Here is a 144,179-nt window from a genome sequence, read left to right as displayed (position 1 = left end):
ATACAGCCTGTGTCAGCTAATCTAGTTTCTTGTACAGCGGCAATGTCGATACCAAGCTTGTGCAGCTCATGGTCAATCAGGGCTGTCTTGCGTACACTACCTGTGGAGTTTGGGTCATTGTTCATTCCAGGACATATAGTCCTCACATTCTAGTTTCCAAGCCAAAAAAGTTACCTTTCTTTGTTTGCTGTGTAGCCTAGGCATGGTTTTAGGAGGTCCAGTCTTGCTTAGCATCTGCACCCCCTTTTCGACCTCATAGGCTGGTGTCCAGAGGAAAGACAAAAGCCTATACATCAAGGGCCTATTTGGTTGCAGGAGTTGCTAACTTGAGGGAGGCACCAATCGCCTAATGGGACTGCACTCCAGATTATGTTAGGTTTACTCCCTTAGCCATTAGCTTGATGTTCTTTTTAATGTTGAAGGCACCAACCGGCAGGGCCCAAGATCGGCACAAGAATAAGTGTGATCTTGACCTCCAGGTGTACGAAAGGAGCAGCTACAGGTTGCCACCTCCATCCTCTGAGTCCTCCAGCTACTATGCCCTCAGGTGGTCAGTCTGAGATGACTGTAGGTCACTTAGTTTAGTTTAGAGATACAGCACTGAAACAGGCCCTTCGGCCCACCGAGTCTGTGCCGACCATCAACCACCCATCCATACTAATCCTACACCAATCCCATATTCCTACCAAACATCCCCACCTGTCCCTATATTTCCCTACCACCTACCTATACTAGTGGCAATTTATAATGGCCAATTTACCTACCAACCTGCAAGTCTTTTGGCTTGTGGGAGGAAACCGGAGCACCCGGAGAAAACCCACGCAGACACAGGGAGAACTTGCAAACTCCACACAGGCAGTACCCGGAATTGAACCCGGGTCGCTGGAGCTGTGAGGCTGCAGTGCTAACCACTGTGCCACTGTGCCGCCTTAGCAGTGAACTCCGCGCAGGTGAGTGATTCTTTTGGCCAGGAACCGGCTGAAGCTGAAAATCTAGTATAACCAGTGGCCAGTCATAGGCTCAGCAGGAGACTGAAGTCTCAATCACAGAAGTGATGGGGGAAGAGCAGTAAATTGATCAAAGTTACTTTAAAAGTCATAACAGAACAGCAATTCAGAGACAAAGTTGGGTCTTATAACCAGTATAGTCCAGAGCGAAAGCATCTTTTTGATGTTGAGATAAGTTCAGAAATTTGAAGCCAAGTTTCAAAGAAGATCTAGATTTTTCCAGATCTTTTGCACAGCTCACAGATCAGAAAAACAAAAAAAAAGGAAGCAGATTTTAGACGGAAGCAGAATCTTGCATTTTTCCAATGTAGTCCAGCACAGAAACATGGTCTTGATGTCCAGTGAAGCCAGGAATTTGAAGCCAGATTTAAGAGAAATACCACATCCAGGTCTTATCCAGATCTTTACCACAGCACACAAGGTAATTTCGGGAGATGGGGTTGGTACTATCAGACAGAGGCCACTTAAACTAACAGTTAATTTGAAGTTTGGGCTAAAATATTCACCCACTGTTAGAATCAGGGGAACTTAAACATCAGAAGGGAGGATTTAGTCGGGAGAAAGAGCAATGGATGGCAGCAGATGGCCAGGGATAGACATGAACAGTGAGGAGCTCCCGAGGGAGCTGACTGCCCAGGAGCCATCTTTTTTCTTTAGTAATTGCTATGAACTCACAAAATACCACTATGATTAAAGCAGCGATCTTCAACACTATGAATAAGAGTTGAGGTTGACTACAAAACAAAGCACAGCTGAAAGGTACCAAGATCCAAGCAGCAGCAACAAGACCACCAGAACTGCAACAACTTCAGGTCTCAGGTTCAAACAGCTTCAGACTCCATACACCAGATTTTCAAAGTGCTTTGAGATGAGCACGGGTGCGGGCGCGGATTGAAGATCACATCCCCAGAAAGCGCCTCTGGGACGTGCTCCAATTTTCAAAGTGAGGGCAGCGGGGGAGGAAGTCGGGAACCTGCTCACCTCCAATGAATGTCCCGTTAAGCTCCTTGAGCATCTTATTAACGGGCCAGAGAGGGCAAGACTGCAACTTTCAATTGGGGGGGGGGGGTGGGGGTGGAAATCGGTGAATCTGAACAGTCTGGTGCATGTTAGTGAACAGCTGTTGGGTTCAATGCAGGGAGAAGTTAAAGTCATTTTTTTTTTAAAAAGGTTAAAAATCGCAGGACCTGTGGGATCTTGCGTCGGCTCATGCGTATTGTCTCTCATTTGGCAATAGGTTCACTTTCCTGCACAGTAAGGCTGCTGGCCCTCCGAGGCACTGCCTGCTCTTTCTGCAAGGCAGCGGCAGGCCTCATTATGGCTGCCGTCTGACTTTGCCACTCAGGGTCTGTGGGCAGCTCCCGCCTCCTGGTAACCCTCAGTGCAACTAATTGGGCCCCGAGCTTGCCTCTGAAGAGTTCTGAAGAAGGGTCACTGACCTGAAACATTGGCTCTGCTTCTCGCTCCACAGATGCTGCCAGACCTGCTGAGTATTTCCAGCATTTCTTGATTTTATTTCAGATTTCTAGCATCTGCAGTATTTTGCTTTTATTTCAGGTTCCTTAGATAGTCTTCAGACTTTCCCATACACAAACACAGAAGGACTGAAATGCCTTGCGAGTAATCACTGTGATCCCACACACCCGCATCCCACACTCATGCGCCCGCACCCATTAGTTTATTGACTGCCAAGTCCTAACTAGCTTCCTGCTACACCAGCACCACTGAGATTCAGAGGGCATTGAGTATTTGCATTTCTTATTTCTTCTTCTTTGGCCTCCTTATCTTGAGAGACAGTGGGTAAGCGCCTGGAGGTGGTCAGTGGTGTGTGGAGCAGCGCCTGGAGTGGCTATAAAGGCCAATTCTAGAGTGACAGACTCTTCCACAGGTGCTGCAGAAAAATTTGTTTGTCGGGGCTGTTACACAGTTGGCTCTCCCCTTGCACTTTTGTCTTTTTTCCTGCCAACTGCTAAGTCTCTTCGACTCGCCACACTTTAGCCCCGCCTTTATGGCTGCCCACCAGCTCTGGTGAACGCTGGCAACTGACTCCCACAACTTGTGATCAATGTCACAGGACTTCATGTCGCGTTTTCAGACGTCTTTAAAGGGGAGACATGGATGGCCGGTGGGTCTGATACCAGTGGCGAGCTCGCTGTACAATGTGTCTTTGGGGATCCTGCCATCTTCCATGCAGCTCACATGGCCAAGCCATCTCAAGCGCCGTTGAATCAGTAGCGTGTGTAAGCTGGGGATGTTGGCCGCCTCGAGGACTTCTGTGTTGGAGATACGGTCCTGCCACCTGATACCAAGTATTCTCCGGAGGCAGCGAAGATGGAATGAATTGAGACGTCGCTCTTGGCTGACATACGTTGTCCAGGCCTCGCTGCCATAGAGCAAGGTACTGAGGACACAGGCTTGATACACTCGGACTTTTGTGTTCCGTGTCAGTGCGCCATTTTCTCACACTCTCTTGGCCAGTCTGGACATAGCAGTGGAAGCCTTTCCCATGCGCTTGTTGATTTCTGCATCGAGAGACAGGTTACTAGTGATAGTTGAGCCTAGGTAGGTGAACTCTTGAACCACTTCCAGAGCGTGGTCGCCAATATTGATGGATGGAGCATTTCTGATGTCCTGCCCCATGATGTTCGTTTTCTTGAGGCTGATGGTTAGGCCAAATTCATTGCAGGCAGTCGCAAACCTGTCGATGAGACTCTGCAGGCACTCTTCAGTGTGAGATATTAAAGCAGTATCGTCAGCAAAGAGGAGTTCCCTGATGAGGACTTTCCGTACTTTGGACTTCGCTCTTAGACGGGCAAGGTTGAACAACCTGCCCCCTGATCTTGTGTGGAGGAAAATTCCTTCTTCAGAGGACTTGAACGCATGTGAAAGCAGCAGGGAGAAGAAAATCCCAAAAAGTGTGGGTGCGAAAACACAGCCCTGTGTCACGCCACTCAGGATAGGAAAGAGGTCTGATGAGGAGCCACCATGTTGAATTGTGCCATTCATATTGTCATGGAATGAGGTGATGATACTTAGTAGCTTTGGTGGACATCCGATCTTTTCTAGTAGTCTGAAGAGACCACGTCTGCTGACGAGGTCAAAGGCTTTGGTGAGATCGATGAAAGCAATGTAGAGGGGCATCTGTTGTTCGCGGCATTTCTCCTGTATCTGACGAAGGGAGAACAGCATGTCAATGGTCAACCTCTCTGCACGGAAGTCACACTGTGCCTCAGGGTAGACGCACTCGGCCAGCTTCTGGAGCCTGTTTAGAGCTACTCAAGAAAAGACTTTCCCCACTATGCTGAGCAGGGAGATTCCACGGTAGTTGTTGCAGTCACCGCGGTCACCTTTGTTTTTATAGAGGGTGATGATATTGGCATCGCGCCTGTCCTGAGGTACAGCTCCCTCGTCCCAGCACAGGCATAGCAGTTCATGTAGTGCTGAGAGTATAGCAGGCTTGGCACTCTTGATTATTTCAGGGATAATGCTGTCCTTCCCAGGGGCTTTTCCGCTGGCTAGAGAATCAATGGCATCACTGAGTTCCGATTTTGTTGGCTGTACGTCCAGCTCATCCATGACTGGTAGAGGCTGGGCTGCATTGAGGGCAGTCTCAGTGACAGCATTCTCCCTGGAGTACAGTTATGGGTAGTGCTCAACCCAGCGGTCCATTTGTTTGCGTTGGTCAGTGATTATGTCCCCTGATTTAGATTTGAGGGGGGCGATCTTCTTGATGGTTGGCCCAAGAGCTCTCTTAATGCCATCATATTTACTGTTACCTATTTTCATCAACTTTTCTGCCTTCAAAGCTGTTGGTCCCTTCATCCTGAATTAAATAATTTTTCATCACTTCCAGAAGGAAAAATAGACGTAAAACTCCAAAGAAGTAACTAATCCACTAATTAGAGCGCAAAGGCCCCGAATTTGCAGGTTTTTGTCAGTGAATTGTCAGCATTCACAGTATTGCCCCTTTGAATCGGACCGCAAATTCAGGATTTAGTGCAACTGCCGATTAAAGAGGAAATCCTGAAGTTGCGCTTTATAATTCACTACTCTGTGGAACGCCTCCCACAGAGCTAGCAATCAGCAAAAATCAATTGATCTGGTGACAACCTCTCCTTTTCCACTCTCATATTACTGTTAGAAACCACATAAAAAGTTAATCCATGTTCCCAGAGATGCAACTAAGTTTTTAACAACAATCTGAGTAATAACTACAGCTAACAATTGATCTAACCCTGAAAAAAGTCATTTTATATTTGTAAAATTGTGTTAACTGTCTCCATTATGTTAATTACTGGATTTTTAAAACCAGATTTTAATAATTTTTATCATTTTCAGCTTCTGTCTTTACCCCACGGATATCCCAATCTTTGTTTCGCTCTCTGTAAAAATATTTTTTAAAAGTGCTTTGATTTCCTGGTTGCCTGTCTGTGAGAATTCTTTTAATGTGATTGCCCGCATGGACAGCTTGATGGCGTCATTACAGCACGATGTTAGGAGTCTGCATTAAACTACACTACAATCAATTGTACAGAGGGAGTTAAAGTTCTTGCCACTGAGATCACTAGTTCACTCAGTGCACTCTTTTTAAGGTCAGCAGTGAGTCCACTGGCTTGGCTGCTGACTGCTAAATCCAGGCCATTGTCTTTTATTTTACCAGCCAAGGGCAACTATAATTACAATTACAGAAAACTAGGTAATTACAGGATCTGCACAAAGCTAACTACAGCTCCACTTTGAGCATTCTACCATATCACTGTTCACATACGATTTGCACCTTCCTCAGCCATCCTGTACAATTACAGCAGCACCCTGAACTTAGGAACCTCCCCAACAATGATTGGATCAAATTAAATATTGCAGAGATCTTAAATCACTTTACTATCATTAAAAACAGCAGGTCTGGCAGCAACTGTGGGGAGAGAGAAGCAGAGTTAACATTTCAGGTCAGTGACCTTTCATCAGAACTGGCAAAGGAGAGGTCACTGACCTGAAACGTTAACTCTGCTTCTCTCTCCACAGATGCTGCCAGACCTGCTGAGCATTTCCAGCATTTCTTGTTTTTATTTCAGATTTCCAGCATCTGCAGCATTTGGCTTTTATTTAATTAAATCACTTTACAGCAGACAGGATCAAATTACACATTCCAGACAAACTGTTTAGTCCGCTTAGAGAACAAGGCCCACCCATCAGAAGTCTCTGCCCTGCCTCAGCTCAGCTCGTCTGCTGGAACCCTCATCTATACCATTGATATTCAACATTCCAATGCTTCCCTCCCACCTTGCACACTCCAAAAACTTGAGCTCATTTAAATTATTTTTAAAAATTCATTTCATGGAAGATGTGGATGTCACTGGCAAGGCTGCCATTGTTGCCCTTGAGAAGGTGGTGGTGAGCTGCCTTCTTGAACTGCTGCAGCCCATCTGGTGTGGGTACACCCACAATGTTGTTAGGAAGGGAGTTCCAGGACTTTGACCCAACGATGTGAAGTAACGGCGATATAGTTTCAAGTCAGGATGGTATGTGACTTAGAGGGGAATTTGCAGATGGTGGCGTTCCCATGCATCTGCTGCCCTTGTCCTTCTCGGTGGTAGAGGTTGCGGGGTTGGAATGAGGCGTGGTGTGTTGCTGCAGTGCATCTTAGTGGCTTATGAATGGGAACTCTGGACAATTTTCTGCTGTTTAACCCAAGGGCAGTGGTTCTCAGCTGTGTTCAGCTACCTCAGTTGAGATTAAAAGTTGAATCTTTCAACTCTATGACTCAGGTATTCAGTGGACTATAGAGATAAGTTTGTAATTTATTTTTTTTATTCAATTCGTTTTTTAAAAAGTTTTGTAATCAAAACAATATATTAAAAGGATATTTTAAGCAAAGTGTTGCATACTTCACTCACTGTAACTTTTTCAATAATGTAAACACTGGAACATGTAAAGCATTAGTTCATAGCCGTCTTGTGTGCCGCAGGATGGAAGATATAAACCAATTAGATCGTACAGGATTCTCTTTTCCATACTGTCTAAAAGCTCTCTTCTATGCTACGTTGGATGTTGCAGTTAGCAGCAGTTATATGCTAAAACTTACTGCCAAAAATTTGTTTGCATTCCCATTTACTTACAAGAATATATCAGCTTTACTTAAAAGAATATATTGGGCAGAATTTTATAAGACCGCCGACGACAAAAAAAATGGCGGGCACACGCCAAAGAGCTACCGCAATTCCAAGCGCAGCGGCTCATTTTAATAGCCGGGGCGGGCCACCCACACAATCACATGAAAAGGGCAGGCTGCCCATCCCCAGCAATGCAGCTGACACCGTTTTTAAAGGGCTGTCGGCCCTACAGGGAAATTTAAACATTTAAAGTTAAATGGAATTGAAAAAAATAAATACATCTCTTTTGCCCTTCTCCTACCCCCACCAATAACAATTAAATTAATTATTTTCCCTTCTCCATCCCCCCCCCACAACACTTACCTTTATCATCTGATCTTCCCCCCCCCCCAAACTGCACAAACCTTCACCTACAACTCTTCCCACCATCCCCTATACTCATGAAGCTAATTTGACTCTGTTTTCCACCCCCACACTTATAAACGTACCTTCCCCTAACCCCCACCCACCCGCCCCCCCCAACAAGTGTTCCTCTTCGCTACCCCGGACAGGGATCCAAAGGCACGGCAGGGCTGGCCGCCGGGATGAAGATCAAAGTGGGACATCAGAAGGCGACATGAAATTAATTAATTCAGGAATTTTAATGTATTGAAATATTTAAATTGCAGTCCTGTTGCCAAGCAGCTGGGGGGCCGCCACGAAGCCTCGCCGCCACCGGTAATATGGGGCCGGACCCTGCTGGCGTTGAGGTCCGTGTCGTGCCTCATCTGGGGCCATCTTCAGGCCCACCCCCCGCCATGGATCCAGATGTCGAGGGCTCCTTAAAATTGAGCCTATTATCTTAATTGAACCTGGCGTAGTACATAAAGGATGCAGATAGAATTTATAAATAACATTCAGCAATGAATCGCCCATGGTATTACTTACGAATTGGAAATTGCACTTTTGGCAAGAAGTTGATGAACGATGTACTCAGAGAAAGTGAAATAATTTTTTAAAGGTTTTTCTTAACCACTGCAGGTAGACAGATAAATAAATTTCCTTCTTTGTATACAACAATTGCATAAACACATTCCTACATGTGTCAGGGGTGGGGGGAGTGTGGGGAGAAAGAAATTTTACTTTGCACTATTGGATATTTGGCTCTCCTCATGGATAGTCCTCCTTATTTCTGTAACCCTTTTTGTAAAATTCCCATGAACATCTTTCTCTTCCTTCCGCAAGAATCAAGCCAGGTGTAAATTTCAATTTGCCCGAATCTTTCATCATTGTGGTTACGAAAGTGCCTCTGTGTTTTGTTAAATATATTCTTTGAGGATTCATTTCTGAAAGATTGATGAGATGTTAAACTTTAGGGTTTTCAAAAAGGGGTTATGTAAAGGCCACTTGACTTGGAAAAACAATCCCTGGAAATGTTTTTTTTTAAAAGGGGCACTGCGAGGTTTTGTGAGGAAAACAAGCCTTTCTGGGAAACCATCTGACTTCCAGCAACAACAACAAGCCTTTTCGGGAAACCACCCGACTTCCAGCTCAATAAACAACAGAAAACTTTGGACAGCTGGAGAAGTTGTTTACAAAGAAGTGACAGGTCAAGATTGATGAATGTCAAAATGTTGACCTCCTGTTGTTGGCTTCACTTTTGAGTTGTTTTGTGTTGGAGTTGAACTGTAGAAAAAGGGAGCGAACCTCCAAGGAGAGACGAGAATTCCCAAGGAGAGAAGAGAATTCCTAAGGAAGGAGAGAAGACCACAAACCAGCTCAGCTTTCCAGCATCTCTCTAAAAGACCCTGAGAAGTCCATTGTGTCAACTCATCTCGTCTCCTGTCTTTGAAGAAGAAAAGCCTGCTAAATTAATTCTCAACGCCACCTGAAAAGAACTGTTCTAAAAGATCCCAGTGACCTGTCTACAAGTACTCGGAGGCCGGACTGTATGCCAGTTTTGGAAGACAACATATCTCATCTTCTATTACTTCAAGAATGAGCACATATTCAGCCCAAATTTTTTTTTGTCTGTTATAGAGTTATAAAACCAAAAATCCCCTTATTTTTCCAGTTAACCGGTGTATGTGTGTGTGTGAGTGTGAGGGGCTAAGGTAAAAAGGGAACTTTAATATTTGGGGCGGCACAGTGGCGCAGTGGTTAGCACCGCAGCCTCACAGCTCCAGTGACCCGGGTTCAATTCTAGGTACTGCCTGTGTGGAGTGTGCAAGTTCTCCCTGTGTCTGCGTGGGTTTCCTCTGGGTGCTCCGGTTTCCTCCCATATGCCAAAGACTTGCAGGTTGATAGGTTAATTGGCCATTATAAATTGCCCCTAGTGTAGGTAGGTGGTAGGGAAATATAGGGACAGGTGAGGATGTGGTAGGAATATGGAATTAGTGTAGGATTAGTATAAATGGGTGGTTGATGGTTGGCACAGACTCGGTGGGCCGAAGGGCCTGTTTCAGTGCTGTATCTCTAAACTAAAAACTAAACTAAAAATTTCAATCTGTGTGTTTATGCTTTACTTCATTACTGTTTAAGACTCGTTTTATAATAAATTGATATTTTTGTTGTTTATTAAAGAAACCTGGTTGGTGCATTTTATTCTGGGATAAAAATGTAGGGCTGAATTTTACCAGCCCCCCGATGCCACGGGTTGCAGCACTGGGGCTGGTAAAGTTCCGCGGGGAGAGGCTCGCCTTGACCCACAACATTGAGAAGGGCCCGCCGCATATTACCGGTGGCAGGGGGACCTCGGTGCGGTCTCCCTGCTGCCTGGCGGCAGGTCCTTCATCTCCATATGCGGATTGCCATTAAATATATTCAAATTAACTTACCTGCCGTCCCACGTCGCTTTTACGGCGTCCGTTTGGCTTGCGCGCGCCTTCGGAACTCTGCATGGAGCTCTGAGGCGAGAACCTGGTGGGGAGAGTGGTATAATAAAAATTTCAGGGCTGGGAGGGGTGGAGGAGTGGGGAAATCAATTTTTATTGGATGTGGGGATGGTGGGAAGGGGTTGAAGGTCAAAAGATTGAAGGATGCGCGGCTAGGTTCAGGTATTTGAAAAATCAATTGATGGTCATTTTGGGCAATGAATGACCTTGGAGGGGTTGGGGAAGGGCCTCCATCACTTAATTTTATATTTAATAAAAATCAATAATGTTTTCCCTTTAAAAATTAAAATTAATTCTAAAGGCTTAAAGCCCTTTAAAAATGGCACCAGCGCCTGCACAGGGATGCCCCCTTTACGTCATCGGGCACCACCTGCTCTATTTAAATGAGCACCCCCGCATAATATCACGGGGTCTCGGCGGCGGCTGCTGAATGCGGGCACGCTGTTGTGTTTAAAGGGCGCCACCGCTGAACGCGGTGCCCAAATAAAATTCAGCCCATAGAGTCTATGATTGACCGTATCAGTGAGCAGGAAAAAATTAAAAATATATGTTGTGACCCGTGGAGAAGTGGAACTCGAAAAAACAGTGCACTCCTCCCATTCGGTTATAACATTGTAAACACTTCTATTATATCCCCTCTCAGTCTTCTCTCTTCAAGAAAGAAAAGATTCGGAGTAAGTCATCTTATTAATATGTTCTGGGATCAACGATGTAATCCTTTGTTATATATTGTTATACTGTAAAGTATTAGGAAATAATTAGCTAGGAACTAATTGTTGTTGTGTGTAAATGTTCCAGGGGGGCCAAATTCACAGCTGCACTGGAGAGTCATGTGACATGTAACAGGACACCAGTCTGGGCAGTCCTATACCAGAGAGCATGGAAGCTGAATGGGATAAACAAAGCCTCTAGTCTTTCCAAGTCTCAAGTGTGATTATTTCTAACATATGGGAACCAAAAAACAACCAGGGGACATAATACCCTTCAAAACTTCCAAGTGTAACATCACACATAAACCATGCGGTATTTGTTAAAGAAACACCATCTTGAATATTGCATTCAGCTCCCATGCTATTGTAAACTATTGACTTGATTTCTTGTGGAACTTACATGAAACTTACTTGTGAAACTCTCATGGTTTACATTGTTTTCATTATTCATCTCAAACAAATTCCAATTATCTCCAATTTAATATTCCTCAGTTCTCAGCAACTTTTCCACCAAGGGAGAAGGAAGGGTGCTTATAAACGGCAAGCCCTGGCATGCTATGTGAATAGCAGTCTTGCTGTCAATCATAATGAGGTGACGCTCCAACAACAATCAAGAAGCTCAACTCTATCCAGGTCAAAGCAGCCCGCTTGATTGGCAGCCCATCTACAAACATTCACTCCCTCCACCACCGAAGAACAGTGGCAGCAGTGTGTACCATCTACAAGATGCACTGCAGCAATGCACCAAGGTTCCTTAGACAGCACCTTCCAAACCCGCGACCTCCACCAGCTAGAAGGACAAGGGCAGCAAGTGATGGGAACACCACCCTTGCAAGTTTCCCTCCAAGTCACACACCATTCCTTCACTGCCACTAGGTCAAAATCCTGGAACTCCCTTCCTAACGGCACTGTGGGTGTACCTACACACCAACATGGACTGCAGCAGTCCAAGAAGGCAGCTCACCACCACCTTCTCAAGGGCAATTAGGGATGGGCAATAAATGCTGGCCTGGCCAGAGATGCCCACATCCCATGAATGAATAAAAAAAAATAAAAGGTTCTGGGAGTTATAGCTTACTTTTTTTTTGTACCTTCAGGTGGGGTGATATCCCTGGGATGTTCCCCACAAACCCGAGCCTCACATATTCCATAGATAGTTCGCCTTCTCGCATTCTAAATACACAAAGTGCAGCTGTATAATTACATTTAATTGTATTCTTGTGGGGAAAAAAATGTCTATATTACATAACAAATATTATTTTCAGAACTATATTTTTCAGCAGATTCTAAGATTATGAAATGCCAATTGATCAGGTACAAATGTGACAATGAAATTTGCAATTGTGATCCTGAAATGTGACGGACAATACACTCACTATAATGAAGGGAAGGGCAAACAAAGCAAGGGAATACACAATAAATAGAAGGATATTGAGAGGGGTAGAAGAAGTGAGACACCTTGGAGTGCATGTCCACATGTCCCTGAAGGTGGCAGAAAGTGGTGAAGTGGTGAAGAAGGCATATGGAATGCTTTCCTTTATTGGCTGAGGTATAGAATTCAAAAGCAGGGATGTAATGCTGGAACTGGATAAAATGCTGGTTAGGCCACAGCTGGAGTATTGCGTCCAGTTCTGGTCACCACATTACAGGATGGACATAATTGCTCTGGTAAGAGTACAGAGGAGATTTACAAGAATGTTTCCAGGGCTTGAAAGTTGCAGCTATGAGGAAAGATTGGATCGGCTAGGGATGTTTTCCTTACAACGGAGGAGGCTGAGGGGTGACTTAATTGAGGTGTAGAAAATTATGAGGGACCTAGAAATAGTAGACAGGAAGGACTTGTTTCCCCGAGCTGGGAGGTCAATTACCAGGGGGCACAGATTTAAGGTAGAAGGATTAGAGGGGCATGAGGAAAAACTTTTTCACCTAGAGGGTGTTGGTTGCCTGGAGTTCACTGCACGGAATGGTGGTGGAGGCAGAAACCCTCAACTCTTTTAAAAGGTACCTGGACCTGCACCTGAAGTACTTTAACCTGCAAGGCTATGGACCAGGTGCTGGAAGGTGGGATTAGATTGAGCGGCTAGTTTTTTCAGCCGGCGCAGTCACGATGGGCTGAACGGCCTCTTTCTGTGCCGTAACTTTTCTATGGTTCTACGGTTCTATGGAAGGACTTTTTGCCGTAAATCTCCCAAACCATGGCACAAGGTAAGCCAGAAGCGCTCTTGGTTTTAAGAACAGAATAATACTATATAAAACTTAACTGTGCCAATTTTAACATAATCCACGCAACAGGAAACTGACGGGCATAGATCAGCCGTCCACTTTACACCCTGCATGAATTCAAAATTACTCCTCGTGTATTTTTTGGGGAACAGACAGATGGGTAGCCCTTCAAAGCTAAATGTCTAAATGATCTGATGTAAACAATAGGTGAGTTCATATAAAGATTAATTGCTATTGAAGCTGGATATTCAAACCCAATTTTGTTTGTGGACAGATCATCTAAGAGCCTGAAAATATGATGGTATCAGTACATTGTGTTGAGTTTTCTTGTGCATTGCAAATTACTATCTTGATTTCTTAATACTTTTTTTTAAGCATGGCATAGAGATTTGTGCTTGGCAGTTTCTAATAGCGCAAGTACAATATGTATGAAAGCAGATGTGCAATGCGAAGTTCTATTACTACTAGCAAATCTCCTGTGCTCCTGCTGATAGCAAACAGTCAGAAATATTACATCATGTAGAATGAATTGCTTGCAGGCTGCAGAGTATAAATACTTTAAGTAAACAGTGGGTTTCATACAAATTTGAACAAAAGAGGCTGGTGAATTTACATGCCAGTTCAGACATGTTGCTCTGTAATTTGCATCTATGAAGAGTTCCTTTGAGGGGGGAACTTTATTGAGGCAATGGTGGGGGGGGGGGGGAGGGTTCTTGGCTGTCGGCTGGAGCGCCGGCAAGAGAGACCCACGTTGCCTCCTTTGGGGAAGGCCTGTCAAATAACTTACCAATCAGGCACTTGAGAGGCCACTGACGGGCCTTTCCTGGGCTCAGGAACCTGGGGGCTGGAAGTCCCACCCGCCAAGAACTGCCAGCCAATCAGAGGCCAGCAGCTCTTCTGCTCAACAACACCACCAGGGGAGGTGGTGGCTGATGCTGGAAGGATACCCAATGGAGGTCCAGGATCGCAGAGTGACCCAGGCCAGAGGTAAGTGATGGCGGGAGGGATTTCACGGGGTGGGGGTCACGGGGGAGAGGGTTGTAGTGGGGAGTCAGCAGCAAGGGCGGGGGGTGGTTGGGGTTCTCAGCAGGATCCCCCCCTTCCCGATGCTGGGTCCTTCAATCAATCAGGCACTGAGTGCCTTTGAACAAGGGTCCACCTCGGGGAGACAAAAAAATAACCCCGCATGGGGTTGCATGTCATGCTACTCATGTGGCGACAGGCCCGCCCACTGTTGGGCTAATACCAGTGGGAAGAGGCCCTTAATTGGGCATTAATTGCCTCTTAAGGGCCTCAATTGGCGGCAAAGTGGGAAGGCCATCCACGGGACTTAAATCTAGCCGGAGGCAGGAAGGTGGCGGGGTCCCCATCCACCACCATCCTGCCCAATTAAATGCCCTCACCACCTCCAAACTCACCACAGGGGAGAGCATAAAATACCAACCTTGTCATATTACAAAGAATAGTCTAAAGAAACAAAGAAGATTGAATGTGACGCTTTAAGTTTGACAGACGGGAAATCTATGCTAGATGGACCATTTTTATAATAAATATACCATTTGCTACCAGAACAAGAAAAACTATTATAAATAGTACTATTTATATTTATGTTGTTTGTTTTCAGCTCGAGGTGATTACAAAATATATAGTTAAACATGCTGGCACAGTGCCTTGGAACTCCAACATACTGTACAGTGGTGTGGTATCGTATGTGGCCATGCCTGCAGTTTTTCACATAGGTAGTTACCAATCTCAGTTGTCCTGTCATAGGAAGAGCCAACTGAAGTCGAGATGCTTTTCCAAATGCAGAAAGGGAAAACCAATGTGAGAGTTAGCCAAAGCAACATTTCCATATCTTCTACTGGCCCGTTATAGCTGTAGCACAAGGAGAAACCAGATGGAGAAGAGAAAAATAAATAATTACTGAATGCCTTAAAAGATAGGATGAATGACCAATTTAGATTTTATTTATTTATTTACTTAGAGATACAGCACTGAAACAGGCCCTTCGGCCCACCGAGTCTGTGCCGACCAACAACCACCCATTTATACTAACCCTACATTAATCCCATATTCCCTACCACCTACCTACACTAGGGGCAATTTACAACGGTCAATTTATCTATCACCTGCAAGTCTTTTACTTTTGCTGATGTTTGTAAACTATAAACAAGATGGTAGCTACGGCACTCCCACCTAGAATTATTGAAAGACACTATCTAATCAAGATCAAAATTCAAGAGAATTCAACTTTTGTGGTTTATGCTGACATAAGTATAGCTGCTTTGAAATACTAGCTTTTAAATGCTTCCAGTCATCTCTTATCTTTAATGATATAGTTGATTTTTTAATCGTAAGCAGTACAAAGACTGGATGGTGCAATTATTTTGCATGCTGCCTTTTCATTTCCGAGATTAAGTTGGTGGATGAAAGTTTCCTCTATGTTAGCTGTAAGGGTTATATATGTCATTAATTTGAATAGTATCGACTTAATTCCAAGCAGAAATGGTTCAATAACATACTACTCTTCAAAATTGGCAATTTTATGCAAATATGAATATGATAGCTAATGAGGCGATATGGAGAGTAGAGAATTTTATTCTGAAGTCAGGCTTTTCCATGTCTGACCCAGCTTTGCTTGCTACTGAGAACAAAGGCAGGATTTTCGCTGCGGGGACAGGAAGCGGATGTCGAGACCATTTCCAGGAGAGGCAGTCGTCCCCAAGTTTTATGGGGTCACCACCTTAATGCGTATGGAGGTGGGTTTGGCAGCCAATTAGCTGCCGCAAGGTGGGAACAGAGGCAGGCCTACTCAAGTGCAGGCCAGATTTAAAGAGACCACGGCATCCGTTACTGGGGCTGCTGTTTCACTGCTGTAACTTCAGATTGGAAGAGCATAGAAGCTTTGAATTCAAGAATGTCTCAGGAAAGCCAGAGGCCTGGCAGCTGGGATGTGGCAGCTCCTCAATTCTGTGGTGCAGACCTGGAGGCTGTAAGGGAGAGGAGGGATGTCCTCTTGCTAGAGGGTGGCAGGAGGAGGTCACCCACCCAGACTTAGCAGGCCTAGATGGAGATAATTGACACACAGTCAAAAGGAGCATGATCCGAAGAAGTTGGATCCAGTGTTGGAAGAGGTTCAAATGACCGGATACACTCTGGCAAGGTGAGTGCAACTCCTACCCTCAGGACAGGACAGATATTCACTCTCCAGCAGACAACAGCTAAGGAGCCTCAGGGCACATGCTGCTTCTGAACATGGGAGGAGGGTGTGCTCAGGGCATTTACTGACCCTCATAATGGCTCAGAGCCACAGTGCTGCTGAGGACCTGCCAGCACTGAAACATACAGGTTCTAATGAATAGGAGCTGTTGACATTGGCCATAGAGGACAGCAGTTCTGTATCTTAGTCTCTTTTGTCCTAGCAGGACAAACTGGCCCATCATATCCAGGAGAGGGCTAGACCGGTGGAGGGGGCCCTACCTTCACATGATCATAGCCATGGAGGCGGGAGCCATGGAAATAGCCAGGATCGCAGACTTTGAGGAAGTCAGCCATGTCAAGATGGGCACTCCTGGTGGAGATGATGATTAGAGAGAACAATGCACTCATTAAAAGGGAGCTTTGCACTCTACCACATCTGACAGCATACCCAACACTGAGTTGCATTGGGAAGCCTGAGTACTGCAGTGGCTTGTGCTCTCCAAGTCTAACTCTCATGATCTCTCATGTCTCCCACAGGTGCAGACATTAAACCAAGGAGACAAACTCCTTCACCATTTCCAGGCAAAGAGCAGCAGCAGAAAAGCTCTGAAGATCATCACACCTTACAAGCACATTGTATCTGTGTTGCTGGTCAGTAACCTCTGTGGGTCCTCACGGATGGTTAGACAGGACAGCACTGGGTGAAAAACACAGCACTAGTCTGCAGAAAGAGGTGCCTAAGGCAGAGGCAGCTGTGAGCAGTCTCCCCTCAGAGGAGGGAGGACAGACACAGCCCCACTCAGCTGGACACAGATGCATGACCTCAGGAGTCGCTGAAGAGGAGGCGCTACCTAGACTGGCAACAGCAGGTGTGCTCCCAGCTGTTGAAGTTCCTGAGGCAGTGCAGGGTCTTGAGCAGAGAATGAAGGAGTCCATCCAGCTCATGTGCTCAAACCCCTTAGCCAACGTGGTGCACATGAGCTCCTCCACTGAGAGAGTGGCCAACCTCATGAAGAGCCATATGCAGCAGTACTTGGAGTATATGCAGAATCTTTGCTCCAATGTTCACAAGATGCTTGCCACACTATCTAGCATGGACGTCAGTGGAGCTGATGGCACAGGGATATCTGGAGGGGATGTCAGTTGCTCAGTGCCAACCAAGGACTGAGGATGTCACCAAGGAGGATGAGGGTGCCGCCTCTCATGAGGCGCCACCATCTTTGGCCTCCTTGGCTCTCTAACAGAGGGAAGATTCTGTGCAGCAGGGCCCAATGACGGAGACTGCCCCCCAATGATTCAGGTGCACCAGCCTCTGGACATGCTCTCGTGCGCACCTCCACAACAAGGACGACTGCCACATGCATCTCAGCCACAGGCAGAGATAAATATGCAGGCTGCCTCCACCAAGACCACAAGGGAAGCACTGCATAGAAGTGGCCGTGAGTGAAAACCACCATGCCGCACAGAGCACTGAGTGGATCACTGGGGTGTCTTCTTCCTGTAACTGTGCACAGTTTTCCTCTGTGAGCACAATGTAAAAACTGACACTTGAAGCCAGATGTGTGAGCCATCTTATATTAATGGCGGGACAAAAAGAAAAACAAAATAGTTGTGAAGTGGTGAAGGAGAGCAATGGTGAGTCAACAGTGATGGTGAAATCTCTGGGCAGATGTGCATCATTCATTGGCGGTAAGAGTTTACATGGCCCAGGCTGCATCTTCAATGGGAGTATTAGTACAGCCAGCTCAGAGTGAGTTCCACACCATTCCATTCTTCTTGGGTCAGAGGGGCTCACTCAAAACATGCCTGTTTCAGATGATCCCTGACATTAATGGCATCCAGCCAAGACCCTTGAGCCCCACACAGGGCCCGACACCTCCATGTGCAGCCGGGGTACCCCTGTTCTGCATCTTTCCCCTCTGCCTCCTCTTCCACGTCCTGCTCCTCCTCTTCCTCTGATGAGCTGTCTCCTTCCAGGGTCACTGGCCAAAGTCCATACCTATCTGGAGGGCCATGTTATGGAGTGCGCAGACCACGAGAAATGAGTGAAACTCTTGCAGGTGTATATTGCACGTACTGGGACCGCAGCTTCAGAAGGCTAATGGACTGTTCAATGGTGTTCCTAGTGAGCAGATGGCTCCATTTGTATCAACTCTGTGCCTCTGTCTAGGGCTCTTGTAGAGATGACTACTCACTGCTCTACAAGGAATCTCCCCTGTCCACTAGAATCCATCCATAGACTTTGGGGTTTGGAGAAAAGAGCTGCAGCAGCTTGGACTGATGGAGGATGAAGGAGTCATGGCAGCTGCCAGGAAAGTGAGTGCACACATGGAGGAACTCTTGTTATAGTTACAGACTAGTTGAATGTTGAGGGAGCAGAAACCTTTCCTGTTTGTGAATCTCACTGGCCGGTCAGTCGATACCTTGATGGTCACATGGGAGCAATCAATGATGCCCTGCAGCTGGGGGAAATCCAGCAATGATGGCGAAACTCATTGTTCTCTGTGCCTGCGAGGCCACATCTATCTGGAATTGAATGTGCTGTCCAGCTCAGGCAAAGAGGGCATCAGTGACCTATGAGATGCAGAGATATGTAGTTGTTTGAGAGATGCCACCAAGGTTTGCAGCTGATCCTTGGAATGAGTCAGAACCAAAGTTCAAAGCCACAGTGACTTTGGTGACTACAGGCAGGGCATGGCGACTAAATCTGCGAGGTATGAGGTCTTCTGCGACATACAGATGTCTGTGACCATCTGCTTGGACAATTGCAGTCTTCTGCAACACTGGTTCTTGATCATCTTCAAGTAGCTTCACCTTTGGAGGCTATGTTGAGGGTATAGCCTCAGTGTCCTTTCTGCCCCTCTCCCCCCTCCTCTGACCTCCTAACGCTCAGAGCTCTGCCCTTCCTGCAGAAGGTGTTGCTCCTCATTGCCACTGGGCTTAAAATTGAAGAGTTGTGCCCCTATTGCCAGTTGTTGCCTTTCTTGCGCTCAGGTGGATTCCCCAATTGTGTTTGGCAACCTTGCCCCCTCTTATGTCCCAATGATGCTGGGGGGGTGGGGGTGGGGGGGGGGCGAGGACACCCTGCAAGGCCTGAGCTCTTACTGCCCACACTCCCCACTACATACAATGATACAATGGCACCTGTTAACAATGACGAAGTCCCGCTCTGTGCCATCCACCCTTTCATAGGGCTCAGCTAATTCCATGGGGCAGCCGTGGCTGGCTCCCAACTGTGTGTCTGCTTCTATTCAGCTGGTCTACTGCAGACAACACACGTAGCCCGTGTGCCCCATGAAAATCACAACATGCCCCTTATGAGCTGTTCAATAATCTTAATGTAATGGATTGGATGGGATCACGTGGCTGGCCTCCTGCCACCCTGGTGAAAATGTCCAGTGCCAGAAATGGCATAGGGAAATCAGCACACTGGCTAGTGCCAGTATTTTCAAACACTGCCTGCCTCCGTTTCCCAAAAATTCAGCCCCAGGTGTCAAAAGTAGAAAAATGTCCCCCCCTTGCCCACCCGCACCCCACCCACCACCACCCCCCCACCCACCCACCACAATATCATTCAATTTTAACACAGAAAAAAAATCAAAAATGTTTCAATACTTACTCTGGATGTGTTCTCGCACCCACAGTTTTTGGGATTTTCTTCTCCCTGCTGCTTTCACATGCGTTCAAGTCCTCTGAAGAAGGAAATTTCCTCCACACGAGATCAGGGGGCAGGTTGTTCAACCTTGCCCGTCTAAGAGCAAAGTCCAAAGTACGGAAAGTCCTCATCAGGGAACTCCTCTTTGCTGACGATACTGCTTTAACATCTCACACTGAAGAGTGCCTGCAGAGTCTCATCGACAGGTTTGCGGCTGCCTGCAATGAATTTGGCCTAACCATCAGCCTCAAGAAAATGAACATCATGGGGCAGGACGTCAGAAATGCTCCATCCATCATTATTGGCGACCACGCTCTGGAAGTGGTTCAAGGGTTCACCTACCTAGGCTCAACTATCACCAGTAACCTGTCTCTAGATGCAGAAATCAACAAGCGCATGGGAAAGGCTTCCACTGCTATGTCCAGACTGGCCAAGAGAGTGTGGGAAAATGGCGCACTGACACGGAACACAAAAGTCTGAGTGTATCAAGCCTGTGTCCTCAGTACCTTGCTCTGTGGCAGCGAGGCCTGGACAACGTATGTCAGCCAAGAGCGACGTCTCAATTCATTCCATCTTCGCTGCCTCCGGAGAATACTTGGCATCAGGTGGCAGGACCGTATCTCCAACACAGAAGTCCTCGAGGCGGCCAACATCCCCAGCTTATACACACTACTGATTCATCGGCGCTTGAGATGGCTTGGCCATGTGAGCCGCATGGAAGATGGCAGGATCCCCAAAGACACATTGTACAGCGAGCTCGCCACTGGTATCAGACCCACCGGCTGTCCATGTCTGCGCTTTAAAGACGTCTGCAAACGCGACATGAAGTCCTGTGACATTGATCACAAGTTGTGGGAGTCAGTTGCCAGCATTCACCAGAGCTGGCGGGCAGCCATAAAGGCGGGGCTAAAGTGTGGCGAGTCGAAGAAACTTAGCAGTTGGCAGGAAAAAAGACAAAAGCGCAAGGGGAGAGCCAACTGTGTAACAGCCCCGACAAACAAATTTTTCTGCAGCACCTGTGGAAGAGTCTGTCACTCTAGTATTGGCCTTTATAGCCACTCCAGGCGCTGCTCCTCACACCACTGACCACCTCCAGGCGCTTACCCATTGTCTCTCGAGACAAGGAGGCGAAAGAAGAAGATATGTACATTGCAGTCAGCACTCGTTTATGGGACACACCTGTGAATATTTTATTTAAAAACCCATTGCCACTGAAAGTTACAGAACCAGGCAGTTTAGTGCTGATTTTCTGATGATTAAAAAAGAAAAATACTGCAGGTGTTATGTCAAGGCCAGTAGCTGTCATCACTTGTGGTGTAGAGAGAAAGACTTAAAATTGTGAAAAGCATACAGAAGTGAGGAAACTGTGACATGGAGAAAATTGTAACAAAAGAGTGTCAGTTCCAGTTTGATTCACCAGGTTCCTGAGCTCAGCTCATATTTCTGCAAGAAGTCTCTGGTTAGTGGTTGGGAAGGAAAAAACAATGGAAGGAGTGTTCTCCTGGTATGCCTCATGTCTGTTCAGAAGCCAATTCGGAATGATCTTACGCACAGTGGGCGTGTTATTTGATGATATCAGAGAGAAGGAAAATAGGGGAAAGGATTAAAGGGCAAAAAGGAATAGCAGAATTTGAGATACTAGGTTTAATTTGTTACTAAGAAATTTATTTATCAGTAACTATGGATCATAATTTGTTTGTTTTTAGTATTCTTTGTTTTTTGGACTTATTGATAAGAATGACACCATTCCATAATAACGTGCATGTACTGTTAATTATTACCATGACTTTTCACACATAAGCCATTTTCAATGTCTTTCTAATAAGGGAGGAGTGCGAAAGTTCAAATTTTAACATTCCTAATCCAGCAACATAATCTGTATGCGATAAATACTGCATGGCTCCTTTATGAAGAATTTACCAGGTAAATTGAGACACAGCAACCACTTCCTGGATTTCATAAACAATGTTGTCAAACTGGTATAAATAGTTTTATCAGCAATCTCAGACTCCAGTTACTACATAGAGAAGGTCAGATAAGAAGATATATGTTTATGATTAATAAAACCAAAAAGTGCTGGAAATACTCAGCCGATCTGGCAGCATCTGTGGAGAGAGAAGCAAAGTTAATGTTTCAGGTCAATGACCTTTCATCAGAACTGGCAAAGGTTAGAAATCTAATAGGTTTTAAGCAAATAAAGTGAGGGGTGGGGGGAAAGAGAACAAAAAGGAAGGTGTTGATAGAACTGAGGGCCACAGAGAATAACTGACAAGGAAGTCATGGGGCAAAGGCAAAGAGTGTGTTAATGGTGTGGTGAAAGACAAAGCATGATGTTGTGGCCGTTTCGGAGACATGGGTAGAGCAGGGACAGGAATGGATGTTGCAGGTTCCGGGATTTAGATGTTTCAGTAAGAACAGAGAAGATGGTAAAAGAGGGGGGGGGTGTGGCATTGTTAATCAAGGAGAGTATTACGGCGGCAGAAAGGACGTCTGAGGACTCGTCTACTGAGGTAGTATGGGCCGAGGTTAGAAACAGGAGAGGAGAGGTCACCCTGTTGGGAGTTTTCTATAGACCTCCGAATAGTGCCAGAGATGTAGAGGAAAGGATAGCGAAGATGATTCTCGACAGGAGCGAGAGTAACAGGGTAGTTGTTATGGGGGACTTTAACTTTCCAAATATTGACTGGAAATACTATAGTTCGAGTACTTTAGATGGGTCAGTTTTTGTCCAGTGTGTGCAGGAGGGTTTTCTGACACAGTATGTAGACAGGCCAACCAGGGGCGATGCCACATTGGATTTGGTACTGGGTAATGAACCCGGCCAGGTGTTAGATTTAGATGTAGGTGAGCACTTTGGTGATAGTGATCACAATTCGGTTAGGTTTACCTTAGCGATGGGCAGGGACAGGTATATACCGCAGGGCAAGAATTATAGCTGGGGGAAAGGAAATTATGATGTGATTAGGCAAGATTTAGGATGCGTAGGATGGGGAAGGAAACTGCAGGGGATGGGCACAATCGAAATGTGGAGCTTATTCAAGGAGCAGCTACTGCGTGTCCTTGATAAGTATGTACCTGTCAGGCAGGGAGGAAGTTGTCGAGCGAGGGAGCCGTGGTTTACTAAAGAAGTTGAAGCACTTGTCAAGAGGAAGAAGAAGGCTTATGTTAGGATGAGACGTGAAGGCTCAGTTAGGGCGCTTGAGAGTTACAAGCTAGCCAGGAAGGATCTAAAGGGAGAGCTTAGAAGAGCGAGGAGAGGACACGGGAAGTCATTGGCGGATAGGATCAAGGAAAACCCTAAGGCTTTCTATAGGTATATCAGGAATAAAAGAATGACTAGAGTTAGATTAGGGCCAATCAAGGATAGTAGTGGAAAGTTGTGTGGAATCAGAGGAGATAGGGGAAGCGTTAAATGAATATTTTTCGTCAGTATTTACAGTAGAGAAAGAAAATGTTGTCGAGCAGAATACTGAGATTCAGACTACTAGGCTAGATGGGATTGAGGTTCACAAGGAGGAGGTGTTAGCAATTTTGGAAAGTGTGAAAATAGATAAGTCCCCTGGGCCAGATGGGATTTATCCTAGGATTCTCTGGGAAGCCAGGGAGGAGATTGCAGAGCCTTTGTCGTTGATCTTTATGTCATCATTGTCGACAGGAATAGTGCCGGAAGACTGGAGGATAGCAAATGTTGTCCCCTTGTTCAAGAAGGGGAGTAGAGACAGCCCTGGTAATTATAGACCTGTGAGCCTTACTTCGGTTGTGGGTAAAATGTTGGAAAAGGTTATAAGAGATAGGATTTATAATCATCTTGAAAAGAATAAGTTCATTAGCGATAGTCAGCACGGTTTTGTGAAGGGAAGGTTGTGCCTCACAAACCTTATTGAGTTTTTTGAGAAGGTGACCAAACAGGTGGATGAGGGTAAAGCCGTGGATGTGGTGTATATGGATTTCAGTAAGGCGTTTGATAAGGTTCCCCACGGTAGGCTATTGCAGAAAATACGGAAGTATGGGATTGAAGGTGATTTAGTGCTTTGGATCAGAAATTGGCTAGCTGAAAGAAGACAGAGGGTGGTGGTTGATGACAAATGTTCATCCTGGAGTTTAGTTACTAGTGGTGTACCGCAAGGATCTGTTTTGGGGCCACTGCTGTTTGTCATTTTTATAAATGACCTGGAAGAGGGTGTAGAAGGGTGGGTTAGTAAATTTGCGGATGACACGAAGGTCGGTGGAGTTGTGGATAGTGCCGAAGGATGTTGTAGGTTACAGAGGGACATAGATAAGCTGCAGAGCTGGGCTGAGAGATGGCAAATGGAGTTTAATGTGGAAAAGTGTGAGGTGATTCACTTTGGAAGGAGTAACAGGAATGCAGAGTACTGGGCTAATGGGAAGATTCTTGGTAGTGTAGATGAGCAGAGAGATCTTGGTGTCCAGGTACATAAATCCCTGAAAGTTGCCACCCAGGTTAATAGGGCTGTTAAGAAGGCATATGGTGTGTTAGCTTTTATTAGTAGGGGGATCGAGTTTCGGAGCCACGAGGTCATGCTGCAGCTGTACAAAACTCTGGTGCGGCCGCACCTGGAGTATTGCGTGCAGTTCTGGTCACCGCATTATAGGAAGGATGTGGAAGCTTTGGAAAGGGTGTAGAGGAGATTTACTAGGATGTTGCCTGGTATGGAGGGAAGGTCTTACGAGGAAAGGCTGAGGGACTTGAGGTTGTTTTCGTTAGAGAGAAGGAGGAGGAGAGGTGACTTAATAGAGACATATAAGATAATCAGAGGGTTAGATAGGGTGGATAGTGAGAGTCTTTTTCCTCGGATGGTGATGGCAAACACGAGGGGACATAGCTTTAAGTTGAGGGGTGATAGATATAGGACAGATGTCAGAGGTAGTTTCTTTACTCAGAGAGTAGTAGGGGGGTGGAACGCCCTGCCTGCAACAGTAGTAGACTCGCCAACTTTAAGTGGTCATTGGATAGACATATGGATGAAAATGGAATAGTTTAGGTCAGATGGTTTCACAGGTCGGCGCAACATCGAGGGCCGAAGGGCCTGTACTGCGCTGTAATGTTCTATGTTCTATTAGTGCAGAGAGGGTGTTAAATGACAGAATAATGAACAGTCCTAGCCAAAAGCACAAACATGGAAAAAACAGTGGGCAGGTACATGGTAAAAAAAAATTAAATGATGAAACAAGCTAAAATAAAATAACATTAAAAATTAAATTAAAAATGAAAAAGGGGGCGCCGGTCATGCTCTGAAATTATGGAACTCAATGTTCAGCAGGCTGTAGTGTGCCTAATCGGTAAATGAGATGCTGTTCCTTGAGCTTGTGTTGATGTTCACTGGAACACTGCAGCAAGCGCAGGACAGATATGTGGGCATGTGAGCAGGGGGGAGGGGACTGTTGAAATTGCAAGCGACAGGAAACTCAGGGTCATGTTTTCGTACTGAGCGGAGGTGTTCCGCAAAGCGGTCTCCCAATCTGCGCTTGGTCTCTCTAATGTAGAGGAGACCACATTGTGAGCAACGAATACATATACGAAATGGAAAGTAAAAGTAAATTGCTGCAGAATCTGAAAGGAGTCTGTGGGGCCTTGGATAGTGAGGAGAGAGGAGGAAAAATCACCCACTGCGATTGCATGTGAAGGTGTCATAGGAAGGGGACGAGGTGTCAGGGGTAGTGGAGGAGGGGACCAGGGTGTCGTGGAGGGAACGATCCCTTCAGAATGCTGACAGGGTAGGGGAGGGGAAGATGCATTTGGTGGTCACATCATGCTGGAGGTGGCGGAAATGTGGGAGGATGATCCTTTGGATGTGGAGTCAGAGTAGGACTGGAACAAGGAAAGTAAGGACAAGGGGAACCCTGTCGCGGTTCTGGGAGGGAGGGGAAGGGGTGAGGGCAGAAGTTCAGGAAATAGGCCAGACACGGTTGAGGGCCCTGTCAACCACAATGGGGGGGAAATCCTCGGTTGAGGAAAAAGGAAGACAGATCAGAAGGGCTGTTGTGGAAGGTCGCATCATCAGAACAGATGCGTCGGAGACGGAGAAACTGGGTGAATGGAATGGAGTCCTTACAGGAGGCAGGGTGTGAAGAAGTGTAGTCAAGGTAGCTGTGGGAGGCGATCTGCTTATAATGAATATTAGTGGACAACCAATCCCCAGAGATGGAGACGGAGAAGTCGAGGAAGGGAAGGGATGTGTCAGAGATGGACAGAGAAGTAAAGGTGAGAGACGGGTGGAAATTGGAATCAAAGTTGATAAAGGTTTACAGTTCGGGGTGGGAGCAGGAAACGGCACCAATAAAGTCATCAATGTATCGGAAAAAGAGTTGGGGGAGGGAGTCAGGGTAGGACTGGAACAAGGAATGTTCGACATATCCCACAAAAAGACAGGCATAACTAGGACCCATATGGGTACCCATAGCAACAGCTTTTACTTGAAGGAAGTGAGTGGAGTTGAAGGAGAAGTTGTTCAATGTGACAGCAAGTTCAGCCAGGCGGAGGAGAATGGTGGTGGATGGGGACAGGTTGGGGCTCTGTTCAAGGAAGAAGCGGAGAGCCCTCCAACTGTCCTGGTGGGGGATGGAGGTCAGTGACAGTCCTGTGGACAGTAGCTTGATGTTCGGTGGTGGGGTCATGATCCAGGGGGAGGTAGGAAGAAGCGTCTGAGAGTTATCGCTCAGCCTGTACAAGGTAGAGATCGGTATGCCAGCCAACAACAGCACCACCCTTGTCTGCAGGTTTGATCACAATGTTGGGGTTAGACCTGAGAGAACGGAGTGCAGCAAGTTCAGATGGAGACAGGTTAGAGTGAGTGAGGGGAGCAGAGAAATTGAGACGGTCAATGTCTCGCCGACAGTTTTCAATGAAAAGATCAAGAGTGGGTAAGAGGCCAGAGGGAGGGGTCCAGGTGGAGGGAGAATGATAGAGGCGGGTGAATGGGTCTGCTGATTGGGGGGAGGACTCCTGGTCAAAGAAGTGATCACGGAGGCGAAGGCGACAGAAGAAGAGTTCAACGTCCTGCCGAGCGCAAAATCCATTGAGGTGGGGACGTAAGGGATAAAACGGAGTCCTTTGCTGAGTACAGAGCGTTCAGCGTCAGAGAGGGAAAGGTCAGAGGGTATAGTGAATACACGGCAAGGGGTCAGATCAGAAAGGATCGGGTCAGAGGGAAGTGAAGGGGAAGAAGGATCTGGAGGGGCATTAGTCCCCATCAGCTGCTGGAGCTTGCGTTCCTTGACACCTGAAAGCAAGAAAAAAAGTTTTTTGTTAATGCGTCGGATAAGACGAAGGATGAAATGAAACTGCGGAGTAGAACAGCTTTGAGATGAGGTGAGGCGGTGCTTCTGGGGAGAGAGGTCCAGTGTGTACATGTGGCGACGCATAGCACTGAGTGTGGATCTCAGGATGAGGCGAGAACAGCAGTCCAAGGAACGTTGTATTTCTCGGAGATACCTGTAATCCTGGGTGGATTCAAAACATGATGGGTGAAACTTCAGGTGGAATAAGTCGGAGCCGGAAACAGTCACTGAGGAAGGAGATGTGGCTGTGAAAACGAGCTTTGGTAGACACTTTATCAAACACAAGAAGGGAAATAGAAAGCAATGAAGGTGAACAAGGTGAAAGAAACAAATGAAAATCCACCCAAGATTACAGGTATTCCCGAGAAATACAACATTCCTCGGACAGCTGTTCTCGCCTCATCCTGAGATCCACACTCAGTGCCATGCGCTGTCACATGTACACACTGGACCTCTCTCCCCAGAAGCACAGCCTCACCTTATCTCAAAGCTGCAAGTGCTCTGCAGTTCCATTTCATCCTTCGTCTTATCCAACGCATTAACAAAAAACTTTTTTTCTTCCTTTCAGGTGTTAAGGAACGCAAGCTCCAGCAGCTGAGGGGGACTAATGCCCCTCCAGATCCTTCTTCCCCTTCACTTTCCCTTGACCCAATCTCTTCTGATCTGACCCCTTGCCGTGTAATCACTATACCCTCTGACCTCCCCCTCTCTGACGCTGAACGTTCTGTACTCAGCAAAGGACTCAGTTTTATCCCTTACGTCCCCACCTCAATGGATTTTGCGCTCGGCAGGACGTTGAGCTCTTCTTCTGTCGCCTTCGCCTCCGTGATCACTTCTTTGACCAGGAATCCTCCTCCCGACCAGCAAACCCATTCACCCGCCTCTATCATTCTCCCTCCACCTGGACCCCTCCCTCTGGCCTCTTTCCGGCTCTTGATCTTTTCATTGGAAACTGTCGGCATGATACTGGCCATCTCAATTTCTCTGCCCCCCTCACTCACTCTAACCTGTCTGCCTCTGAATGTGCTGCACTCCATTCCCTCAGGTCTAACCCCGACATTGTGATCAAATGTGCCGACAAAGGTGGTGCTGTTGTTGTCTGGCGTGGCGACCTCTACCTTGCAGAGGCTGAGCGCCAACTCTCAGACACTTCTTCCTACCTCCCTCTGGACCATGACCCCACCACCGAACATCAAGCTACTGTCCACAGGACTGTCACTGACCTCATCTCCTCCAGAGCTCTTCCCTCTACAGCTTCCAACCTCATAGTCCCGCAAACCCGGACAGCTCGCTTCAACCTCCTTCCTAAAATCCACAAACAGGACTGCCCTGGCAGACCCATCGTTTCAGCCTGCTCCTGCCCCACTGAACTTATTTCTTCCTGTCTTGACATTATCTTTTCTCCCCTGGTAAAGTCTCTTCACACCTACATCTGTGACTCTTCTGACACCCTACGCATTTTGACAATTTCCAGTTTCCTGGCCCTAACCGCCTGCTCTTCACTATGGATGTTCAATCACTCTACACCTCCATCTCCCACCAGGACGGTTTGAGGACTCTCCGCTTCTTCCATGAACAGAGGCCCAACCAATCCCCATCCAACACCACCATCCTCCATCTGGCTGAACTTGTTCTCACATTGAACAACTTCTCCTACAACTTTACTCACTTCCTTCAAGTAAAAGGTGTTGCTATGGGTACCCACATGGGTCCTAGTTATGCCTGTCTTCTTGTGGGATATGTCAAACATTCCTTGTTCCAGTCCTATTCAGACCCCTCCCCCAACTCTTTTTCCGGTACTCTGATGACTGTATCGGTGTCGTTTCCTGCTCCCGCTCCGAACTGGAAAACTTTATCAACTTTGCTTCCAATTTCCACCCTTCTCTCACCTTTACATGGTCCATCTCCGACACATCCCTTCCCTTCTCAACTTCTCTGTCTCCATCTCTGGGGACTGGCTGTCCACTAATATTCATTATAAGCTCACCGACTCCCACAGCTACCTTGACTACACTTCTTCACACCCTGCCTCCTGTAAGGACTCCATTCCATTCTCCCAGTTTCTCCATCTCCGACGCATTTGTTCTGATGATGTAACCTTCCACAATAGTGCTTCTGATACGTCTTCCTTTTTCCTCAACTGAGGATTTCCCCCCCCCCCCCCCCCACCACACTGTGGTTGACAGGGCCCTCAACCGTGTCTAGCCCATTTCCTGTACCTCTGCCCCTCACCCCTTTCCCTCCCTCCCAGAACTGTGACAGGGTCCCTTGTCCTCATTTTCCACCCCACTAACCTCCGCATCCAAAGGATCATCCTCCCACATTTCCGCCACCTCCAGTGTGATGCCACTACCAAACGCATCTTCCCCTCCCCTCCCCTGTCAGCATTCTGAAGGGATCATTCCCTCCGTGACACCCTGGTCCACTCCTCCATTATCCCCGACACCTCATCACCTTCCCACGGCACCTTCACATGCAATTGCAGGAGGTGTAATACCTGCCCTTTTTCCTCCTCTTTCCTCACTATCCAAGGCCCCTAACACTCCTTTCAGGTGAAGTAGTGATTTACTTGTACTTCTTTCAATATAGTATACTGTATTCGCTGCTCACAATGTGGTCTCCTATACACTGGGGAGACCAAACGCAGATTTGGTGACTGCTTTGTGGAACACCTCTGCTCAGTCTGAAAACATGACCCCGAGCTTCCGGTTGCTCGCCATTTCAACACCCTCCCCTTGCTCTCATGCTCACATCTCTGTCCTGGGATTGCTGCAGTGTTTCAGTGAACATCAACGCAAGCTCGAGGAACAGCATCTCATTTACCAACTAGGCACACTACAGCCTACCGGACTGAACATTGAGTTCAATAATTTCAGAGCATGGCAGTCCCCCTTCTTTATTTTTAGTTTTTTTAAATTTTATTTTAGTTTGTTTCATCATTCAATTTTTTTTCCCATGTCCCTGCCCACTGGTGTTTATTTCATGTTTGTGCTTTTGGCTAGAACTGTTCATTATTCTGTCATTTAACATCCTCTCTGCACTAACACTTTGTCTTTCACTACACCATTAACACACTCTTTGCCTTTGCCCCATGACCTCCTTGTCAGTTATTCTCTGTGACCCTCTATCCTATCAACACCTTACCCTTTGTTCTCTTTTCCCCCACCCCCGCTTTATTTGCTTAAAACCTCTTACATATCTAACCTTTGCCAGTTCTGATGAAAGGTCACTGACCTGAAACATTAACTGTGCTTCTCTCTCCACAGATGCTGCCAGACCTGCTGAGTATTTCCAGCACTTTTTTTAAATTTCAGATTTCCAGCATCTGCAGTATTTTGCTTTTATTTTATGTTTATGTTTATGCAAAAGTTATCTTAATAGGGGTTGGGCAATGTTGGGAATTTATTCCTTAATCGGACAAACAATTCATAAGCTACTTACAATGTTGGGGCTTTCTGATATTCTGTATAGTATATTGTTGTATCATATAACATTTAATGGTAAATTCCAAAGTGGTTGCATTTCCAATTTGGACCCTTACTTCATGAGTGTTGATGATGATGGAATCAGAAGCACTGTGAATTGGGTGTGTAGATCTCTACATGTTTCTCCTCTCTGCCTCCCTCAGAGGGATGGTTCCTCTCTGGTTGTGTCCCATCTCATACGACTTAACCTTAAATGTTTGTTTTGTTGTAACATTTGTGAAAATCTGTAGCAATGGAGTTACTCTAATATATTCACATGCATGCATATGGTAAAGAATTATCAACATCACACATCAATTAATAGGAGCACACTAATTATGATTACCAACAGTTAATGCAAAAAAATTAAACTATTATATGTTTATGAAACAAAACTGATACCAGGAATTGACTTTAAGACTGAAATTGCATTTTTTGGGTTGATAATTGCAAAATATTAACAAAACAACAGCTTTATTTAGCACTTTTGATGTAATAAAATCATCCGATGACACTTCCCAGGAGTATTATAAAGCAAAATGACACCAAGTCACATAGGGAGATACTAAGGTCGATGACAAAGCTTGATCAAAGTGCAAAGTTTTAAGGAGTGTCTCAGAAACAAAGCAGAGAGACGGAGAGGTTTAGAGAGGGAATTCCAGAGTTTAGGGCCTAGGCAACTGAAGGCATGGCCACTAATGGTGGAGCAGTTAAAATTGGATTGCTCAAGAGGTCAAAATTAGAGGAGTGCCGATATTTTGGAAGGTTGTGAGGCTGGAGGAGGTTACAGAGAAAGGGAGGGGCTAGGCCTTGAAAGAATTTGAATAAAAGGATGAGAATTTTAAAATCAAGATGTTTAACCAAGGTAGCATGTTAACATAATGGCCTGGGTTTTGCAGTAAAATATCGATGAGGCTATCGACGCTCACCATTATTGAAGTGCAAATCGACAGCAACTTCCAGCATCACAGATGCCAGTCTTCAGCCAATCTGATTCACTCCACATGATTAAAAAAATGGCTGAAGGCACTGGATACTGCAAAGGCTATGGGCCCTGACAACATTCCAGCAACAGTACTGAAGACCTGTGCTCCAAAACCTGCCGCGCCCCTAGCCAAGCTGTTCCAGTAAAGTTACAACACTGGCATCTACCCAGCCATGTGGAAAATTGCCCAGGTATGTCCTGTACACAAAAAGCAGGATACATCCAACCCGGCCAATTACTGCCCTATCAGCTTACTCTCAATCATCAGTAAAGTGATGGAAGGTGTCATCGACAGTACTATCAAGCGGCACTTGCTTAGCAATAACCTGCTCAGTGACGATCTGCTAGGGCCACTCAGCTCCTGATCTCATTACAGCCTTAGTTCAAACATGAAGAAAAGAGCTGAACTCCAGAGGTGAGGTAAGGAGCGACTGTCCTTGACATCAAGGCAGCATTTGACCCAGTATGGCATCAAGGAGCCCTAGCAAAACTGGAGTCAATGGGAATCATGAGGAAATCTCTCCACTGGTTGGAGTCATACCTAGTGCCAAGGAAGATGGTTATGGTTGTTGGAGGTCAATCATCTCAGTCCCAGGACATCACTGCAAGAGTTCCTCAGGTTAGTGTCCTAGGCCCAACCATCTTCAGCTACTTCATCAATGATCTTCCCTCCATCATAAGGTCAGAAGTGGGGATGTTCGCTGATGATTGCACAATGTTCAGTATAATTCATGGCTCCTCAGATACTGAAGCAGCCATGTCCAGATGCAGCAAGACCTGGACAACATCCAGGCTTGGGCTGGTAAGTGGCAAGTAACAATTGCGCCACACAAGTGCCAGGCAATGACCATCTCCAACAAGAGAGAATCTAGCCATCTCCCCTTGATGTTCAATGGTATTACCATTGCTGAATCACCCACTATCAACATCCTGGGGGTTACCATTGACCTGAAACTGAACTCACCAGTCACATAAAAACTGTGGCTACAAGAGCAGGTCAGAGGCTGGGAAGTCTGCAGTGAGTAACTCACCTCCTGACTTCCCAATGCCTACCCACCATCTACAAAGGCACAAGTCAGGAGTGTGATGGAATACTCTCCACTTTGCTGGATGGGTGCAGCTCTAACGACACTATCTAGGATAAAGCAGCCTGCTTAGAGTCATCGAGTCATACAGCACAGAAACAGGCCCTTCGGCCCATCGTGTCTGTGCCGGCCATCAAGCACCTACCTAATCCCATTTTCCAGCACTTGACCCGTAGCCTTGTATGCTATGGCGTTTCAAGTGCTCATCTAAATACTTCTTAATACTGCTTGTTTAGCACCCCAGCCATCACCTTCAATATTCACTCCTTTACCACCAAAGAACAGTGGCAGCAGTGTGTACCATCTACAAGATGCACTGCAGCAACTCACCAAGTCTCCTTCGACAGCACTTTCCAAACCCTCAACCTCTACCATCTAGAAGGACAAGGGCAGTAGATGCATGGGAACACCACCACCGGCAAGTTCCCCTCCAAGCCACACACCATCCTGACTTGGAACTATATTGCTGTTCCTTCACTGTCAGTGGGTCAAAATCCTGGAACTCCCTTCCTAACAGCGCTGTGGGTGTACCTACACCCCAAGGACTGCAGTGGTTCAAGAAGGTGGCTCAGTACCATCTTCTCAAGGGCAATTAGGGATGGGCAATAAATGGCCTAGCCAATGATGCCCACATCCCATGAATGAATTTAAAAAAAGAAAAAATGTAAACAGCAAAATTCAGAGAGTGTTTTAGATGTGGCAACTTAGGGCACTATGGAAGAAATGATTGCTGACCTGCCAAGGGAAAGAAATGCAGAAAATGTGGGGGCGACCATTTTGCCAAGAAATGCAGAATCAAAGCTGAATAGAGTGGGAAGTCTGGCAAACCATGTAAAGGAAAGAGAAATGGAAGTAGTACAACTGTGAGATGAGTTGATGAGATGCTGTGAGTGAGGACATGAATAGCAATGGTGGATACATGTTTTCTGTCAATGGAAGCACCCATGAGAAAGTTCCAGTGATTGTTGGGGGTGTTGAAATGAACATTCAGAGCATACATTATTATACGAGATGAACTGTGCACAATTGGAAAGTGTATTCTCAGAGCTAACAGACTTGTAGTGCCACAAAAGCTAAGGCCCAAACTAGTGATGCTAGCTCATGAGGGTCACTCGGGAGTGGATGGTACAAAGCAAAACTTATGAACCAAAGTATGGTGGCCAGGGATGGAGAAAGATGTGGAACAGTTTGTCAAAACATGTCATGGATGCCAACTCTTCAGTAGACCCAATCCACCAGAACCAGTACGCAGTACACTGTTACTGGCTGGACGACGTAGCAGTTGACCTCTTAAGTCCATTTCCATCAGGAGAGTCTATACTAGTGGTGATTGACTATTACAGCCGTTATTATGAGTATGTAGTAATGAAATCTACAAAAATGGCAATGAAAATGGTGTTTGCATTGACCAAAATATTTGCAAGGCATGGTCTACCAGTACTTTGTATTCAGAAAGACAATGGGCCACAATTCATTTCACAGACTTTTGCAAATGACATGCAAGTCACAGGTATTCACCATCACAGAGTAACACCTAAATGGTCACAGGTAAATGGGGAAGTGGAAAGACAAAACCAATCCTTAGAGAAACAGATGAGGATTGCTCAGGCTGAGGGTAAAGACTGGATGGAGATGTTGTCATATGTGGTCATGTATAGAGCAACTACACAGTCAACGATGGGAAAGAGCCCAGCTGAGTTGTTATTTGGACACAAAATATGCACCAAAATACCAGAACTGAGGGACATTAGAGTTGATCAGGAGGTTCGAGATCATGATGCTGAGAAAAAGGGTGCTGCAAAGTTTTATGTGGACCACAGAAGCAGAGCTAGACAGTCTGATATTATGGTTGGTTATGAAGTATTGCTGAGACGTGAATGTTCAAATTAGATGGACACACCATGTCATCCCAGGCCATACACTGTTATTGCCAAGAAGGGAAACAGTGTGACTATGCAGTTGACAGAAGGAGTATTGTATGAAGGAAATTCTTCATGAGTCAAAAAGTATCACGGTGACAAACACACAACAGCAGATGAACCAGATGTAGGAGTTGAGGCGAAGCTGACATCGAACTATTCAGATGTCCAAGCCAGTGATGCTATTGGCAGGCAGACTGCTTACTATCCAGCAGGAGAAATATCAGTTCCAGAGGGGCTGATGACATTTCCTAATCCTGACTTGGTGACCAGAGTTCCTGAGAAAACAGGCAGAACACGGCGTAAGAGAGATAACCAAAATGATAAGATTACGTGTTGTGATTATGTTCACGACTTTGGTCTGATAAGGGAGGAATGTCGTGATTTTCTGTGTGGGCTTGATTGTTTGAGAATATATGGTACTTGGAAGGGGAACTGAAAGTAGTTTTGTGCTTTGGGGGTTGCTGTAAGGTCAGATAAGTTTATGCTGCTGTAGTGAGAACAGTAAACAGAATTCTACAGAAGTCTTCAATAAAACACTTGTTAAATCTTTGTTAAAGTTAAAGCTGTAATTTCAAGTGTGATTCATTTCAATTTGAGAGGTAACAGTGGTGAGCCACCTTCTTGAGCCGCTGCAGTCCATCTGATGCAATACACCCACAGACCTGTTAGGAGGGAGTTCTAGGATTTCGATTCAGCGACAGTGAAGGAATGACGATATATTTCCAAGTCAGGATGGTGTGCAGCTTGGAGGGGAACTTGCAGGTGGTGGTGCTCCTGTGCGGCTGCTGCCCTTGTCCTTCTAGGTGGTAGAGGTTGCGGGTTTGGAAAGTGCTGTCAGTTGCAGAAGGGCATCTTTGTACACACTACTCCCACTGTGCGCCAGTGGTGGAGGGAGTAAATGTTTAAAGTGGGGTGCTAATCAAGCAGGCTGCTTCGTCCTGGATGGTGTTGAGTTTCCTGAGTGTTGTTGGAGCCGCACTGATCCAGGCAAGTGCAGAATATTTAATCGTACTCTTGACTTGAGCCTTGTAGATGATGTACTGGCTTTGGGGAATCAGGAGATGGGTTACTCGCTGCAGAATTTCCAGCCTCTGACCTTGTAGCCACAGTATTTATGCAGCTGGTCCAGTTCAGTTTCTTGTCCATGGTAACCCCTAAGATGTTGATAGTGGGGGAGTCAGCGATCGTAATGCCATTGAATGTCAAGGAGAGATGGTTAGATTCTGTCTTGTTGAAGATTGTCATTGCCTGGTACTTGCATGGCGCGAATGTTACTTGCCACTTATCAGCCCAAGGATGTTGTCGAGGTCTTGTTGTTTTTTGGATATGGACTGCTTCAGTATCTGAGGAGTTGCGAATGGTACTAAACACCATACAATGATCAGTGAACATTCCCACTTCTGACCTCATGATGGAGGGAAGGTCATTGATGAATCAGCTGAAGATGGTTGGGCCCAGGACACTACCCTGAAGAACTCTTGCAGTGATGTCCTGGAGCTGAGATGATTGGCCTGCAACAACCACAATCATCTTCCTTTGTGCTAGGTATGATTCCAGCCAGTGGAGAGTTTTCCCCGATTCTCACTGACTTCAGTTTTGCTAGGGCCCCTTGATGCCATACTAGGTCAAATGCTGCCTTGATAAAGGGCAATCACTTTCACTTCACCTCTTTTGTTCATGTTTAGACCAAGGCTGTAATGACGTCAGGAGCCAAGTGGCCCTGGCGGAACTCAAACTGAGCATCAGTGAGCAGGTTGTTGCTGTTTAAGTGGTGCTTGATAGCACTGTCGACGACACCTTCCATCACTTTGCTGATGATCAAGAGTAGACTATTGGGTATTAATTGACCGGATTGGATTTGTCATGCTTTTTGTGGACAGGACATACCTGAGCATTTTCCACATTGTCAGGTAGATGCCATTGTTGTAGCTGTACTGGAACTGCTTGGCTAAGGGTACAGCTAGTTCTGCAGCACAAATCATGACTACAGCTGGGATGTTGTCAGGACCCATAGCCTTTGCACTATCCAGTGCCTTCAGCCATTTCTTGATATCATGTTGAGTGAATCGAATTGGCTGAAGACTGGCATTTGGGGACCCCAGGAGGAGGCTGCGATGGATCATCCACTATAGAGAGCAAGGCGTCAAAATGGCTTTCTAATCACAGCACATTCCAGTGCAAAACCCCATGCAGAAAGTCTGTGGAGGTGTAATGAATGGCTTGTGTGCTCATTCTCTGCTGACCACAAAATCTGACCCATTATTATGCACTTCAACCTTACTCTTGCAGTTTGTAAAATTATATAAATTTGGTTAGTCCATGTATAGTGAAAGGGAACTGAACTTTGTGGTCATGTTATTCCACTCACTGTATTCTATGTTCAAACAATCACAGCCCTTTTAATTGTTGTGCACGATTCCGTTTTCTTGTTCAGGACACACAGTATCTTATGTTGATGGCCTTCAGTTTTGCTCTTCCTGGCAAATGGAAACACACTTTGTGTCTATTCATCAACAACTTATACTTATATAAGCGCCTTAAATGGAATAAACTCCCCCAAGTTGCTTCACAGGAGCATGATAAACAAAATATAACACCGAGACACTAAGGAGCTATTAGATCAGATGACCAAAGAGGCAAGTTTTAAGGAGTGTCTTGAAGGTAGAAAGTGAGGTAGAGTGTCAGAGGTGTAGGGAAAGTATTCTAGAGCCTAGGGCCTAGGCAACAGAAGGCACGGCCACCAAAGGTGGAGTGATTAAAAATTGGGAATGCTCAAGAGGCCAGAATTAGAAGAACACAGATATTCGAAGGGTTGTAGGGTTGAAGGAGATAGGATTTGATAGAACCTCTCCCTTTCCTATTTTTGACAACCTCTGTTAAGACATCCCTGAGCCTTCCCTTTTCAAGGGTAAATAGACTAAAAGGTATGGCAGTAAATGAACACTGGGAAATATTTAAATAAACAATTCAAAGGGTCCAACAAAAGTACATTCAGTTCAAAAACAAAATCTTGTCAAGTAAGACCCATCTGTGGCTCACTCAGGAAGTTAAGGAGAGAATTCGACTAAAAGAAGAGGCTTACAATGTTGCAAAAAAACAGTAGCAAGTCTGAGGATTGGCAGTGTTTTAGAAACCAGTGAAGGGCCACCAAAAAGTTGATAAAAAGGGAAAAAAATAGAATGAGAGTGAACTAGCCAACGATATAAAAAACAGATTGTAAGAGCTCTTGTAAGTACATAAAAAGGAAGAGAGTAGCTAGAGTAGACATTGGTCCCTTAGAGGCAGAGACAGGCGAAATCATCATGGGGAATGAGGAAATGGCAGAGGCATTGAACAAATATTTTGCGTTTGTCTTCACAGTAGAAGAGACAAGTTCCATACCAGAAATAGGCAGTAACCTAGGGGCTAAAAAGAGTGAGGACATCAAGGAAATTGATATCAGCCGAGAAAAAATATTGGAGAAACTTGAGGGACTAAAATTTGACAAGTGCCCTGGACCAGATGGCCTACACTGTAGGGTGCTAAAAGAGATAGCTGCAGAGATAGTGGTGTGCTAGCTATGATTTTACAGAATTCCTTAGATTCAGAATGGTCCTGTCAGATTGGTAGTTGGTAAATGTTACACCGCTTTTCAAGAAAGGAGGTAGAAAGAAAACAGTGAACTACAGGCCAGTTAGCCTAACATCAGTCATTGGGAAGATGCTGGAAACTATTATTAAAAGGAGTCTTAACATTGCACTTGGAAAAACATAGGATGATTAGAACAAGTCAGCAACGTTTTACTAAAGGGAAATCCCGTTTGACAAATTTATTAGAAATTTTTGAGAATGTAACTAATAGGGCAGATAAAGGAGAACCAGTAGATATAGTATACCTGGATTTCCAAAAGGCATTCAATAAGGTGCCACATAAAAGATTAATAGGCAAGATGAGGGCTCATGGTGTTGGAGGTAATATATTAGCATGGATAGAGGATTGGTTAACAGACAGGAAGCAGAGAGTGGGCATAAATGGGGCATTTTTAAGATGGCAGGCAATGAATAGTGGGGTGTCAAAAGGATCAGTGCTGGAGCCTCAGATATTTACACTCTGTCTCTTCATTCTTCTTTGGCCTCCTTATCTCGAGAGACAATGGATAAGCGCCTGGAGGTGGTCAGTGGTTTGTGAAGCAGCGCCTGGAGTGGCTATAAAGGCCAATTCTAGAGTGACAGGCTCTTTCACAGGTGCTGCAGAGAAATTTGTTTGTCGGGGCTGTTACACAGTTGGCTCTCCCCTTGCGCCTCTGTCTTTTTTCCTGCCAACTACTAAGTCTCTTCGACTCGCCACACTTTAGCCCCGTCTTTATGGCTGCCCACCAGCTCTGGCGAACGCTGGCAACTGACTCCCACGACTTGTGATCAATGTCACAGGATTTCATGTCACATTTGCAGACGTCTTTAAAGCGGAGACATGGACGGCCAGTGGGTCTGATACCAGTGGCGAGCTCGCTGTACAATGTGTCTTTGGGGATCCTGCCATCTTCCATGCGGCTCACATGGCCAAGCCATCTCAAGCGCCACTGACTCAGTAGTGTGTATAAGCTGGGGATGTTGGCTGCCTCGAGGACTTCTGTGTTGGAGATACGGTCCTGCCACCTGATGCCAAGGATTCTCCGGAGGCAGCGAAGATGGAATGAATTGAGACGTCGCTCTTGGCTGACATATGTTGTCCAGGCCTCGCTGCCATAGAGCAAGGTACTGAGGACACAGGCCTGATACACTCGGACTTTTGTGTTCCGTGTCAGTGCGCCATTTTCCCACACTCTCTTGGCCAGTCTGGACATAGCAGTGGAAGCCTTTCCCATGCGCTTGTTGATTTCTGCATCTAGAGACAGGTTACTGGTGATAGTTGAGCCTAGGTAGGTGAACTCTTGAACCACTTCCAGAGCGTGGTCACCAATATTGATGGATGGAGCATTTCTGATGTCCTGCCCCATGATGTTCGTTTTCTTGAGGCTGATGGTTAGGCCAAATTCATTGCAGGCAGCCGCAAACCTGTCGATGAGACTCTGCAGGCACTCTTCAGTGTGAGATGTTAAAGCAGCATCGTCAGCAAAGAGGAGTTCCCTGATGAGGACTTTCCGTACTTTGGACTCCGCTCTTAGACGGGCAAGGTTGAACAAACTGCCCCCTGATCTTGTATGGAGGAAATTTCCTTCTTCAGAGGACTTGCACGCATGTGAAAGCAGCAGGGAGAAGAAAATCCCAAAAAGTGTGGGTGCGAGAACACAGCCCTGTTTCACGCCACTCAGGATAGGAAAGGGCTCTGATGAGGAGCCACCATGTTGAATTGTGCCTTTCATATTGTCATGGAATGAGGTGATGATACTTAGTAGCTTTGGTGGGCATCCAATCTTTTCTAGTAGTCTGAAGAGACCATGTCTGCTGACGAGGTCAAAGGCTTTGGTGAGATCAATGAAAGCAATGTCGAGGGGCATCTGTTGTTCACGGCATTTCTCCTGTATCTGACGAAGGGAGAACAGCATGTCAACGGTCGATCTCTCTGCACGAAAGCCACACTGTGCCTCATGGTAGACGCGCTCGGCCAGCTTCTGGAGTCTGTTTAGAGCGACTCGAGCAAAGACTTTCCCCACTATGCTGAGCAGGGAGATTCCACGGTAGTTGTTGCAGTCACCGCGGTCACCTTTGTTTTTATAGAGGGTGATTCAAGTCATTAATATAGCATGTAATGTATCTAATTTGCTGATGATACAAAGCTCAGTGAAAAGGTAAGCTGCGGGAAGGACATAGAGAGGCTGCAAAGAGATATTGACAGGTTAAGTGAGTGGGCAACAAGATGGCAAATGGAGTATAATGTAGGGAAGCGTGAAGTTGTTTACTTGGGTCGTAAAAACAGAAAAGCAGAATTTTTTTTTTTAAAAGATGTGAAACTGGTAAGTGTTGATGTTCAGAGAGACTTGAGTGCACTCGTACAAGGAACGCACAAAGTTAACAAGCAGGTGCAGCAGGCTATTTGGAAGCCAAATGGTATGTTGGCCTTTATAGCAAGGGCATTGGAGTACGGGAATAAAGAAGTCTTACTAATATTGTACAGGGCTTTGGTGAGACCGCACCTGGAATACAGTGTGCAGTTTTGGTCTCCACATTTTTAAGGATATACTTGCACTGGAGGTGGTGCAGCGAAGATTTACTAAATGTGTTCCTGCGATAAAGGGATTGTTCTATGATAAGAGGCTGAGTAAATTGGGCCTATATTCTCTGGAAATTAGAAGAATGAGAGGCAATCTAGTTGAAACATACAGGATTCTGAAAGGGCTTGATAGAAACTGAGAGATTGTTTCCACTTGTTGGGGAATCTAGAAGATGGGGACAGTCTCAGGATAAGAGGCTGATCATTCAGGGCTGAGATGAGAAGAAATTACTTCACTCAAAGGGTTGTGAATCTTTGGACTTCTCCACCCCAGAGGGTTGTGGATGCTCCATCGTTGAATACATTTATTTATTTATTTTTATTTATTTATTTAGAGATACAGCACTGAAACAGGCCCTTCGGCCCACCGAGTCTGTGCCGACCATCAACCACCCATTTATACTAATCCTACACTAATTCCATATTCCTACCACATCCCCACCTGTCCCTATATTTCCCTACCACCTACCTATACTAGAGGCAATTTATAATGGCCAATTAACCTATCAACTTGCAAGTCTTTGGCATGTGGGAGGAAACCGGAGCACCCGGAGGAAACCCACGCAGACACGGAGAACTTGCAAACTCCACACAGGCAGTACCCGGAATTGAACCCGGGTCGCTGGAGCTGTGAGGCTGTGGTGCTAACCACTGCGCCGCCCATGAAATAAGACTGGGATGGATAGATTTTTGGTCACTCAGGGAATCAAGGTATATGGGGAGTGGGCAAGAAAGTGGAATTGAAGCCCAAGATCAGCCATGATCATATTGAATGATGGAGCAGACTTGATGGGCCATATGGTCTACTTCTGCTCCTATTTCTTGTGTTCTTGTAGCAGTCGAGTGAACCTTCTCTGAACTGCCTCTAATGCATTTATATCCTTTCTTAAATAAGGAGACCAAAAGTGTACACAGTGCTCCAGATGTGGTCTCACCAATACCCTATACAACTGTAGCAAAACATCCTTACTTTTATATTCCATTCCCCTTAAAATAAATTACAACATTCCATTTGCCTTCCTAATTACTTGCTGTATCTGCATACCAACCTTTTGTGATACACCTACCAGGACACCCAGATAAGAACATTAGAACTAGGAGCAGGAGTAGGCAATTCAGCCCCTCGAGCCTGCTCCGCCATTCAATACGATCATGGCTGATCTCATCTCGGCCTCAACTCCACATTCCTGCCTGTTCTTTATAACCCTTCAACCCATTACTCATTAAACATCTGTCTATCTCCTCCTTAAATTTACTCAATGTCCCGACATCCACCGCACTCTGGGGTAGTGAATTCCACAGACTCACGACCCTTTGAGAGAAGTAATTTCTCCTTCATCTCTGTTTTAAATCTGCTACCCCTTATCCTAAAACTATGACCTCTCGTTCTAGATTGCCCCACTAGAGGAAACATCCTCTCTACGTCTACTTTGTCAATACCCTTAATCATCTTATATACCTCAATTAGATCTCCTCTCATTCTTCTAATGGAGAGTAATGGCCTAAACCGCTCAATCTCTCTTTCTAAGACAAACCCCTCATCTCTGGAATCAATCTAGTGAACCTCCTCTGAACTACCTCCAATGCAACTATATCCCTCCTCAAGTAAGGGGACCAAAACTGTATGCAATACTCCAGGTGCAGTCTCACTAATGCCTTGTACAGTTGCAGCAATGTTTCCCTACTTTTATACTCTATTTCTTTAGAAACAAATGCCAAAATTCCATTTGCCTTCCTTATTACCTGCTGCATCTACAGACTATTTTTCTGCGATTCATGCACAAGGACACCCAGATCCCTCTGCACCGAAGCACTCTGAAGTTCCTCTCCATTTAGATAATAATTTGCCTTTCTATTCTTCCGACCAAAATGGATAACCTCACACTTATCCATGTTAAACTCCATCTGCCAAATTTTGGCCCATTCACCTAACCTATCCATATCCATTTGTAAATTTCTTATTTCTTTATTGCAACTTGCTATCCCACCTATTTTAGTGTCATCTGCAAATTTGGCTATAGTATCTTCTATCCCTGCATCCAAGTCATTAATATAGATTGTAAATAGTTGGGGCCTGAGGACCGAACCCTGTGGCACGCCACTAGTTACATCTTGCCAACCAGAAAAAGACCCATTTATCCCGACTCTGTTTTCTGTTGGTGAGCCAAACCTCTAGCCAAGCAAATAAATGCCCCTAACCCCATGTGATCTTACCTTGTGTATTAACCTTCTGTGTGGCACCTTATCAAATGCCTTCTGGAAGTCCAGATATAATACATCTACAGGATCCCCATTATCCACTTTGCTTGTTGCAGTTTCAAAGAACTCTAGCAAATTAGTCAAAACATGATGTACACTTCATAAAACCATGCTGACTCTGATGGATTGCGTTTTGACTTTCTAAATGTCCTGTTAATACTTCCTTAATAATGAATACTAAAAATTTCCCAATGACAGATGTTAAACTAACTGGTCTATAGTTTCCTACTTTCTGCCTCCCTCCCTTTTTGAAATAAGGGCGTTATATTAGCTTTTTTTCCAATCCACTGGAACCTTTACCGCATCCAGGGAATTTTGGAATATTATAACCAATGGATCCACTATCTCCGCTGCTACTTCCTGGGGACTTGTGGACTTGTCTGCCTTCAATCCCAATAGTTTGCTCAGTACTTTTTCCCTAGTGATGATGATTGTTCTAAGTTCCTCCCTTCCTATAACCTCTGCATTACCTGTTACTATTGGGATGGTACTAGATGGCACTGTGAAAATTGAGGCAAAATACTGATATAATGTCTCTGCTATTTTTGTGTTCCCCACTATTAACTCCCCAGTTACATCCTCCAAGGGACCAACATCCACTTTAGCTACTCTCATTCCTTTTTATATACTTATAGAAGCGTTTGCTATCCATTTTTATATTTTGCTCTAGTTTTCTTTCTTAATTTACCTTTGCTCTTTTCATTACATTTTTAGTAACCCTTTGTTGATCTTTAAAAGTTTCCCAATCTTCCACCCTGCCATTGGCCATTGCAATATGGTATGCCGTAGTTTTTGTCTTTATGTTATCCTTAACTTCCTTGCTTCGCCATGGATGTTTTTTTCCCCCTCTTACAATCTTTTTTCCTCTCTGGAATATATTTTAGTTGGGAGGAATTGAATATCTCCTTAAACATCTGCCACTGTTCATCAACTGTCCTACCTTTTAGTCTTCCTGCCCAGTCCACTAGGGCCAAATCTGTTCTCAGGCCTATGTAATTACCTTTGTTTAACTCCAGCATGCTAGTTTGGGACTCCAGTTTCTCGTCCTCAAACTGAATTTGAAATTCTAGCATGCTATGATCACTCTTCCATAAAGGTTCCTTAACTATAAGATCATTAATTAATCCCACCTCATTACATAATACCAAATCTAGAATAGCCTGCTCCCTGATTGGTTCCACAGCATATTGCTCCAAAAAACAATCTCTAATACATTCAATGAACTCTCCCTTGAGGCTACCTTTGCCAATTTGATTAATCCAGTCTATATGCATATTAAAATCACCCATGATCATTGCTGTACCTTTCTTACAAGTCCCCAGTATTTCCTGGTTTATACTGTGCCCTACTGCTGAACTACTGTTTGAGGACCTATAGATTACTCCCACCAGGGACATTGTTCCCTTGTTATTTCTTATTTCTACCCAGACTGATTCTACGTCTTGATCTCCAGTGCCTATATCTTTTCTCACTACAGCACTGATCTCTTACTTTACTAACAAAGCTACACCACCTCCTCTTCCTTCCTGCCTATCCTTCCGAAATACTGAGTACCCTTGGATATTCCCTCTGTACCTCAGAGTTCTGCAATCTCTCTCCATTTAAACTTCAGTTGTTCTGCAGATTGCTTACAAGGTTCATATTGAGGTGTGCTGAGAGATTCTCCATGGAACATGCATTTAGACCGAAGCATGCTGAAAAATGTAGTTAACATCTGTCAGCTGAACATCAATTTTAACTTTTCAGTGAGGCTGAAGCCTCTGGTAAAACATTAACGAAGGAATTCAAAAACAGAGAACTTAATGTAGTTTGAGTTATATTACCGTGCAACGTGCAGTTTTTATGCTGTCAGGATGTTAGAATTTTAAGTTCAACATTTTTAACTGATCAGAAATATTGAAAACATATTTTTAGTGATTTGATTGGCTTGTCAACACTTCGTTTGCTTGTAGCTGTTCCTGACTATTTTTGGCGGGATTTTTTTGGGAATTGTCATTCCTGCCTGTTGGGTTGTCATTATGTTCCATACCGGTTCAAACCTGATTTTATTTGTTTACAAAATTAAACTTAAGTCAATCTATTGGAAGAAATTTGCATGTATATACGTGGTGCACAAGGTGTGACAGAGGAAGCATGACATTATATGAAGTGCACACAGCTGTATTTTAAAATAATTATAAAGAGAGAATTACGTTGCCCTTAAATAAACCTTCACATCTGCCAAAATGCCCCAAAAGGCTTCATATCCAGTCAATTATTTTTGAAGTGTAGGCAGTGTAATTATGTGGCTAAATTAAGTACCAACAACGTAGCTCTCCTTCCGTACCGCATTGAAGTAGATTCTGTGCTCGGGTGCTGGAGTCTAATTTGGCCCACAAATTTCCTGATACAGAATAGGTATTTAGTTAAATGACTCGTATTACTTCTAATGAATGACGAAGTGGGATTGCGAAAGTTCAATCTTTGCATCTTGCTACTCTTACCAAAGAACTTTCAAAGAATTCTCCGCTTGGAGCTAAGGTAATACAAGTGGAACTGCCCTAATTAGAACTACTTGTGAATTATTGTATATTTTCATTTAGCTTTTGCCTTTTAACTTGTCGAGGGGGGAAAAGAAGTTTATCTAAACAATAAAACATAACCTTATTTAAAATAAATTCCTGGAGGGAAGCCAGTACTCCAGTACAATGGTGGGGGGAGGGAAAAGAGTGGTGTGTGCGTCACCTGCTGCGCCTTTGGTAGAGTGGCTTGTCCTGGATTAGTCACATCAGAGCGCATCCGGCACTAGATTAGCAGTTCACGAAAGGAACGGGAGCCTGGAAAACTCCTGGGAAAAGAAATCAAACTGTATTAACGTCCCAGAAGGGGAAAGAGATTGTAAAGGTTTCTTCAGATTTCCTGGCCCGGTGGAGGGAAAGTTTCCCCCCGATTATTAAAGAGAATTGGGAAATGGCAGAGAGACTGATCCTCACTCTCATGGCCATCTGCACGGTCGGGGTGGCCTGGGTCACGGGTAAGTAGCGCTCCTGCTCTTTATTACTGCTTCAGTGGTGTTTTAGGTCTGTGATGGGGCAGGTTTACAGCAGGTGCTCGGGGTTTTACTGTTAAAACCTGGTTGGGAGATACCAGCCCTGTGCGACACTGAATTAATATCCAGCAGTTGGCCCTGTTTTATAACCTCTTCCATTTATTGTGGGTAATGCTAGCCATTCCGATCTGTATTTTTGTACAAACTGAACGGCGTATTTAAACTCCAAGTGCAGCGATTGGCGTGAGACAATTTGACTTTGACCAAACACTAGTGTAGATGTAGTATGAATCTGGAGTCAGGGTTAATCCTGACTAAGTGTAGTGTGACATCCTAGAGGAGAGATGCTAGTCTGAAGTCTATTTAGATTTTAGCACTATAGTTTTAGAATTATAAAATGAAAACTGTTTTCTGTACACTTGGAATACAAATACTTCCAAAGTTCTTAGTACTTAAGACACGTGACTCTGAACTTTGTTCCATTGCTAGCTCTGGCTTTCCCATTTTACGACTGGGTGGATTGGTAGCGAGATATACATGCAGTGTTATAGCTAACTAAATCCCAGTTTTAGTTTATCTCCTAGTCATATGTGCTGCTCCTTGGTGACTCAATCCTCTAAGTATGCTGAGGAAACCCAGTTGTACCTCTTTCTCTGGAACCCGATGACTACCTCTGATAGCAGATTGTCTCTGACTTGTATTAATTTGTGCAGAACTAAAAACATTCTCCAGCATCATCAGGCAGGCTAGAGCTATTGTTACTGACCTCTGCAATAAACACTACACTTGCCTCCAATTCCATCCCATTCTGCAGTTGCTCAGACTGAATCAGGCTGTGTGAAACCTTGGAGTTCTGACTGATTCAGTGTTAAGTCTCTCATCTAAGCCATTGTCAAGACTACTTATTACGAGTTCTGCCTTACCTCATTCTTCCCACCTTTACGATGGCTTTTGTCACCACCTTTAAACTCGATTTCTCCAAAAATCTTCCTAGCTGGCTTCCCATTCCTTTTCTGTTCATAAACATCAACTCTCATTACTTCTCCTGGCCCCATAAGGAAAGCTTGTATTAAAAAATTTTTAAAAACTTGCCTGTTTAGGCTACTTCTGGCCTCAAATCCACTTCCTGCTATCTGCAATTGGTAGAAAAACCATACTGTCTTTCCTGTGCAGGTTACAAGCTAAAAATAATCAAGTTCTGCTGACATCATCAGATCATGATTTGCATATTTTAAAGAAGGAGCTGTTGGTTTTAGGTGGATGTCCTTGCCACTGTGCAGAACAGGTTAAATTAGAAGACAAGAAGAACTGATCACTAATAGGTCTTCAGGGCAATTTTAGTTGCCTGTCCACCTGCTTTCCACCATGTGCATAGCATTAAAATGACCCCTTCTCACTGTATCTTTGGTATTAAAAGACGCAAAAGATAGCTCAATGAATAACTTGATTGTGTTACTGCGAAATATACTTCAAATGTTTTCAAATTTGTTTAAGCACCTATTTTGGACACTCGCCATCCTCATTAGTTGTATTTTTGAATATCCATTATTTTGAGTTACACTTTTGGTCTCTTTAAAAGGAAGGTGGCTAAAAGAAAAAAAATAATGGATTTGAAATTGGTGAGAAAATAAAAGCGCAAGGTAAAAGATCCCAAAGATCTGAGTATTAGATGAAAGGAAAGACTGGATATTTTAGATTAAGGGAGCTATCTTTCACCTGTGACCTAATACATCTCTAATGGAAGGGAGACTTGTTGAAACTATGAACTTGTGTTTTTTTTTGAAGGTGACTGTGGCCCTCCTCCACAATTGGAAAATGGCTCACCAAAGGATGAATTTATTTCTCAGACCTCCTTTCCTGTGGGTACTACTATTATTTACAAGTGTTACGAAGGTTATGTGTTTCAGGAAGGAGGTTCAAGCCGTATTATCTGCAGGGATAATTCAACTTGGTCACCTTTACGGGCTGTTTGTGAACGTAAGTAATGAGCAAATTTATTTCCTCTCCTCGCTTGAATTTCCCTTGGTTCATTTTCTCACGAACAAAATGACTCCTACCTTGCCATGGCGATGAGCAGCCTTTCAGTACTGCACCCAAGTGACCATTCTTATATGTGAGCCTGGGTGATAAGGGACTCGACTGTAGCCTGTAACATAGTTTGTCCTTGATCATTTTCTCACCCAACATACAGTAAAACCCTGGCAGAGAACATTGGATAATCCACTGGACCTACTTGTTTTTTTTGCTCTGCATACTGAATCATAAATAAAACAGAAAATGCTGGAAGTACTCAACAAGTCTGACAGCGTCTGTGGAGAGGGGAAGACATGTGACTTATCAGGTGTAATGCAAGGTTATTGACCTGAAACGTTGGCCAGAAATTTACGTTCCCCGCGGAAGTGGGCTGGAGGCAAGAGTGCATAAAATTGAGTGGGAACTGGGAGATGTCGTTCACGCTGCAGTTTTACCAGCGGTGGGGGAGGTGACAAATGGCAGGCCCACTCCAGGTCAGTTAAGGGCCTCCTCCTGCTGCTGGTATATGACTAATGGTGGGCGGGCAGTTCAGTAGCTCAGACGGCCGCCCAGTAAAACCTGGCGGCATCCTTGTGAAGTGAGGGGGGGAGGGGCCTCCTTCTGATTGGATGCCCATGGAGGTCCTGCCCCGCACCGCAGCACAAGCCATCCACACTGGAGTACCTCCCTGCCCTGTCTCACTGGGGCCCAGCCAATTGTCCTCTGAAAGGCCCCACACAGTTGCTTGTATTCCAGTGTCTTGTCCATATTGCTGGTCCTGACCCCTGGCAGGAATCCTGCTTGCCAACCTCCATGCTTATGTCATAGAGTCGTGGAGAGATACAGCACTGAAACAGGCCCTTCAGCCCACCGAGTCTGTGCCGACCAGCAACACCCATTTATACTAATCCTACATTAATCCCATATTCCCTACTGCATCCCTACCATTCTCCTACCACCTACCTACACTAGGGGCAATTTACAATGGCCAATTTACCTATCAACCTGCAAGTCTTTGGCTGTGGGAGGAAACCGGAGCACCTGCCAGAAACCCACGCAGTCCCAGGGAGGACTTTCAAAGTCTGCACAGGCAGTACCCAGAACCGAACCCAGGTCGCTGGAGCTGTGAGGCTGCGGTGCTAACCACTGCACCACTGGGTATTGTAGATCTCTAGGTATGAAGCCAAAGATTTTGCTTGTCTTTTTATTGTCTTGTCTATTTATTTTGCCAACGTTTTAAGCCCCAGTAAAGCTACATATAAGAATTCCTTTGTTCCTGCAAGCTAAATGAAATATATTTCCTTTCTCTCAATACCAAAATCCTTTAGTGTATTGAATTGTATCTGGCTAATGAACACAGTCTGTTTGATTCTTCTAAGTGTGATGGGCACAGCAAGTGTAATCCTTTCGGATGTGTGTTGGATACTGTGCATGTGACTTTGAGAATGATGGATTTGTTAGTTTCAAAACTCAACAGGTGCTAGGATGGCTGATGTGAGAAATGACCCAATTCAGAAATGCATTACAACAGATTATTGAGCTAGAGTGAGGATGGGGAAGAATCTTGATCTGTATTTGACCCTGGAGTACTTGAACCTAATGCTAGTTGCACAAAATAGAGAAGTGTGACTGCTCTTCAATGTCATCTTGCAGCATAACAGGCATAAGAATTCACGAATATCTTGATATCATTTGCTTGTGCACATTTCCTGTTAACATCATCTATTAAGAGGCATCTTGACAAATACATGAATAGGATGGGAATAGAGGGATACGGTCCCCGGAAATGCAGAAGGTTTTAGTTTAGGCAGGCATCAAGATTGGCTCAGGCTTGGAGGGCTGAATGGCCTGTTCCTGTGATGTACTGTTCTTTGTTCTAATTGCTGTCCCAAATTTATAATGGAACTGTCTTGTAATCTTGGAATTACACCTTCCCACCAGTGGGAAGGGTCTTCTGAAAGGGTCAGCAACTCTAATGCTACCAGGAGCTCCCTCCCAAATATACAGTTTCCAGCAATCCCTAATCCCTAATCAAGAATTAGGGTCCAGCCTCCCAAACATTTTATGCATGGCTCTCCATAAAATTGATGCCTGATGTTAGAGAGAGCACCAACAACTTCTGCACAATGAGGTCCCATTTAACTAAACTGAGTTTTATTTTTTGAAGATTTACATAGTGGACATGGAAAATGCAATTGATGTTATACTTGGATTTCAGAGAGATTTTAATAAAGTTCCACACTGATGAATAATGGCTAAAATAAGGTGTCACAGTTGAGGGGTTAAAATGTGGTGCCAGATGGATATTTGGTTTAAAAGCAGGATTTGAAAGGTATATGTTTGGTATCCTAGAGATCAGTTTTGGAACCCTTCTATTTTTAATATAGATCAGAGGTAGGAACAATGGTATTGTAATCAAAATCTCCAAGTTCATTGATACTGAAACAGCAGCCAGGCCAATACTAACTCCAGTCAAGTGAAATATCCAACCAGATAGTATCAACTGCTGTCTACTTTAGCTTTTGTGACACTCCAGTCTGCAAACTGAGCATGTTAATTTCTACATGCTGGTCCCTGAGGAAAGAGAATTAGCATGCTTTCCCTCGAACAGGTCTTGAACACCTATCATCATTTCTCCTTTTATGGAGCCAGGGTTCATTTGTGTGCCTGATGTGTGTCTAGGATTCCCTACTGCAAGTGGTAATTGTTCCACATTCTCTATTGGATTCACACTCCTCGTGTATGCCTCGGTGTGGCCACCTCTGAAATATTGCAACAGTTACTCAAAAGGTGGTCAGTGTAATTGCAGAGCCAGCCTAAGCTTGGTGCAACATTGAGTGTTATGATAGTTCCTGGAGATGACCTCCAGATGGCAGCTTTCTAGTTTATGCCTTACTTTTGTGAATTGGCAAGAGTGTAAGTCAGATAATTTATCCAGCTGCTTGCAGAAAAAACAAAGGCCGAGTAGCCTGTATGTGGGAGACCTATTGGAGGCTGAACAAGTTCAGAATTGGACTATTATACATATTTGACTGAAGCACAGTTCCTGCTGTTCCTAAATATTTATGAAACCCCTCCCTCCAAAGCAGTTTTTTTTTCTGTTCAGGACCCTAATTTGAGTTGTGGACAGGAAATGCCTAACTGGGCAGTGTGGCTTGCTTTGTCAGTTGAGTCAAAACGTTTTGGGTTAAGCTGCACACCAGGCTGCGAGCGTATGATCTAGGATGGCACTTCAGGTTGCTGCACTTTTGAAGGTGCTGTCCTTTGAGAGACTAAACAGATGGCCCATCTCTCTGGGTGAACATTGACGATCCAGTGACAATTAAAACTGTTACAGATGCAAAATGCCCTGCATACTGAATCGTAAATAAAACAGAAAATGCTGGAAGTACTCAACAAGTCTGACGGCGTCTGTGGAGAGGGGAAAACATTTGACTTATCAGGTGTGATGCAAGGTCATTGACCTGAAACATTGGCCAGAATTTTATGCTCCATGCAGGTGTGGGCTGGTGGCAGGTATTGGGGGTACATAAAATTGCAGTGGGAACAGCATCCCCCAGCTCCCACTCAGTTTTACCAGCGGTGGAGGAGGGGACAAATGGCCGGCCCACTCTAGGTCAGCTGCTGCTGCTATATGACCAATGGTGGGCGGGCAGTTCAGTAGCTCAGACCGTTGCCCAGTAAAACCTGGCGGCCTCCTTGTGGAGTGGTGTGGGGATGGGGTGGAGGGGCCTCCTTCTAATTGGATGCTCGGTGCCCATGGAGGTCCTGCCCCGCCCCGCAGCATGAGCCATCCACACTGGAGTACCTCCCTGCCCTGTCTCACTGGGGCCCAGCCAATTGTCCTCTGAAAGGCCCCACACAGTTGCTTGTATTCCAGTGCCTTGTCCATATTGCTGGTCCTGTCTAGGTGCAGTCCCAGCAGTGGCCACAGCTCCCAGTTGTGCTGCTGCTGAAGAGCTGCCTGCCTGCTAATTGGCCGGTAGCTCTTCGAGGAGGAATTCCTGTCTCAGTGGGGCAGAAGTCCTGCCCGAGGCAAATTAATTAAGGGCCTGGGTAGCATAAAATTACAACGGAGCTTACAGGCTCCGTGGAGGTTGCCAACCCCCAACTTTTTTTGGCTGTTGGGCGGGGCCTCCGGACCAGTCTAAAATTCTGGCCGTTAATGCTGTTTTGCTCTCCACAGATGCTGTCAGACCTACTGAGTACTTCCAGCATTTTCTGCTTTTACTATTGAAAGTGTTTTCTCAATGTTCTGAGTAACATGTTTCCCCCAGCCAATAGCATGAAACAGAGATTAACCAGCACTGTGATAAGTGGCTATATAAATGCAAGTCTTCCTTTTTCTTTACCTGTCTTTATCACAAATTAGTCAAGAAAGTTGCTGAATTTCTGCACCTCTCTCGATTTATTCATTAGTATGGAAATATTCAGCCTTGGCTTAATGGAGATAAGCATTATTAAAATAAAGCTGCACCATTTGAGTTTGGATTGACTGGTGAAACAGTGCATTACACGATTGTCTTGGGTCTCCATTAAAATCAAAGTCCTGACATTCCCAAATATTGTATCATTGGAGTGCGTCTTTAATTTGCTTAAATCTTGAATCCTTGCGTTGGGGCAATCGAATATTCTGAAAAATTGTGCAGTTGTTTTCATATAATTAAACTGCTGTGAAATATTGGAGATAATGTGGCCTATTTTAACATCTCTACTCTTCCCCCAACTTTTCTCGATCTAGCCAAAAACTGTGGCAATCCTGGAGAGCTTCTGAATGGGTATTTTGTGGCAATGGATACCACTTTTGGAAATAACGCTACATTTTATTGTGATGAAGGGTAAGTGTTCAGTATTTCCATTCTTCTTGTTATAGGCAATGGAACCGAGGGTTATTGGGGGTAGATGGGGGTGTGGAATCTGAAACACAAACATCATCCATGATCTTATTGAATGGCAGAGCAGGCTCGAGGGGCCGACTGGCCTATTTCTGCTCCTAATTCGATGTTCGGAAATAGGATTGCTGACTACAGTCAAGGTTCAGTTTTTTTTTTTTTTGAAAATAGTAATTAAATTGAGGTCTGCCATGGTATCTTCATATTGTTTCAAGCCAGGAGACCACTTGCTTATTACATTCCTGATGGTGATTTACCTTTGTGTCTCTGAATATGGCTTCCTGTTCTATGTGCAGTCTTTTTCTTGTATTTTACAATTATGCAACAGCTTGGTTGTCCAATTATTAAATTGTGGACAGTTAATGATGTGAATGATCATCCATTAACAATGTTCACATAAAAGATATTTAACGTGTTGATCTGGGGGTTCACAATTGAATTATGGTATTTGCTCTTGATCTGTTAATTGTGTATCAATAGTTTGATTATATGCAGGTAAAGGGTGCTAAGTGGGGTCTTAGTTGAGCACTTAGAAGAAGGCACTCACTGAGACTTGAGGTGGTGAGTGAGGTGCTACATGTTTGTGATCCTTTTGCTCTGTGCAATAAATGTGAAACTGAGTGAAGCTAGGTTCCAGCGTTATCCTTCCATAATAGGCTTTTGGAGTTTCACATTCGCTGGCTCCTGTTAAATAAGTAATTTACACTGCAGTTCAACTCTGAGCCACGACAAATATTCTTCCTTTGATCAGCTGACCAAAATCCAGCAACAACTTTCATTTATTTATATAGCACCTGTTAATGTCGTAAAAATCTTCCCAAAGTGCTACACAGGAACATTATCAGGCAAAATTTGTCACCGAACTACATGAGGTATTGGGACAGCTAACAGAAAGCTTGGTCAAAGAAATTGGCTTAAAGGTGAAGAGAGAGGCAATAAATTGGAGAGCTTCAGGGAGGGAATTCAAGGGCTTAGTGCCTAGACAACTGAAGGCATGGCCCCAAATGAGCTGGACCCTAACAATACAAGTTATTTTGATTTATACTGTATTCCACTGCTAATGTACATTATTTATCCTTTTTTTTCACTGAACAAAAGTACTGTATTGACAGTTTCATAGATTTAATCGTTTACAACCAACCCTTGAATTTCTTTTCTGAACACATTACCACTGTTCTATTTAATTCTTGGTTGATATTGAGTGACTTTCTTTTTGATCCTGCAGCAGTTTTTTTTTTTCCCCCCAGATACCAGATAGTTGGTAGGAACTACCGGCGGTGTACAGCTAATGGTTGGGATGGCCAGGTTCCAACCTGTGAAAGTAAGTTAGAGTTCTAAATTTGTGTAGAATGGTTGTATACAGAAATAAGACAATGAACCACAGTAAAGGAATTCACATATAAGGTGTGCTGGCTTCACCTGCCAGCTTTTTACTTGCTGTAGTTTGGACTCTCCGAGGTTAGGGTACTAATTTTCTCGTACAGCCAGGAAAAATAGATAAATATTTTGATTCGACATTTCATGCTAACGAACGTGAAGCATAAGAAGCTAATCTGAGTTGATCAATTTGGTGATTGAAATACTGAGACACGGTCATGAATTTCATCCATTTATTCAGTGCAAGGAAAATATTAACAACCCATCATAAATCTACCTGAGGACCCCTCTGGAATGATGAACTGGATAATGTTCAGGTTTGTAAGCCTGGCCAACAATCTCTGCATTGCTTACTAGAATTTTGTCATAACTGCATGACTCCAGTGCAGAGATGGTGTTAGAACCCATGCAACTGTGCACAATCTGAACTCATTAAGAAGCGATGAGTGGATTCAGTGATGAGATGAAGCATTTCACTCTGTCAAAATGTCCACATGCAAATGGTTTGCTATGTGTAGCTTCTAAATTCAAGAGCTGTAATTCAGTATTTGCCATTCAATCAATTAAATGACTACTTCTAGCTGCTATTTACAGTCTCTACTGTCATGGACTGTGCTTCCTATTAATCCCTTCTGTGAGAGCAGTCTTTAAAGGATCCTGAAAGACTTGCTTTAATCTTCCTTCTATATTCTAGCAGTATAAAGTTGTCTCACAGACAATGGTCTCCAAAATCTAAATTGAAACTGTGTCAATATAAAAGCATTTGTATTTGTCACTCCTCTACCCTCCTTTAATAGATCCACATAAAATCAGTTCTTCAGTGAGTTATGGGGCATGGAACAGAGAAGTGAAAATGCCATTTTCTTGTGTTGGTTAACTTTGTGTTTTGCCTCTGAGGCATTTGATTTGGCAGTCTGTGTGGGACTCTGACTGAATTCCTTTTTTTCCCCAGTTGTCACATGTGCTGATCCTCCACCTATTAATAATGGGACATTGTCATCATTACCCGAAGGAGGGTCCTGGAAATTTGGAGCTGTAGCAACATATACATGTGATAAAGACTATTCATTGATTGGTGACAAAAACATTGTTTGCACAGCGACTGGAGAGTGGGATAAGGACCCACCAATGTGTAAAGGTACAGAACTTTGGATTAGAATTAGTTTCAATTGTCTTTCCTGCAGAAATTTGGAAGTTTGAACATCATTATCACAATTTTATTGTCCAGTTGCACTACTTACTGTTACTGCTTTAATTACTTGCAAACATTTGCAATATTACCAGTATTGGTTTTCTGTAAAATTGTCCACTTTGGCAGGAAGAATAAAAAAGAAGCATATTATCTAAATGGTGAGAGATTGCAGAGTTCTGAGATGCAGAGGGATCAGGGTGTCCTCGTGCATGAATCGTAAAAGGTTAATATGCAGGTGCAGCACGTAATTCGGAAAGCTAATAGAATGTTATCATTTATCGCGAGAGGAATTGAATACAAAAGTAGAGAGGGTATGCTTCAGCTATACAGGGCATTGGTGAGACCACATCTGGAGTACTATGTACAGTACTGGTCTCCTTATTTAAGGAAGGGTATAAGTGCATTGGAGACAGTACAGAGAAGGTTTCCCAGACTAATACCTGGAATGGGCTGGCTGTCTTATGAGGAAAGACTGGACAGGCTAGTCTTGTAATTGCTGGAATTTAGAAGAGTAAGGGGCGACTTGATTGAAACCTATAAGATCCTGAGAGGTCTTGACAGGGTGGATGTGGAAAGGATATTTCCTCTTCTGGGACAATCTCGAACTAGGGGTCAGTGTTTAAAAATAAGGGGTTGCCCATTTTAGACTGAGATGAGGAGAATGCTTTTCTATCAGAGGGTCGTGAGTCTTTGGAACTCTCTGCCTCAAAAGGCGGTGGAAGCAGAGTTTTTGAATATTTTTAAGGCCGAGGTAAGTTCCTGATAAGCAACGCGGTGGAAATGTGAAGTGATCAGTTCAGCCATGAACTTATTGAATGGCGGAGCAGCCTTGAAGGGCTGAGTGGCCGACTCCTGCTCCTAATTAGTATGTTTGAACAGATATGGCGGGCAACTAGTTTAGTCATTCACTGACATAACTGACTGCACTGCCTATAGCACCGTCCAGTCCTGCTCTCATTTGCCAAAACTGTTCTTCAGGCTGATCCTGAAATAGTGCAACAAAAACTAGATTCTTTTCTTTACCACAAATTGTTGTCTTGAGCCCCTCTCCCCTGTCTTCTCCACCCTCAACAACAACAAGGAGGAGCAGCTCATGGACTTCTGTGAATAAAATTGAGACCATCCATTCAGCTGCCTCTGCTGCTCCCTCCCTTCCCCTCGGCCACCAAACCAAGGTTTCTCCAAGGCTCCCACCTCCTCCACCCTAGCTTTGTATTTGCATCTTTCTTTAGTTTGTCTCCAATCTCCTGTCATGCCCACTCTGGCATCATCTGGTCCATCAGCCCCACCCCTGCTCCCTTGTTGGCTGATACGTTGGTTCTTTCTCTTCAGGCACTCTTCCCCTCTTCAAATCTGCTGTCGTCATGTTGCTTCAAAGTACCAATCCTTGACCTCTCTGTCATTGCAGCTACCATCCCATCTTCAAACCCCCCCCCCCCCCCCCCCCCACCCCTTTCCTCTCAAGTCCTTGAGTTGCCTCCTAGATCCTGTGGCTAATTTTCCCAGATCTCTATGTTTGAATCCTTCCAGTTGAGTTTCTGCACCGACCAAAGTAACAAAATGGCTCTTATTAATGTCACAAATGACATCCTGGCTGACTGCCACAAAGGTAAACTATCCCTGCATGTCGACTTATCTGCAGCCCTTGACACATTAACTGCACTATCCTCCTCCAATGCAGCTCCTGTTCAGCAGGGGGATCTGCACTCATGCCTGTTCCATTATTGTCTGTCTAATTGTAGGTGGAGAATCACCTGCAATAGCTTCTCTTCCCATTCCAACACCATTGCCTGTGGTATTCTCCCAAGGATCTGTTCTTGGCCCCTCCTGCTTCTCATCTACATGTTGTCCCTCAGCGACATCATCCAAAAACACCGCATCAGTTTCCACATATACATTGATGACACCCAACTCTACCGCATGACCACTTCTCAACATCTCCACTGTCTCTAAACTGTCAAGACCACTTACCTGAAATCCAGTATTTAAAAAAAAAACAGCATTTAAAATAAAAAGTTCTTTCTCACGTTCCCCCTACATCCCTTGACCAAAACCTGCAATCTGTGTCCCCTAGTCCTTGTACCATTAATTAATGGGAACAATTTTTCCTTGTCTAATTTATCAAAATCTGCCATTTTGCACATTTCCATTAAATCTTCCTTCAGTTTTTCCAACCTAACCTTTTTGTAGCTAAATTTCCCCCATCCTGGAACCATTCTGGTAAATCTCCTCTGCACCCTGTCAAGGACCCTCCTATCCTTCTTAAATTGTGCTGACCAGAACTGGACACAATACTCCAGTTGGAACCTAACCAGAGCTTTATAAAATTTCAACATAGCTTCCCTGGTTTTGTACTCAATGCAAATATTTATGAAGCCTAAGATCCCATATGCTTTACTAACCACTCTGAATATGTCGCGTCACCTTCAAAGATTGATGCATATGTACCCCCAAGTCCTTCTGTTCTTGCACATGTTTTAGAACTGTGCATTTAAATATATATTGCCTGCCTCTATTTATTCTGCCAAAATGCATCACTTCACGCTTGTCAGTATTAAATTCCATCGGCCACCTCTCTGCCTAGTCTATTATCCTATATTTGCTTTATTGCAGGTTCACATTGTTGTGTTGTTCGGTTTGTATTAATGGCATTTGTAAGGTGTTCTAGAGAAAGTCTTAGATTCTGGTAAAGGTTAACTAACAACTCTTTATTATTTACAGTTACTATGTACACTTTCCGCGAGCCACCTAAGCTAGCATCCTTCGTACCTCTATATCATTATCTCAAGCCTATCGTATGTGACTGTTATATCATCGCTTGTACAGTGGGAGGGGTCTCTCACTGTCTTCAGTATTAACCCTCTTGCAACCTTCTATTATGTCTCCTCTCAGTCTTTATCTGACATTTTTGCAACATACATATATTTATGACCTCTATTCTCACACTCACACGCTCTCCTCTGCAACCCCCCAACAAGTCTGACATTAGATTCAGTCTCATTTAAGGTTTGACAACTCTCCTCGATCTGGTTGTAATCTTTCTGGGACGATCAGTAGTCTTTTGTAGGAAGTCTGGTTTGCTTACTTGGGTTTTTTTGTTTCTACGGGTTGTAGTAGTATTTTGTTTGTTTGTCCTAAACTGAAACTTGCAGATGGATTATTGGCTGTTGCTTTTGCACAGTAGGAATGATCCTCTTTCATTCATTTAACATTTACTGATTCGTCCTCCATGTTTTGAATTACTGTACCTTCTCGTTCCAGGTCACTTTTCCAAACCTTTTTGCCATTGTTTAATTTGGGTGAGCTTCTCACTCACTCTCCTATTGCCATTCCAGGTTTGTTTCCTTCTGTAGGAGATTTCTCTTTCTTGAACTTTCTTGTAGTCTTGAGTTTCAATCCAGGCATTAATTGTCAAAGCAATAGTGGAAGTTGTGTTCTTAACTTCCTTCCCATTAGCAATTCTGCTGGTGATAATCCACACAGCAGTGTCATTGAGCAATAAACTGGTGTGGAGGTTATTCTGAATGGTAACCTATTGAAACAAAATTGCCCAAAAGATGTTATGAACGTAGTCAATAACCTTGGCCTCATCCAGGGGTACGTGCCAAAAACCACTATTGGCACCAAGTTTTGTAAACCTGGTTCTCAGAGTTTGATAAACTGTCATCCACCGTAGTCATTGGGTGAATCTCCATTTGCTTTTGCTTTGTTGAGCTGTGATGAATCCACGCATATTTGGCTTGTGGACAGGAACCATGACTGAACAAGACTGTTGGTTGTGTTATTGGAGAGATAATGCCCATTCTTGTCACCTCCTTCAATTGTTCTTGGACTTTGGTTAATAAGGGATAAGGAATTCTTCTTGGTCTGGTCCCTTCCTTCAGAGTGATCCTGCACTCTGCCTTTAGTTTTCCGAGCCTTGCGAACAGCTTTGGGAATACTGTTTTGAAAAAAATTGTTTACCTTTTGTTTGACTTCAGCTATCTTTTTAATCAACTGCAGTTGTAAGCATGCATTCCTACTTGAAGAAAATTCTTGATTGTGTAAGACGGATAATGCTGAAGAGTTGCTTGGAGTTTGCCTTTAACTCACAGTTGTGTCCCGCCTGGATGATGCAGCTGTATATCTGTCAGTTGCAGGTAATATCTCTTCACCCAAGGCTCTTGCTTGGCCAATACTGTGATGCTCTCCCCTGTGTCAAGCTTACAATTGTGAGGCGTCCATTCATGTCGATGTCGTCTGTTGTCCAGAAATCTTGGTCTGGATTATTGATTTCTCAGAAGAACACCCCTGGTTCTTTCTCTTGTGGGTATTGTTGGACTTCATTCACTGCTGTTTGCATGAAGGTCATCTTTGTACCTTTTTTAAGTGAAGAAGTTTTGTTGTGGCACATCTTCCCATCGTCCAGCTTTTCCACTTAAAATCTCAGCTTTACTTGCTGGGCACTGCTTTCATCTGTGGGTCTTCTTAGCTTCACAACAGTGGCAAGGTTTTCCTATGTCATGCACCTTGTCGCCTGTGTTTGTTTTTTTTCCCTCTCTTCCTCAAAGTGTTTCCCTGGCTTTGGTTTAACCAGTTGGACGGGAATTGGACTCCTTCTCATCTACAGCTTGTCTGCAGCTTGGGGAATGTCCCTATTCTGTTTGCGAACTTCAGCCTATTTGAATGGCCTTTTCCAGTGTAAGGTCTTCCTCGGATTGCAATAGGTCTGAGTATTTTTAAACTTGCACATGCTTAATTTGTACTTAAAATTTCACAATTTTTTGCATTGCTTACGCTGATTTCGGGTGAATTGCACCAAAAAAAAACCCATTGTAATCGAGTGAAAGCTTGTAACTCTACTAAAATAGAGACAAATTGGGTCCAGCCAATTATAGACTCAATGGTGGGCAGAATAATGGATTCCAGACAGGTTAGACTATTGTTATGTAAGTACTAAGAGACTGTCAACACCACGAAGAATATAAAGACACTGCTAAACAAACATCTTTGGCTTTTTGAGCTTATCACAAATAAAGTGGATAGTGGAACTCTTTATTTGGACTTCTAGAAAACCTCTTGAGATAAACCAATTTACTGCTGGTCAAATTCAACTTAATTGAAATTCAAGGTAGAACGTGGGACTGAATAATAAACTGGATAACAAATGGGATGAAAAATAAGAAGCTCTGTATTCTATTGAAGTAGTAGAAGTAGAGAGATGCAGCACTGAAACAGGCCCTTCGGTCCACCGAGTCTGGATCGACCATCAACTACCCATTTATACCAATCCCATGTTAATCCCATATTGCCGACCACATCCCCACCATTCTCCTACCTGCACTAGAGGCAATTTACAACGGCCAATTTACCTATCAACCTGCAAGTCTTTGGCTGTGGGAGGAAACTGGAGCACCCTGCGGAAACCCACGCGATCACATAGAGAACTTGCAAATTCCGCACGGGCAGTACCCAGAACCGAACCCGGGTCGCTGGAGCTATGAGGCAAAACTAGAATTTTTTTTAAAAAGGAGAGAAACTGGGAAATTGTGGTTTTAAGAGTTAACCTGCAGGTACGGCTAGCGATTTGGAGAGCAAATGGTATGTTAGGTTTGCATGCCCCCACAAGATCTCTGATCTCCACTAATTTTGGTGTCTCCATCATTCCTAACTTTAGTCACTCCACCATTGGCGGCCTTCAGTTGCCAAGGCGCTAATGTTCTGGAATTCCCTAAATTTCTCCACCACTTTTATCCCCCTTTTTAAATCGCTCCTTACAACCTCCCTCTTGATGGTTATCTAGCCTGATATATTCTTATGTGGCTCATTGTCGGACTTTGTTTGGTAACACTTGTACGGCACCTTGACACATTTTGTTTTGTTGAAGGCACTGTATAATTGCAAATTGTTGTTGACTCTTGTACTCCAATTCCTTTGTTATAAAGTCTTACTGCAGTCATATAGGGCCTTGGTAAAAGCATACCTGGACTGCTGTGTACAGCTTTGCTCTCCTTAGCTAAGGAAGGATGTATCGGGAATGCAACAAAAAATCGCGAGACTGATTCCTGCAATGAAGAAATTGTCCTGTGAAGAAAAATGGAGTATATTAGGCCTATATTCCCTCGGGATTAGAAGAATGTGAGGTGGTCTCATTTCAAAAGTATAAAATCGGACAGGGGCTTGGCAGATTGGATGCTGGTGAATGTTCCCCAGGGTGGGGAGTCTAGAATTGAGGTCGCAGTCTTGGAATAAGAGGTCAGCTGTTTAGGACTGAGATGAGGAGAAATTTATTCATTTCGGAGGATTATGAATCTTTTGGAATTCTGTACCTGAGTGCTAATATTCAGTACATTCAAGACCTAGATGGATAGATTTTTGTTTGAATGCTGAGGGAATCCCTGGTTATGGGAATAGTGCAGGAAGGTGGAGTTGAAGTAGAAGATTAGCTATGATATTGAATGGTAGAGCAGGTTTGAAGCACCAGATGGTCAATTTCTGCTTCTATTTCTTGTGTTCTAGGCCTTTATTTAATTATATAAATGATTGCTATACAAAGATAATTGTAAAGGGTATTAAATGTACAGTTGATATTACAATAGGAATAGAGGTTGCTGTTTTGTTTTTGCAAAAGGATTTAAGCTAGTTAAGCAAGTGGAGAAGTGACTTAACATTTATTACAGACAAGCATTTATTCTAGACAAATACAGGGTACTGTCTGTTGGCAGACAAGGACCAACCCGAATATATATCAAAGAAGGTTTGCGGAACACCGTGGCTTCGTCTGCAAGCATGACCTGTACTTCCGGTTGCTTGCCATTTCAATTCACCATCCTGCTCTCATGCCGACATTTCTGTTCTTGTACATTGGAACAATGCAGCAGGACATCAACGCATGCTCGAGGAACAATACCTCATCTTCCGATTAGGCACTGTACAGCCTTCCGGACTCAACATAGAGTTCAACAATATCATAGCATGACTGGCCTTTTTTCTATCAATTTTAAACCACATGCCTCCCTTAAACTTGGTTTTTTATGTTTGTGCTTTTGGACAGAGCTGTTCATTATTCTGCCATTTATTCTCTCTGAACTAATGCTTTGTGTTTCACCACAACCATTAGCACTCCTTTGCCTTTGTCCCATGACATCTTTGTCATTTAATGTCGTCTGCCCTCTGCTCGATCACGAGCTTTCCTTTTTTATTCTCTTCTCTGCTGCCCTTCACGCGCCCCACCCCCCGCCCCCTTCCCTTGCTTAAAATCTTTTACATTTCTAACTTTTGCCAGTTCTGGTGAAGGGTCACAGACGTGAAATGTTAACTCTCCTTCTGTCCTCACAGATGCTGCCAACCCTGCTGAGTATTTACAGCACTTCTTGTTTTTATTTAAGGTTTGCTCATGGAGCTTTTGAGTGACGTTAGATCTGTCACTGCCAATATGTAGAAAGAATTGAAAAGCAAATGATTTTTGGGATGCATGGCTAAGTGTAGTATAAGCCTGCCAACTTAAAGCCTCAGTCTTAACAATTCGGTGGTCAGACTACCCTTTGAATATTGTGTGCACTTGTGATTGCTATGCTTCAAAATAGGCATCTGTGTTAGAGGATGTAGGTATCTATGATTAAACATTCTATCAATTCCGCAGAATCGACAGTTATTGAAAAGTTAAGCATTCATAGATTTAATAAATATGTGCTATTTGAGTATAAAAGTTTTTCATTTAGTACTTAATCACATTGGATTATTATGGAATTCAACTCTTGTACTCAATACCCCGTCCGATGAAGGAAAGCATGCCGTATGCCTTCTTGACCACTCTATTGACCTGCGTTGCCACCTTCAGGGAACAATGGACCTGAATACCCAAATCTCTCTGTCCATCAATTTTCCCCAGGACTTTTCCATTTACTGTATAGTTCACTCTTGAATTGGATCTTCCAAAATGCATCACCTCGCATTTGCCCTGATTGAACTCCATCTGCCATTTCTCTGCCCAACTCTCCAGACTATCTATATTCTGCTGTATTCTCTGACAGTCCCCTTCACTATCTGCTACTCCACCAATCTTAGTGTCGTCTGCAAACTTGCTAATCAGACCACCTATACTTTCCTCCAAATCATTTATGTATATCGCAAACAACAGTGGTCCCAGCACGGATCCCTGTGGAACACCACTGGTCACACGTCTCCATTTTGAGAAACTCCCTTCCACTGCTACTCTCTGTCTCCTGTTGCCCAGCCAGTTCTTTATCCATCTAGCTAGTACACCTTGGACCCCATGCGCCTTCACTTTCTCCATCAGCCTACCATGGGGAACCTTATCAAACGCCTTACTGAAGTCCATGTATACGACATCTACAGCCCTTCCCTCATCAATCAACTTTGTCACTTCCTCAAAGAATTCTATTAAGTTGGTAAGACATGACCTTCCCTGCACAAAACCATGTTGCCTATCACTGATAAGTCAATTTTCTTCCACATGGGAATAGATCCTATCCCTCAGTATCTTCTCCAGCAGCTTCCCTACCACTGACGTCAGGCTCACCGGTCTATAATTACCTGGATTATCCCTGCTACCCTTCTTAAACAAGGAGACAACATTAGCAATTCTCCAGTCCTCCGGGACCTCACCCGTGTTTAAGGATGTTGCAAAGATATCTGTTAAGGCCCCAGCTATTTCCTCTCTCGCTTCCCACAGTAACCTGGGATAGATCCCATCCGGACCTGGGGACTTGTCCACCTTAATGCCTTTTAGAATACCCAACACTTCCTCCCTCCTTATGCCGACTTGACCAAGAGTAATCAAACATCTGTCCCTCACCTCAACATCCGTCATGTCCCTCTCCTCGGTGAATACCGATGCAAAGTACTCGTTTAGAATCTCACCCATTTTCTCTGACTCCACGCATAACATTCCTCCTTTGTCCTTGAGTGGGCCAGTCCTTTCTCTAGTTACCCTCTTGCTCCTTATATATGAATAAAAGGCTTTGGGATTTTCCTTAACCCTGTTTGCTAAAGATATTTCATGACCCCTTTTAGCCCTCTTAATTCCTCATTTCAGATTGCGCCGACAATCCCGATATTCTTTCAAAGCTTCGTCTTTCTTCAGCCGCCTAGACCTTATGTATGCTTCCTTTTTCCTCTTAGCTAGTCTCACAATTTCACCTGTCATCCATGGTTCCCTAATCTTGCCATTTCTACCCCTCATTTTCACAGGAACATGTCTCTCCTGCACGCTAATCAACCTCTCTTTAAAAGCCTCCCACATATCAAATGTGGATTTACCTTCAAACAGCTGCTCCCAATCTACATTCCCCAGCTCCTGCCGAATTTTGGTATAGTTGGCCTTCCCCCAATTTAGCACTCTTCCTTTAGGACCACTCTCTGAACTTATTTGCGCTGAAGTCAGTATACTGATAACTCTCTTCGTACATACTCCTCTTAAACACAACTTTGCGAGAGATCAAAATGGTCCCAAATGCAAAAGAATGAGCTATGAACAGATCAGAGAAGTTTGTGTTGCAATCTAAAGAAAAGAAAGTTGAGGGAGACCTCGTTAATTTATCTATGAACTGTTATGGAACTGATACAGCATATCCCGAATATTACTTGAAGCTAAATTCAAACCTGAAGGATAAAAATTATTCAATGGATTTAAATATTTGAAAGACTCTGCTGGCTACGATCATGGAGTAAGGCATTTGAGGAGTTGAAAATGCAATTAACTGCTGGATTGTATTTCTTTTGCATGAACAAGTTCAAGAATTTTCTTTCGTTTTATCTCACCCTCTGTATATTTCCGAAGGAATTTTTCTGCTTCAGTGAGCAGAAAGCATTTCCCTCCCCCCCCCCCCCCCCACCCCACTCCCCTGCTGTTTTGCACAAACTGACTTTTTAAAGATAAAAGCGAGACCTGTATAATATTTAACTGGAAGATAATGCATTCCTCTTTTGACAGTTGTTCAATGTCAGCGTCCTGAAGTGCCGAGAAATGGAGAAGTAGTGGCAGGCTTTGGACCTACATATGGATATCGGGATGAAATCACCTATAAATGTAACGACGGTTTTAAAATGGTTGGAAACAGTGTCATTGAATGTAGTGAAAATAACACATTTGTACCGCCACCACCTACCTGTGAACCACGTGAGTAAACATTTCTTGAGCTTGAGCATGAAACCAAGAGGTGTGGGTGGAGCTTTATCCAATTTTTTTCAAATGCCTCAATATTGTGTGGATTTTTCTCCAATTGACCAATATTTTTAACTGTAGAACAATAACTATGGCTGATGTATTGATAACATTTTTAGTAATTTGGTTAGTCAACACCTTTCTTTTGTTTGTAGAATGACTGTTTTGGGGATTTTTTCTGGCAGGAACTATTTGGTCATTTTCATTCCTGCCTGCTGGTAGTCACTACATTTTAGATCTGTTCAATTCTGATTTTTTTTATATTGTTTTACAAACATTAAACTTGGGCAAATTTCTTGTAATTATTGACTTGTATACACATGATGCACAAGGTGTGGTACAGGAAGTATGACAAATGAACTGCACCCAGCTGGACTTTAAAATAATTACAAAGTAAGTTGTTCTTAAATAAATCACTTCCTCCCATCCATCAAAATGCCACAATAGACATTGTAGTTATGTGGACAAATGAAGCGCTAACAACGATGCCGCACTCCCTCATTACTGTACGAACATAAGATACGTGCAGGAGTGTAACTTGCACCCCAGTTTTCTGTTGCAAAATGGATAGGTACTTGGGTAAATGCCTCATTATCCTTCCCAATGAATAGCAGTCCTACTTCATGTCAAAGTTCACTCATTTGAATTCTGCTTGGATTAAATTTAATACAAGTGGAACTATATTCTAATTGGAACAATATGCTGAGGAGACCCAGCTGTACTTCTCCTCCATTTTTCTGGAACCCTCTGGCTACCCCTGCTGTCAAATTGTCTGACAAGTTGTGGATGAGTGAAATTTTCCTCCAGCTTAACATCAAGAAGACTGAAGCTATTGTTACCGGCCACTGCAATGAACTCTACTTTTGCCACTGATTCCATCCATTTTGCTGCCACTGAGACTGCTTCAGGTTCTGTGAAGCCTTGGAGTTGTGTTTGATGCAGTGTTGAGTTTCAAATCCCACGTCTTAGCCATTACCAAGACTACATATTGCTGTCTCTCGCCTCCTGTCTTATGAATGCTTTTGTCACCGCTACACTTAATTTCTCTCAAATCTTCCTTGCTGACATTCCATCCTCTTTTTTTTCTGTCTGTAAACTGCAGCTTGGTCAAAACTCAGCTACCCACATCCTATCCTGGATTAAGATTTGCTTCCCCATTATTCCCCTCCTGCACACTCCGATCTATATCTGCTTCCCAGGTGACAGTTAGGATGAACACTTTCACCTCCGTGTGAACCAAGTATGAATCAGGTGAACTGAGGACATAGAATCATAGAGTTTTACAGCACAGAAACAGGCCCTTCGGCCCAACGAGCCTATGCTGACCATCAAGCTCCTGACCTAACTAATCCCATTTCCCCACACTTGGCCCGTCGCCTTGTATGTTGTGGCGTTTCAAGTGCTCATCTAAATATTTCTTGAATGTCGTAAGTGTTCCTGCCTCTACCACTCCTTCAGTCAGTGTGTTCCAGATTCCAACCACCCTCTGGATGAAATAATTCCTCCTCAACTCCCCTTTAAACCACCTGCCCCTTACCTTAAATCTATGCCCCCTAGTTATTGACCTCGTCACTAGGGAAAAAATTTCTTCCTATCTATCTTATCAATGCCCCTCATAATTTTGTACACCTCAATCAGGTCCCCCCTCAGCCTTCTCTGCTCCAAGGAAAACAACCCCAGCCTATCCAGTCTCTCTTCATAACTGAAATGCTCCAGCCCATGCAACATCCTGGTGAATCTCCTCTGCACCCTCTCCAGTGCAATCACATCCTTCCTGTAGTATAGCGACAAGAACTGTACACAGTATTCCAACTGTGGCCTAACGAGCATTTTATACAGCTCCATCATAACTCCCCCACTCTTATATTCTATGCCTCGGCTAATAAAGGCTAATAAAGACATGAGCACCAAACCTACATTGACCTCAACACTGTAAAGCTTGGGAGGTTTTAACTCGAGAGCCTCATCTGCATACCCCAGTCAGTTGCTTGTCTGAAACTGGTGACAGCTAGCCAGTGGGTGTGAGCAAATGGTTGAGTTCCAGGAGGCCACTGGCCAGGACCAAAGAAATGGTCACTAGCACTTGGCTAAGTCTTGTGGATAGGATTTTGCAATGGCCTGGTGATCAGGAAGAGAGAAAGGTAGAAGCAGGGGACCTAAATCTTTCCCTGTGTGACCCATTGGAGCCCTTCTGCTCCTCCTGGCTTCATTATGTTTTTTCTTTTTAAAGAAAATCTTCAAAAACTTACCTGTTTGGGCCACTGCTATACTCCAAATCCTCTGCCCACTAGCTGCACCTGGCAGGAAAACCAGCCTGGATTCAGTTGAAATTGCAGACATGTCCTGACGGTCCTTCTTTAAATATGCAAATTTATGTCCAATAACACTCAGTATGTGCTGGGTGTCCTTGCCCCTGTGCAGAAGGGCAGGGCAGGTTAAATTAGAAGAGAACTGAGCACTGTGTCCGTGGACGAGTCATTGGTGCAATTTTAATTTACCTGTCCACCTGTTGTCCATGTATGCAGGGTTAAAATGACCTCTTCATGTTTCTGTCCCTCCCCCCTCAATGTATCTCTGGCATTAAAAGACACAAAAGATAGTTCAATGAATAACTTAGTTGTGTTACTGTGCAATATATTTCAAGACATTTTTACATTTATTTAAATACGTAATTTCGACATTTAGTCACCTTTGTGCTGAATCATATTTTTGAATATCCATTATTTAGAGTCACAACTTTGGTCTCTTTACTAAAAGGAAGATGTCTATAATCAAAAGATTTTCCTCACCAATTTCAAACCTAAATGCAAGGTAAAAGAACCCAAAAATCCTTGTGTTAGGTGAAAGGAATGATTGGGGTATTTAGATGAAGGGAGCAATCTTTACATGTGACCAAATGCACTAATAGATATCTAATGGAAGGGAGACTTGTTGAAACTATGAACTTGTGTTTTTTTTTGAAGGTGACTGTGGCTCTCCTCCACAATTGGAAAATGGCTCACCAAATGATGAATTTATTTCTCAGACCTCCTTTCCTGTGGGTACTAATATTACTTACAAGTGTTACGAAGGTTATGTGTTTCAAGAAGGAAGTTCAAGACTTATTACCTGCATGGCAAATTCAACTTGGTCACCGTTACGGGCTGTTTGTGAACGTACGTAATGAGCAACTTTATTTCCTCTCCATTTGCTCTCCCTGCTCTAATTTCCCTTGGTTCATTTTCTCTCTAACGAAATGACTCATACATTTCCATGGCAATGAGCAGCCTTTTAGTACTGCACTCAAGTGACCATTCTTCTATGTGAGCCGAGGTGATGTGACTCAACTGTAGACTGCAACATAGTTTGTCCTTGATCATTTTCTCACCCAGAGTAAAACCCTGGCAGGGATCATTGGATAATGATCCACTGGACCTACTTGTTTTCTACTTTGGGTGCTTATGACACTGGAGTATTCGGGGTTTTTTTTTTTGAAAAACGTCTTTCATATGCCTACTGTTCACACAATTTTTAGCAATGGGACAGAAGTCTGGTAATAATGGAAACTGGGTATATGCCTCTCATTTTTGGATGTCTTTGCCATCATTAAATTGCTGGGTATTCATGATTGTTGATTTGTAACTTTAGTCAGCAAGAAAGGTATTAGTAGTCCTTTAGATAAATGATACTCCTCCTTTTCCGAGTCTGTCTTCCCTTTTCGTTGCATCTGGATCAGCTTGGATTTTAATAGAGCATGTCACTAACTTGATTGAGCTTTTTGAGGAAGTGATGAAGATGATTGATGAAGGAAGGGCAGTGGATGTTGTCTATATGGACTTCAGTAAAGCCTTTGACAAGATCCCTCATGGCAGACTGGTACAAAAGGTGAAGTCACATGAGATCCGAGGTGAGCTGGCAAGATGGATACAGAACTGGCTCGGTCATAGAAGGCATAGGGTATCAGTGGACGGGTGCTTTTCTGAATGGAGGGCTGTGACTAGTGGTGTTCCGCAGGGATCAGTGCTGGGACGTTTGCTGTTTGTAGTATATATAAATGATTTGGAGGAAAATGTAGCTGGTCTGATTAGTAAGTTTGCGGACGACACAAAGGTTGGTGGAGTTGCGGATAGTGATGAGGATTGTCAGAGGATACAGCAGGATATAGATCGGTTGGAGACTTGGGCGGAGAAATGGGAGATGGAGTTTAATCTGGACAAATGTGAGGTAATGCATTTTGGAAGATCTAATACAGGTGGAAAGTATACAGTAAATGGCAGAACCCTTAGGAGTATTGATGGGCAGAGAGATCTGGGCGTACAGGTCCACAGGTTATTGAAAGTGGCAATGCAGGTGGATAAAGTAGTCAAAAAGGCATACGGCATGCTTGCCTTCATCGGTCATGGCACAGAGCATAAAAATTGGCAAGTCCTGCTGCAGCTGTACAGAACTTTAGTTTGGCCGCACTTGGGATATTCGTGCAATTCTGGTCGCCACACTACCAGAAGAACGTGGAGGCTTTGGAGAGGGTACAAAAGAGGTTTACCAGGATGTTGACTGGTCTGGAGGGCATTAGCTATGAGGAGAGGTTGGATAAACTCGGATTGTTTTCACTGGAACGTCGGAGGTGGAGGGGCGACATGATAGAGGTTTACAAAGTTATGAGTGGCATGGACAGAGTGGATAGTCTGAAGCTTTTTCCCAGGGTGGAAGAGTCAGTTACTCGGGGGACATAGGTTTAAGGTGCGAGGGGCAAAGTTTAGAGGGGATGTGCGAGGCAAGTTCTTTACACAGAGGGTGGTGAGTGCCTGGAACTTGCTGCCGGGGGAGGTGGTGGAAGCAGGTACGATAGCGACGTTTAAGAGGCATCTTGACAAATAAATGAATGGGATGGGAATAGAGAGATACGGTCCCCGGAAGTGCAGAAGGTTTTAGTTTATAGAGGCATCAAGATCGGCGCAGGCTTGGAGGGTCGAATGGCCTGTTCCTGTGCTGTTCTGTTGTTCTTTGTTTGTCAGCGATCTATTTCTGACTGAACTAGCTATACTAGAATCGACTGTTATCATTTGTTGATCAAGGCTGAGCAGAAGTGACGTTAAATGATTAAGTTTCTTTCTTTTAACTGGGTAAATTGGAACATAAGCAAGGTCAATCAGAGTGCCAGAAATTGTTAGCTCTTAAATCCAAAGATCAGGGCATAGATGGTTAAGTAATCTTATCTGAGCCTGTTTGTAAACCACTGTCATGCACAGAAGGAGCTGTGATGAAATAAACAATGAAATGGAAAAATTCTGAATTTAAAAAGCCGACATCCAGTGGAGTAGCAGTCACGTGACCTGCCCTGTACTAGGAATCCACAAATTTGTCTGCAACGATGGAATTCGTTAACCTTGTCTGAAATAGCTGTAGGGAGAACCCTTTTGAAATTGTAAGCACAATTGCATATTGATAACTTCTAGCCACACGAATTAACTAATAAAGTTTTCCAGAGACAGATGGACTCGTGTCTCTTAGCAAAACTGAATAGGTGTGAAGTAACCACATCAGAACAGAATGGCAGCCATCCAGACATCAATAGATAGCCATGGATACTACATCCTGGTCCATTGAATGATCACCCCAGGGAAGAAGGCCATGTGTCTCCTAACAAACTTTAAGGTGATGGATTTTTACCTTTATAATGTAGCTCGCTGGAGAGAGAGGGGAGAACAAGCCAGCATCAGCCAAAGCATTCCAGCCAAAGGCTGCGAGATCAGACCAGCATCAAGAAGTAGCCCTACTGTTAATTCACTTAAACCTGCTGCAACAGAGAAGTGAAATTGACCACCACCTCCACTCTGAAATCTTAACCAGCAGAAACCTAAAACACCCCAACAAGTTCAAGACTACAAACACTCAGGCCTGCACCTTTAAAAGAGACTGTCCTCCTTCGAAGATTCAGCAGGTTTACCGTAAACCACTAACACCTACCTCATTTTAAACCACTTACCCTTTTCCTCACTATTTGTCTTCATTTGACCCTTAAACACTCTTGCCCAACTAATCATTGTAAACAAAATACGATAGTGGTCAGTTGGGAGGTGAATAGTGGGAAGCACCGATACCCTTTACCACCTGTCTGTAACACTACAGTCAGGATATTATTTTAAAACAAGATTTAACTTGTATTCTGTAGAATTAACACATTAGATACATCCCACCCTTACTGTCTGGTCCATTTAACCAAATCAATCTGATTTGAATAAGATGAGCAGTGCTTTGGACCAGTGAAGTGATGGAGGACCAATCATAGTAATGGATGGAGTCTTCATTTAAAGCTAATGGCCACATCCCTTTGTGGTGACCCCTGGCAGGAATCCTGCTTGCCAACCTCCATGCTTATGTCATAGAGTCGTGGAGAGATACAGCACTGAAACAGGCCCTTCAGCCCACCGAGTCTGTGCCGACCAGCAACACCCATTTATACTAATCCTACATTAATCCCATATTCCCTACTGCATCCCTACCATTCTCCTACCACCTACCTACACTAGGGGCAATTTACAATGGCCAATTTACCTATCAACCTGCAAGTCTTTGGCTGTGGGAGGAAACCGGAGCACCTGCCAGAAACCCACGCAGTCCCAGGGAGGACTTTCAAAGTCTGCACAGGCAGTACCCAGAACCGAACCCAGGTCGCTGGAGCTGTGAGGCTGCGGTGCTAACCACTGCACCACTGGGTATTGTAGATCTCTAGGTATGAAGCCAAAGATTTTGCTTGTCTTTTTATTGTCTTGTCTATTTATTTTGCCAACGTTTTAAGCCCCAGTAAAGCTACATATAAGAATTCCTTTGTTCCTGCAAGCTAAATGAAATATATTTCCTTTCTCTCAATACCAAAATCCTTTAGTGTATTGAATTGTATCTGGCTAATGAACACAGTCTGTTTGATTCTTCTAAGTGTGATGGGCACAGCAAGTGTAATCCTTTCGGATGTGTGTTGGATACTGTGCATGTGACTTTGAGAATGATGGATTTGTTAGTTTCAAAACTCAACAGGTGCTAGGATGGCTGATGTGAGAAATGACCCAATTCAGAAATGCATTACAACAGATTATTGAGCTAGAGTGAGGATGGGGAAGAATCTTGATCTGTATTTGACCCTGGAGTACTTGAACCTAATGCTAGTTGCACAAAATAGAGAAGTGTGACTGCTCTTCAATGTCATCTTGCAGCATAACAGGCATAAGAATTCACGAATATCTTGATATCATTTGCTTGTGCACATTTCCTGTTAACATCATCTATTAAGAGGCATCTTGACAAATACATGAATAGGATGGGAATAGAGGGATACGGTCCCCGGAAATGCAGAAGGTTTTAGTTTAGGCAGGCATCAAGATTGGCTCGGACTTGGAGGGCTGAATGGCCTGTTCCTGTGATGTACTGTTCTTTGTTCTAATTGCTGTCCCAAATTTATAATGGAACTGTCTTGTAATCTTGGAATTACACCTTCCCACCAGTGGGAAGGGTCTTCTGAAAGGGTCAGCAACTCTAATGCTACCAGGAGCTCCCTCCCAAATATATAGTTTCCAGCAATCCCTAATCCCTAATCAAGAATTAGGGTCCAGCCTCCCAAACATTTTATGCATGGCTCTCCATAAAATTGATGCCTGATGTTAGAGAGAGCACCAACAACTTCTGCACAATGAGGTCCCATTTAACTAAACTGAGTTTTATTTTTTGAAGATTTACATAGTGGACATGGGAAATGCAATTGATGTTATACTTGGATTTCAGAGAGATTTTAATAAAGTTCCACACTGATGAATAATGGCTAAAATAAGGTGTCACAGTTGAGGGGTTAAAATGTGGTGCCAGATGGATATTTGGTTTAAAAGCAGGATTTGAAAGGTATATGTTTGGTATCCTAGAGATCAGTTTTGGAACCCTTCTATTTTTAATATAGATCAGAGGTAGGAACAATGGTATTGTAATCAAAATCTCCAAGTTCATTGATACTGAAACAGCAGCCAGGCCAATACTAACTCCAGTCAAGTGAAATATCCAACCAGATAGTATCAACTGCTGTCTACTTTAGCTTTTGTGACACTCCAGTCTGCAAACTGAGCATGTTAATTTCTACATGCTGGTCCCTGAGGAAAGAGAATTAGCATGCTTTCCCTCGAACAGGTCTTGAACACCTATCATCATTTCTCCTTTTATGGAGCCAGGGTTCATTTGTGTGCCTGATGTGTGTCTAGGATTCCCTACTGCAAGTGGTAATTGTTCCACATTCTCTATTGGATTCACACTCCTCGTGTATGCCTCGGTGTGGCCACCTCTGAAATATTGCAACAGTTACTCAAAAGCTGGTCAGTGTAATTGCAGAGCCAGCCTAAGCTTGGTGCAACATTGAGTGTTATGATAGTTCCTGGAGATGACCTCCAGATGGCAGCTTTCTAGTTTATGCCTTACTTTTGTGAATTGGCAAGAGTGTAAGTTAGATAATTTATCCAGCTGCTTGCAGAAAAAACAAAGGCCGAGTAGCCTGTATGTGGGAGACCTATTGGAGGCTGAACAAGTTCAGAATTGGACTATTATACATATTTGACTGAAGCACAGTTCCTGCTGTTCCTAAATATTTATGAAACCCCTCCCTCCAAAGCAGTTTTTTTTTCTGTTCAGGACCCTAATTTGAGTTGTGGACAGGAAATGCCTAACTGGGCAGTGTGGCTTGCTTTGTCAGTTGAGTCAAAACGTTTTGGGTTAAGCTGCACACCAGGCTGCGAGCGTATGATCTAGGATGGCACTTCAGGTTGCTGCACTTTTGAAGGTGCTGTCCTTTGAGAGACTAAACAGATGGCCCATCTCTCTGGGTGAACATTGAAGATCCAGTGACAATTAAAACTGTTACAGATGCAAAATGCTCTGCATACTGAATCGTAAATAAAACAGAAAATGCTGGAAGTACTCAACAAGTCTGACGGCGTCTGTGGAGAGGGGAAAACATTTGACTTATCAGGTGTGATGCAAGGTCATTGACCTGAAACATTGGCCAGAATTTTATGCTCCATGCAGGTGTGGGCTGGTGGCAGGTATTGGGGGTACATAAAATTGCAGTGGGAACAGCATCCCCCAGCTCCCACTCAGTTTTACCAGCGGTGGAGGAGGGGACAAATGGCCGGCCCACTCTAGGTCAGCTGCTGCTGCTATATGACCAATGGTGGGCGGGCAGTTCAGTAGCTCAGACCGTTGCCCAGTAAAACCTGGCGGCCTCCTTGTGGAGTGGTGTGGGGATGGGGTGGAGGGGCCTCCGTCTAATTGGATGCTCGGTGCCCATGGAGGTCCTGCCCCGCCCCGCAGCATGAGCCATCCACACTGGAGTACCTCCCTGCCCTGTCTCACTGGGGCCCAGCCAATTGTCCTCTGAAAGGCCCCACACAGTTGCTTGTATTCCAGTGCCTTGTCCATATTGCTGGTCCTGTCTAGGTGCAGTCCCAGCAGTGGCCACAGCTCCCAGTTGCGCTGCTGCTGAAGAGCTGCCTGCCTGCTAATTGGCCGGTAGCTCTTCGAGGAGGAATTCCTGTCTCAGTGGGGCAGAAGTCCTGCCCGAGGCAAATTAATTAAGGGCCTGGGTAGCATAAAATTACAACGGAGCTTACAGGCTCCGTGGAGGTTGCCAACCCCCAACTTTTTTTGGCTGTTGGGCGGGGCCTCCGGACCAGTCTAAAATTCTGGCCGTTAATGCTGTTTTGCTCTCCACAGATGCTGTCAGACCTACTGAGTACTTCCAGCATTTTCTGCTTTTACTATTGAAAGTGTTTTCTCAATGTTCTGAGTAACATGTTTCCCCCAGCCAATAGCATGAAACAGAGATTAACCAGCACTGTGATAAGTGGCTATATAAATGCAAGTCTTCCTTTTTCTTTACCTGTCTTTATCACAAATTAGTCAAGAAAGTTGCTGAATTTCTGCACCTCTCTCGATTTATTCATTAGTATGGAAATATTCAGCCTTGGCTTAATGGAGATAAGCATTATTAAAATAAAGCTGCACCATTTGAGTTTGGATTGACTGGTGAAACAGTGCATTACACGATTGTCTTGGGTCTCCATTAAAATCAAAGTCCTGACATTCCCAAATATTGTATCATTGGAGTGCGTCTTTAATTTGCTTAAATCTTGAATCCTTGCGTTGGGGCAATCGAATATTCTGAAAAATTGTGCAGTTGTTTTCATATAATTAAACTGCTGTGAAATATTGGAGATAATGTGGCCTATTTTAACATCTCTACTCTTCCCCCAACTTTTCTCGATCTAGCCAAAAACTGTGGCAATCCTGGAGAGCTTCTGAATGGGTATTTTGTGGCAATGGATACCACTTTTGGAAATAACGCTACATTTTATTGTGATGAAGGGTAAGTGTTCAGTATTTCCATTCTTCTTGTTATAGGCAATGGAACCGAGGGTTATTGGGGGTAGATGGGGGTGTGGAATCTGAAACACAAACATCATCCATGATCTTATTGAATGGCAGAGCAGGCTCGAGGGGCCGACTGGCCTATTTCTGCTCCTAATTCGATGTTCGGAAATAGGATTGCTGACTACAGTCAAGGTTCAGTTTTTTTTTTTGAAAATAGTAATTAAATTGAGGTCTGCCATGGTATCTTCATATTGTTTCAAGCCAGGAGACCACTTGCTTATTACATTCCTGATGGTGATTTACCTTTGTGTCTCTGAATATGGCTTCCTGTTCTATGTGCAGTCTTTTTCTTGTATTTTACAATTATGCAACAGCTTGGTTGTCCAATTATTAAATTGTGGACAGTTAATGATGTGAATGATCATCCATTAACAATGTTCACATAAAAGATATTTAACGTGTTGATCTGGGGGTTCACAATTGAATTATGGTATTTGCTCTTGATCTGTTAATTGTGTATCAATAGTTTGATTATATGCAGGTAAAGGGTGCTAAGTGGGGTCTTAGTTGAGCACTTAGAAGAAGGCACTCACTGAGACTTGAGGTGGTGAGTGAGGTGCTACATGTTTGTGATCCTTTTGCTCTGTGCAATAAATGTGAAACTGAGTGAAGCTAGGTTCCAGCGTTATCCTTCCATAATAGGCTTTTGGAGTTTCACATTCGCTGGCTCCTGTTAAATAAGTAATTTACACTGCAGTTCAACTCTGAGCCACGACAAATATTCTTCCTTTGATCAGCTGACCAAAATCCAGCAACAACTTTCATTTATTTATATAGCACCTGTTAATGTCGTAAAAATCTTCCCAAAGTGCTACACAGGAACATTATCAGGCAAAATTTGTCACCGAACTACATGAGGTATTGGGACAGCTAACAGAAAGCTTGGTCAAAGAAATTGGCTTAAAGGTGAAGAGAGAGGCAATAAATTGGAGAGCTTCAGGGAGGGAGTTCAAGGGCTTAGTGCCTAGACAACTGAAGGCATGGCCCCAAATGAGCTGGACCCTAACAATACAAGTTATTTTGATTTATACTGTATTCCACTGCTAATGTACATTATTTATCCTTTTTTTTCACTGAACAAAAGTACTGTATTGACAGTTTCATAGATTTAATCGTTTACAACCAACCCTTGAATTTCTTTTCTGAACACATTACCACTGTTCTATTTAATTCTTGGTTGATATTGAGTGACTTTCTTTTTGATCCTGCAGCAGTTTTTTTTTTTCCCCCCAGATACCAGATAGTTGGTAGGAACTACCGGCGGTGTACAGCTAATGGTTGGGATGGCCAGGTTCCAACCTGTGAAAGTAAGTTAGAGTTCTAAATTTGTGTAGAATGGTTGTATACAGAAATAAGACAATGAACCACAGTAAAGGAATTCACATATAAGGTGTGCTGGCTTCACCTGCCAGCTTTTTACTTGCTGTAGTTTGGACTCTCCGAGGTTAGGGTACTAATTTTCTCGTACAGCCAGGAAAAATAGATAAATATTTTGATTCGACATTTCATGCTAACGAACGTGAAGCATAAGAAGCTAATCTGAGTTGATCAATTTGGTGATTGAAATACTGAGACACGGTCATGAATTTCATCCATTTATTCAGTGCAAGGAAAATATTAACAACCCATCATAAATCTACCTGAGGACCCCTCTGGAATGATGAACTGGATAATGTTCAGGTTTGTAAGCCTGGCCAACAATCTCTGCATTGCTTACTAGAATGTTGTCATAACTGCATGACTCCAGTGCAGAGATGGTGTTAGAACCCATGCAACTGTGCACAATCTGAACTCATTAAGAAGCGATGAGTGGATTCAGTGATGAGATGAAGCATTTCACTCTGTCAAAATGTCCACATGCAAATGGTTTGCTATGTGTAGCTTCTAAATTCAAGAGCTGTAATTCAGTATTTGCCATTCAATCAATTAAATGACTACTTCTAGCTGCTATTTACAGTCTCTACTGTCATGGACTGTGCTTCCTATTAATCCCTTCTGTGAGAGCAGTCTTTAAAGGATCCTGAAAGACTTGCTTTAATCTTCCTTCTATATTCTAGCAGTATAAAGTTGTCTCACAGACAATGGTCTCCAAAATCTAAATTGAAACCGTGTCAATATAAAAGCATTTGTATTTGTCACTCCTCTACCCTCCTTTAATAGATCCACATAAAATCAGTTCTTCAGTGAGTTATGGGGCATGGAACAGAGAAGTGAAAATGCCATTTTCTTGTGTTGGTTAACTTTGTGTTTTGCCTCTGAGGCATTTGATTTGGCAGTCTGTGTGGGACTCTGACTGAATTCCTTTTTTTCCCCAGTTGTCACATGTGCTGATCCTCCACGTATTAATAATGGGACATTGTCATCATTACCCGAAGGAGGGTCCTGGAAATTTGGAGCTGTAGCAACATATACATGTGATAAAGACTATTCATTGATTGGTGACAAAAACATTGTTTGCACAGCGACTGGAGAGTGGGATAAGGACCCACCAATGTGTAAAGGTACAGAACTTTGGATTAGAATTAGTTTCAATTGTCTTTCCTGCAGAACTTTGGAAGTTTGAACATCATTATCACAATTTTATTGTCCAGTTGCACTACTTACTGTTACTGCTTTAATTACTTGCAAACATTTGCAATATTACCAGTATTGGTTTTCTGTAAAATTGTCCACTTTGGCAGGAAGAATAAAAAAGAAGCATATTATCTAAATGGTGAGAGATTGCAGAGTTCTGAGATGCAGAGGGATCAGGGTGTCCTCGTGCATGAATCGTAAAAGGTTAATATGCAGGTGCAGCACGTAATTCGGAAAGCTAATAGAATGTTATCATTTATCGCGAGAGGAATTGAATACAAAAGTAGAGAGGGTATGCTTCAGCTATACAGGGCATTGGTGAGACCACATCTGGAGTACTATGTACAGTACTGGTCTCCTTATTTAAGGAAGGGTATAAGTGCATTGGAGACAGTACAGAGAAGGTTTCCCAGACTAATACCTGGAATGGGCTGGCTGTCTTATGAGGAAAGACTGGACAGGCTAGTCTTGTAATTGCTGGAATTTAGAAGAGTAAGGGGCGACTTGATTGAAACCTATAAGATCCTGAGAGGTCTTGACAGGGTGGATGTGAAAAGGATATTTCCTCTTCTGGGACAATCTCGAACTAGGGGTCAGTGTTTAAAAATAAGGGGTTGCCCATTTTAGACTGAGATGAGGAGAATGCTTTTCTATCAGAGGGTCGTGAGTCTTTGGAACTCTCTGCCTCAAAAGGCGGTGGAAGCAGAGTTTTTGAATATTTTTAAGGCCGAGGTAAATTCCTGATAAGCAACGCGGTGGAAATGTGAAGTGATCAGTTCAGCCATGAACTTATTGAATGGCGGAGCAGCCTTGAAGGGCTGAGTGGCCGACTCCTGCTCCTAATTAGTATGTTTGAACAGATATGGCGGGCAACTAGTTTAGTCATTCACTGACATAACTGACTGCACTGCCTATAGCACCGTCCAGTCCTGCTCTCATTTGCCAAAACTGTTCTTCAGGCTGATCCTGAAATAGTGCAACAAAAACTAGATTCTTTTCTTTACCACAAATTGTTGTCTTGAGCCCCTCTCCCCTGTCTTCTCCACCCTCAACAACAACAAGGAGGAGCAGCTCATGGACTTCTGTCAATAAGATTGAGACCATCCATTCAGCTGCCTCTGCTGCTCCCTCCCTTCCCCTCGGCCACCAAACCAAGGTTTCTCCAAGGCTCCCACCTCCTCCACCCTAGCTTTGTATTTGCATCTTTCTTTAGTTTGTCTCCAATCTCCTGTCATGCCCACTCTGGCATCATCTGGTCCATCAGCCCCACCCCTGCTCCCTTGTTGGCTGATACGTTGGTTCTTTCTCTTCAGGCACTCTTCCCCTCTTCAAATCTGCTGTCGTCATGTTGCTTCAAAGTACCAATCCTTGACCTCTCTGTCATTGCAGCTACCATCCCATCTTCAAACCCCCCCCCACCCCTTTCCTCTCAAGTCCTTGAGTTGCCTCCTAGATCCTGTGGCTAATTTTCCCAGATCTCTATGTTTGAATCCTTCCAGTTGAGTTTCTGCACCGACCAAAGTAACAAAATGGCTCTTATTAATGTCACAAATGACATCCTGGCTGACTGCCACAAAGGTAAACTATCCCTGCATGTCGACTTATCTGCAGCCCTTGACACATTAACTGCACTATCCTCCTCCAATGCAGCTCCTGTTCAGCAGGGGGATCTGCACTCATGCCTGTTCCATTATTGTCTGTCTAATTGTAGGTGGAGAATCACCTGCAATAGCTTCTCTTCCCATTCCAACACCATTGCCTGTGGTATTCTCCCAAGGATCTGTTCTTGGCCCCTCCTGCTTCTCATCTACATGTTGTCCCTCAGCGACATCATCCAAAAACACCGCATCAGTTTCCACATATACATTGATGACACCCAACTCTACCGCATGACCACTTCTCAACATCTCCACTGTCTCTAAACTGTCAAGACCACTTACCTGAAATCCAGTATTTAAAAAAAAAACAGCATTTAAAATAAAAAGTTCTTTCTCACGTTCCCCCTACATCCCTTGACCAAAACCTGCAATCTGTGTCCCCTAGTCCTTGTACCATTAATTAATGGGAACAATTTTTCCTTGTCTAATTTATCAAAATCTGCCATTTTGCACATTTCCATTAAATCTTCCTTCAGTTTTTCCAACCTAACCTTTTTGTAGCTAAATTTCCCCCATCCTGGAACCAGTCTGGTAAATCTCCTCTGCACCCTGTCAAGGACCCTCCTATCCTTCTTAAATTGTGCTGACCAGAACTGGACACAATACTCCAGTTGGAACCTAACCAGAGCTTTATAAAATTTCAACATAACTTCCCTGGTTTTGTACTCAATGCAAATATTTATGAAGCCTAAGATCCCATATGCTTTACTAACCACTCTGAATATGTCGCGTCACCTTCAAAGATTGATGCATATGTACCCCCAAGTCCTTCTGTTCTTGCACATGTTTTAGAACTGTGCATTTAAATATATATTGCCTGCCTCTATTTATTCTGCCAAAATGCATCACTTCACGCTTGTCAGTATTAAATTCCATCGGCCACCTCTCTGCCTAGTCTATTATCCTATATTTGCTTTATTGCAGGTTCACATTGTTGTGTTGTTCGGTTTGTATTAATGGCATTTGTAAGGTGTTCTAGAGAAAGTCTTAGATTCTGGTAAAGGTTAACTAACAACTCTTTATTATTTACAGTTACTATGTACACTTTCCGCGAGCCACCTAAGCTAGCATCCTTCGTACTTCTATATCATTATCTCAAGCCTATCGTATGTGACTGTTACATCATCGCTTGTACAGTGGGAGGGGTCTCTCACTGTCTTCAGTATTAACCCTCTTGCAACCTTCTATTATGTCTCCTCTCAGTCTTTATCTGACATTTTTGCAACATACATATATTTATGACCTCTATTCTCACACTCACACGCTCTCCTCTGCAACCCCCCAACAAGTCTGACATTAGATTCAGTCTCATTTAAGGTTTGACAACTCTCCTCGATCTGGTTGTAATCTTTCTGGGACGATCAGTAGTCTTTTGTAGGAAGTCTGGTTTGCTTACTTGGGTTTTTTTGTTTCTACGGGTTGTAGTAGTATTTTGTTTGTTTGTCCTAAACTGAAACTTGCAGATGGATTATTGGCTGTTGCTTTTGCACAGTAGGAATGATCCTTTTTCATTCATTTAACATTTACTGATTCGTCCTCCATGTTTTGAATTACTGTACCTTCTCGTTCCAGGTCACTTTTCCAAACCTTTTTGCCATTGTTTAATTTGGGTGAGCTTCTCACTCACTCTCCTATTGCCATTCCAGGTTTGTTTCCTTCTGTAGGAGATTTCTCTTTCTTGAACTTTCTTGTAGTCTTGAGTTTCAATCCAGGCATTAATTGTCAAAGCAATAGTGGAAGTTGTGTTCTTAACTTCCTTCCCATTAGCAATTCTGCTGGTGATAATCCACACAGCAGTGTCATTGAGCAATAAACTGGTGTGGAGGTTATTCTGAATGGTAACCTATTGAAACAAAATTGCCCAAAAGATGTTATGAACGTAGTCAATAACCTTGGCCTCATCCAGGGGTATGTGCCAAAAACCACTATTGGCACCAAGTTTTGTAAACCTGGTTCTCAGAGTTTGATAAACTGTCATCCACCGTAGTCATTGGGTGAATCTCCATTTGCTTTTGCTTTGTTGAGCTGTGATGAATCCACGCATATTTGGCTTGTGGACAGGAACCATGACTGAACAAGACTGTTGGTTGTGTTATTGGAGAGATAATGCCCATTCTTGTCACCTCCTTCAATTGTTCTTGGACTTTGGTTAATAAGGGATAAGGAATTCTTCTTGGTCTGGTCCCTTCCTTCAGAGTGATCCTGCACTCTGCCTTTAGTTTTCCGAGCCTTGCGAACAGCTTTGGGAATACTGTTTTGAAAAAAATTGTTTACCTTTTGTTTGACTTCAGCTATCTTTTTAATCAACTGCAGTTGTAAGCATGCATTCCTACTTGAAGAAAATTCTTGATTGTGTAAGACGGATAATGCTGAAGAGTTGCTTGGAGTTTGCCTTTAACTCACAGTTGTGTCCCGCCTGGATGATGCAGCTGTATATCTGTCAGTTGCAGGTAATATCTCTTCACCCAAGGCTCTTGATCGGACAATACTGTGATGCTCTCCCCTGTGTCAAGCTTACAATTGTGAGGTGTCCATTCATGTCGATGTCGTCTGTTGTCCAGAAATCTTGGTCTGGATTATTGATTTCTCAGAAGAACACCCCTGGTTCTTTCTCTTGTGGGTATTGTTGGACTTCATTCACTGCTGTTTGCATGAAGGTCATCTTTGTACCTTTTTTAAGTGAAGAAGTTTTGTTGTGGCACATCTTCCCATCGTCCAGCTTTTCCACTTAAAATCTCAGCTTTACTTGCTGGGCACTGCTTTCATCTGTGGGTCTTCTTAGCTTCACAACAGTGGCAAGGTTTTCCTATGTCATGCACCTTGTCGCCTGTGTTTGTTTTTTTTCCCTCTCTTCCTCAAAGTGTTTCCCTGGCTTTGGTTTAACCAGTTGGACGGGAATTGGACTCCTTCTCATCTACAGCTTGTCTGCAGCTTGGGGAATGTCCCTATTCTGTTTGCGAACTTCAGCCTATTTGAATGGCCTTTTCCAGTGTAAGGTCTTCCTCGGATTGCAATAGGTCTGAGTATTTTTAAACTTGCACATGCTTAATTTGTACTTAAAATTTCACAATTTTTTTGCATTGCTTACGCTGATTTCGGGTGAATTGCACCAAAAAAAAACCCATTGTAATCGAGTGAAAGCTTGTAACTCTACTAAAATAGAGACAAATTGGGTCCAGCCAATTATAGACTCAATGGTGGGCAGAATAATGGATTCCAGACAGGTTAGACTATTGTTATGTAAGTACTAAGAGACTGTCAACACCACGAAGAATATAAAGACACTGCTAAACAAACATCTTTGGCTTTTTGAGCTTATCACAAATAAAGTGGATAGTGGAACTCTTTATTTGGACTTCTAGAAAACCTCTTGAGATAAACCAATTTACTGCTGGTCAAATTCAACTTAATTGAAATTCAAGGTAGAACGTGGGACTGAATAATAAACTGGATAACAAATGGGATGAAAAATAAGAAGCTCTGTATTCTATTGAAGTAGTAGAAGTAGAGAGATGCAGCACTGAAACGGGCCCTTCGGTCCACCGAGTCTGGATCGACCATCAACTACCCATTTATACCAATCCCATGTTAATCCCATATTGCCGACCACATCCCCACCATTCTCCTACCTGCACTAGAGGCAATTTACAACGGCCAATTTACCTATCAACCTGCAAGTCTTTGGCTGTGGGAGGAAACTGGAGCACCCTGCGGAAACCCACGCGATCACATAGAGAACTTGCAAATTCCGCACGGGCAGTACCCAGAACCGAACCCGGGTCGCTGGAGCTATGAGGCAAAACTAGAATTTTTTTTAAAAAGGAGAGAAACTGGGAAATTGTGGTTTTAAGAGTTAACCTGCAGGTACGGCTAGCGATTTGGAGAGCAAATGGTATGTTAGGTTTGCATGCCCCCACAAGATCTCTGATCTCCACTAATTTTGGTGTCTCCATCATTCCTAACTTTAGTCACTCCACCATTGGCGGCCTTCAGTTGCCAAGGCGCTAATGTTCTGGAATTCCCTAAATTTCTCCACCACTTTTATCCCCCTTTTTAAATCGCTCCTTACAACCTCCCTCTTGATGGTTATCTAGCCTGATATATTCTTATGTGGCTCATTGTCGGACTTTGTTTGGTAACACTTGTACGGCACCTTGACACATTTTGTTTTGTTGAAGGCACTGTATAATTGCAAATTGTTGTTGACTCTTGTACTCCAATTCCTTTGTTATAAAGTCTTACTGCAGTCATATAGGGCCTTGGTAAAAGCATACCTGGACTGCTGTGTACAGCTTTGCTCTCCTTAGCTAAGGAAGGATGTATCGGGAATGCAACAAAAAATCGCGAGACTGATTCCTGCAATGAAGAAATTGTCCTGTGAAGAAAAATGGAGTATATTAGGCCTATATTCCCTCGGGATTAGAAGAATGTGAGGTGGTCTCATTTCAAAAGTATAAAATCGGACAGGGGCTTGGCAGATTGGATGCTGGTGAATGTTCCCCAGGGTGGGGAGTCTAGAATTGAGGTCGCAGTCTTGGAATAAGAGGTCAGCTGTTTAGGACTGAGATGAGGAGAAATTTATTCATTTCGGAGGATTATGAATCTTTTGGAATTCTGTACCTGAGTGCTAATATTCAGTATATTCAAGACCTAGATGGATAGATTTTTGTTTGAATGCTGAGGGAATCCCTGGTTATGGGAATAGTGCAGGAAGGTGGAGTTGAAGTAGAAGATTAGCTATGATATTGAATGGTAGAGCAGGTTTGAAGCACCAGATGGTCAATTTCTGCTTCTATTTCTTGTGTTCTAGGCCTTTATTTAATTATATAAATGATTGCTATACAAAGATAATTGTAAAGGGTATTAAATGTACAGTTGATATTACAATAGGAATAGAGGTTGCTGTTTTGTTTTTGCAAAAGGATTTAGGCTAGTTAAGCAAGTGGAGAAGTGACTTAACATTTATTACAGACAAGCATTTATTCTAGACAAATACAGGGTACTGTCTGTTGGCAGACAAGGACCAACCCGAATATATATCAAAGAAGGTTTGCGGAACACCGTGGCTTCGTCTGCAAGCATGACCTGTGCTTCCGGTTGCTTGCCATTTCAATTCACCATCCTGCTCTCATGCCGACATTTCTGTTCTTGTACACTGGAACAATGCAGCAGGACATCAACGCATGCTCGAGGAACAATACCTCATCTTCCGATTAGGCACTGTACAGCCTTCCGGACTCAACATAGAGTTCAACAATATCATAGCATGACTGGCCTTTTTTCTATCAATTTTAAACCACATGCCTCCCTTAAACTTGGTTTTTTATGTTTGTGCTTTTGGACAGAGCTGTTCATTATTCTGCCATTTATTCTCTCTGAACTAATGCTTTGTGTTTCACCACAACCATTAGCACTCCTTTGCCTTTGTCCCATGACATCTTTGTCATTTAATGTCGTCTGCCCTCTGCTCGATCACGAGCTTTCCTTTTTTATTCTCTTCTCTGCTGCCCTTCACGCGCCCCACCCCCCGCCCCCTTCCCTTGCTTAAAATCTTTTACATTTCTAACTTTTGCCAGTTCTGGTGAAGGGTCACAGACGTGAAATGTTAACTCTCCTTCTGTCCTCACAGATGCTGCCAACCCTGCTGAGTATTTACAGCACTTCTTGTTTTTATTTAAGGTTTGCTCATGGAGCTTTTGAGTGACGTTAGATCTGTCACTGCCAATATGTAGAAAGAATTGAAAAGCAAATGATTTTTGGGATGCATGGCTAAGTGTAGTATAAGCCTGCCAACTTAAAGCCTCAGTCTTAACAATTCGGTGGTCAGACTACCCTTGGAATATTGTGTGCACTTGTGATTGCTATGCTTCAAAATAGGCATCTGTGTTAGAGGATGTAGGTATCTATGATTAAACATTCTATCAATTCCGCAGAATCGACAGTTATTGAAAAGTTAAGCATTCATAGATTTAATAAATATGTGCTATTTGAGTATAAAAGTTTTTCATTTAGTACTTAATCACATTGGATTATTATGGAATTCAACTCTTGTACTCAATACCCCGTCCGATGAAGGAAAGCATGCCGTATGCCTTCTTGACCACTCTATTGACCTGCGTTGCCACCTTCAGGGAACAATGGACCTGAATACCCAAATCTCTCTGTCCATCAATTTTCCCCAGGACTTTTCCATTTACTGTATAGTTCACTCCTGAATTGGATCTTCCAAAATGCATCACCTCGCATTTGCCCTGATTGAACTCCATCTGCCATTTCTCTGCCCAACTCTCCAGACTATCTATATTCTGCTGTATTCTCTGACAGTCCCCTTCACTATCTGCTACTCCACCAATCTTAGTGTCGTCTGCAAACTTGCTAATCAGACCACCTATACTTTCCTCCAAATCATTTATGTATATCGCAAACAACAGTGGTCCCAGCACGGATCCCTGTGGAACACCACTGGTCACACGTCTCCATTTTGAGAAACTCCCTTCCACTGCTACTCTCTGTCTCCTGTTGCCCAGCCAGTTCTTTATCCATCTAGCTAGTACACCTTGGACCCCATGCGCCTTCACTTTCTCCATCAGCCTACCATGGGGAACCTTATCAAACGCCTTACTGAAGTCCATGTATACGACATCTACAGCCCTTCCCTCATCAATCAACTTTGTCACTTCCTCAAAGAATTCTATTAAGTTGGTAAGACATGACCTTCCCTGCACAAAACCATGTTGCCTATCACTGATAAGTCAATTTTCTTCCACATGGGAATAGATCCTATCCCTCAGTATCTTCTCCAGCAGCTTCCCTACCACTGACGTCAGGCTCACCGGTCTATAATTACCTGGATTATCCCTGCTACCCTTCTTAAACAAGGAGACAACATTAGCAATTCTCCAGTCCTCCGGGACCTCACCCGTGTTTAAGGATGTTGCAAAGATATCTGTTAAGGCCCCAGCTATTTCCTCTCTCGCTTCCCACAGTAACCTGGGATAGATCCCATCCGGACCTGGGGACTTGTCCACCTTAATGCCTTTTAGAATACCCAACACTTCCTCCCTCCTTATGCCGACTTGACCAAGAGTAATCAAACATCTGTCCCTCACCTCAACATCCGTCATGTCCCTCTCCTCGGTGAATACCGATGCAAAGTACTCGTTTAGAATCTCACCCATTTTCTCTGACTCCACGCATAACATTCCTCCTTTGTCCTTGAGTGGGCCAGTCCTTTCTCTAGTTACCCTCTTGCTCCTTATATATGAATAAAAGGCTTTGGGATTTTCCTTAACCCTGTTTGCTAAAGATATTTCATGACCCCTTTTAGCCCTCTTAATTCCTCATTTCAGATTGCGCCGACAATCCCGATATTCTTTCAAAGCTTCGTCTTTCTTCAGCCGCCTAGACCTTATGTATGCTTCCTTTTTCCTCTTAGCTAGTCTCACAATTTCACCTGTCATCCATGGTTCCCTAATCTTGCCATTTCTACCCCTCATTTTCACAGGAACATGTCTCTCCTGCATGCTAATCAACCTCTCTTTAAAAGCCTCCCACATATCAAATGTGGATTTACCTTCAAACAGCTGCTCCCAATCTACATTCCCCAGCTCCTGCCGAATTTTGGTATAGTTGGCCTTCCCCCAATTTAGCACTCTTCCTTTAGGACCACTCTCTGAACTTATTTGCGCTGAAGTCAGTATACTGATAACTCTCTTCGTACATACTCCTCTTAAACACAACTTTGCGAGAGATCAAAATGGTCCCAAATGCAAAAGAATGAGCTATGAACAGATCAGAGAAGTTTGTGTTGCAATCTAAAGAAAAGAAAGTTGAGGGAGACCTCGTTAATTTATCTATGAACTGTTATGGAACTGATACAGCATATCCCGAATATTACTTGAAGCTAAATTCAAACCTGAAGGATAAAAATTATTCAATGGATTTAAATATTTGAAAGACTCTGCTGGCTACGATCATGGAGTAAGGCATTTGAGGAGTTGAAAATGCAATTAACTGCTGGATTGTATTTCTTTTGCATGAACAAGTTCAAGAATTTTCTTTCGTTTTATCTCACCCTCTGTATATTTCCGAAGGAATTTTTCTGCTTCAGTGAGCAGAAAGCATTTCCCTCCCCCCCCCACCTTACCCCCCGCCCCCCCCCCCCCCCCCCCCCCACCCCACTCCCCTGCTGTTTTGCACAAACTGACTTTTTAAAGATAGAAGCGAGACCTGTATAATATTTAACTGGAAGATAATGCATTCCTCTTTTGACAGTTGTTCAATGTCAGCGTCCTGAAGTGCCGAGAAATGGAGAAGTAGTGGCAGGCTTTGGACCTACATATGGATATCGGGATGAAATCACCTATAAATGTAACGACGGTTTTAAAATGGTTGGAAACAGTGTCATTGAATGTAGTGAAAATAACACATTTGTACCGCCACCACCTACCTGTGAACCACGTGAGTAAACATTTCTTGAGCTTGAGCATGAAACCAAGAGGTGTGGGTGGAGCTTTATCCAATTTTTTTCAAATGCCTCAATATTGTGTGGATTTTTCTCCAATTGACCAATATTTTTAACTGTAGAACAATAACTATGGCTGATGTATTGATAACATTTTTAGTAATTTGGTTAGTCAACACCTTTCTTTTGTTTGTAGAATGACTGTTTTGGGGATTTTTTCTGGCAGGAACTATTTGGTCATTTTCATTCCTGCCTGCTGGGTAGTCAGTACATTTTAGATCTGTTCAATTCTGATTTTTTTTTATATTGTTTTACAAACATTAAACTTGGGCAAATTTCTTGTAATTATTGACTTGTATACACATGATGCACAAGGTGTGGTACAGGAAGTATGACAAATGAACTGCACCCAGCTGGACTTTAAAATAATTACAAACAGGAACGTAAGTTGTTCTTAAATAAATCACTTCCTCCCATCCATCAAAATGCCACAATAGACATTGTAGTTATGTGGACAAATGAAGCGCTAACAACGATGCCGCACTCCCTCATTACTGTACGAACATAAGATACGTGCAGGAGTGTGACTTGCACCCCAGTTTTCTGTTGCAAAATGGATAGGTACTTGGGTAAATGCCTCATTATCCTTCCCAATGAATAGCAGTCCTACTTCATGTCAAAGTTCACTTATTTGAATTCTGCTTGGATTAAATTTAATACAAGTGGAACTATATTCTAATTGGAACAATATGCTGAGGAGACCCAGCTGTACTTCTCCTCCATTTTTCTGGAACCCTCTGGCTACCCCTGCTGTCAAATTGTCTGACAAGTTGTGGATGAGTGAAATTTTCCTCCAGCTTAACATCAAGAAGACTGAAGCTATTGTTACCGGCCACTGCAATGAACTCTACTTTTGCCACTGATTCCATCCATTTTGCTGCCACTGAGACTGCTTCAGGTTCTGTGAAGCCTTGGAGTTGTGTTTGATGCAGTGTTGAGTTTCAAATCCCACGTCTTAGCCATTACCAAGACTACATATTGCTGTCTCTCGCCTCCTGTCTTATGAATGCTTTTGTCACCGCTACACTTAATTTCTCTCAAATCTTCCTTGCTGACATTCCATCCTCTTTTTTTTCTGTCTGTAAACTGCAGCTTGGTCAAAACTCAGCTACCCACATCCTATCCTGGATTAAGATTTGCTTCCCCATTATTCCCCTCCTGCACACTCCGATCTATATCTGCTTCCCAGGTGACAGTTAGGATGAACACTTTCACCTCCGTGTGAACCAAGTATGAATCAGGTGAACTGAGGACATAGAATCATAGAGTTTTACAGCACAGAAACAGGCCCTTCGGCCCAACGAGCCTATGCTGACCATCAAGCTCCTGACCTAACTAATCCCATTTCCCCACACTTGGCCCGTCGCCTTGTATGTTGTGGCGTTTCAAGTGCTCATCTAAATATTTCTTGAATGTCGTAAGTGTTCCTGCCTCTACCACTCCTTCAGTCAGTGTGTTCCAGATTCCAACCACCCTCTGGATGAAATAATTCCTCCTCAACTCCCCTTTAAACCACCTGCCCCTTACCTTAAATCTATGCCCCCTAGTTATTGACCTCGTCACTAGGGAAAAAATTTCTTCCTATCTATCTTATCAATGCCCCTCATAATTTTGTACACCTCAATCAGGTCCCCCCTCAGCCTTCTCTGCTCCAAGGAAAACAACCCCAGCCTATCCAGTCTCTCTTCATAACTGAAATGCTCCAGCCCATGCAACATCCTGGTGAATCTCCTCTGCACCCTCTCCAGTGCAATCACATCCTTCCTGTAGTATAGCGACAAGAACTGTACACAGTATTCCAACTGTGGCCTAACGAGCATTTTATACAGCTCCATCATAACTCCCCCACTCTTATATTCTATGCCTCGGCTAATAAAGGCTAATAAAGACATGAGCACCAAACCTACATTGACCTCAACACTGTAAAGCTTGGGAGGTTTTAACTCGAGAGCCTCATCTGCATACCCCAGTCAGATGCTTGTCTGAAACTGGTGACAGCTAGCCAGTGGGTGTGAGCAAATGGTTGAGTTCCAGGAGGCCACTGGCCAGGACCAAAGAAATGGTCACTAGCACTTGGCTAAGTCTTGTGGATAGGATTTTGCAATGGCCTGGTGATCAGGAAGAGAGAAAGGTAGAAGCAGGGGACCTAAATCTTTCCCTGTGTGACCCATTGGAGCCCTTCTGCTCCTCCTGGCTTCATTATGTTTTTTCTTTTTAAAGAAAATCTTCAAAAACTTACCTGTTTGGGCCACTGCTATACTCCAAATCCTCTGCCCACTAGCTGCACCTGGCAGGAAAACCAGCCTGGATTCAGTTGAAATTGCAGACATGTCCTGACGGTCCTTCTTTAAATATGCAAATTTATGTCCAATAACACTCAGTATGTGCTGGGTGTGCTTGCCCCTGTGCAGAAGGGCAGGGCAGGTTAAATTAGAAGAGAACTGAGCACTGTGTCCGTGGACGAGTCATTGGTGCAATTTTAATTTACCTGTCCACCTGTTGTCCATGTATGCAGGGTTAAAATGACCTCTTCATGTTTCTGTCCCTCCCCCCTCAATGTATCTCTGGCATTAAAAGACACAAAAGATAGTTCAATGAATAACTTAGTTGTGTTACTGTGCAATATATTTCAAGACATTTTTACATTTATTTAAATACGTAATTTCGACATTTAGTCACCTTTGTGCTGAATCATATTTTTGAATATCCATTATTTAGAGTCACAACTTTGGTCTCTTTACTAAAAGGAAGATGTCTATAATCAAAAGATTTTCCTCACCAATTTCAAACCTAAATGCAAGGTAAAAGAACCCAAAAATCCTTGTGTTAGGTGAAAGGAATGATTGGGGTATTTAGATGAAGGGAGCAATCTTTACATGTGACCAAATGCACTAATAGATCTCTAATGGAAGGGAGACTTGTTGAAACTATGAACTTGTGTTTTTTTTTGAAGGTGACTGTGGCTCTCCTCCACAATTGGAAAATGGCTCACCAAATGATGAATTTATTTCTCAGACCTCCTTTCCTGTGGGTACTAATATTACTTACAAGTGTTACGAAGGTTATGTGTTTCAAGAAGGAGGTTCAAGACTTATTACCTGCATGGCAAATTCAACTTGGTCACCGTTACGGGCTGTTTGTGAACGTACGTAATGAGCAACTTTATTTCCTCTCCATTTGCTCTCCCTGCTCTAATTTCCCTTGGTTCATTTTCTCTCTAACGAAATGACTCATACATTTCCATGGCAATGAGCAGCCTTTTAGTACTGCACTCAAGTGACCATTCTTCTATGTGAGCCGAGGTGATGTGACTCAACTGTAGACTGCAACATAGTTTGTCCTTGATCATTTTCTCACCCAGAGTAAAACCCTGGCAGGGATCATTGGATAATGATCCACTGGACCTACTTGTTTTCTACTTTGGGTGCTGATGACACTGGAGTATTCGGGGTTTTTTTTTTTTTGAAAAACGTCTTTCATATGCCTACTGTTCACACAATTTTTAGCAATGGGACAGAAGTCTGGTAATAATGGAAACTGGGTATATGCCTCTCATTTTTGGATGTCTTTGCCATCATTAAATTGCTGGGTATTCATGATTGTTGATTTGTAACTTTAGTCAGCAAGAAAGGTATTAGTAGTCCTTTAGATAAATGATACTCCTCCTTTTCCGAGTCTGTCTTCCCTTTTCGTTGCATCTGGATCAGCTTGGATTTTAATAGAGCATGTCACTAACTTGATTGAGCTTTTTGAGGAAGTGATGAAGATGATTGATGAAGGAAGGGCAGTGGATGTTGTCTATATGGACTTCAGTAAAGCCTTTGACAAGATCCCTCATGGCAGACTGGTACAAAAGGTGAAGTCACATGAGATCCGAGGTGAGCTGGCAAGATGGATACAGAACTGGCTCGGTCATAGAAGGCAGAGGGTATCAGTGGACGGGTGCTTTTCTGAATGGAGGGCTGTGACTAGTGGTGTTCCGCAGGGATCAGTGCTGGGACCTTTGCTGTTTGTAGTATATATAAATGATTTGGAGGAAAATGTAGCTGGTCTGATTAGTAAGTTTGCGGACGACACAAAGGTTGGTGGAGTTGCGGATAGTGATGAGGATTGTCAGAGGATACAGCAGGATATAGATCGGTTGGAGACTTGGGCGGAGAAATGGGAGATGGAGTTTAATCTGGACAAATGTGAGGTAATGCATTTTGGAAGATCTAATACAGGTGGAAAGTATACAGTAAATGGCAGAACCCTTAGGAGTATTGATGGGCAGAGAGATCTGGGCGTACGGGTCCACAGGTTATTGAAAGTGGCAATGCAGGTGGATAAAGTAGTCAAAAAGGCATACGGCATGCTTGCCTTCATCGGTCATGGCACAGAGCATAAAAATTGGCAAGTCCTGCTGCAGCTGTACAGAACTTTAGTTTGGCCACACTTGGGATATTCGTGCAATTCTGGTCGCCACACTACCAGAAGAACGTGGAGGCTTTGGAGAGGGTACAAAAGAGGTTTACCAGGATGTTGACTGGTCTGGAGGGCATTAGCTATGAGGAGAGGTTGGATAAACTCAGATTGTTTTCACTGGAACGTCGGAGGTGGAGGGGCGACATGATAGAGGTTTACAAAGTTATGAGTGGCATGGACAGAGTGGATAGTCTGAAGCTTTTTCCCAGGGTGGAAGAGTCAGTTACTCGGGGGACATAGGTTTAAGGTGCGAGGGGCAAAGTTTAGAGGGGATGTGCGAGGCAAGTTCTTTACACAGAGGGTGGTGAGTGCCTGGAACTTGCTGCCGGGGGAGGTGGTGGAAGCAGGTACGATAGCGACGTTTAAGAGGCATCTTGACAAATAAATGAATGGGATGGGAATAGAGAGATACGGTCCCCGGAAGTGCAGAAGGTTTTAGTTTATAGAGGCATCAAGATCGGCGCAGGCTGGGAGGGTCGAATGGCCTGTTCCTGTGCTGTTCTGTTGTTCTTTGTTTGTCAGCGATCTATTTCTGACTGAACTAGCTATACTAGAATCGACTGTTATCATTTGTTGATCAAGGCTGAGCAGAAGTGACGTTAAATGATTAAGTTTCTTTCTTTTAACTGGGTAAATTGGAACATAAGCAAGGTCAATCAGAGTGCCAGAAATTGTTAGCTCTTAAATCCAAAGATCAGGGCATAGATGGTTAAGTAATCTTATCTGAGCCTGTTTGTAAACCACTGTCATGCACAGAAGGAGCTGTGATGAAATAAACAATGAAATGGAAAAATTCTGAATTTAAAAAGCCGACATCCAGTGGAGTAGCAGTCACGTGACCTGCCCTGTACTAGGAATCCACAAATTTGTCTGCAACGATGGAATTCGTTAACCTTGTCTGAAATAGCTGTAGGGAGAACCCTTTTGAAATTGTAAGCACAATTGCATATTGATAACTTCTAGCCACATGAATTAACTAATAAAGTTTTCCAGAGACAGATGGACTCGTGTCTCTTAGCAAAACTGAATAGGTGTGAAGTAACCACATCAGAACAGAATGGCAGCCATCCAGACATCAGTAGATAGCCATGGATACTACATCCTGGTCCATTGAATGATCACCCCAGGGAAGAAGGCCATGTGTCTCCTAACAAACTTTAAGGTGATGGATTTTTACCTTTATAATGTAGCTCGCTGGAGAGAGAGGGGAGAACAAGCCAGCATCAGCCAAAGCATTCCAGCCAAAGGCTGCGAGATCAGACCAGCATCAAGAAGTAGCCCTACTGTTAATTCACTTAAACCTGCTGCAACAGAGAAGTGAAATTGACCACCACCTCCACTCTGAAATCTTAACCAGCAGAAACCTAAAACACCCCAACAAGTTCAAGACTACAAACACTCAGGCCTGCACCTTTAAAAGAGACTGTCCTCCTTCGAAGATTCAGCAGGTTTACCGTAAACCACTAACACCTACCTCATTTTAAACCACTTACCCTTTTCCTCACTATTTGTCTTCATTTGACCCTTAAACACTCTTGCCCAACTAATCATTGTAAACAAAATACGATAGTGGTCAGTTGGGAGGTGAATAGTGGGAAGCACCGATACCCTTTACCACCTGTCTGTAACACTACAGTCAGGATATTATTTTAAAACAAGATTTAACTTGTATTCTGTAGAATTAACACATTAGATACATCCCACCCTTACTGTCTGGTCCATTTAACCAAATCAATCTGATTTGAATAAGATGAGCAGTGCTTTGGACCAGTGAAGTGATGGAGGACCAATCATAGTAATGGATGGAGTCTTCATTTAAAGCTAATGGCCACATCCCTTTGTGGTGACCCCTGGCAGGAATCCTGCTTGCCAACCTCCATGCTTATGTCATAGAGTCGTGGAGAGATACAGCACTGAAACAGGCCCTTCAGCCCACCGAGTCTGTGCCGACCAGCAACACCCATTTATACTAATCCTACATTAATCCCATATTCCCTACTGCATCCCTACCATTCTCCTACCACCTACCTACACTAGGGGCAATTTACAATGGCCAATTTACCTATCAACCTGCAAGTCTTTGGCTGTGGGAGGAAACCGGAGCACCTGCCAGAAACCCACGCAGTCCCAGGGAGGACTTTCAAAGTCTGCACAGGCAGTACCCAGAACCGAACCCAGGTCGCTGGAGCTGTGAGGCTGCGGTGCTAACCACTGCACCACTGGGTATTGTAGATCTCTAGGTATGAAGGCAAAGATTTTGCTTGTCTTTTTATTGTCTTGTCTATTTATTTTGCTAACGTTTTAAGCCCCAGTAAAGCTACATATAAGAATTCCTTTGTTCCTGCAAGCTAAATGAAATATATTTCCTTTCTCTCAATACCAAAATCCTTTAGTGTATTGAATTGTATCTGGCTAATGAACACAGTCTGTTTGATTCTTCTAAGTGTGATGGGCACAGCAAGTGTAATCCTTTCGGATGTGTGTTGGATACTGTGCATGTGACTTTGAGAATGATGGATTTGTTAGTTTCAAAACTCAACAGGTGCTAGGATGGCTGATGTGAGAAATGACCCAATTCAGAAATGCATTACAACAGATTATTGAGCTAGAGTGAGGGTGGGGAAGAATCTTGATCTGTATTTGACCCTGGAGTACTTGAACCTAATGCTAGTTGCACAAAATAGAGAAGTGTGACTGCTCTTCAATGTCATCTTGCAGCATAACAGGCATAAGAATTCACGAATATCTTGATATCATTTGCTTGTGCACATTTCCTGTTAACATCATCTATTAAGAGGCATCTTGACAAATACATGAATATGATGGGAATAGAGGGATACGGTCCTCGGAAATGCAGAAGGTTTTAGTTTAGGCAGGCATCAAGATTGGCTCGGGCTTGGAGGGCTGAATGGCCTGTTCCTGTGATGTACTGTTCTTTGTTCTAATTGCTGTCCCAAATTTATAATGGAACTGTCTTGTAATCTTGGAATTACACCTTCCCACCAGTGGGAAGGGTCTTCTGAAAGGGTCAGCAACTCTAATGCTACCAGGAGCTCCCTCCCAAATATATAGTTTCCAGCAATCCCTAATCCCTAATCAAGAATTAGGGTCCAGCCTCCCAAACATTTTATGCATGGCTCTCCATAAAATTGATGCCTGATGTTAGAGAGAGCACCAACAACTTCTGCACAATGAGGTCCCATTTAACTAAACTGAGTTTTATTTTTTGAAGATTTACATAGTGGACATGGGAAATGCAATTGATGTTATACTTGGATTTCAGAGAGATTTTAATAAAGTTCCACACTGATGAATAATGGCTAAAATAAGGTGTCACAGTTGAGGGGTTAAAATGTGGTGCCAGATGGATATTTGGTTTAAAAGCAGGATTTGAAAGGTATTTGTTTGGTATCCTAGAGATCAGTTTTGGAACCCTTCTATTTTTAATATAGATCAGAGGTAGGAACAATGGTATTGTAATCAAAATCTCCAAGTTCATTGATACTGAAACAGCAGCCAGGCCAATACTAACTCCAGTCAAGTGAAATATCCAACCAGATAGTATCAACTGCTGTCTACTTTAGCTTTTGTGACACTCCAGTCTGCAAACTGAGCATGTTAATTTCTACATGCTGGTCCCTGAGGAAAGAGAATTAGCATGCTTTCCCTCGAACAGGTCTTGAACACCTATCATCATTTCTCCTTTTATGGAGCCAGGGTTCATTTGTGTGCCTGATGTGTGTCTAGGATTCCCTACTGCAAGTGGTAATTGTTCCACATTCTCTATTGGATTCACACTCCTCGTGTATGCCTCGGTGTGGCCACCTCTGAAATATTGCAACAGTTACTCAAAAGCTGGTCAGTGTAATTGCAGAGCCAGCCTAAGCTTGGTGCAACATTGAGTGTTATGATAGTTCCTGGAGATGACCTCCAGATGGCAGCTTTCTAGTTTATGCCTTACTTTTGTGAATTGGCAAGAGTGTAAGTTAGATAATTTATCCAGCTGCTTGCAGAAAAAACAAAGGCCGAGTAGCCTGTATGTGGGAGACCTATTGGAGGCTGAACAAGTTCAGAATTGGACTATTATACATATTTGACTGAAGCACAGTTCCTGCTGTTCCTAAATATTTATGAAACCCCTCCCTCCAAAGCAGTTTTTTTTTCTGTTCAGGACCCTAATTTGAGTTGTGGACAGGAAATGCCTAACTGGGCAGTGTGGCTTGCTTTGTCAGTTGAGTCAAAACGTTTTGGGTTAAGCTGCACACCAGGCTGCGAGCGTATGATCTAGGATGGCACTTCAGGTTGCTGCACTTTTGAAGGTGCTGTCCTTTGAGAGACTAAACAGATGGCCCATCTCTCTGGGTGAACATTGAAGATCCAGTGACAATTAAAACTGTTACAGATGCAAAATGCTCTGCATACTGAATCGTAAATAAAACAGAAAATGCTGGAAGTACTCAACAAGTCTGACGGCGTCTGTGGAGAGGGGAAAACATTTGACTTATCAGGTGTGATGCAAGGTCATTGACCTGAAACATTGGCCAGAATTTTATGCTCCATGCAGGTGTGGGCTGGTGGCAGGTATTGGGGGTACATAAAATTGCAGTGGGAACAGCATCCCCCAGCTCCCACTCAGTTTTACCAGCGGTGGAGGAGGGGACAAATGGCCAGCCCACTCTAGGTCAGCTGCTGCTGCTATATGACCAATGGTGGGCGGGCAGTTCAGTAGCTCAGACCGTTGCCCAGTAAAACCTGGCGGCCTCCTTGTGGAGTGGTGTGGGGATGGGGTGGAGGGGCCTCCTTCTAATTGGATGCTCGGTGCCCATGGAGGTCCTGCCCCGCCCCGCAGCATGAGCCATCCACACTGGAGTACCTCCCTGCCCTGTCTCACTGGGGCCCAGCCAATTGTCCTCTGAAAGGCCCCACACAGTTGCTTGTATTCCAGTGCCTTGTCCATATTGCTGGTCCTGTCTAGGTGCAGTCCCAGCAGTGGCCACAGCTCCCAGTTGCGCTGCTGCTGAAGAGCTGCCTGCCTGCTAATTGGCCGGTAGCTCTTCGAGGAGGAATTCCTGTCTCAGTGGGGCAGAAGTCCTGCCCGAGGCAAATTAATTAAGGGCCTGGGTAGCATAAAATTACAACGGAGCTTACAGGCTCCGTGGAGGTTGCCAACCCCCAACTTTTTTTGGCTGTTGGGCGGGGCCTCCGGACCAGTCTAAAATTCTGGCCGTTAATGCTGTTTTGCTCTCCACAGATGCTGTCAGACCTACTGAGTACTTCCAGCATTTTCTGCTTTTACTATTGAAAGTGTTTTCTCAATGTTCTGAGTAACATGTTTCCCCCAGCCAATAGCATGAAACAGAGATTAACCAGCACTGTGATAAGTGGCTATATAAATGCAAGTCTTCCTTTTTCTTTACCTGTCTTTATCACAAATTAGTCAAGAAAGTTGCTGAATTTCTGCACCTCTCTAGATTTATTCATTGGTATGGAAATATTCAGCCTTGGCTTAATGGAGATAAGCATTATTAAAATAAAGCTGCACCATTTGAGTTTGGATTGACTGGTGAAACAGTGCATTACACGATTGTCTTGGGTCTCCATTAAAATCAAAGTCCTGACATTCCCAAATATTGTATCATTGGAGTGCGTCTTTAATTTGCTTAAATCTTGAATCCTTGCGTTGGGGCAATCGAATATTCTGAAAAATTGTGCAGTTGTTTTCATATAATTAAACTGCTGTGAAATATTGGAGATAATGTGGCCTATTTTAACATCTCTACTCTTCCCCCAACTTTTCTCGATCTAGCCAAAAACTGTGGCAATCCTGGAGAGCTTCTGAATGGGTATTTTGTGGCAATAGATACCACTTTTGGAAATAACGCTACATTTTATTGTGATGAAGGGTAAGTGTTCAGTATTTCCATTCTTCTTGTTATAGGCAATGGAACCGAGGGTTATTGGGGGTAGATGGGGGTGTGGAATCTGAAACACAAACATCATCCATGATCTTATTGAATGGCAGAGCAGGCTCGAGGGGCCGACTGGCCTATTTCTGCTCCTAATTCGGTGTTCGGAAATAGGATTGCTGACTACAGTCAAGGTTCAGTTTTTTTTTGAAAATAGTAATTAAATTGAGGTCTGCCATGGTATCTTCATATTGTTTCAAGCCAGGAGACCACTTGCTTATTACATTCCTGATGGTGATTTACCTTTGTGTCTCTGAATATGGCTTCCTGTTCTATGTGCAGTCTTTTTCTTGTATTTTACAATTATGCAACAGCTTAGTTGTCCAATTATTAAATTGTGGACAGTTAATGATGTGAATGATCATCCATTAACAATGTTCACATAAAAGATATTTAACGTGTTGATCTGGGGGTTCACAATTGAATTATGGTATTTGCTCTTGATCTGTTAATTGTGTATCAATAGTTTGATTATATGCAGGTAAAGGGTACTAAGTGGGGTCTTAGTTGAGCACTTAGAAGAAGGCACTCACTGAGACTTGAGGTGGTGAGTGAGGTGCTACATGTTTGTGATCCTTTTGCTCTGTGCAATAAATGTGAAACTGAGTGAAGCTAGGTTCCAGCATTATCCTTCCATAATAGGCTTTTGGAGTTTCACATTCGCTGGCTCCTGTTAAATAAGTAATTTACACTGCAGTTCAACTCTGAGCCACGACAAATATTCTTCCTTTGATCAGCTGACCAAAATCCAGCAACAACTTTCATTTATTTATATAGCACCTGTTAATGTCGTAAAAATCTTCCCAAAGTGCTACACAGGAACATTATCAGGCAAAATTTGTCACCGAACTACATGAGGTATTGGGACAGCTAACAGAAAGCTTGGTCAAAGAAATTGGCTTAAAGGTGAAGAGAGAGGCAATAAATTGGAGAGCTTCAGGGAGGGAATTCAAGGGCTTAGTGCCTAGACAACTGAAGGCATGGCCCCAAATGAGCTGGACCCTAACAATACAAGTTATTTTGATTTATACTGTATTCCACTGCTAATGTACATTATTTATCCTTTTTTTTCACTGAACAAAAGTACTGTATTGACAGTTTCATAGATTTAATCGTTTACAACCAACCCTTGAATTTCTTTTCTGAACACATTACCACTGTTCTATTTAATTCTTGGTTGATATTGAGTGACTTTCTTTTTGATCCTGCAGCAGTTTTTTTTTTTCCCCCCAGATACCAGATAGTTGGTAGGAACTACCGGCGGTGTACAGCTAATGGTTGGGATGGCCAGGTTCCAACCTGTGAAAGTAAGTTAGAGTTCTAAATTTGTGTAGAATGGTTGTATACAGAAATAAGACAATGAACCACAGTAAAGGAATTCACATATAAGGTGTGCTGGCTTCACCTGCCAGCTTTTTACTTGCTGTAGTTTGGACTCTCCGAGGTTAGGGTACTAATTTTCTCGTACAGCCAGGAAAAATAGATAAATATTTTGATTCGACATTTCATGCTAACGAACGTGAAGCATAAGAAGCTAATCTGAGTTGATCAATTTGGTGATTGAAATACTGAGACGCGGTCATGAATTTCATCCATTTATTCAGTGCAAGGAAAATATTAACAACCCATCATAAATCTACCTGAGGACCCCTCTGGAATGATGAACTGGATAATGTTCAGGTTTGTAAGCCTGGCCAACAATCTCTGCATTGCTTACTAGAATTTTGTCATAACTGCATGACTCCAGTGCAGAGATGGTGTTAGAACCCATGCAACTGTGCACAATCTGAACTCATTAAGAAGCGATGAGTGGATTCAGTGATGAGATGAAGCATTTCACTCTGTCAAAATGTCCACATGCAAATGGTTTGCTATGTGTAGCTTCTAAATTCAAGAGCTGTAATTCAGTATTTGCCATTCAATCAATTAAATGACTACTTCTAGCTGCTATTTACAGTCTCTACTGTCATGGACTGTGCTTCCTATTAATCCCTTCTGTGAGAGCAGTCTTTAAAGGATCCTGAAAGACTTGCTTTAATCTTCCTTCTATATTCTAGCAGTATAAAGTTGTCTCACAGACAATGGTCTCCAAAATCTAAATTGAAACCGTGTCAATATAAAAGCATTTGTATTTGTCACTCCTCTACCCTCCTTTAATAGATCCACATAAAATCAGTTCTTCAGTGAGTTATGGGGCATGGAACAGAGAAGTGAAAATGCCATTTTCTTGTGTTGGTTAACTTTGTGTTTTGCCTCTGAGGCATTTGATTTGGCAGTCTGTGTGGGACTCTGACTGAATTCCTTTTTTTCCCCAGTTGTCACATGTGCTGATCCTCCACCTATTAATAATGGGACATTGTCATCATTACCCGAAGGAGGGTCCTGGAAATTTGGAGCTGTAGCAACATATACATGTGATAAAGACTATTCATTGATTGGTGACAAAAACATTGTTTGCACAGCGACTGGAGAGTGGGATAAGGACCCACCAATGTGTAAAGGTACAGAACTTTGGATTAGAATTAGTTTCAATTGTCTTTCCTGCAGAAATTTGGAAGTTTGAACATCATTATCACAATTTTATTGTCCAGTTGCACTACTTACTGTTACTGCTTTAATTACTTGCAAACATTTGCAATATTACCAGTATTGGTTTTCTGTAAAATTGTCCACTTTGGCAGGAAGAATAAAAAAGAAGCATATTATCTAAATGGTGAGAGATTGCAGAGTTCTGAGATGCAGAGGGATCAGGGTGTCCTCGTGCATGAATCGTAAAAGGTTAATATGCAGGTGCAGCACGTAATTCGGAAAGCTAATAGAATGTTATCATTTATCGCGAGAGGAATTGAATACAAAAGTAGAGAGGGTATGCTTCAGCTATACAGGGCATTGGTGAGACCACATCTGGAGTACTATGTACAGTACTGGTCTCCTTATTTAAGGAAGGGTATAAGTGCATTGGAGACAGTACAGAGAAGGTTTCCCAGACTAATACCTGGAATGGGCTGGCTGTCTTATGAGGAAAGACTGGACAGGCTAGTCTTGTAATTGCTGGAATTTAGAAGAGTAAGGGGCGACTTGATTGAAACCTATAAGATCCTGAGAGGTCTTGACAGGGTGGATGTGATCCTGAAATAGTGCAACAAAAACTAGATTCTTTTCTTAACCACAAATTGTTGTCTTGAGCCCCTCTCCCCTGTCTTCTCCACCCTCAACAACAACAAGGAGGAGCAGCTCATGGACTTCTGTCAATAAGATTGAGACCATCCATTCAGCTGCCTCTGCTGCTCCCTCCCTTCCCCTCGGCCACCAAACCAAGGTTTCTCCAAGGCTCCCACCTCCCTCACCCTAGCTTTGTATTTGCATCTTTCTTTAGTTTGTCTCCAATCTCCCGTCATGCCCACTCTGGCATCATCTGGTCCATCAGCCCCACCCCTGCTCCCTTGTTGGCTGATACGTTGGTTCTTTCTCCTCAGGCACTCTTCCCCTCTTCAAATCTGCTGTCGTCATGTTGCTTCAAAGTACCAATCCTTGACCTCTCTGTCATTGCAGCTTCCCATCCCATCTTCAAACCTCCCCCCCACCCCTTTCCTCTCAAGTCCTTAAGTTGCCTCCTAGATCCTGTGGCTAATTTTCCCAGATCTCTATGTTTGAATCCTTCCAGTTGGGTTTCTGCACCGACCAAAGTAACAAAATGGCTCTTATTAATGTCACAAATGACATCCTGGCTGACTGCCACAAAGGTAAACTATCCCTGCATGTCGACTTATCTGCAGCCCTTGACACATTAACTGCACTTTCCTCCTCCAATGCAGCTCCTGTTCAGCAGGGGGATCTGCACTCATGCCTGTTCCATTATTGTCTGTCTAATTGTAGGTGGAGAATCACCTGCAATAGCTTCTCTTCCCATTCCAACACCATTGCCTGTGGTATTCTCCCAAGGATCTGTTCTTGGCCCCTCCTGCTTCTCATCTACATGTTGTCCCTCAGTGACATCATCCAAAAACACCGCATCAGTTTCCACATATACATTGATGACACCCAACTCTACCGCATGACCACTTCTCAACATCTCCACTGTCTCTAAACTGTCAAGACCACTTACCTGAAATCCAGTATTTTAAAAAAAAACAGCATTTAAAATAAAAAGTTCTTTCTCACGTTCCTCCTACATCCCTTGACCAAAACCGGCAATCTGTGTCCCCTAGTCCTTGTACCATTAATTAATGGGAACAGTTTTTCCTTGTCTAATTTATCAAAATCTGCCATTTTGCACATTTCCATTAAATCTTCCTTCAGTTTTTCCAACCTAACCTTTATGTTGCTAAATTTCCCCCATCCTGGAACCATTCTGGTAAATCTCCTCTGCACCCTGTCTTTCTTAAATTGTGCTGACCAGAACTGGACACAATACTCCAGTTGGAACCTAACCAGAGCTTTATAAAATTTCAACATAACTTCCCTGGTTTTGTACTCAATGCAAATACTTATGAAGCCTAAGATCCCATATGCTTTACCAACCACTCTGAATATGTCGTGTCACCTTCAAAGATTGATGCATATGTACCCCCAAGTCCCTCTGTTCTTGGACATGTTTTAGAACTGTGCATTTAAATATATATTGCCTGCCTCTATTTATTCTGCCAAAATGCATCACTTCACGCTTGTCAGTATTAAATTCCATCGGCCACCTCTCTGCCTAGTCTATTATCCTATATTTGCTTTGTTGCAGGTTCACATTGTTGTGGTGTTCGGTTTGTATTAATGGCATTTGTAAGGTGTTCTAGAGAAAGTCTTAGATTCTGGTAAAGGTTAACTAACAACTCTTTATTATTTACAGTTACTATGTACACTTTTTCCGCGAGCCACCTAAGCTAGCATCCTTCGTACTGCTATATCATTATCTCAAGCCTATCGTATGTGACTGTTCCATCATCGCTTGTACAGTGGGAGGGGTCTCTCTCACTGTCTTCAGTATTAACCCTCTTGCAACCTTATACTACGCTTCCTCTCAGTCTTTATCTGAAATTTTTGCAACTTACATACATTTATGACCTCTATTCTCACTCTCACGTGCTCTCCTCTGCAACCCCCCAACAAGTCTGACATTAGATTCAGTCTCATTAAGGTTTGACAACTCTCCTCGATCTGGTTGTAATCTGTCTGGGACGATCAGTAGTCTTTTGTAGAAAGTCTGGTTTGCTTACTTGGGTTTTTTTGTTTCTACGGGTTGTAGTAGTATTTTGTTTGTTTGTCCTAAACTGAAACATGCAGATGGATTATTGGCTGTTGCTTTTGCACAGTAGGAATGCTTGTCTTTCTTTCATTCATTTAACATTTACTGATTCGTCCTCTATGTTTTGAATTACTGTACCTTCTCGTTCCAGGTCACTTTTCCATACTTTTTTGCCATTGTTTAATTTGGGTAAGCTTCTCACTCACTCTCCTATTGCCATTCCAGGTTTGTTTCCTTCTGTAGGAGATTTCTCTTTCTTGAACTTTCTTGTAGTCTTGAGGCTTCAATCCAGGCATTAATTGTCAAAGCAATACTGGAAGTTGTGTTCTTAACTTCTTTCCATTAGCAATTCTGCTGGTGATAATCCACACAGCAGTGGCATTGAGCAATAAACTGGTGTGGAGGTTATTCTGAATGGTAACCTATTGAAACAAAATTGCCCAAAAGATGTTATGAACGTAGTCAATAACCTTGGCCTCATCCAGGGGTACGTGCCAAAAACCACTATTGGCACCAAGTTTTGTAAACCTGGTTCTCAGAGTTTGATAAACTGTCATCCACCGTAGTCATTGGGTGAATCTCCATTTGCTTTTGCTTTGTTGAGCTGTGATGAATCCACGCATATTTGGCTTGTGGACAGGAACTATGACTGAACAAGTCTGTTGGTTGTGTTATTGGAGAGATAATGCCCATTCTTGTCACCTCCTCCAATTGTTCTTGGACTTTGGTTAATAAGGGATAAGGAGTTCTTCTTGGTCTGGTCCCTTCCTTCGGAGTGATCCTGCACTCTGCCTTTAGATTTCCGAGCCTTGCGAACAGCTTTGGGAATGCTGTTTTGAAAAACATTGTTTACCTTTTGTTTGACTTCAGCTATCTTTTTAATCAACTGCAGTTGTAAGCATGCATTCCTACTTGAAGAAAATTCTTGATTGTGTAAGACTGATAATGCTGAAGAGTTGCTTGGAGTTTGCCTTTAACTCGCAGTTGTGTCCTGCCTGGATGATGCAGCTGTATATCTGTCAGTTGCAGGTAATATCTCTTCACCCAAGGCTCTTGATCGGACAATACTGTGATGCTCTCCCCTGTGTCAAGCTTACAATTGTGAGGTGTCCATTCATGTCGATGTCGTCTGTTGTCCAGAAATCTTGGTCTGGATTATTGATTTCTCAGAAGAACACCCCTGGTTCTTTCTCTTGTGGGTATTGTTGGACTTCATTCACTGCTGTTTGCATGAAGGTCATCTTTGTACCTTTTTTAAGTGAAGAAGTTTTGCTGTGGCACATCTTCCCATCGTCCAGCTTTTCCACTTAAAATCTCAGCTTTACTTGCTGGGCACTGCTTTCATCTGTGGGTCTTCTTAGCTCCACAACAGTGGCAAGGTTTTCCTATGTCATGCACCTTGTCGACTGTTTTTTTCCTCTCTTCCTCAAAGTGTTTCCCTGGCTTTGGTTTTACCAGTTGGACGGGAATTGGACTCCATCTCATCTACGGCTTGTCTTCAGCTTGTAGAATGTCCCTATTCTGTTTGCGAACTTCAGCCCATTTGAATGGCCTTTTCCAGTGTAAGGTCTTCCTCGGATTGCAACAGGTCTGACTATTTTTAAACTTGCACATGCTTAATTTGTACTTAAAATTCCACGATCTTTTGCATTGCTTACGCTGATTTCGGGTGAATTGCACCAAAAAAACCCCCATTGTAATCGAGTGAAAGCTTGTAACTCTACTAAAATAGAGACAAATTGGGTCCAGCCAATTATAGACTCAATGGTGGGCAGAATAATGGATTCCAGACTGGTTAGACTATTGTTATGTAAGTACTAAGAGACTGTCAACACCACTTAGAATATAAAGACACTGCATAACAAACATCTTTGGCTTTTTGAGCTTATCACAAATAAAGTGGATAGTGGAACTCTTTATTTGGACTTCGAGAAAACCTCTTGAGATAAACCAATTTACTGCTGGTCAAATTCAACTTAATTGAAAGTCAAGGTAGAACGTGGGACTGAATAATAAACTGGGTAACAAATGGGATGAAAAATAAGAAGCTCAGTGTTCTATTGAAGTAGTAGAAGTAGAGAGATACAACACTGAAACAGGCCCTTCGGTCCACCGAGTCTGTATCGACCAACAACCACCCATTTATAGCAATCCTATGTTAATCCCAAATTCCCGACCACATCCGCACCATTCTCCTACCTACGCTAGAGGCAATTTACAATGGCCAATTTACCTATCAACCTGCAAGTCTTTGGCTGTGGGAGGAAACTTGAGCACCCGGCGGAAACCCACGCGATCACATGGAGAACTTGCGAATTCCGCACAGGCAGTACCCAGAAACGAACCCGGGTCGCTGGAGCTCTGAGGCAAAACTAGAATTTTTTTTAAAAAAGGAGAGAGACTGTGTAATTTTGGTTTTGAGAGTTAACCTGCAGGTACGGCTAGCGATTTGGAGAGCAAATGGTATGTTGGGTTTGCATGCCCCCACAAGATCTCTGATCTCCACAAATTTTGGTGTCTCCATCATTCCTAACTTTAGTCACTCCACCATTGGCGGCCTTCAGTTGCCAAGGCGCTAATGTTCTGGAATTCCCTAAATTTCTCCACCACTTTTATCCCCCTTTTTAAATCGCTCCTTGCAACCTCCCTCTTGATGGTTATCTAGCCTGATATATTCTTATGTGGCTCATTGTCGGACTTTGTTTGGTAACACTTGTACGGCACCTTGACACATTTTGTTTTGTTGAAGGCACTGTATAATTGCAAATTGTTGTTGACTCTTGTACTCCAATTCCTTTGTTATAAAGTCTTACTGCAGTCATATAGGGCCTTGGTAAAAGCATACCTGGACTGCTGTGTACAGCTTTGCTCTCCTTAGCTAAGGAAGGATGTATCGGGAATGCAACAAAAAATCGCGAGACTGATTCCTGCAATGAAGAAATTGTCCTGTGAAGAAAAATGGAGTATATTAGGCCTATATTCCCTCGGGATTAGAAGAATGTGAGGTGGTCTCATTTCAAAAGTATAAAATCGGACAGGGGCTTGGCAGATTGGATGCTGGTGAATGTTCCCCAGGGTGGGGAGTCTAGAATTGAGGTCGCAGTCTTGGAATAAGAGGTCAGCTGTTTAGGACTGAGATGAGGAGAAATTTATTCATTTCGGAGGATTATGAATCTTTTGGAATTCTGTACCTGAGTGCTAATATTCAGTATATTCAAGACCTAGATGGATAGATTTTTGTTTGAATGCTGAGGGAATCCCTGGTTATGGGAATAGTGCAGGAAGGTGGAGTTGAAGTAGAAGATTAGCTATGATATTGAATGGTAGAGCAGGTTTGAAGCACCAGATGGTCAATTTCTGCTTCTATTTCTTGTGTTCTAGGCCTTTATTTAATTACATAAATGATTGCTATACAAAGATAATTGTAAAGGGTATTAAATGTACAGTTGATATTACAATAGGAATAGAGGTTGCTGTTTTGTTTTTGCAAAAGGATTTAGGTTAGTTAAGCAAGTGGAGAAGTGACCTAACATTTATTACAGACAAGCATTTATTCTAGACAAATACAGGGTACTGTTTGTTGGCAGACAAGGACCAACCCGAATATATATCAAAGAAGGTTTGCGGAACATCGTGGCTTCGTCTGCAAGCATGACCTGTGCTTCCGGTTGCTTGCCATTTCAATTCACCATCCTGCTCTCATGCCGACATTTCTGTTCTTGTCCTGCTGCATTGTTCCAATGTACATCAACACAAGCTCGAGGAACAATACCTCATCTTCCGATTAGGCACTGTACAGCCTTCCGGACTCAACATAGAGTTCAACAATATCATAGCATGACTGGCCTTTTTTCTATCAATTTTAAACCACGTGCCTCCCTTAAACTTGGCTTTTCATGTTTGTGCTTTTGGTCAGAGCTGTTCATTATTCTGCCATTTACTCTCTCTGAACTAATGCTTTGTGTTTCACCACAACCATTAGCACTCCTTTGCCTTTGTCCCATGACCATCTTTGTCATTTAATGTCGTCTGCCCTCTGCTCTATCACGAGCTTTCCTTTTTTATTCTCTTCTCTGCTGCCCTGCACGCCCCACCCCCACCCCCACCCACCCCCCCCCCCCCACCCCTTCCCCCTTACCTTGCTTAAAATCTTTTACATTTCTAACTTTTGCCAGTTCTGGTGAAGGGTCACAGACGTGAAATGTTAACTCTGCTTCTGTCCTCAAAGCTGCTGAGTATTTACAGCACTTCTTGTTTTTATTTAAGGTTTGCTCATGGAGCTTTTGAGTGACATTAGATCTGTCACTGCCAGTATGTAGAAAGAATTGAAAAGCAAATGATTTTTGGGATGCATGGCTAAGTGTAGTATAAGCCTGCCAACTTAAAGCCTCAGTCTTAACAATTCGGTGGTCAGACTACCCTTGGAATATTGTGTGCACTTGTGATTGCTATGCTTCAAAATAGGCATCTGTGTTAGAGGATGTAGGTATCTATGATTAAACATTCTATCAATTCCGCAGAATCGACAGTTATTGAAAAGTTAAGCATTCATAGATTTAATAAATATGTGCTATTTGAGTATAAAAAATTTTCATTTAGTACTTAATCACATTGGATTATTATGGAATTCAAATGCGCTACAGTTCAGTTTTTAGGTTGATCAAGCCCATCAACTGCAAATTATTGATGCAATTTCTTTTTCTTTTACAAACCTTTTGTTGGTCATAAATCACGAATCTAAGTACCCCTGTAAAGCATGACCTATTTATGACTTGTTCTCCTGCAACTACTGCAAGATATGTTATATTACTGATTAACCTGGCTAAAGATTATTCTCTTTATCACGTACAAAGATGGGAATTTGGAGCAGGAGTAGGCCAACTGGTCCCTCAAGCCTGCTTCGCCATTTAATAAGTTCATCGCTGAACTGATTTTCTCTGCATTACCACCTACCCCCGATAACCTTTCACCCCCTTGCTGATGAAGAATCTGTCTCCCTCTGCCTTTAAACATATTCAAAGACTCTGCTTCCACTGCCTTTTTGAGGAAGAGAGTTCCAAAGACTCACGACCCTCAGAGAATTTCTCCACATCTCTGTCTTAAATGGGCGACCCCTTATTTTTTAAAGAGTGACCCCTGGTTCTAGATTCTCCCACAAAAGGAAACATCCTTTCCACATCCACCCTGTCAAGACCCCTCAGAATCTTGTGTTTCAATCAAGTTGCCTCTTACTCTTCTAAATTCCAGCAGATGCAAGCCCAGCCTGTCCAATCTTTCTTCGTAAGACAGCCCGCCCATTCCAGGTATCAGTCTAGTAAACCTTCTTTGAATTGCTTCCAACGCATTTTCGTCCTTCCTTAAATAAGGAGACCAGTACTGTACACAGTATTCCAGATGTGGTCTTGCCAATGCCCCGAATAGCTGAAGCATAACCTCCCTATTTTTGTATTCAATTCCGCTCGTGATAAACGAAGAGGTTCTCTCAGCTTTCCTAATTCAGTGATTCCTGACAATGCACCGGCCCGCTGATTTCATCATAGTGCGCCAAGCTGCGCAAATGCGCAGCTACATCTTGCCAGAACATGGCGCATGCGTGGGATGATGTCATTGCGCAGCGGAAACGTCATAGCATATCCATTTTCGTACACGCGCGGTCAGTCGTCATTGGGTATCCAGCACCCCTCTCCTTTTCCCCCCCCCCACTCATCTGGAGGAAGCAGCTGAATGGGAGACTTTGAGGCTGGAGCTCTCCCCCTCGGTAACTCGCTCCAGGCCTCGATGCTATTTTCTCTTTCAATGTTCATACCATGATAAATATTCAAGTGTTAGTTCAAGTGATCCCTTTCAAAGAACAAAGAAAATTACAGCACAGGAACTGGCCCTCCAAGCCTGCGCTGATCCATATCCTCTATCTAAACCTGTCGCCTATTTTCTAAGGGTCTGTATCTCTTTACTTCCTTCCCATTCATGTATCTGTCTAGATACATCTTAAAAGACGCTATCGTGCCCGCGTCTACCACCTCCACTGGCAATGCGTTCCAGGCACCCACCACCCTTTGCGTAGAGAACTTTCCACGCATATCCCCTCTAAACTTTTCCCCTCTCACTTTGAACTCGTGTCCCCTTGTAATTGAATCCCCCACTCTGGGGGAAAAAGCTTCTTGCTATCCACCCTGTCTATACCTCTCATGATTTTTTACACCTCAATCAGGTCCCCCCTCAACCTCCGTCTTTCTAATAAAAATAATCCTAATCGACTCAACCTCTCTTCATAGCTAGCGCCCTCCATACCAGGCAACATCCTGGTGAACCTCCTCTTCAAAGCATCCATATCCTTTTGGTAATGTGGCGACCAGAACTGCACACAGTATTCCAAATGTGGCCGAACCAAAGTCCTATACAACTGTAACATGACCTGCCAACTCTTGTACTCAATACCCCGTCCGATGAAGGAAAGCATGCCGTATGCCTTCTTGACCACTCTATTGACCTGTGTTGCCACCTTCCGGGAACAATGGACCTGAATACCCAAATCTCTCTGTACATCAATTTTCCCCAGGACTTTTCCATTTACTGTATAGTTCACTCTTGAATTGGATCTTCCAAAATGCATCACCTCGCATTTGCCCTGATTGAACTCCATCTGCCATTTCTGTGCCCAACTCTCCAGACTATCTATACTCTGCTGTAGTCTCTGACAGTCCCCTTCACTATCTGCTACTCCACCAATCTTAGTGTCGTCTGCAAACTTGCTAATCAGACCACCTATACTTTCCTCCAAATCATTTATGTATATCACAAACAACAGTGGTCCCAGCACGGATCCCTGTGGAACACCACTGGTCACACGTCTCCATTTTGAGAAACTCCCTTCCACTACTACTCTCTGTCTCCTGTTGCCCAGCCAGTTCTTTATCCATCTAGCTAGTACACCTTGGACCCCATGCGCCTTCACTTTCTCCATCAGCCTACCATGGGGAACCTTATCAAACGCCTTACTGAAGTCCATGTATACGACATCTGCAGCCCTTCCCTCATCAATCAACTTTGTCACTTCCTCAAAGAATTCTATTAAGTTGGTAAGACATGACCTTCCCTGCACAAAACCATGTTGCCTATCACTGATATTCCCATTTTCTTCCAAATCGGAATAGATCCTATCCCTCAGTATCTTCTCCAGCAGCTTCCCTGCCACTGACGTCAGGCTCACCGGACTATAATTACCTGGATTATCCCTGCTACCCTTCTTAAACAAGGGGACAACATTAGCAATTCTCCAGTCCTCCGGGACCTCACCCGCGTTTAAGGATGTTGCAAAGATATCTGTTAAGGCCCCAGCTATTTCCTCTCTCGCTTCCCACAGTAACCTGGGATAGATCCCAATCCGGACCTGGGGACTTGTCCACCTTAATGCCTTTTAGAATACCCAACACTTCCTCCCTCCTTATGCCGACTTGACCAAGAGTAATCAAACATCTGTCCCTCACCTCAACATCCGTCATGTCCCGCTCCTCGGTGAATACCGATGCAAAGTACTCGTTTAGAATCTCACCCATTTTCTCTGATTCCACGCATAACTTTCCTCCTTTGTTCTTGAGTGGGCCAATCCTTTCTCTAGTTACCCTCTTGCTCCTTATATATGAATAAAAGGCTTTGGGATTTTCCTTAACCCTGTTTGCTAAAGATATTTCATGACCCCTTTTAGCCCTCTTAATTCCTCGTTTCAGATTGCGCCTACAATCCTGATATTCTTTCAAAGCTTCGTCTTTCTTCAGCTGCCTAGACCTTATGTATGCTTCCTTTTTCCTCTTAGCTAGTCTCACAATTTCACCTGTCATCCATGGTTCCCTAATCTTGCCATTTCTACCCCTCATTTTCACAGGAACATGTCTCTCCTGCACGCTAATCAACCTCTCTTTAAAAGCCTCCCACATATCAAATGTGGATTTACCTTCAAACAGCTGCTCCCAATCTACATTCCCCAGCTCCTGCCGAATTTTGGTATAGTTGGCCTTCCCCCAATTTAGCACTCTTCCTTTAGGACCACTCTCTGAACTTATTTGCGCTGAAGTCAGTATACTGATAACTCTCTTCGTACATACTCCTCTTAAACACAACTTTGCGAGAGATCAAAATGGTCCCAAATGCAAAAGAATGAGCTATGAACAGATCAGAGAAGTTTGTGTTGCAATCTAAAGAAAAGAAAGTTGAGGGAGACCTCGTTAATGTATCTAAGAACTGTTACGGAACTGATACAGCATATCCCGAATATTACTTGAAGCTAAATTCAAACCTGAAGGACAAAAATTATTAAATGGATTTAAATATTTGAAAGACTCTGCTGGCTACGATCATGGAGTAAGGCATTTGAGGAGTTGAAAATGCAATTAACTGCTGGATTGTATTTCAAGTTCAAGAATTTTCTTTTGTTTTATATCACCCTCTGTATATTTCCGAAGGAATTTTTCTGCTTCAGTGAGCAGAAAGCATTTCCCTCCCCCCTTACCCCCCCCCCCCCCCCGCCCCACTCCCCTGCTGTTTTGCACAAACTGACTTTTTTAAGATAGAAGCGATACCTGTATAATATTTAACTGGAAGATAATGCATTCCTCTTTTGACAGTTGTTCAATGTCAGCGTCCTGAAGTGCCGAGAAATGGACAAGTACTGGCAGGCTTTGGACCTACATTTGGATATCTGGATAAAATCACCTATAAATGTAACGACGGTTTTAAAATGGTTGGAAACAGTGTCATTGAATGTCGTGAAAATAACACATTTGTACCGCCACCACCTACCTGTGAACCACGTGAGTAAACATTTCTTGAGCTTGAGCATGAAACCAAGAGGTGTGGGTGGAGCTTTATCCAATTTTTTTCAAATGCCTCAATATTGTGTGGATTTTTTTCCAATAACTGTAGAACAATAACTATGGCTGATGTATTGATAACATTTTTAGTAATTTGGTTATTCAACACCTTTCTTTTGTTTGCAGAATGACTGTTTTGGGGATTTTTTTCTGGCAGGAACTATTTGGTCATTTTCATTCCTGCCTGCTGGGTAGTCAGTACATTTTAGATCTGTTCAATTCAGATTTTTTTTATATTGTTTTACAACCATTAAACTTGGGCAAATTTCTTGTAATTATTGACTTGTATACACATGATGCACAAGGTGTGGTAGAGGAAGTATGACAAATGAACTGCACCCAGCTGGACTTTAAAATAATTACAAACAGGAACGTAAGTTGTTCTTAAATAAATCACTTCCTCCCATCCATCAAAATGCCACAATAGACATTGTAGTTATGTGGACAAATGAAGCGCCAACAATGGACGGGAATTGGACTTCTTCTCATCTACGGCTTGTCTTCAGCTTGTAGAATGTCCCTATTCTGTTTGCGACCTTCAGCCCATTTGAATGGCCTTTTCCAGTGTAAGGTCTTCCTTGGATTGCAACAGGTTTGATTATTTTTAAACTTGCACACGCTTAATTTGTACTTAAAATTCCATGATCTTTTGTATTGCTTACGCTGATTTCGGGTGGATTGCACCAAAAAAACCCATTGTAATCGAGTGAAAGCTTGTAACTCTACTGAACTGAAGATAAATTGGGTCCAGCCAATTCTCGACACAATGGTGGGCAGAATAATGGATTCCAGACTGGTTAGACTATTAATATAAGTACTAAGAGACTGTGTCAACCGCCACACTTAATTTCTCTCAAATCTTCCTTGCTTGCATCCCATCCTCTTTTTCTGTCTGTAAACTGCAGCTCGTTCAAAACTCGGCCACCCACATCCTATCCTGGATTAAGATTTGCTTCCCCATTATTCCCCTCCTGCACACCCCGATCTATATCTGCTTCCCAGGTGACAATTCGGATGAATACTTTCACTTCAGTGTTAACCAAATATGAATCAGGTGGACTGAGGACATGAGCACCGAACCTACATTGACCTCAGCACTGTAAAGCTTGGGAGGTTTTAACTCTAGAGCCTCATCTGCATACCCCAGTCAGTTGCTTGTCTGCAACTGGTGACAGCTAGCCAGTGGGTGTGAGCAAATGGTTGGGTTCCAGGAGGCCACTGGCCAGGACCAAAGAAATGGTCACTAGCACTTGGCTAAGTCTTGTGGATAGGATTTTGCAAGGGCCTGGTGATCAGGAAGAGAGAAAGGTAGAAGCAGGGGACCTAAATCTTTCCCTGTGTGACCCATTGGAGCCCTTCTGCTCCTCCTGGCTTCATTATGTTTTATTTTTAAAGAAAATCTTTAAAAACTTATCTGTTTGGGCCATTGCTATACTCCAAATCCTCTGCCCACTAGCTGCACCTGGCAGGAAAGCCAGGCTGGATTCAGTTGAAATTGCAGACATGTCCTGACGGTCCTCCTTTTAAATATGCAAATTTATGTCCAATAACATTCAGTTTCTGGTGGGTGTCCTTGCCTGCTGTGCAGAAGGGCAGGGCAGGTTAAATTAGAAGAGAACTGAGCATTGTGTCCGTGGACGAGTCATTGGTGCAATTTTAATTTACCTGTCCACCTGTTGTCCATGTATGCAGGGTTAAAATGACCTCTTCATGTTTCTGTCCCTCCCCCCTCAATGTATCTCGGGCACTAAAAGACACAAGATAGTTCAATGAATTACTTAGTTGTGTTACTGTGCAATATAGTTGAAGATGTTTATAAATTTGTTTAAATACCTGTTTTGGACATTAGCCACCTTTGTGCTTAATCATATTTTTGAATATCCATTATTTAGAGTCACAGCTTTGGTCTCTTTAGTCAAAGGAAGATGTATAAAACATTTTCCTCACCAATTTCAAACCTAAGTGCAGCGTAAAAGAACCCAAAAATCCTAGTGTGCGGTGAAAGGAATGATTGGGGTATTTAGACGAAGGGAGTTATCTTTCACATGTGACCTAATGTACCAATAGATCTCTAATGGAAGGGAGACTTGTTGAAACGATGAACTTGTGTTTTTTTTTAAGGTGACTGTGGCTCTCCTCCACAATTTATATATACTACAAACAGCAAAGGTCCCAGCACTGATCCCTGTGGAACACCACTAGTCACATTCCTCCATTCAGAAAAGCACCCTTCCACTGCTACCCTCTGTCTTCTATGACCGAGCCAGTTCTGTATCCATCTTGTCAGCTCACCTCTGATCCAGTGTGACTTCACCTTTTGTACCAGTCTGCCATGGGGACCTTGTCAAAGGCTTTACTGAAGTCCATATAGATAACATCCACTGCCCTTCCTTCATCAATCATCTTCGTCACTTCCTCAAAAAACTCAATCAAGTTAGTGAGACACGACCTCCCCTTCACAAACCATGCTGCCTCTCACTAATACGTTTGTTTCCAAATGGGAATAAATCCTGTCCCGAAGAATCCTCTCTAATAATTTCTCTACCACTGACGTAAGGCTCACCGGCCTATAATTTCCTGGATTATCCTTGCTACCCTTCTTAAACAAAAGAACAACATTGGCTATTCTCCAGTCCTCTGGGACCTCACCTGTAGCCAATGAGGATGCAAAGATTTCTGTCAAGGCCCCAGCAATTTCTACCCTTGCCTCCCTCAGTGTTCTGGGGTAGATCCCATCAGGCCCTGGGGACTTATCTACCTTAATGCTTTGCAAGACACCAACACCACTTCCTTTTTGATATTGAGATGACTGAGACTATCTACACTCCCTTCCCGAGGCTCATCATCCACCAAGTCCTTCTCTTTGGTGAATACTGATGCAAAGTACTCATTTAGTACCTCACCCATTTCCTCTGGCTCCACACATAGATTCCAATCTCTGTCCTTGATTGGACCAACCCTTTCCCTGGTTACCCTCTTGCTCTTTATATATGTATTAAAAGCCTTGGGATTTTCCTTAATCCTGTTTGCCAATGACTTTTCATGACCCCTTTTAGCCCTCCTGACTCCTTGCTTAAGTTCCTTCCTACTGTCTTTATATTCCTCAAGGGATTCGTCTGTTCCTAGCCTTCCAGCCCTTACGAATGCATCCTTGTTCTTTTTGACGAGGCTCACAATATTCCACAATTTCCAAGGTTCCCGAAACTTGCCAAACTTATCCGTCTTCCTCACAGGAACATGCTGGTCCTGGATTCTAATCAACTGACGTTTGAAAGACTCTCACATGTCAGATGTTGATTTACCCTCAAACAGCCGCCCCCAATCTAAATTCTTCAGTTCCTGCCTAATATTGTTATAATTAGCCTTCCCCCAATTTAGCACCTTCACCCGAGGACTATTATCCTTATCCACAAGTACCTTAAAACCTATGGAATTATGGTCACTGTTCCCGAAATGCTCCCCTACTGAAACTTCGACCACCTGGCCGGGCTCATTCCCCAATACCAGGTCCAGTACGGCCCCATCCCTAGTTGGACTATCTACATATTGTTTCAAGAAGCCCTCCTGGATGCTCCTTACAAATTCTGCCCCATACAAGCCCCTAGCACTAAGTGAGCCCCAATCAATATAGGGGAAGTTAAAATTACCCACCACTGCAACCCTGTTACCTTTACATCTTTCCAAAATCTGTCTACATATCTGCTCCTCTACCTCCTGCTGGCTGTTGGGAGGCCTGTAGTAAACCCCCAACATCGTGACTGCACCCTTCCTATTCCTGAGCTCCACCCATATTGCCTCGCTGCATGACCCCTCCGATGTGTCCTCCCGCAGTACAGCTGTGATATTCTCCTTAACCAGTAATGCAACTCCCCCACCCCTTTTACATCCCCCTCTATCCCTCTTGAAGCTTCTAAATCCTGGAACATTTAGCTGCCAATCCTGTCCTTCCCTCAACCAAGTCTCTGTAATAGCAACAACATCATAGTTCCAAGTACTAATCCAAGCTCTAAGTTCATTTGCCTTACCTGTTTACTCCTCGCATTGAAACAAATGCACTTCAGACCACCAGTCCCACTGTGCTCCGCAACATCTCCCTGCCTGCTCTTCCTCTTAGTATTACTGGCCTTATTTACTTGTTCCCCCTCATTTATTTCACTTGCTGTCCTACTGCTCTGGTTCCCACCCCCTGCCACACTAGTTTAAACCCTCCCGAGTGACGCTAGCAAACCTCGCAGCCAGGATATTTGTGCCCCTCCAGTTTAGATGCAACCCATCCTTCTTGTACAGGCCCCATCTGTCCCTGAAGAGATCCCAATGGTCCAGATATCTGAAACCCTCCCTTCTACACAAGCTGTTCAGCCACATGTTTAGCTGCACTATCTTCCTATTTCTAGCCTCACTGGCACGTGGCACAGGAAGTAATCCTGAGATTACAACCCTAGAGGTCATTCTTTTAACTTTCTACCTAACTCCCTAAACTCCCCTTACAGAACCTCGTCACTCTTCCTGCCTATGTCTTTGGTACCGATGTGTATCACAACCTCTGGCTGTTCACCCTGCCCCTTCAGAATGTCCCCGGTCCGTTCAGAGACATCCTTGACCCTGGCACCAGGGAGGCAACATACCATCCTGGAGTCTCTTTCACGTCCACAGAAGCGCCTATCTGTGCCCCTGACTATAGAGTCCCCTATAACTATTGCTCTTCTGTGCTTTGTCCCTCCCTGCTGAACAACAGTGCCAGCCATGGTGCCACTGCTCTGGCTGCTGCTGTTTTCCCCTGATAGGCCATCCCCCCCAACAGTATCCAAAAGGGTATACTTGTTAGAGAGGGGGATAGCCACAGGGGATTCCTGCACTGACTGCCTGCCCCTTTTAGCAGTCATCCATCTATCTGCCTGCACCTTGGGTGTAACCACTTCTCTAAAACTCCTGTCTATGACTCTTTCTGCCACCTGCATGCTCCTAAGTGCATCCAATTGCTGCTCCAACCGATCCATGAGGTCTGTGAGGAGCTGCAACTGGGTAAACTTCCTGCAGACGTAGTCGTCCGGAACGCTGGAAGCGTCATGGACCTCCCACATCTCACAGGTGAAGCCCTTTATCCCTCTAACTGACATTTCTAACACTAATTAATAAAATAATTTAAAATAAATAAATACTTATTAAATCCTTACTAAATTGTTATAATTAACTATATGGTCCCTAGTGCTAGATTCCTACTATAAATATTAAATGCTAACTAAATACAGTAATCTCCTCCCTCTGGTTTAGTTTCAGTACTTATTAATTAGTTAATTAGGGTTTTAATCCATTTTTATCCATGTTTTATTTTCAAATTCAGTACAAATTCCCTACCAGCCAATCAGGTCACAGCCTTCCTGTGACGTCACTTTTTCAGTTTTTTTTTTAACCAGAGGCAAGTTTTTTTTTTATACTTACCGCTCCGGAACTCTGCCCTCCAAGTCTTCTCCGTGGATGAAGGCCGCGAATCCCCGAGGTAAGTTTTTTTTTTTTTGATCTTCGAGAAACTTGCTTAACATTTATTCAGTGGGGTCCTTGGTAGATTTGGGCGGTGGGGGGTTGCGGGTGTAGAGAGGGGAAAGAAAAAAGGGAAGGACTGATTGGGCAAATGGCAAAGATGTTGTGGAATAAAAGGCAAAAGGGAGTAGTAATAGTTGTCTGGACAAATGCTTTGGTCTTTTACTACAAAGTGTTAATGGCAGAATAATGAACAGTTCTGGCCGAAACCAAAAACATGAAAAACGAGTTAAGACTGGCATAAGCTTTAAAAACAAAATTGGCCATGTGCCTAAACGGAGAACCTGGCAGCGGGAAAGAGGGGGGTGAGGGTGCCTGCTGAGGGCTGCCAGCCACCACAACCCGATCCTGCAAGACCCCTCCCGCCCTGACCTACCTTAAGCCTGATTCCAGTGCTGTTGCTCTGGTGTCTGGCTGCAGTGGTGCTGCAGCTGCCAGCCTCTGGCCAGCAGCTCTGCAAGGCCAGAAGTTCAGCGACGGGGTCTTAAATCCTATGGAAGACCCGTTGCTTTCCAGTTAAGTGCCAAATCCACACTAAATGCGGCGGGCTTTCCTTCGAAGAGGGACGGAGGGCATCCAGCATCTGTTTTTCCCGACGTCGCGACCCCAGCCACTAGCATAAAATTCCCCCCCATAGAGTACAAAAGCAAGGAAGTTGCACTAAACCTTATTAAACCACTGGTTAAGCCTCAGCTGGAGTACTATCTTCAGATCTGAGCACCAGACTTTTGGAAGGATGTCAATGCTTTGGAGAGAGTGCAGAATAGATTGACGAGAATGGTACCATGGATAAGAGGACTGGGGAAGTGGAGGTTGTTGGAGCAGAGAAGGTTAAGAGGGGATTTGATAGAGATGTTCAAAATCATGAATGGTTTTGAAAGAGTAATTAAGGAAAAGCTGTTTCTAGTGGCAGAAGGGTCAGATCGGAGGATACAGATTTAAGGTGATTGGCCAAAGAAATGGGAGACGAGAGAACTTTTTTTGTACCCACGAGTAGTGATCAGAAGTGCACTGCCTGAAAGGTAAGAAGATTCAATAGTAACAATCAAAAGGGCATTGAATAAATACATGAAGGGTTGGTTGGGGTGGGGGGTAATTAAAGTGCTCAGGGGAAAGAGCAGGGGATTGGATTAATTGAATAGCTCTACCAAACAGCTGGCATAAGAATAATGGGCCAAATGGCCTCCTGTGCTGATCATTGTATGGTTCTCTAAGAACAAAATGAATCCATGTAGGCTCCATCATAGTACCATAGAAGTTTGCAAGAAGCTGCAACACATTGGCAGAACAGTGGAAGATTGGTGATTTTCTCCTCTTAACTCTGATGGTTCACTCGCTGCCCTGATATGCCAGTGTTGTATACTGACACTGACCCCTCCATCCAAATTGCACATCTCAACATGTGACTCTGTCCTAGTGTACTACTAATACACTTACTATCCCTAATTTCTTTTGTAAGCCTTTTGTATTAGATTCAAAGAAGAGGTATATAAAATTGCCAGAGAAAGCAGCAAGTCTGACAATTGGGAGCTGTTTAGAATTCAGCAAAGGAGGACAAAGAGATTGATTAAGTGGGGGAAAATAGAGTTTGAGAGTAAACTTGCGGGGAACATAAAAACTGACTGTAAAAGCTTCTATAAATATGTGAAGAGAAAAAGATTAGTAAAGACAAATGTAGGTCCCTTACAACCAGAAACAGGGGAAATTATAATGGGGAACAAAGAAATCTTAGAACAATTAAACACATACTTAGGTTCTGTCTTCACAAAGGAGAACACAAATAATCTGCCAGAAATGTTAGGGAACCAAGGGTCTAATGAGAGGGAGGAACTGAAGGAAATCCGTATTAGTAAAAAAAAAAAAGTGCGAGGGAAATTAATGGGATTAAAGGCTGACAAATCCCCAGGGCCTGATTATCTACATCCCAGAGTACTAAAGGAAGTGGCCCTGGAAATAGTGGATGCATTGGTGGTCATCTTCCAAAATTCTGTTGCCTCTGGAGCAGTTCCTACAGATTGGAGGGTGGCAAATGTAGCCCCACTATTTAAAAAAGGAGGGAGAGAAAAAACAGGGAATTACAGACCAGTTAAACATACATCGGTAGTGGGGAAAATGATAGAGTCTATTATAAAGGATGTGATAGCAGAACACCTGGAAAGCAAAAATGGGATTGGACAAAGTCAGCATGGGTTTACAAAAGGGAAATCATGCTTAGCAAATCTACTGGAGTTTTTTGAGGATGTAACTAGTAGAATAGATAAGGAAAAATCAGTTGATGTGGTGTATTTGGATGTTCAGAAGGCTTTTGATAAGGTCCCACATAAGAGGTTAGTGTGCAAAATTAAAGCACATGGGACTGGTGGTAATATACTGGCATGGTTTGAGAATTGGTTGGCAGACAGGAAACAGTAGGAATAAATGGGCCTTTTTCCGGGTGGTAGGCAGTGACTAGTGGGGTACCGCAGGGACCTGGCTATTCACAATATATATTAATGACTTGGGTGAGGGAACTAAATGTAACATTTCCAAGTTTGCAGATGACACAAAGCTCGGGGTGGGAGGGGGTGGATTGTGGGGAATGTGAGCTGTGAGGAGGATGCAAAGGGGCTCCAATGTGATTTGGACAAGTTCGGTGAGTGGGCAAATGCATGGCAGATGCAGTATAATGTGGATAAATGTGAGGTTATCCACTTTGGTTGTAAAAATAGAAAGTCAGATTATTATCTGAATGGTGATAGATTGGGAAATGGGGAGGTGCAACGAGACCTGGGTATCCTTGTGCACCAGTCACTGAAAGCAAGCATTCAGATGCAGCAAGGAGTTAGGAAGGCAAACGGTTTGTTTGCACTGGAGTGCTGACTTGGGTTGCATTAGAGTGTTAAAGTGGAAGTTTGGTGACTGAGGATAATTAAGGGTTAATTTTATCTGAAGTCTAGTCTGTCTTTTATTTAGCAGATTAACTTAACAGTTGCTGTTTGGGTTGGAGAAGGTGCGTTTTAGACCAGCTTTAAACAGAGTTATGGGCGGCGCAGTGGTTAGCACGGCAGCCTCACAGCTCCAGGGACACGGGTTCAATTCTGGGTACTGCCTGTGCGGAGTTTGCAAGTTCTCCCTGTGACCGCGTGGGTTTTTGCCGGGTGCTCCGGTTTCCTCCCACCGCCAAAGACTTGCAGGTGATAGGTAAATTGGCCATTGTAAATTGCCCCTAGTGTAGGTAGGTGGTAGAGAATATGGGATTACTGTAGGTGTAGTATAAATGGGTGGTTCTTGGTCGGCACAGTCTCAGTGGGCCGAAGAGCCTGTTTCAGTGCTGTATCTATAAATAAAAAAAAAATAAATAAGTTCACTCAGGCTCTGCTTGCAGCTGCACTTTGTTAATTAGAGAATTGGCTTAAACCAGTTTTCAGGGGTTAGAGTCAGTCAGTATAAAAGTGGGCCATCTTACAGTGCTGACCTTGTTTGCACTGAAGTGCTGACTTGGGTTGCATTAGAGTGTTAAAGTAGAAGTTTGGTGACTGAGGAAGTTCGGTGAGGAGGGAGCATGGAGCTCCTTTCATTTCCTCCCTGTCCTCAGTGAGGGAAGCCGAGATTTTCCAAAGAGCACGGCTGACTGGTGAGTAAGTCCTGGTGGGTATTTTTCAAAGTGGATTGAATTGCAAGTCATTGTTTTAGCAAGACTGAGTTGTTTTTTTAATTATAATCTTCTAAAGTTTTAAATTTAAAGGATTTAGTCATGGCAGGAGATCTTGAAGACGTGGTTTGCTCCTCTTGCTGTATGTGGGAACCCGGGAATATTTCCAGTCCCCGTGACCAGCATGTGTGCAGGAAGTGTGTCCAGCTGCAGCTCCTGGAAGCTTGGGTTACAGAGCTGGAACGGCGGCTGGAAACACTGGAGCATCCGCGAGTCTGAGAGCATTGTGGATAGCACGTATAGAGGTGGTCACACCGGAGCTGAAGGGATTTGAGGAAGGAAGGGAATGGGTGATGACCAGGCAGTCCAAAAGAATCGGGCAGGTAGTTCAAGAGTCCCCTGGGGTCCCGCTTGCAAATCCATTTTTGAGGCTGGTTCCTTCAGGGAGTGCGGACAGAGCCAAGCTTCTGGCACCGCAAGCAGCCTGTCTGCACAGGAAGGGGGAAAGAGAGGAAGAGCAAGAGTAATAGGGGATTCTATAGTCAGGGGAACAGATAGGCACTACTGTGGCCGTCAACATGACTCCAGGATGGTGTGTTGCCTCCCTGGTGCCATATGTCTGGGATGTCACTGAACAGCTGCAAGGCATCCTGAAGGGGGAGGGTGATAAGGCAGAGGTCATGGTACATGTTGGTACCAATGACATAGGTAGAAAGGGGGATGAGGTCTTGCATCAAGAATTCAGGGAGTTAGGCAGTAGACTAAAAAGCAGGACCACTTGGGTTGTAATCTCTGGATTACTCCCAGTGCCACGTGCTAGCGAGTATAGAAATAGGAGAATTGCACAGATGAATGCGTGGCTTAAGAGTTGGTGCAGGAGGGAGGGTTTTAGATTCCTGGACCACTGGGATCGTTTCTGGGGAAGGTGGGACCTGTACAAGCTGGATGGTCTACATCTGAACCAGAGGGGGACTAACATCCTTGCTGGCAGGTTTGCTAGTGCTGTTGGGAGGAGTTTAAACTAATTTGGCAGGGGGAGGGGAGGCAGACTCCTAGCAGAATAGGACACCGCTAAACATAGGAAAGCAAACAAGTCAGAGGGAATATAGCGGAAGTAGGTTTCAAGGGAGTAAGACCAGGATGGATGGCCTCTACTTTAATGCCAGGAGTATTACAGGTAAAACGGATGAGTTAAGGGCAAGGGTTGACATGTGGAATTGTGATATAGTAGCCATCACGGAGACATGGTTGAGGGAGGGGCAGGATAGGCAGCTCAATATCCTGGGATATAGAATCTTCAGGCGAGACAGAGGAGGGGGTAAAAGAGGAGGGGGCATTGCAATATTAGTTAAGGAGTCAGTTACTGCAGTAAAGAGAGATGATTTCTTGGAGGGGGCATCAAATGAAGCTTTATGGGTAGAGTTTAGGAATAAAAAAGGGACAGCCACATTTCTAGGTGTTTATTATAGACCCCCAGATAGTCAGCGGGAAATTGAGGAGCAAATATGTGCGCAATTCGCAGAGGTGTGTAAAAATAATAATAGGATAATTAGGTGATTTCAACTTTCCGAACATTAATTGGGATAGTCATCGTGTTAAGGGCTTAGATGGAGTTGAGTTCTTAAAATGTATACAGGAGAACTTTTTAGCTCAATATGTAGAGGATCCAACAAGGGAGGGTGCAGTGCTGGACCTAATTCTGGGGAATGAAGCCGGATAGGTGGTAGATGTGTTGGTGGGGGAGCATTATGGTGATAGTGACCACAACATGGTACAATTTAATAAAAGCAAAATACTGCGGATGCTGGAAATCTGAAACAAAAACAAGAAATGCTGGATTCACTCAGCAGGTCTGGCAGCATCTGTAGAAAGAGAAGCAGAGTTAACGTTTCGGGTCAGTGACCCTTCTTCGGAAGGGTTCCGAAGAAGGGTCACTGACCCGAAACGTTAACTCTGCTTCTCTTTCTACAGATGCTGCCAGACCTGCTGAGTGAATCCAGCATTTCTTGTTTTTGTTTCAGATTTCCAGATCCGCAGTATGGTACAATTTAAGCTTGTTATGGAGAAAGAAATAGATAAGTTGCAAAAAAAGGCTTTGGATTGGGGGAGAGCGAATTTTAGTAAAATGAGGCAGGATCTGGCCAAGGTAGACTGGAAAGAGTAACTTGTCGGGAAATCTACAGAAGAGCAGTGGGGGGCATACAAAAAGGAAATGGGGAGAGTACAGGCCCAACATGTTCCCTCTAGGGTAATAGGTAGGAGCAACAAGCCCAGAGAACCATGGATGACCAGAAACATTCAGGGTACGATGAGAAGGAAAAGAGAGGCTTTTAGCAAATACAAGGAGAGCAAATCAATGGAAGCATTGGTGGAGTACAGAAAGTGTAGGATGGAGCTTAAGAAAGCAATTAGGAGAGCAAAGAGGGGATATGAGACATCTCTGGCTGGTTTTTTTTTCTTTTTGGGCCTCCTTATCTCGAGAGACAATGGATACGCGCCTGGAGGTGGTCAGTGGTTTGTGAAGCAGCGCCTGGAGTGGCTATAAAGGCCAATTCTGGAGTGACAGGCTCTTCCACAGGTGCTGCAGAGAAATTTGTTTGTTGGGGCTGTTGCACGGTTGGCTCTCCCCTTGCGCCTCTGTCTTTTTTCCTGCCAACTACTAAGTCTCTTCGACTCGCCACAATTTAGCCCTGTCTTTATGGCTGCCCGCCAGCTCTGGCGAATGCTGGCAACTGACTCCCACGACTTGTGATCAATGTCACACGATTTCATATCGCGTTTGCAGACGTCTTTATAACGGAGACATGGACGGCCGGTGGGTCTGATACCAGTGGCGAGATCGCTGTACAATGTGTCTTTGGGGATCCTGCCATCTTCCATGCGGCTCACATGGCCAAGCCATGGCTGGTAAAAGTAGGGAAAATCCCATGATATTCTATAAGTATATCAATGGAAAGAGGATAACCAGGGAAAGAGTAGGACCCATTAGGGACCAAGGGGGAAATTTGTGGGTGGAGCCAGAGGACATTGGTAGAGTGTTGAACGAATTCTTCACATCTGTCTTCACCCAAGAGAAAGAGGATGTAGATATGGAACTCGGAGAGAGAGAGAGAGAGACTGTGAGGTTCTTGAGCAAATTGTCATGGGCGTGACAAGGTATTGGAGGTTTTGGAAGGCTTAAAAGTGGACAAATCCCCAGGTCCGGACGATTTGTGTCCCAGGATGCTGTGGGAGGCGAGGGTGGAGATTGCAGGGGCTCTGACCCAAATTTTGAATTCCTCTCTGGCCACGGGGGAGGTGCCAGAGGACTGGAGAACAGCTAATGTGGTCCCACTATTTAAGAAAGGTTGTAGAGATAAGCCAGGAAACAACAGACCAGTGAGTCACACGTCAGTGGTCGGGAAACTATTGGAGAAAATTCTGAAGGAGAGAACCTATCACCACTTGGAGAGGCAAAATTTGATTAGGAATTGTCGGCATGGCTTTGTCAGAGGGAGGTCATGCCTCACAAATTTGATTGAATTTTTTTGCGCATGGGACCAGGTGTGTAGATGAGGGTAGTGCAGTTGATGTAGTTTACATGGATTTCAGCAAAGCCTTTGAAAAGGTCCCACATGGGAGATTTATCAAGAAAACAAATGCACATGGGATACAAGGTAACTTGATAAAGTGGATTCAAAATTGGCTTAGCTGTAGGAGACAGAGAGTGATGACAGACGGCTGTTTTAGTGATTGGAAGTCAATGTCCAGTGGCGTACCACAGGGATCTGTGCTGGGTCCCCTATTGTTTGTCATTTATATAAACGACATAGATGACTATGTGGGGGGTAGGATCAGTAAGTTCGTGGATGACACAAAGATTGGCCGAGTGGTTAACAGTGAGGTTGAGTGTCATCAGTTACAGGAAGATATATACGGGATGGTCAAATGGGCAGAAAAGTGGCAGATGGAATTTAACCCTGAAAAGTGTGAGGTGATAGACTTTGGAAGGAGTAATGTGACACGGAAGTATTCAATGAATGGCCTGACACTAGGAAGTTCCGAGGAACAAAGGCACCTTGGCGTGTTTGTCCATAGATCTCTGAAGGCAGAAGGGCAGGTTAATAGGGTGGTGAAAAAGGCATATGGGACCCTTGCCTTTATCAATCGAGGCATAGATTACAAAAGCAGGGAGGTCATGTTGGAGTTGTACAGAAATTTGGTAAGGCCACAGCTGGAGTACTGTGTGCAATTCTGGTCGCCACATTTTTGGAAGGATGAGATTGCATTTGAGGGGTGCAGAAACAATTCACCAGGATTTTGCCTGGGATGGACCATTTAAGCTATCGAGAGGTTGGATAGGCTTGGGTTGTTTTCACTGGAGCAGAGAAGACTGAGGGGTGATCTGATCGAGGTGTACAAGATTATGAGGGGCATGGACAGGTTGGATAGGGAGCAGCTGTTCCCCTTAGTTGAAGGGTCAGTTACGAGGGATCACAAGTTTAAGGTGAGGAGCGGGTGGTTTAAGGGGGATTTGAGGAAAAACTTTTTTACCCAGAGGCTGTTGACGGTCTGGAATGCCCTGCCTGGGAAGGTGGTAGAGGCAGGTTGCCTCACAGCCTTTAAAAAGTACCTGGATGAGCACTTGGCACGTCATAACATTCAAGGCTATGGGACAAGTGCAGGCAAATGGGATTAGGTAGACAAGTCAGGTGTTTTAATGCATCGGTGCAGACTCGATGGGTCAAAGGGCCTCTTCTGCACTGTATTATTCTGTGATTCTGTGGTATGTTGACCTTCATTGCAAGAGAATTTGAGTGCAAGTGCAAGGATGTCTTACTGCAGTTATACAGGGCCTTGGTGAGACCATATCTGGAATATTGTGTGCAGTTTTGGCCTCCTCATCTGAGGAAGGATGTTCTTGCCATGGAGGGAGTGCAAAGAAGATTTACTAGGCTGATTCCTGGGATGGCAGGATTGACGTATGAGGAGAGATTGGGTCGACTAGGCCTATATCCACTAACGTTTAGAAGAATGAGAGGGGATCTCATAGAAACCTACAAAATTCTAACAGGACTAGACAGGCTGGATGCAGGGAGGATGTTCCCGATGGCTGGGGAGTCCAGAGCCGGGGTCACAGTCTCGGGATATGGGGTATGCCATTTAGAACCGAAATGAGAAGAAATTTCTTCACTCAGGATGGTGAACCTGTGAAATTCTGTACCGCAGAAAGCAGTGGAGGCCAAGTCATTAAATCTATTCAAGAAGGAAATAGATATATTAATGCCAAAGGGATCAAGGGATATGGGGAGAAAGCGGGAACAGGGTACTGAATTAGACTATCAGCCATGATCTTTTTTGAGTGGTGGAGCAGGGCCGAATGGCCTCCTCCTCCTATTTTCTATGTTTCTGTGTTTAGTAGGCACTGATGTACTCAGTGGAAAATAGTGCACAGTTCTCACTGTGTAAAATAATGGCACAAATGAAATTTTTTTAAGTCACCATGTCAATTTGATTTGTATTTGAATTTCCAGTGCAGTGGATCATATGGGGAATTAATCATGTTTATAGTTGGGATTCCAAAAAAGAGGTGGTACTTCAGTTAAACATGGATATGCTTTGCATCATTGATTTTGGGTGTTGCGAAATGGCAGGGTCTCCAGATGATTGCAAATGCTTTTAGGACAGAAAACTACCTTAGTTTAAATGTGTTGAACACTTCATTTTTCACATTAGCCCTTGATTGATTGGATTATTTGTTATGACCAGGTGAGAGGGGTCTAGGATTCCCCCTCAGCCTTTACCTGGTTTAGCCATAGCGGGGTTTAATTTTTTAAAAAACACCGTGTTTTAGCTCCCCCTTAGTGAATCCTTGTTCACCGCTTTCCAATTGTAAGACAAAGAAATCAATTCAGACAGGTTTTCTTAGATTTTAAGCGAGAAAGGTATTAATCTTAAACTCTAATCCGGTAACCAACTACGAATGTGACATAACCATCTAGCATGCATACACAGATAGAGACAGAAAAGTGGAAAAGAATAAAGGGGAAAAGTTTGAGGCAATAGATGGATTTCTATTTTTATTGTCCTTTTGAGTTTGCTGTGAAGTCTTTGGTTGCTGATCAGACTTGCAATTCTTTGGTGCCCCGTGCCCGTTTCAACTTGTTTTGAGGCTGGAGTCTTCTCTCTCTCTCTCTCTCTCTCTCTCTGTCTGTCTGTCTCTGTCTGTCTCTGTCTGTCTGTCTCACGATTTACGTGTCTTCCATGGGTCTGGTGGCTTGGGAGAGAGAGGCGCTTCCTTGTTCCGGCTTCCTTGTTCCATCTTCCAGTTCAAAACTGCCTTTTGCCTTTCTCTCTCTCTGGCACAATTCAAAAAATCCCAGGTTGCCCAACAGGTTAGTCATGTGACTAGCTGGTTTGACCACTTCTATTTGTGGATTCTGCCAGCTTAGCAGTTATCCTGGAATGTGAGCTCCCACTCCTTCAATATCTGGTCCATTTTGGATTAAGTGGGCCAGGGAATAGTCTTTTGTTTCTCCAAACACTGTCTGTTAGTATGCAAATCTTTTTCCAGCCAAGTATCTGTTTTTTTTAACAAGTCCTTTCTTCACTCCAGCAACAGTTTAAAATCCATGTTCATATGACAAAATTGATGTCCTTCATTCTTGGCAGGTGGGGGTCTGTAGGACATTATTAAATTGTTCTTTTCTGGCAGCAGACATTTGCACCATGATATGGTCATTGTGGGTTAAGTGCCTAATTCTGTTCAATTGCGTTGTTAAGTAGTTAAGAGACAACTATTTGATCAAATCCAAAACCGGCACAAAAGACTTGAGTTTTTGGAAATGTATGAATGGGATTTCATGGTAGTTTTGTTTTGAGATTGTATTTGGGATCTTAAATCTGAACAAAGTAAACTACATAGGCATGAAGGACAAGTTGGCTATGGTAGATTGGGAAACTACATTTGAGAGATGATGGTAGATGAGCAATGACAAACATTTAAAGAATTAATAACTTGCAACAAATATATATTCCCTAAAGGAATAAAAACCCAACAAAAGTGCTTCAGCTGTGGGTAATGACAAGTTAAAGATGGTTAAAGGAAGAAGTGTATAATTTTGCCAAAAAGAGTAGTAATGGCTGAGGATTGGGAGGATCTTAAAATTCAGCAAAGGGTGACCAAAGAATTGATGAAAAGAGAATGAGAGTAATCCAGCAGGAGACATAAATTAGATTTTCTATAGGTATGTTTTTTTTTAAAGAAAAGGAGAGATTAGAAAAAATAAACATTCTCCCATTAGAGGCAGGGAGAAGAGAAATTATAATGCAGGAATAAAGAAATGGCAGACATTAAACTGATACTTTTGTATCTGTCTTCACGATAGACAAGAACATTCCAGAAATAGGGAACCAAGGGTCTAGCGAGAATGAGAAGTGTGAAGAAATAGTATTAATAAAGAGTACTGGAGAAATTAATGGGTCTAAAATCTTGTCATTCATACCTAGATGCCTAGGTAATTGTAGTCCCCTGGAGGATTTTGAGATGGATGTGAAAAAGTTACTTAGGAATTAAGTGGATTGAGGATTCCACGCCCTAAGATGTATGCTATCTGGCCCGCATGATTTGTGAAAGATTATGGAAGAAATTTGTATGACACTGGTTGTCATCATGAAACGTTCGTGAGATACGAGAGAAGTTCTGTTTACTCACTGGCCACTGGAGAAATTCTGTAGGAATGACTGAGCAAACATAGTAACTGTATTAAGTTGGAGTTTAAATTGGGTCCAAGCAATTGTCGACCCATTCAGCTAGCATCAATAGTAAAATAATGGATTGCATACTGAGAACCTGCCTAAGAAGAGACTATCAACATAGATGTGGACCCTGTTTAAGAAACCTCTTTTGATAATATTGCAAATCAGGTAGAACACTCTATTTGGATTTCTAGATAAGATGCTACATGACTACCGATCAAATAACAACAATTTGCATTTATATAGTGCCTTCAATGTACTAATGTCTGTAAAATGTATGGGAATTCAAGGTAGAATGTGGAACTGAATACCTAATTGAAAAAAGTAAGAAACTAAGTACTTGGGTACAGTGCCAAATTGGGTGAAATGGAATGGAATACCACAAGGGACTGTGTTTGAGACCCTTTTTAAACCTATATAAATGATCTGATGCAGAAACTAATTGTAAGGGTATTAAATGTGCAGTTGACAAAAATGGAGAGGACTGTCAGGTTTTTGAAAAGGACTTGGACTAGTCATGCAAGTGGAGAAATAACATGACATTTATATTAAAGGCAGGTTATTGTTTCAGGAGAAAGAATGAACAACATGGTTATATATCTCAAAGGATTTGTTCTGGGAGCTTTTGAGTGACCAATCTTTTGCTGCCAATGTTGGCAATCTGGAAAACAGTTAAAAAGTAAATGATTTGTTGGGATGCCTGGCTAGAAAAGTGTAGTGTAAGCATCCCAACTTTAGACTGAGGCTTTACAATGTGGCAGTTAGACCATCCTTGGAATATTATGAGCACTTGTGGTTACCATGCTTCAAAATAGACATGCCTGTGTTATAGTATGCAGCTATTTATGTTTAAATGTTCTATCTATTCCTCAGATATTTTAAGGGTTAAGCATTTTCAGATTTATACAATTAATGTACAGATAAACTGTTTAATACTTATAATCACATCGGACAATTGTATTCAAATATGTTAAACTTCTTTGCTCAGTACTCAGGTTAATCAGATTCTTCAAAACCAGGTTAGTATTGCAATTCACTGGTGATAGGAACATAGGAAGATAGGAACAGGAGTAGGCCATTCAGCCCCTCGAGCCTATCCCGCCATTCAATGAGATCCTGGCTGATCTGCGGCCTAACTCCATATACCTGCCTTTGGCCCATATCCCTTAATATCTTTGCTTAACAAAAATCTATCTATCTCAGATTTAAAATTAACAATTGTTCTAGCTTCAACTGCTGTTTGTGGGAGAGAGTTCCAAACCTCTACCACCCTTTGTGTGAAGAAGTGCTTCCTAACATCTCTCCTCAACGGTCTGGTCCTAATTTTTAGACTATGCCCCCTAGTTTTAGAATCTCCAACCAGTGGAAATAGTTTATCTTTATCGAGCCTGTCTTTTCCTGTTAATATCTTGAAGACTTTGATCAGATCACCCCCTAACCTTCTAAATTCTAGCGAAAACAGGACTAATTTGTGTAATCTCTCCTCGTAACTTAACCCCTGTAGTCCAGGTATCATTCTTGTAAACCTACGTTGCACTCCCTCCAAGGCCAATATATCCTTCCTCAGGTGTGGTGCCCAGAACTGCTCTCAGTACTCCAAATGGGGTCTAACCAGGATTTTGTGCAGCTGCAGCGTAACCTTTGTGTGTTTATATTCCAATCCTCTAGATATAAAGGCTAGCATTCCATTAGCCTTTTTGATTATTCTGTGCACTTGCTCGTGGCATTTTAAAGATCTATATGATATATGATCAGTAATCAAAATAAGTGTCCATCCATCAATATCGGCGACCATGCTCTGGAAGTGGTTCAAGAGTTCACCTACCTAGGCTCAACTATCACCAGTAACCTTTCTCTCGATGCAGAAATCAACAAGCGCATGGGAAAGGCATCCGCTGCTATGTCCAGACTGGCAAAGAGAGTGTGGGAAAATGGCGCACTGACACTGAACACAAAAGTCCGAGTGTATCAAACTTGTGTCCTCAGTACCTTGCTCTACGGCAGTGAGGCCTGGACAACGTATGTCAGCCAAGAGTGAAATCTCAATTCATTCCATCTTTGCTGCCTCCGGAGAATCCTTGGTGGCAGGTCCGTATCTCCAACGCAGAAGTCCTCGAGGCAGCCAACATCCCCGGCATATACACCCTACTGAGCCAGTGGCGCTTGAGATGGCTTGGCCTTGTGCGCCACATGGAATATGGCAGGATCCCCAAAGACACATTGTACAATGAGCTTGTCACTGGTATCAGACGCACTGTCCGTCCATATCTCCGCTTTAAAGACGTCAGCAAACATGGTCAATGTCACAGGACTTCATGTCACAAGTCGTGGGGGTCAGTTGCTAGTGATCTCCAGAGCTGGTGGACAGCCATAAAGGCGGGGCCAAAGAGTGGCGAGTCGAAGAGACTAAGCTGTTGGCAGGAAAAAAGAAGCGCATGGAGAGCCAACAGTGTGACAGCCTTGATGACCAATTTTATCTGCAGCACCTGTCACTCTAGAATTGGCCTTTATAGCCACTCCAGGTGCTGCTTCACAAACCACTGACCACCTCCAGGCGCTTACCCATTGTCGTTCGAGACAAGGAGGCCAAAGAGGAAGCGAGAGGAATCAATTTAAGTGTCTTTATAAGCAGTGTTCCCTCTAATGTCACTTTGCAGTGCATGGCCCAATAGTTGTACTACATGGTTCCTTTAAGAATGCACACAGGAAGCTCTCATAACTACCAATGTGAATGACCAAATAATCTGGTTTCTGTGATGTTCATTGAGGAATATTGGCCAGGACCCTGGGGATAATTCCCCCTGCTGTTTTACAAAATAGTATCAGGGCATTTTTGTATCCACCTTTTTAGCAAGCAGACTGGGCCTCAGTTTTAACCATTCATCTGAAAGACAGCATCTCTGACAGTGCAGCACTCTTCAGCACTGCATTGTAGTGTCAGCCTAGAATTTGAGTTCAAGTATCTGCTGTGGAACTTGAATCTGCAACCTTGTGACTCGAGGCAACAACGCGACTGACTTGTGTATACAGGGCAGAATTTCAAAGTTTGCAGATGATATGGAACTTAATGTTGTAAACAATGAGGGGAAAGGTGGTAATAGACTTCAGGAGGACATCGACTCGTCAGATGGGAAGACACATAACAGAACTATAATGCAGAACAGTGTGAAGTGATAGATTTTGGTAGGAAGAATGAGAGATAATATGAATTTCAAAAGGGATATATGTACTCAAATCTTTAAAAATAGTGAAACATGTTGAAGATTGTTAGAAAACCATATAGGATCCTTTGCTTTATTAATAATAGAGGCGCAGAGTACAAGAGCAAGGAAGTTGTACTAAACCTTATAAACCACTGGTTAAGTCTCATCTGGAGTATTGTGTTCAGTTCTGGGCATCACACTTTAGGGAGGATGTCAAAGCCTTGGATGAAGGGCCTGACTGGTTGCCAAATTTGCTGATGATCCAAAGATAGGTAGGAAAGTAAGTGTCAAGAGGACATAGTCTACAAAGGGATTTAGATAGGTTCGATGAGTGGGCAGATATTTGGCAAATGGAGTATTATGTGGGAAAATGTGAACTTGTCCACTTTGGGAAGAATAGAAAAGCAATATATTATTTGAATGGAGAGAGACTGCCGAACTCTACAGTACAGAGGGATCTGGGTGTCCTGGTGCATGAATCACCAAAACATTAGTGTGCAGGTACAGTACATGATTAGGTACGCAAGGGCAATAGAGTACAAAAGTAGGGAAGTATTGCTACAGCTGTACTGGGTCTTCGTAATACTGCATCTGGAGTGTACAGGTTTGGTCTCCATAATTAAAGGATATAATTGCATTCTAAGCGGTTCAGAGATGGTTGACTCGACTGATTCCTGGGGTAAGGAAAAGTTGGGCCTATGCACATTATTGGAGTTTAGAAGAATGAGAGTAATCTTATTGAAAAATATAAGATGCTGAGGGCACTTGACTGGGTGGATGCTGAGAGGATGTTTCCCCTTGTGGGGAGTCTAGAACTAGGGGACACAGTTTAAAAATGGTGGGTTTCCCATTTTTAAAACTGAGGAGAAATTTTTTCTCAGGGTCTTTAGTCTGTGGAATTCTCATTCCCAGAGAGCAGTGGAGGTTAGGTTATTGAATATATTCAAGGTTGAGTTAGATTTTTGATCAACAAGGGCGTCTCTGGTTATGGGGGCAGACAGGAAGGTGGATTGTTGTCTCAACTCCAATCAGCCATGATCTTATTTAATAGTGGAGCAGGCTCAAGGTGCCCAATGGCCTACTCCTGCTCCTTTTGTGTTCTTGAGCACAGAAGAGATTTACTGGAACAGTACCATGGATAAGGAACTTCAGTTATGTGGAGAGGATTAGAGAAGCTGTGGTTGTTCTCCTTGGAGCGGGGAAGGTTAAGAGGAAATTTGATTGAGGTATTAAAAATCATGAATGGTTTGATACAGTAAGGAGAAACTGTTTCCAGTGGTTGGTGTTGGTAACCAGAGAACGCAGATTTAAGGTGATTGACAAAAGAATTAGAGGACACATGAGGGAACTTTTTTTTAAACACTGAGTCGTGATTGGAGAGGGAAGAGAATTTTTTTTAAAAATTCATTTGTGGGATGTGGGTGTCACTGGCTAGGACAGCATTTATTGCCCATCCCTAATTGCTCTTGAAAGTGATGGTGAACTGTCCATGTGGGAGGAAAGGAGTTCCAAGATTTTGACCCAGCGACAGTGGAGGACTGGCAATACAGTTTCAAGTCAGAATGGTGTGTGGCTTGGAGGAAAACTTGCAGGTAGTGGTGTTGTCATGCACCAACTGCCCTCGTCCTTCTAGCTGGTAGTGGTCACTGCTTTGGAAGGTGCAGTCTAAGGAGCGTTGCTGCAGTGCATCTGATAGATGCTACGCTGCTGCTACTGTGCGTCGGTGGTGGAGGGAGTGAATGGCACCCTGTCCACAATGAAACAAACAGGCTTTGTCCTGGATGGTGTTGAGTTTCTTGAGTGGTACTGGAGCAGCACCCATCCAGGCAAGTGGTGAGTATTCCATCACACTCTTGATTTGTGCCTTGTAGATGGTGGACAGGCTTTGGGGAGTCAGGAGGTGAATAACTCACGGCAGGATTCCTAGCCTCTGACCTGCTCTTGTAGCCATGGTATTTATATGGCTACTCCAGTTCACTTTCTGGTCAGTGGTAACTCACAGGATGATAGTTGGGGTTTCAGCAATCGTAATGTAATTGAATGTCGAGGGGAGATGGTAAATTCTCTTGTTTTGAGAGAGTTATTGTGTGGTGCGAATGTTACTTCCATTTATTAGCCAAAGCCTGGATATTGTCCAGGACTTGCTGCATTTATGCACAAACTGTGTCAGTATCTGATGAGTCGCGAATGGTGATGAGCATTTGTGCAATCATCAGCAAACGTCTCCATCTGAAGATGGTTGGGCCTAGGACATTACCCTGAAGAATTCCTGCAGTGATGTCCTGGAGCTGAGCTGATTGGCCTCAAACAACCATAACCATCTTCCTTTGTGCTAGGCATGATTCCAACCAGTGAGAGTTTCTCTCTTTTTTTTTTTCCCCCCCCCCCACCGATTCCCATTGACTCTAGTTTTGCAAGGGCTTCTTGATGCCATACTCAATAAATTGCTGCCTTGATGTCAAGGGCAGTCACTCTCACCTCACTTCTTGAGTTCCGCTCTTTTGTCCATGTTTGAACTAAGCCTGTAATGAATCAGCAGCCGAGTGGCCCCAGCAGAACCCAAACTGAGCGTCACTGAACAGGTAATTGCTAAGCAAGTGCCGCTTGATAGCACTGTCGACGACACCTTCCATCACTTTACATTCAATAGTAATATTCAAAATGGAATTGGATAAATAATTGAAAGTGGTTTTAAAAAAAAATTACAGGGCTAAGGTGAAAGAACAGGGGAGTGGGATTAAATGAATAGCTCTACCAAAGAGCCGGCACATGTATGATGGGCCAAATGGCAGCCTGCTCTGCGTATCATTCTAAGATTGTCAGTTGGGCTCGCAGTGTGGTGCATTTGCACATACTGAAAGCTACATATATTAATACACAGGGCCCTGTTCTTTGCAGACAGAAAGAACATGTACACACATTGTGCCTGTTTGAGCTAAACAAAATAAGTGACAGTCTTTCGCTGGTCAAGGCATTGCCCTGAGGAATGAACCAGTCAAGCTGCCTGATTTAAATTTCAAACAAAGCTGGTCAGTCACCATAAACTGGTGCATTCTCCATGGCAACTCCTCTGCCAATCAGCATTCTCTTCTCCTACAGTATAGGTTTGTTGCTTTCCTTTACATTGGTATTCTTGTGAATTGTCCTTGAGTGCAAGATGAAAAGCTTCGACAAAATGTTTCAATTTTCAGTGTTTCGACCAGGTGAGAAAGGGGCCTCGGGCTCCCCTCTCGGCCCTTTCCTGGTTTGGCTGTAACAGGGTTTAACATTTTAATAAGTGTTTTCAGCTTCACCTCCTCGCTGCTCTCTAATTGTAATTGTAAAGAAACCAATCAGACAGGCTTTCTCAGGTTTAAACAAGAAAGGTGTAAGTTTATTAACCTTAACACTAACTCAATTAAAACTACTAAAAATATGCGAAGCAACCATGTTAGCATGCATATGCGATAAACAGAAAAATAAATACAGAAGAGGAGAAAGAATTAAAGGGGAGAAGATTTGAAGTAGTAGATTGAATTCAGTTACTGTTTTTTTTAGTTTTGCTGTGAAGTCTTCGGAGTTGCAAAAGTCTTGCAGCTCTTGGGGCCCATGCACACTTTTTAAAAATTTGCTTCGCTGGTACAAGAAGGCTGCAAGGGTCTACTGTCTTGAGGTTTAAGTTACTTCCGTGGGTTCCTGGAACTTTGCGTGAGAGACAGAGATCTTGCCTCTCTTTGGTCTTCAAAATTGCAGGCAGTCTCAACTTTTCTGTGATGCACAATTCAATCAATTCCCAACTTGTCCAGCAGGTTAGTCATGTGACTAGCTTTTTTAGTTTTTTTTAGTTTTAGAGATACAGCACTGAAACAGGCCCTTCGGCCCACCGAGTCTGTGCCGACCATCAACCACCCATTTATACTAATCCTACACTAATCCCATATTTCTACCACATCCCCACCTGTTCCTATATTTCCCTACCACCTACCTATACTAGGGACAATTTATAATGGCCAATTTACCTATCAACCCGCAAGCTTTTGGGATGTGGGAGGAAACCGGAGCACCCGGAGGAAACCCACGCAGACACAAGGAGAACTTGCAAACTCCACACAGGCAGTACCCAGAATTGAACCCGGGTTGCTGGTGCTGTGAGGCTGCAGTGCTAACCACTGCGCCACTGTGCCGCCCTTTGTTTGAAACTGCATTGTCTGTGAGGATTGTTGATTCTTCAAAGCTTACTAGACACACTCATTGGGGTGGAGTGCTGGCTCTTACACAGGCAATGATTCCCAATGTCTTTTGATCATCACTACTGACAAAACCCATCCGGCTAATTGAATCAGGGAGCACTTACATTGTCTCTCTGCAACGGTCTCTCAGAATGTAAATGTGCAGCCATGTTTTCTGCCACTGCTATGTGATCCTTCTAAACAAGTTATGTTCAATGTTCGGTAAACGTTCAAATAGAGTTCCATATAAAGACATATTAATATGTTTCCATTTGGCAGGTGTGGTTTCTGTCACATCAGCAATATTCTGTTAATTATTGGTCAGCATGTATTACTTTCTATCTGTTAAAAGACCATAGTCATCCTTTACATAGGAACACAAATAACATCCCTAGTGACTAGTCAAGACTAAGAGCAGAGACAGCAAAAATCACTTCCATCAGTTATATCCTTTTACATTTCCTTTTCTGCAATGTTTGATCACCCTTGGTTAGCTAAATCTCTAATTTAACTTGAACATAATTAAGCATTGTCCCTGTCATTTCTGCCCTGTTGTAGAGGAGTCAAGGACCTTCCAATTTAATAGTAGGGAGACTTGTTACTTTAGTGACTTAAAGGATTCAACTGCCCTATGCTGTATATAATGTATATTGTGATTTTGTGCATTATCAATTTAAAGACTTTCTAATTTGTGTTTAATCCCACAGCAAATGGTGGATCTGGAGGAAGAAGTGTTGGTGAGTATGGAGAACTGGGTAGTGCAAATTTCTGCTGATATTTCCAAATGAATAATATACAGTTTTCTTTTTAGCATTTTATGATTTTTTTAAAGCTAGATGGAAATTGCAAACAATTACAATTCTAAATATTCAAAGTAATGGGTATATAAATCTTCATTTGGTTTTCTCATTTTGCTGCTCTAAACTGAGCATTGGCAGTTTAATGGCATTTTCTGGACAGTTGGATACTTGTATTTATCATCATTGTCCACAGAATTCCTATTTGTACAGCAAATAGTTCCTGCTCATTGCACATAATCACTGGACCAAATAGCCATAGCACCTTGCTCTATGCATTTTAAGTGTGACCCAAATAGGTTTGTAAATATGAATGTATATCATTACAAGGGAGTTAAGATATTTTATTCATTATTTATTCTAACTAAGCCTTCTGCTTCGATTTCAACAGCTTTATTAATCCTCTCATTGTCCCTTGACTTTGCCGCAACTCCTATCCTATATTAGTTTAAATCTTTCCCTAATGCTCTATTTTCATTCTCCGCAAGGACACTGGCACTATTTCAGTTCATGTGGACATTTAACTAAAAGGGTGATGTTTCTTGTTCCTGAACATTTTTCCAATGCCCCAAGAATGTTAACGCTTCTCTCTACAGCAGTCCTGCAAGGCTGTCCAACTCATGGCATGGGAAGCAATGCAGAGATTTTTATTTTGGGTACCTAACTCCAATCTGTGTCATTAGTTCCAATGTACAAGTTTGCACTTAATGCAGATTTTTAATCCGTGTCCAGAGTCGTCGTCCTATTGTCAGTTTCCTATGATTCAAAATCAATAGAGCAATGACTGTTGGTACAGAAGGTGGCCGTTCAGTCCATCATGGTTGTATTAGCCCTTTGCTTCAAATATTGCAACAAAAAATTTAAAATGCTCCTGCCTTTTCCTGAGCCGCCTTTGTTCCCTAGGATCCTGAACAGGCCATTGCAAAAAGTCCATTCAGATGCTGCTATGCTGGGGCCCTCACACAAAATATGGTGAACATCCCCATCTACTTCACCTATAATGGCCTCACTGGCCCTGTGCTTCCTGCAATTGGAGGCCCACTTATGCCTTGGGCGAGGGAAAACCCCAAGAAAGCATGCAGTGAGAGCAGAGACCTGATCTAATGAGTCTCTGCCCTCTCTTCCTTTTGGCCTGCAACAGTGACAGTTTAATTTCCCAGGTGCACAGTGACGTGACCTAATGAATTTAACTCTTTCTCGTTCCTGAACTTTCACTGCTAAAACCCTAAATACACCATCAGTGTGAATAATTTTCCTGGATCAAATTTATCGATCTATGTCTAAATTTTGAGATAATACATTTTTGTCTGGGCTGTTGCTTTCTTCACTTAAGAGTATCTGATCTCTTTTGTAAACTTGGAATCTCTGGAGGTGTATTAAAAATGTGAGCAGCATCTTTGCTGACCAGAATTCAGTTCTTGATTGCTTGTGTTGTCTTTCTGCTATTTACCTAATAGGTTAATTATAATTCACAGCATATTTTCAAAGTTTTTTGCAGTGAATTTACTTCAGTGTGTACAAAAATGAAATGAAAATTCCAAGGGTTACTGGTGAATTTATTTTGGCAATCAATTATAACAATTTAAATATTGATCATCAGCAACAAAAAATTGGCCATTGTTACCTTGCCCTTTTTCATTTGTCTGATTAAACTTTTTTTAAAAACATTTCCTTGCAGATCAACAATCTAAACTGCTCCTCATCCTGGGTGCTATTGTATTTTTGATGTCCTAATTTGATTGATCCTGCCTGCAACTGAACTGAAGCACTTTCCTTCTCTGTCTACTGAAAAGCAATTTTGGTCTTGTTTTGATATGCCCAGTCTTTGGATAGTATTTCAGTGGAAAAAAAATCTCTTGATTTCGTTTTACATTTGGAAACCACTAAAGTAGCTGTTAAGCTGCAAAAATGTCCACTAGAGGGATGTAAGTTTGTGTAATTGAGCACTAGGCTAGTCCTTTCTTAAAAAAAGACAGTCATTGTGAACCTGTTGCAAGATTTATTTAAATAATTTTGCTTAATTAAAAAGTGTATACGGTCTACTGTAACTTTGAAGTCTGTTAATTCAAATTACTGGATAATTTATAAAGAAGCAATGCTAACCTTGCACATCTGTTAATTTTGTATTAATATGTACTTAAATATGGTTTAGTTGATTTGAATCAGACATCAGAAAATGGTTTGCTTTAATTTCAGTCACTATTCAGATATCAGAACTAAAAACCTGATCAGTATTGTTATTTGTACAGTATTGTACAAATCTGTAGGTGATCCATTTGAATTTCTACTCTTGTATATGGAATAAGTTCTGCTATAAATGCTTTCATCACATTTACGAATATCCTGCCAATTGCCTGTTAACCCATCATTAAATTTAAAGACCAAATCCTTTTCTCACTTCCAGAAATATATTGTAAAATGCATCAAAACTAACATGAGAAACTAAAATGGCATATTGTCTTTTTTTAAAGCTTTTATCTTTACTATGCTTGCTGTTACCATAGCCATGGTGCAACATGTAAAATAGACTTTGAAGCTGGCAGTTGAAATGGAATGAATGCAATCAGTTTCAAAATGTCCCCCTTTAAGGAAGAAAATGGGGGAATATGTTGATTTTTATCTATATTGGAAATTAAACTGATCATTACCATGGAGCCAAAATGTTCCAATAATACTGCATAAAAGTAATCCTGTTAACTGTTTGTAGTGCATATCTTCAGTTTTTGATTTTTTTTTTTACCTTTAAGAAAACACATTTATATTCAGCACCTTTCATGTACTTGGGACATCCCAAAATTGTATTACAGCCAATTAATAACAGAATATATTTGGAAAGTTCCTTTTTGTAGGCAATTTATCTTTCAGGCTGAAGGACATGAAGAAAGAGCACGTTTTCCAGCTATTTTAAAATACCAAATACATTTTTAGGATTCCCTTTTTATGCTTGATAAAATTAATATTGAGCATATCAATTCAGCAAATGTCAGATCAAGTTTTTATTTCAGTTTTCAGCTATTACTATTGCTACCCAGACGAGTACATATTCGATTTTGTCTCTGCTAAAGTACTGACATTGGAAAACCATTTATTCATCAATTTTGGTATATCAGTCATTCTTATGTGCAATCCTGAAACAAATACAAAATGCAATAGGATTTTTCAGTTCTGTACAAATCAAAATAGTCATTCACATTTAGTTTGGAGATTTTATATCACTATATCCACTATTAAAAATTAATTAACCTGTATAATTATGAAATCAAGTCAGAATTGAACTTTAAAAAAATGTATATACTGTATGCACTCTTACCTAAGCACTCAATAAGATTGGAACATTTTTAACCAGATTTCTTGCAATTGAAAAAGCGTCAGATAATCATTCTCGCCTTTGTACTGTATGACCAATTTAATTGCTGTTTTTAACAGCCCTTTAAGACGGATGGCAATAAGATCTACTGTGTTGAATATTGCACTAATTTTTTTATTCTATATAAAAAAAAACTCCTAAGTTATTTAATGTGTTTAATATAATTGCTTCAAAAGCCATGTGGCAAAGCAACCAGAAAATACTTTGTGCCTAAAGGATCTCTTTGCTGTATGTTTCATCTGATTTAAATTTTATATAAAAAAACAAGTTGACAGGTGAAAAATGTGCAATACTATGTTAAATGATGCTGCAGGAAATGAATGTAAACTGTTTAAGATATAAAGGAATGGAAAACTTTGATGCATCTCAATTTTCTTTCCTCTATTACTGATTAATGAAACTTGCAATTTTTTGATGCCCAATTCCACCAGCATTATGACCAAGCCAAAATGCCGTTTCTGATACAGAGATGCTGCTAGAGGCTGTTAAACTGAGGAGCAAGGCACTCCTTGGAACAGTGTGTCCTAGGAGGAGCAGCTTAAGGCCAAGAAAGGTGTTGACCTGGACAATGGGTATTAATTCTACCAGTCTGAACACAGTCATTAGATGAGGGAATGTCTGTTTTTGAACATGGCTCATATGTGGTTGTGAGACATTTGGGACTGTGATGATCCACCTCCTTGTAGGTGCTGTGAGAAATAATCCAGATTGAAATGTTACTAGAATATTGATTAAGCATGATTTTATGCAAGTATGAATTCCTTTCTGTAGTACTGTGGTAAGATTTGAATTTTCTTTCTTCTTTTGGGCCTCCTTATCTCGAGAGACAATGGATACGCGCCTGGAGGTGGTCAGTGGTTTGTGAAGCAGCGCCTGGAGTGGCTATAAAGGCCAATTCTGGAGTGACAGGCTCTTCCACAGGTGCTGCAGAGAAATTTGTTTGTTGGGGCTGTTGCACAGTTGGCTCTCCCCTTGCGCCTCTGTCTTTTTTCCTGCCAACTACTAAGTCTCTTCGACTCGCCACAATTTAGCCCTGTCTTTATGGCTGCCCGCCAGCTCTGGCGAATGCTGGCAACTGACTCCCACGACTTGTGATCAATGTCACACGATTTCATGTCGCGTTTGCAGACGTCTTTATAACGGAGACATGGACGGCCAGTGGGTCTGATACCAGTGGCGAGCTCGCTGTACAATGTGTCTTTGGGGATCCTGCCATCTTCCATGCGGCTCACATGGCCAAGCCATCTCAAGCGCCGCTGACTCAGTAGTGTGTATAAGCTGGGGATGTTGGCCGCTTCAAGGACTTCTGTGTTGGAGATATAGTCCTGCCACCTGATGCCAAGTATTCTCCGAAGGCAGCGAAGATGGAATGAATTGAGACGTCGCTCTTGGCTGGCATACGTTGTCCAGGCCTCGCTGCCGTAGAGCAAGGTACTGAGGACACAGGCCTGATACACTCGGACTTTTGTGTTCCGTGTCAGTGCGCCATTTTCCCACACTCTCTTGGCCAGTCTGAACATAGCAGTGGAAGCCTTACCCATGCGCTTGTTGATTTCTGCATCGAGAGACAGGTTACTGGTGATAGTTGAGCCTAGGTAGGTGAACTCTTGAACCACTTCCAGAGCGTGGTCGCCAATATTGATGGATGGAGCATTTCTGACATCCTGCCCCATGATGTTCGTTTTCTTGAGGCTGATGGTTAGGCCAAATTCATTGCAGGCAGACGCAAACCTGTCGATGAGACTCTGCAGGCATTCTTCAGTGTGAGATGTTAAAGCAGCATCGTCAGCAAAGAGGAGTTCTCTGATGAGGACTTTCCGTACTTTGGACTTCGCTCTTAGACGGGCAAGGTTGAACAACCTGCCCCCTGATCTTGTGTGGAGGAAAATTCCTTCTTCAGAGGATTTGAACGCATGTGAAAGCAGCAGGGAGAAGAAAATCCCAAAAAGTGTGGGTGCGAGAACACAGCCCTGTTTCACACCACTCAGGATAGGAAAGGGCTCTGATGAGGAGCCACCATGTTGAATTGTGCCTTTCATATTGTCATGGAATGAGGTGATGATACTTAGTAGCTTTGGTGGACATCCGATCTTTTCTAGTAGTCTGAAGAGACCACGTCTGCTGACGAGGTCAAAGGCTTTGGTGAGATCAATGAAAGCAATGTAGAGGGGCATCTGTTGTTCACGGCATTTCTCCTGTATCTGACGAAGGGAGAACAGCATGTCAATAGTCGATCTCTCTGCACGAAAGCCACACTGTGCCTCAGGGTAGACGCGCTCGGCCAGCTTCTGGAGCCTGTTCAGAGCGACTCGAGCAAAGA

At 43.3% G+C, this 144,179-nt stretch overlaps 1 protein-coding gene across 1 annotated transcript; it reads left to right on the top strand.

Moving 5' to 3' along the window:
* Positions 1–45,736: 45,736 nt before the first annotated feature.
* Positions 45,737–142,217, top strand: LOC137384102 (zona pellucida sperm-binding protein 3 receptor-like). Its single transcript, XM_068057709.1, has 18 exons — positions 45,737–45,995; positions 47,796–47,987; positions 52,765–52,861; positions 54,163–54,236; positions 55,245–55,430; positions 65,419–65,604; positions 68,613–68,804; positions 75,928–76,024; positions 77,323–77,396; positions 78,405–78,590; positions 88,596–88,781; positions 91,799–91,990; positions 99,116–99,212; positions 100,509–100,582; positions 101,591–101,776; positions 113,133–113,318; positions 138,403–138,432; positions 140,171–142,217. The coding sequence occupies exons 1-18, from the start codon at positions 45,932–45,934 to the stop codon at positions 140,224–140,226; spliced, it is 2,355 nt and encodes a 784-aa protein (XP_067913810.1). The 5' UTR covers positions 45,737–45,931; the 3' UTR covers positions 140,227–142,217.
* The last annotated feature ends 1,962 nt before the right edge of the window (positions 142,218–144,179 follow it).

The sequence above is a fragment of the Heterodontus francisci genome, chromosome 25 (assembly GCF_036365525.1).
Source record: "Heterodontus francisci isolate sHetFra1 chromosome 25, sHetFra1.hap1, whole genome shotgun sequence".
Lineage (NCBI taxonomy): Eukaryota > Metazoa > Chordata > Chondrichthyes > Heterodontiformes > Heterodontidae > Heterodontus > Heterodontus francisci.
The sequence above is the reverse complement of the archived record's forward strand: the minus strand, read 5'-3'. Positions and strand labels throughout refer to the sequence as shown.

Excerpts from the sequence above, each read along its gene's own strand:
- LOC137384102 (XM_068057709.1), top strand. The coding sequence starts at position 45,932 with ATGGCAGAGAGACTGATCCTCACTCTCATGGCCATCTGCACGGTCGGG. Across the intron at positions 54,237-55,244 it reads CCAGGTTCCAACCTGTGAAA|TTGTCACATGTGCTGATCCT; the intron begins GTAAGTTAGAGT and ends TTTTTTCCCCAG. Across the intron at positions 88,782-91,798 it reads ACCACCTACCTGTGAACCAC|GTGACTGTGGCTCTCCTCCA; the intron begins GTGAGTAAACAT and ends TTTTTTTTGAAG.